At 32.9% G+C, this 144179-nt stretch overlaps 3 protein-coding genes and 2 long non-coding RNA genes across 10 annotated transcripts; 3 read left to right on the top strand and 2 right to left on the bottom strand.

Annotated features, from left to right (window-relative positions):
* The first annotated feature begins 17178 nt into the window (after nt 1–17178).
* LOC126882546 (uncharacterized) lies at nt 17179–25987 on the top strand. The gene is made up of 2 exons (XM_050647514.1): nt 17179–19118; nt 25750–25987. The coding sequence occupies exons 1-2, from the start codon at nt 17179–17181 to the stop codon at nt 25985–25987; spliced, it is 2178 nt and encodes a 725-aa protein (XP_050503471.1).
* Nucleotides 25988–56585: 30598 nt separating this feature from the next.
* On the top strand, nt 56586–62223 carry LOC126881244 (uncharacterized). The gene is made up of 2 exons (XR_007696766.1): nt 56586–56695; nt 62105–62223. It is a non-coding gene; the product is annotated as an uncharacterized LOC126881244 (long non-coding RNA).
* Nucleotides 62224–62313: 90 nt separating this feature from the next.
* Nucleotides 62314–127964, top strand: LOC126881236 (zinc finger protein 239-like). Of its 6 annotated transcripts, none has more exons than XM_050645382.1 (4): nt 62314–62426; nt 62498–62753; nt 65031–65183; nt 123212–127964. In XM_050645382.1, the coding sequence occupies exons 2-4, from the start codon at nt 62546–62548 to the stop codon at nt 124477–124479; spliced, it is 1629 nt and encodes a 542-aa protein (XP_050501339.1). In that variant the 5' UTR covers nt 62314–62426; nt 62498–62545; the 3' UTR covers nt 124480–127964. The 6 variants fall into 6 exon arrangements, with proteins under 6 accessions (XP_050501339.1, XP_050501340.1, XP_050501341.1 ...); XM_050645383.1 differs by lacking the exon at nt 123212–127964 and adding an exon at nt 115340–117257; XM_050645384.1 differs by lacking the exon at nt 123212–127964 and adding an exon at nt 94236–98391.
* LOC126881241 (uncharacterized) lies at nt 84109–85421 on the bottom strand. Its single transcript, XM_050645393.1, has 2 exons — nt 84897–85421; nt 84109–84798 (listed from the first exon to the last, which is right to left on the bottom strand). The coding sequence occupies exons 1-2, from the start codon at nt 85050–85052 to the stop codon at nt 84406–84408; spliced, it is 549 nt and encodes a 182-aa protein (XP_050501350.1). The 5' UTR covers nt 85053–85421; the 3' UTR covers nt 84109–84405.
* Nucleotides 127965–129340: 1376 nt separating the features above from the next.
* LOC126881245 (uncharacterized) lies at nt 129341–131484 on the bottom strand. Its single transcript, XR_007696767.1, has 3 exons — nt 130829–131484; nt 130572–130768; nt 129341–130509 (listed from the first exon to the last, which is right to left on the bottom strand). It is a non-coding gene; the product is annotated as an uncharacterized LOC126881245 (long non-coding RNA).
* Between the last annotated feature and the right edge of the window lie 12695 nt (nt 131485–144179).

Raw genomic sequence — 144179 nt, 5'->3', positions numbered from 1 at the left:
AAAATACCTATTAGTTTTCTCAGGAATGGAAAAAATGAATGCATTTAATTAGCTTTGCACCTATCCCTATAAGTCATTGACATAGAAGCTAGAGTAACATCCTACAAGCAAAATGACCATTTTGAGACAAATGGATACAAACTGTTTACTTTAGTAGGTACCTACTTACCAGAAATAAGTTGTTTAAGCAAATGAAGCTTAATAATATGTAGGTAAGCCTATTTCATCATTAGTTTTGGCTAAAAATGCTTTTTAGTAATAATTAAATTATTTTTTTAAAATTACGTAGGTATATTTATTATTTCATAGGATCTTATTTTAAAAAAATCATTTTAAAAGCTAAATAAACACAGCAGTAAAATACATAAAAGTTTTATTTGTTGACTTACTGATAAATACATTAATGTACAGCCTATAATAGTTACAATTTATTTAAATCTGGTTAATCATGTCATCTTCAACTTGCTGAATTCTTCAAAAAAACTTTTATTTTCTTCAGGTATGTAATTAAAGGAATCCTTATGAGACATTATATTATATCTATGCTTGTTTTCAGAGAATTCTGGGCATTGGCCTTATTAAATAAGTCCATAAATAATCAGCACAGCCATAGAAAAAGCACATAAAATGGCACATGCACATAAACTATAAAATAAACATTAAAAATGATTAAGATTAAAGTTAAAGTATTTAAAGATTTTATGTACATAAAAGATGAAGGTTATGGTTATATTAGAATCCTTTAGACAACCAACAACACACAACTGTCATTACCGACCTTGATATGGATCCAAATGCAAAATTTTTTTCCTACGATGATCCTCTCGTAAAATAACAGGAAAGACATCAGCTAACTTCGTACTTCTCCTAACTTAAAAATGACGTTTATCATACTGTCGCAGCTTTACTATGTGTAAGAGTGAAGTAGCACTAATCCAAAGAAAAAAGATGGTGTCGTCACTTCGCTCCGAATGACACTCTCTCTATGTCAATATATACCTCTATGTTTTCGATACAATGTGAAAAAGTCCACTTTACATCAACAATAAATTGGACAAGAAATTGACCAAGTTATTCAAGGCCAAATTTGACGTGTAAAAGCACACTTTGACATCTAAGTTTGTTCGTTATAAACTTCACGTGAAGAAATTGACGAAAAAGAAAATTGTTCTATTTTTTCATTTATTTGGCGTGAATTCATTAGGGAGTTTTTGTTGCTACGTAACGTACGCATCTCCGTATACGTAAAGCAACTAACGTGTCGTAGAGGATGAATGTTAAAATAGGTAGTTTTTGTAACTGCCTTAACGTAACGTAAAGCAAATCGTAAAGTCATTTTTAAATTCCGTTGACATTAAAAAAAATAAAACAATGTTCACACAATATACAATTAATATACAAATGTAAAAAAAGATAAATGAATGATGAAATTGTATGGTTTTAATTGCTTCTATTTAAATATAAAAATATTATTTTTCCTTAGGTTAAATTTTTTTTATTTTTGTTTATACCTACTTTTTAGTTGTAAATTATTGTATACCTACATCAGAATTCCATTAGGTATAATGTAAATAGTGTGGTAATATTTATTTGAAAATTTTACTGAAACTAGGTCATTTGTTTATCTAGTTATTAATTGTGGTGATCACTGTATTTCTTAAATTAATACAAGATTTGTTTGTTTGGCTTTATTAATAGACAACTTAAAAACAATAAAATTTTAAATCTATTATGAAGTTCCAATTTCCAATTACAGACACAGAATAATTTTACTCAAATAGACTAAACCAATAACCAATATAACCTTAAAATGTTTAGAAACGAGTAGTACGCTGATGAAATGTTCATTTGGTAGGTAATCGGGCAAGATCCTCGTGTGCATTCGGTGACTTTCGGCTCGATAGGGATGCGTATGAACCTAACGTACCAGCCCGTAACCTTAGGTAATACGTATCGCGATACGGGAGTTCAACCATTAATGCGCAAGCGTATATGTCAAAAAGATGCGTTACGTTTACGTATTTGTGTGCACAAAAACTCCCTAGTGTCACCAACCTGTGTCCATTTGGCGGGAAGTGGAAGTAGAGCTGTAGAGCTTTTTGTTTATTATTATTTGTTGAGGTTGAGTCTTTCATGTTCATGACAACCTAAAAATTTTGATTGGAAAATGCATATAAGATAAGGGGGTGGGAAAATGGAAATTAGTGGCTTTTTTGCAGTTCTGTCTGTTAGTTTTGCTCTGGCTGGGTCTCTTTTGTTTAAACAATTATGTAAGTATTATAAAAACGTTTTCAATTTTCTGTATTCTTTAGGAAACGAATTATATATGCATATTATTACCTGTAAATAGTAGTACCTATTTCCTATTTCTTTTGATTTTTAATTGTAAAGAATAGAAAAATTACCATTCATTTTAATTTTTTAGAATCAGCTGAAAGTGGTCTACAAAAAAACCAGGAAGGAAACGTATTATAGCCTTGTTGTGGCTATGAAAGGCAAAAGAAAGATACCTATAAAAAGTGTATTGACTAGTTGGAAGAAACTCCACATTGTCGATGCATAATAAGATATTACTTTATAAACAAATATCAAGACCTAGGAATGGAACCTGGATAATATAGTCATCAAGAAGATAGCAGGAGGTCATGAGCAACAACAACTTCATAAGTATGAGAATATTGAGGAAATCCAGCTCCTCGATATCTACTACTGGACAAACTAGAAGATTGAAGAGGACAAAGCCTTTTGAACTAGTTTGAGTGATAGGTGATAGTGAAAAGCAGAGCGTAGTGCTTGTGTGCCTGTGTATGTTAGAATAGTGCACGATCTTGTTAGATTAGATAAGAGACGCTATAGGGTAAGCTCTTCATTTTAAGGAACAGTAGTAATTTAGGTTAAATTAAAATTGCTCATTGGTCAGTTATGACCAGATTGTAATTCTCTGATGTTTGGCAAAAAGGGCTGAAGTCAGAATTGCACATCAATAATGTTTTGATGATTTCTGGACCATAAAAAAAGTGTTGCAGACTTAAACTGTATGTACCAATAAAAAGAGCCGATTTTTCTGGTCCAGAAATCATCAAAACATTATCGATGTGCAATTCTGACTTAAGCCCTTTTTCCCAAACATCAGAGAATTGCAATGTACAATTCAATACAAATGAATCATCATCGTAGTGATGATTATGGAAAAAAATATATATATATATATATAGAAATATATATATTTTGTGCAATAAAAATGTTTATATTTATCAAGGATGTATTATTTGGTATGGCCACATATCGCTCATTTACCAGAACAACGTGATATTTCAAAATATCTGATTTTTGTATTATTCGTTAAATAAATCCGCCGTATTTCATTCTATATACTGCAAAAACGTGGTATCTTTAACATAAAAGCAAAGTATGCTTTGGAGGGACAGAGAGAGAAATGATGTGACAACTCATCTTGTAGCGTTGTTTCTTTTGGACACCTCGTTATTTTCAATAATGTGACATATTAGTTGTGATCTGTTTGGCGTAGGGTAAAGTGCTCTCTGTTTTCACAAACAACGTGACATCACGACTATACCACCCTGTTATTACAAAGGTAAGATACAATCTAATGTTTAATTTTATTTCTAAAATGTAACAAAGGTATTTGACCCGTTAATGCAGAAAAAATTCAGTAACATGTGAAGTAGTCTTATCATTGATATCACGTTCTTGTTGTAAAAATATTATTTTTCATAGGTAATATCACAAGAAGAACCACTGTTGATGATAAACTGGATATTTTTGTTTTGATTATTTGTTGTTGTGCACTTTTTCCAGAAAAATTATATTATCTTACAGTCTACTATGTCATTATATCACGTTATACATACTAATAAATATTCACAATGAGAGTTATTTTTGCAGATGAGATCGCGGACTAAGAAAATGTTCAAGTTAGCATTAGAAAATACATAATTGTACTGTTGCAGGATCGTCAGGTAATGAGGTTGTTAATACTAAACAATAATTCTGATTTTGATAATGTTTTTGGTAAATGAGAATTTTATAAATTTTATTATTTGCTATTGATATAAATGTAATATTTTGTAAATAATTAATCTCGTTAATCCCAGAAAACATTATCGCTGCGAATCGGCAAGTAGCAACAATTCATTAAGTAGATCATTAAGTAGTTCTACAAAAAATATCTCGTTATTCCACGAAGGTAAGTACTTTATTAGCAAAGTTATACAACAATCGCAATCAAGAGTACTACCAAGACACGTTAACTGTTAAAAAGGGCACTCCCGAAGTCCCGAATCATGATTTACAATGTATAAACTTTGTAAATCATCATTTGGGATTTACAATGTATATAAATTGTAAATCATGATTCAGGAGTGCTTCTTGTAACAGTTAACGTGACTTGGTGTGTTTCTTTCTGGTGCAACTTGATTGTGAATATAGTATAGTTTTTTATATATTGCAGAACAATATGAATTAGGTATATTTTTGTTATTTTCACTGGTCTATATATTTTTTTATTTTGTAGATAGTGATGATTCTGTCAATGATCCCAATTCTGAACTAGAAGAGCCAGAACGTAAGACTGAAAGTAAGATGATATTGAAAACTGCTGTGACAACATTCTATATTCGACAAAGTACACAGAAATTTCTCCTTCTACATCGGTTACTATTGAAACTTCATACAAAGATACTTACCAAGATAAAACGTTACAGGACAACTTAAAAAATGTACATTCAACTAATGTAGAGAAAAGTGTAACTACTACGCAGCATGAGTCGAGAGTAATCGATGGAACGAAAAAGGAAAAGAAAATAATAAAACAGAAAAGTGAATGGAAGAAAAATGTTGTGAAAATATTAAGAAACAGTGGAAAAGCATACCAATTCTCAAAATCCAGTAAAATTTTTCTGGAACACTCTTTAAAGTCACCATGCAAATATACCTGCACATTAAAATGTCAAGTAAATCACAGTGAGTCAGCTGCAACAAATTTTAACACAATACTGGGCTCTGGGGGACATTGAAAAACAATAATTATTGTCCATTCTTAGCGTCGAAACAACGTCGTAACAAAGTCGTAACAACGTCGAAACCGTTGTCCCAAAATATCGTTATGTCAAAGTTGACTCTCATGAATGTATTGTTCCAAAGCGTAAAATTAATCATGCCTATTTTTAACTGTGTCTGGTGTGAAAACCAGAGTATGCAAAACCTTTTTTAAAAGCACATTCAGTATTAACAACCGTCCAATCAAAACAGCTTTAGAAAAAGGATAAAAATACTAATATTTCTTCCATGAAAGTTTGTGCCATGGAAATCATAGAAGTTAGATGAAAACATAAAGAATGGATTCCATTCTCGTTGGAACTTTACTGCTCTGAGCAGATGGGACGTGAACTATAAATTGTAAAATTCCCCCATCTTCCTTAGACTCAGCATCCGTTATGGCTTGCAAATTGTAGTAGCCTCGGAGGTGTTACCAGAGAAGGTTCCCATTGTTTTCAGTCTGGTGGGATATAGAGTAGCATTATGCTGTTTTATATGCCATTAGATTGAAAACTTAGTCTTTTTATAAAGAATGGAGTTAGAGAGTTCTAAAAGCAATACCGAAAGTTGATTTAATTACTTAAAACTCATAATACTATTATCTACTTAATTGCTCATTTACAGCAATTTTTTACTTCTGGTGTTCAAAGAATATTCATGAATGATCATTATCACAATTTATTTTAAAATATTTTATAACTTTCAATAAACATATGAATAATAACCATGTGTTTTATTTATTTAAGTTACCTAAAACCAGAAAATTTTATCATCTACAATGTTACAAGATAATTTATTGCATTACTTTCTTTCTATATTTTCAGAAAGAATGTGATATATATGTTAATTTTTTTTGCATGTCTTAATTCTATAAGTATATTGATAAAATCTAGGTAAAATCATTAATTTTATTCAAAGCTAATAGTTAATCTATACTCCAATTACAATTTCAAGCAAATTAATTTAGTCATTACCAGCTTATGATTTTTTTAAACATAAAAAGTGCTCTCCTGTAAAATTGTACTTTTTGTGATATCACGTTGTTCTGGTAAATGAGCGATATACTTCTGGTATATCGTCGGTGATGTGACAATACCTCCTATCTGCTTTTTCATGAATTTTGTAGGAGACGAAAAACCATTTTTAGGGTCATCTGTTTTCACATGTTTTGTAGTAAATAGATAATTGAATTTACTACAAAACATGTCAAAAAATATCATATGAAAACAGGAGGTGACTGTAAAAAAAGTTTTTAGTCTCTCTTACAAAATGGTTAACAGTTAATAGAGAGACAGATAATCGAGGTTCCACTGTATAGTGAAATTTGGACACCCGACACCCCATACAAATTTTATGGGGGTTTTGTTCGTTTAAACCCCCCCCCCCCAAACTTTTGTGTAAGTTACAATTGAATTATTATTGTGGTACTATTAAACACAATGTTTTTAAAACTTTTTTGCCTCTTAGTACTTTTTTGAAGTCAGTTTTTATCGTGATATTTTGAATATTTGTCAAATCCACCACATATTTGTATATGGTTAAGTACGATTGTAGAGACTAATAATATGAAAATTTATTTATGATTTACATTTTTAGGTATATTTTGAACCATTTTAAAAAGAAGCCATATCTTGATAAAAAGAGCTTTATCGAAAAAATAGAAAGAGGTAAAAAAGTTTTAAAAACACAGTGTTTAACTAATGGTACCGCAGAAATAATTTAATTGGAACGTACCCAAAAGTTTGGGGGGGTTAAAGGGAACAAAACCCCCATAAAATTTTTATGGGGTGCACAAATTTCACTATAATTTTTCTTTAAGATGTTACTGCAATAATATTGCTTCATGTCCATTTTCAATAAAAAATCTTTAATAGTTTTCGATATATTCGAAAAAATCGAATTTTCATTTTGTATCTTCAAAGGGCTGTAACTTTTTTTGTGTGCATATTTGTACTAAGGTAAGTTAGGTTCATTCAAATTATTTTTGGTCCCAGAATATGTGATTTAATTTACGACCAATCTTTTCGGGACACCCTGTATAATAAATGGGATTAGCTGGCTTAAAAATTCATAATCTACATTCTGTAGAAAATATACAGTTTTTGGTTTCTTTTTAACTAGATCTTAATATCTAACCAAGCATTTTAAGACCTTTTTATTATTTTTTCGATGATATATTCATGTTTTTAGTTTGTTCAAAATATTCTAGATGATTGTACACTATAATAGATAGCCAACTAAATAAACACAAAAATTTTATTTTTGTTACAGCCTGTATATAAGTTTACCTATATATACAGTGCATTACGCACCACCTTAAAAATTGGGCATTTTTGATGTCTCGAATTTCCTAAACCTGTTGTCCCATCTAAGTGATTTTTTTATAATAATATAGCCTGAGGCTATAGGTTACTGCCTTATGCTTGTCATGCACGGGGAGCTATACTGTAATATATATTATATCACGTCGCTCTCTATAGTAATGAGTGAGCCTGCACATACGGAACCATTAGTTCCCTGTCTGCAGGCTCACTCATTACTATAGAGAGCGATATGATATAATATACATATATTACAGTATAGCTACCAGTGCATGACAAGCTTAAGGATGTAACCTATAGCCTAGGCTATATTATAAAAAAATCACTCAGATGAGACAACAGGTTTAGAAAATTCGAGACATCAAAAATGCCCTATTTTTAAGGTGGTGCGTTAATTTCTTGGAGAAGTGTATTGTAATTTAATGTAAATAATGTAATATCCAATAATTGTAATTTAATATAAGATGTAATATAAGTTCCTTAAAAATATATTTTTTATTTCCCACCATACATTCTCCACAGGTCTAAATATCGATGCTAGACGTCCACCGGAGGTCCTCTCAGGACGTTAGATGGACGTTCGGCAGCAAGACATTGGACCAAACTGGGACATCCTATGAAGGTCCAATTGACATTCACTGAACGTCCCCTCGGACGTTAGGTGGACGTCCATTGGACGTTTGGCAACGTGGCATTTGGACCAAAATAGGACGTCCTGTTAAGGTCCAATTTACGTCCCCTAGGACGTCCGATTAAGGTCCAATGTACGTCCCTTCGGACCTTAAGTGGACGTCCAACAGACATTCGGTAGCGCGACATTTGGACCAAAATAGGACGTTCCTTGGACGAAAACGGACCTCCCTAAAGTCTGTGAAGGACATCCTTGAGCTATTAGGGATGTAGGTATATAGTATCTTTATTCTATTATATTCTACTCTATTTCAAACCTATTCTATATAAGTATCTACACATTACACCTATTATCATCATCATCATTCTCTTTGCCTTATCCCTATGCAGTGTCGGCTTCCCTAATTGCATTTCTCCACACAATTCTATCTTGAGTCATATCAATGTTAATCCCCTTTACCAACATGTCCTGCCTTATCGTCTTCTTTGGTCTTCCTCTCCTACTCCTTCCAGGAATCTGCACTTCAGCTATTCTTCGTATTGGGTGATTAACGTCTCGATGTTGAACATGACCAAACCATCTTAACCTATGCTCTCTCATTTTGGCATCAATTGGTGCCACACCTAGACTTCCCCTAATATACTCATATCTAATTTTATCCTTCTTTGTCACTCCACTCATCCATCTAAGCATTCTCATTTCCACCACATGCATTCGTTGTTCCGCTTTCTTTTTCACTGCCCAACATTCAGTTCCGCGCATCATAGCCGGTCTTGTGGCTGTTTTATAGAATTTTCCCTTCAGCTTCATTGGAATTTTTCTGTCACAACACACCACTCGCTTCTTTCCACTTCATCCATCCAGCCCTAATTCTACTGCATGCATCTCCATCTATTTCTCCATTACTCTGTAATACCGATCCTAGGTACTTAAAACTATTGTTTTTCACAATCATTTCACATATTATATTATATTTTACTTTATTCTATACTATATATCTATTCTAATCTATCTATATATTTCATTTAATCTGTTACATTCTACTCTATTCTGTTTTAAATCAAATACTTTATTAGTAAGTATCTACATATATATTACATCTATTCTATTATATTCTACTCTATTCTATTTCAGTTTATTTTATACTATATATCTATTCTAATCTATCTCTCTATTTTATTTATTTTATTAATCTGTTCTATTCTATTCTGTTTCAAATCAAACACTTTACTCAAACAAAGAAACAAACGACATTCAAAAGCTTCTAATAAAAAAATCATTGCATTGGTACTACTGAAAATATTGACATTTTTACAACATTTATTCCAAGTTCCTTCAATTTTTTTGAGGACAAGAAAATTTTGCTTTCAAGAAATTCACGAATTTATTGGCGTCAAGTTAATAACGAACAAACTTGGATGTCAAATTGTGCTTTGAGAACATGTCAAATTTGGCCTTGAATAACTTGGTCAATTTATTGTTCAATTTATTGTTGATGTAAAGTGCACTACAATGTGTTAAAAAGAGATGCAGCAAACCAGTCCATGAGATCTTGTCGTCAGGAAGCGCGGAAGGTAGGCTCCCTCTATGTTAATATATACCTCTATGCTCAAATCATGCAATCCGGGCCCTGGGGCCTGATTCTAATTCATTTCGACAGTCGCAATTTCATTTCGACACCGCGCGATTCTTGGGGATATTAACCTTATTATGTTGAGACTGCTCAGAATTTGGGTTGGCGCTTCGGTTTCTTGGATTTTGTTGATAGTCTGGGAAAATTATCGAAAAAATACCATTTTTGGGAAAAATTATTTACCAGCTATTTTATTGCTAAAATCGAATCTTAAGATTGCATATATTAGTAATATGGGGTATGACAAGTCCGCAGAAAGTGTGTTATTTTATTTATAAACAAATTAGCACTCCTAAATCTTCTTTTTTTTTTTCAATTAGTGGTCTGTAACTCCTATATTTTTTCCTTTGAGCCAAAAACACTCAAATAAAAATTCACCGTAATTTAGTTCTGCACAAAGTTATTTTTTTTCCGATTTCCTTCAACAAAAATTTTACTCAGAAAATCCGAGTTTTCCCAAAAAATCTGCCATTTTCAATTAAAATTTTAGGGAAGTACCTAATTATTTATCAATAATTAAATAATTGAAGACATGAAAGATTTATTATAGTAGATTATACAGAGGGGCTAAATTATGGAATAAATTCATTTCTTTAAAACGGACGATTTTGGAGCAAAATCCCGAAAGAGGTCGATTTTTATTTTTAAATTACAATTTTTTGGCATATATTTCATACTAGTGACGTCATCCATCTGAGCGTGATGACGTAATCGATAATTTTGTTAATGGGAATAGGGGTCGTGTGGTAGGTCATTTGAAAGGGCGTTTAATTCTCTATTCAGTAATATAAACATTAATATCATTAGGTATTTATACATGGTTGCCAAAAAAAAATTTTGAATTAAATTAATTGGCGCAAAAAGAAGAATGTATGTAATTTATTTAACTCAAAATACATTGTACTGCTGTCAGAAAATAGAAAAAAAGGTTTATTTCACAAATAAACATTTCTTTTCGCTTAAATTAAATCACAAACAGACTCCCTCCTACCTATTGGCAGTTTGAACTTTTAATTTAAGCTAAAAGCAATGTTTATTTGCAAAATAAACATTTTTTTCTATTTTCTGACAGCAATACAATGTATTTTGAGTTAAATAAATTACATGCATTCTTCTTCTTGCGTCAATTAATTTAATTCAAAATTTTTCTTGGCCTCCCTGTATAAATAATGAAACTAATGTTTATAATACTGAATAGAGAATTGAACGCCTTTGTAAATGAGCTACAACACGAACCCATATTCCTATTTAAAAAAATAATTACGTCATCACGCTCGGATGGATGACGTCACTAGTTTGAAATATATGCCAAGAAATTTAATTTAAAAATAAAAATCGACCTGTTTCGGGATTTTTCTCTAAAATCGTCCATTTTAGAGAAAATGAATTTATTCCATAATTTAGCCCCTCTCTGTATATCAGGAGACCGGCGACAATCTAACCAATAGTTTAGCAATAATTAAAATGTTAATTAAAAAATTTCGGTCGAAATAATAACCAGAAAGATTATGATACACCAGAATAACTATGATTTTCATATAAAAAAGCACTATACCTATTCAACGTACCTTACAGGATTGAAATTGGACCATTTGAGCGGTCTCGGGAATGTTATAAAGAAACAATTTTTTGGCTTATAAACAAATAGAACCCCTCAGAAAATATTAGATTAAATTAAATTAAGTTAACGCTGTTGAAAAGAGCACGGCTTCTGTGTCCTTTTCGAAGAAAAACAAATTGAATTGCGAGGAGTGATTCCAGGTATAACCGGTCAAATTTGACCGGCATTTGCGACAGAGTTATAAACAACAGGATTTTAATCTTTGAACCATTAGATACCTTTTAATTCCGGTCTTCTTTGTACATACAAATTTTCATATCTTCAAGACACTCATAACAAAAAAGATTTATGTCACTGTCACCAAATTATTTAATTATTGATAAATAATTACTTCCCTCAAATTTTAGTTGAAAATTAAAGATTTTGTTTGGAAAACCCGAATTTTCCGAAGAAAATTTCCGTCGAAGGAAATTGGAATAAATTATTAATGTGCAGAATTAAATTACTGTCAATTTTTATGTGAGTGTTTTGGTTTAAAGTTAAAATTTTCGGAGTTTTAGAGCAATAATAAAAAAAAAAGATTTCGGAGCGCTAATTTGTTTATAAACAAAATAGCACACTTTCTGTGGACTTTGCACAGCTATATTACTAATATAGGAAATCTTGAAGATTTTATTTCAGCATGTCCAGCAATAAAATAGCTGGTAATTAATTTTCCTTGTTTTTTACTAATTTTCCCAGATTATTACCTCACATCTTTCATTGAGTTGATGATTCATGTTGTGGACATTCTCAATTATTATATTTCTAATTTAATACTATTCTATCTAATTCCTCAAAACAAGCAAATTTCAATTAAACCCAGCTATATTATAATACCTTTTGATTTAGTTTTCCTTGCAAGAAATAAACAAAACACATCTAAACTAAACCTAACCTCGCTTTTGGCCATTCATTCATCTCCGTGTCAAATAATTTCGACAGTCGCCATCGCCATATTGAAAGCGACTTGTTTAGTGTCGAAATTTGATTTAGAATCAGGGCCCTGATTCTAAATCAAATTTCGACCAAAAACAAGTCGCTTTCAATATGGCGACTGTCGAAATTATTTGACACGGAGATGAATGAATGGCCAAAAGCGAGGTTAGGTTTAGTTTAGATGTGTTTTGTTTATTTCTTGCAAGGAAAACTAAATCAAAAGGTATTATAATATAGCTGGGTTTAATTGAAATTTGCTTGTTTTGAGGAATTAGATAGAATAGTATTAAATTAGAAATATAATAATTGAGAATGTCCACAACATGAATCATCAACTCAATGAAAGATGTGAGGTAATAATCTGGGAAAATTAGTAAAAAAACAAGGAAAATTAATTACCAGCTATTTTATTGCTGGACATGCTGAAATCAAATCTTAAGATTTCCTATATTAGTAATATAGCTGTGCAAAGTCCACAGAAAGTGTGCTATTTTGTTTATAAACAAATTAGCGCTCCGAAATCTTTTTTTTTTATTATTGCTCTATAACTCCGAAAATTTTAACTTTAAACCAAAACACTCACATAAAAATTGACAGTAATTTAATTCTGCACATTGATAATTTATTCCAATTTCCTTCGACGGAAATTTTCTTCGGAAAATTCGGGTTTTCCAAACAAAATCTTTAATTTTCAACTAAAATTTGAGGGAAGTAATTATTTATCAATAATTAAATAATTTGGTGACAGTGACATAAATCTTTTTTGTTATGAGTGTCTTGAAGATATGAAAATTTGTATGTACAAAGAGGACCGGAATTAAAAGGTATCTAATGGTTCAAAGATTAAAATCCTGTTGTTTATAACTCTGTCGCAAATGCCGGTCAAATTTGACCGGTTATACCTGGAATCACTCCTCGCAATTCAATTTGTTTTTCTTCGAAAAGGACACAGAAGCCGTGCTCTTTTCAACAGCGTTAACTTAATTTAATTTAATCTAATATTTTCTGAGGGGTTCTATTTGTTTATAAGCCAAAAAATTGTTTCTTTATAACATTCCTGAGACCGCTCAAATGGTCCAATTTCAATCCTGTAAGGTACGTTGAATAGGTATAGTGCTTTTTTATATGAAAATCATAGTTATTCTGGTGTATCATAATCTTTCTGGTTATTATTTCGACCGAAATTTTTTAATTAACATTTTAATTATTGCTAAACTATTGGTTAGATTGTCGCCGGTCTCCTGATATACAGAGAGGGGCTAAATTATGGAATAAATTCATTTTCTCTAAAATGGACGATTTTAGAGAAAAATCCCGAAACAGGTCGATTTTTATTTTTAAATTAAATTTCTTAGCATATATTTCAAACTAGTGACGTCATCCATCCGAGCGTGATGAAGTAATTATTTTTTTAAATAGGAATATGGGTTCGTGTTGTAGCTCATTTACAAAGGCGTTCAATTCTCTATTCAGTATTATAAACATTAATATCAATATTTATACAGGGAGGCCAAAAAAAATTTTGAATTAAATTAATTGACGCAAGAAGAAGAATGCATGTAATTTATTTAACTCAAAATAGCTCAGCACTATTGCTGTCAGAAAATAGAAAAAAATGTTTATTTTGCAAATAAACATTGCTTTTAGCTTAAATTAAAAGTTCAAACTGCCAATAGGTAGGAGGGAGGCTGTTTATGATTTAATTTAAGCGAAAAGAAATGTTTATTGGTGAAATAAACCTTTTTTTCTATTTTCTGACAGCAGTACAATGTATTTTGAGTTAAATAAATTACATACATTCTTCTTTTTGCGCCAATTAATTTAATTCAAAATTTTTTTTGGCAACCCTGTATAAATACCTAATGATATTAATGTTTATATTACTGAATAGAGAATTAAACGCCCTTTCAAATGACCTACCACACGACCCCTATTCCCATTAACAAAATTATCGATTACGTCATCACGCTCAGATGGATGACGTCACTAGTATGAAATATATGCCAAAAATTGTAATTGAAAAATAAAAATCGACCTCTTTCGGGATTTTGCTCCAAAATCGTCCGTTTTAAAGAAATGAATTTATTCCATAATTTAGCCCCTCTGTATAATCTACTATAATAAATCTTTCATGTCTTCAATTATTTAATTATTGATAAATAATTATTTACTTCCCTAAAATTTTAATTGAAAATTGCAGATTTTTTGGAAAAACTCGGATTTTCTGAGTAAAATTTTTGTTGAAGGAAATCGGAAAAAAAATAACTTTGTGCAGAACTAAATTACGGTGAATTTTTATTTGAGTGTTTTTGGCTCAAAGGAAAAATTATAGGAGTTACAGACCACTAATTGAAAAAAAAAAGAAGATTTAGGAGTGCTAATTTGTTTATAAATAAAATAACACACTTTCTGCGGACTTGTCATACCCCTTATTACTAATATATGCAATCTTAAGATTCGATTTTAGCAATAAAATAGCTGGTCAATAATTTTTCCCAAAAATGGTATTTTTTCGATAATTTTCCCAGACTATCAACAAAATCCAAGAAACCGAAGCGCCAACCCAAATTCTGAGCAGTCTCAACATGATAAGGTTAATATCCCCAGTTGCTGTCATGGCGGTGTCGAAATGAAATTGCGACTGTCGAAATGAATTAGAATCAGGGCCCCGATGACGATGACTGCCCAAGGTTCATAAATAGACAGGTTGCATGGTAACTTTCCACCAATCAGCGTCGAGAATCTAATGGCGGGAGTGACGTCACCCAGAATGCTGCATTCAAATTCATTCACTTCACTCATTGAAATGAACTCGGAAAGTAGGAATGTTTTTAATGATTGAAAATATATATGTATATTTAAAAAAAATACTTTGGATTTTTAATGACTATTTATTTAATATATTCTTTAAAAAATGTGGTAGATACCTGTAGAGTTACAAAAATCATAGAATATAATTGCAATTAAATATATGAAGTAGAATAGCATTACTACTTAAGAGGAAAGGAACATTTTGACGCCTGTCAAAATTTTAAATGTATTCATTTTTTTCGAATCCTGACAAAACTAATAAATATTTTTGAAAAATTTAAACGCAGAATGAAAGACTACTTTATTGCCGAGGGCCGAAAGTCCCTTAGAATGAACAAAAGGTTTCTTTTGAATGATATATTTGAAATTAAAAATCACACTACATTTTCTCTTAGTTTTTCACCCCTGTAACTTATTTAAATAAACATTATAGAAGCTTTCAGGGACTTTCGGCCCTCGGTAAGAACGTATTCTTTCATTCAGCTTTAAATTTTATCAAAAATATTTATTAGTTTTCTCAGGATTCGAAAAAAATGAATCCCCCATTTAAATACCATTGCAGCCGAAAATACGTACCCACCCCCTTAATTAAAGCAGAAGTAGATTCTTTCTTCTGTTTATATATGGGACTAAATCATTCAAATATCCTAGGTATATTAATAATGGGTTGAATACAATTTACTTTTTTAAATGATTTTGAGTAGGTATATAATCATTTTGAATTGGGCATGTAGTACATTATTATAAATTCCTTCTAACATGTAAACCATGGTGAAAAAGAGATTCAACTAAAGATTTATGTACCTATCAAAATTAGTAGCTTTTCCCTTAAGTTTAACATAAGAGTATCTGATTACTTTAGGTACTGGATTATAGTACAGTCGAACCCGCTTATTGGAATAGCCTTCGTGCCAAGCAAAAGTATTCCTATAACCAGGATATTCTAATAGCCGATCATTAGTGGCTAGCAAAACTGTTTCGGGACCTCAAATTTATATTCTTTAAACCGGCATATTCCTATAACCGGTATTCCAATAAGCGGGTTTGCCTGTATCTAAAACTATTAAAACATTATGATTCCATTCAATAGGTACCTGTGAAGTTTTACATTAACAGTAAATTATAAAAAAAGTACAATTTCAGTGCAATAAAGGGAATTTTCCCCATTTTATATATTCATTTACTTTATAATTGTTTATTCAAACGATCTTCAGATGGCTGCAATATTAGTTATAATTTTATATGAAACAATTATAGGTACAAAGATCTATTATCTATAGACTTAATTAGATATATTGTTCAATAAGTCTAAGCAGATTGTAACGTACACAAATGATGTAAACTTAATGTGAAGAACCGCAAGAGATATTACAGAACTCTATGTGGAGCTTAAAGAAAATGCGAAAGAAATAGGACTATGCGTCAACGTATATAACACTTCTTGTAAAAGAGTTTTGGGTTTAAGTTATTATACTAAAAACACTTAATGATATCTATAGATACATTATATCTCAAGATATAAACACAAATTAAAACACTAACGATATTTAGTAACAAAATATAGCCTCCAAACTACGTATCCTATTATGTTTACAAACAATTCGTAAAATTGATCGTCTGGGTGACGTCACGATGACAATATTTCATTTGTCAATGTCAAAGTTACCATACAACCTATGGTATAGGGACCTTGATGACTGCCAATCACAGCAAACGTCCATAGAGGTAAATTGACATAGAGAGAATGTCATTCAAAGCGAAGTGACGACGCCATCTTTTTTCTTTGGATTAGTGCTGTTTCACTCTTACGCATATTAAGCTACGACAGTTGTCCTCCTCTTCCGTGCCTATATTCACACCTTAATGTCATCTTAGTTTCTCGGTACAATGTGCTAGAAAGAGATAGCGCAAACCAGTCGAAGAGATATTGTCGTCAGGACGCGCGGAGTGAAGGCTCACTCTATGTTAATATATACCTATGCAAACGTCCGTGTTGAGTTTAGTCACGTTTAGTGTGGTCTCTTCTAGAACCGTCTATATTCCTTAGAATACGATCGACTCAGGCGTTCGACTCAGGCGATAATGCACGTAGTCCCAATGCTGGCAACAAATTAGTGTACAGTGGGAACTGTTACAAGTTAAGTACAATGAGCTTTGCGTCGTGGAAAGTGCGGTGTTTGAAGCTATGATCGAAAAGGCTTCCGAGGCAGAATTAATCAGTGAGATGGAGGCAAAGGATAGATACAGCACACGCTACTATGAACTGAAGTACAAATGCGAAGACAGACCCAGTTTAGTAAGTTCAGAGTCATCAATAAAAGGTAAGCGCAGTTTTAAATTACCTCCAATCGAATTCAAGAAATATTCTGGGGACTTGATAGATTGGCTTCCATTTTGGTCGCAGTTCAAAGTAGTGCATGATGATCCATCGATTGATTTAAACGACAAAATAGCTTATTTGAGACAAGCCACTGTAGACGGTAGTAAGGCCAGACGTTTAGTGGAGAGTTTTCCTGCAGTAGCCGATAATTACTCAAAAATTATAAAGAGTTTGAAGTCTAGGTTTGGCAGAGAGGATCTCCAGATTGAAGTATATATTAGGGAGCTCTTAAAGTTAATTTTGAGTCGAGTTTCTAGTAGTTCTTGTAATGTTTCTGCACTATATGATATGATAGAGAGTCAACTTCGTTCACTTGAGACCTTAGGCATAACTGCTGACAAATATGCGGCAATATTGTATCCCCTTATTGAGTCATGTTTACCGGAGGATATGATCAGACTATGGCATAGATCTTCACAGTTTTTAAGGCCTTCTGGTTCCGTATCCATGCACAATGTCGAAAAATTTGCAGAAGTTTCAACTTTGGAGACAAGATTAAGTGGGCTAATGAGTTTTCTACAAAATGAAGTTCAAAATGAACAAAAAATTAATTTAGCAACGGAAGGTTTTGGTTTATCAACTGAAAATAAATGTAAATCCAATAACCTGGTTGAAAAGAAGAATATAAAATTACCAAAGCAAGGAACTGATCAGCCATCAGCGACCGCTGCTGGGTTGGTAAATTATGAGGTTGACAGGTGTATTTTTTGCGAAGGACAGCATGACAGTATCAATTGTTTTAAAGCACAAAAATTGTCTATGGAACAGAAACGACGAACATTGTCAGAGAAGAAAGCCTGTTTTCGATGTTTGAAGGTTCGACATTCTTCGAAGAAGTGTAGAGCACGTTTGAATTGTATTTTGTGTTGTAAATCCCATGTTGTTTTGATGTGTCCTGATTTACCTGTTAACAAAATTGATACATCGACCTCAAGTATCAGCCGCTCGGAAGAAAATATTACTGAGGATCAGACGCTTGCGAATTTGAATAATACACAGGTTTTTTTACAAACTCTGCGAGTAAACATAAGAAGTGCACATGGTACTAAACAAGTAAGGGCACTTATTGACACTGGATCGCAGAGAACATATATTTTACAGCGTACCGCACAAGAAATGGGTTTTTCTGCTAAAGGAACGGAAAATATCGTACATACGTTATTTGGCGGTAAAAGTACTTCTGAACAACGACATAAATTATACAAGGTAACTGCGAGTGAAGGAGCTTACTCTTGTTCATTTGATGCCTTAGATCAACCAAAAATTTGTGCAGATGTCTCTCCTGTTTATCACGGCCCTTGGGTTGAGGAACTTAGTGACATGAATATTTCGCTCAGCGATGTCGGACATATAGCACCAATTGAGATTTTGTTAGGAGCTGATGTTGTAGGCAAATTGTATACAGGGAGGAAATATCAGTTACAGTGTGGTCTTGTAGCAGTTGAAACTTTGTTAGGTTGGACTCTTATGGGCAAGGTGCCGGCGGTTGCTTCTAATTTCAGCACATCTATGATGTCGATTGCGTTGTTTGTTGATAGTTCTTCTGTGGCGAAACTCTGGGAGCTTGATATTATTGGGATAACCGATCCTGTAGAAAAATTGACACGAGAGGTGGCGGCCAAGGAGGCTAAGAATTTTTTCTATGAGACTATCCGATGTGACAACGAAGGTAGGTATGAGGTTATGTTACCTTGGTTGAACAAGCATCCTTTAATTTCAGATAATTTAGTTGTCGCTAGAAGAAGGTTAGATACTACTTTAAATAAGTTGAAAAAGTCCAATTTGTTTGAATCGTATAATTTAATATTCAATGAGTGGTTGAACGAGGGTGTGATCGAAATAGTAAATAATCCGGAAGAGAATAATTGTGTGCACTATTTGCCTCACAGGCCCGTTATTAAAAATACTAGCGAAACCACGAAAATTAGGCCAGTCTTTGATGCATCATCTCATGAACAGGGTCAAAGAATACATATCTCCCAAGAACCGACACAAACGGATTATCTATGAACTAAATTTTTATGCGCATGTGCCAGATCGGCCATTTCTCAATTTGTATGAATAGCAAATAATTTTGGTGACATTTGTCTTGTACAGGATCGGCGTTTGTTGTCACAGTTGTTTGTTTGGCTTGGCTTGGCGTTAGTATTTTGTTTTTGTATCAGTTTGTAGCTCATAATATTTTGTATAGACTTATTTTCTATATATATTTTCTTATATAGCCTACAACTATTAATTGTTATTTTCCAACATTTATACAATTTAATTCTTTTTGAGATATCTTGATTATGTGAATTAATTATTTTAAGCTTTTTCATGAACTATAAACTATCGTATAAAAAATTAATTTTGTATTTATTGGGATTTCACAAAGAATTTGAATCTAAAATATCCTACAAATTCTCTAACCTTTCTTTGACCTCTACTGTACCAAATGCATCTGCAGGAAGAGCACAAAGTCATATTTTATATGTGTTCATTCCACAAGCCACGTGCTGTGTTTAAAAAGTTGAGAATCCAATACTCACAAAAACTTCCATAAAGTACTTTTATCAGCAAACCTAAATTAAATTTAATAAACTATGTTTCATTAAATTGTTTCTGTAGTTTGTATAAAACAATAACTTAGGTCAAATATATAAAACAATTTATGACTGACTACTTGAAATTCAGGATTTTCAGGAGTAACATTATATAATTTAGCTAATTCAAAAAGTTTGATCCAATATCACTTGAAATTGTTTCAACATTCAAGTTAATGCTTGATAATTGACAATACACTCTTCATAATAGGTTTACATTCTCTTGATTATACTTGCGTTCCAACAAAAAAAAGCTAAAGGCTGCTTTCATATGGAATATAAGATTCTGACCATAATGATCAAAACGTTTCCATATATATATTAATTAAAAAAATTACTTTTTCTCTTTTCTCGATTGCTTATTAGTTTTTATTGTATACTATATATATTTTTTCAGTTATTACATCTTTATATTTATAGAAATAAAATAGTACAATACTTATTGGTTTTTTATTTATTTACCCCGATATTCGACTTTAAAGAATGTACTGGCTGGTTTTGGCTGGAATGTACGGAATGTTTTGGCTGGTTTCCAAGACAATAAAAATTGAAAATATTGACATTCGATTTTAACATACAGTTTCTTGTTGTTGATCACGAACATTTGTCATCCAAAAAGAATTGGATTCCGTGACGGTTACAACGGCTGTTATTTTTCAATTATTTTACGAAATAACGAATATAATGAATTAGGAAATACCTCGACAAACAAGTAATTGGTCCTAGGTTTTCACCCAAAGTAATCGAAAGTAGAACTGGAAGTCGATATTGGAACTCTTCGTGTAACTTTGCGTCGATTGATCTACGATTTTACTAATTTTGTCATCTAGTTTTACATTCATATCATATTTTGAGTGACTTTAAAGCAGTATCTACGGTTGTAACTCTAAAACCGAAGTCCGATGTCAAATTTCTCATCTTTAATACCATCCATGGGTTATAAGCTTTCATTCGACACCTCATTTGTCATTCTATCTGTATTAGTAACTGAGGAGTTGTATTCGCGGTCGGACGGACAGACAGTCATGAAACCAGAAGTATATATTTGTTCTCGTCTTGCGAATGCGTGTCGAATAATATATCACTTGTGCTATTGCGGTGACTTTAAAAGAGTACTTCCGGTCGCATTTCTAAAACCGGAAGTCCTAGGTCAAATTTCCCACCTTTAGTACCATCCATGTATTATGAGCTTTCATTCGACACCTCATTTGTGATTCTACCTGGTATAGTGACGGAGGAGTTACATTTCCGGTCGGACGGACAGACAGTCTAGGTCAAATGTCTCACCTTGAGTACCATTCATGTATTATAAGCTTTAATTTGACACCTCATTTGTCATTCTACCTGGTATAGTGACTGAAGGAGTTATATTCGGGGTCGGACGGACAGACAGCCTATTAGGTCACACCAAATCGTTCAAATTCTCACCAACTTGTTCACACTTTTTCAAAATTGGTGAAAACAACAAATTTTATTTTGTATCGTTGTATCAATATAAGCCAAAAAGAATAATTAGTGAATGTCACGCCACTATAATATATTTTATTATTGGTCTTTCAATGCTAAAATCAGGATAAAAAAGGTATTTTATCCATGGTTTTAATCAATATAATTCTCACCATTACTTTGTGTTGTATTTGCAACCTTTTGTAAATCAAAAATAATTCCGCCATTAAGAATGTCAACAAAAGCCGGCCCTGCATGCAACCTTTCTCTCAGTGCAACTAAAATTTTATTGATACACGCCAGAAATATGAGAGACTTTTCTCAGTGTACTCGCGTGTACACTTGCCAACTCGGTACTAAAATTAAGTACATGCTAACAACAAAAGAATCGCCGTCCGTGTCGGTTCTTGTGAGAGATATGTATTCTTTGACAGGGTCGTCCTTCTTTGAACCAGTGTTTAGAGGTAGGGCCTAATCTTATTGAACTTATTCCTTCTGTATTATTACGGTTCAGACAACAAAAAATAGGTGTTGTGTCGGATATTCGAAAGGCTTTTCTTCAAATTTCTGTACATTCGAAGGACAGGGATTTTTTGAGGTTCCTATGGGTAAACAATGAAGGAAAGGAATTTGTATTTCGACATAGGAGAGTTGTTTTTGGAGTCAACTGTAGTCCATTTCTTCTGGGTGCTACTATAGAATTTCATTTGATAAAGACGCTGGAGAAGTGTTGTAATGATATGCCGTACTCTAAAAATACAATTGAAAGGCTTATGATTGGGTTCTATGTAGATAATTGTGTGACTAGTGTTACTGATGAGAATGAGTTGAGAAAGTTCGTATCAGAAGCAACTGCCATCATGGAGGAAGCTAAGATGGATTTGAGAGGGTGGGAGTCTTCTGGTAGTACAAAAACAGTTGTCCCTGTTCTTGGTCTTCTCTGGGACTCCTCAAGAGACACACTAAAAATCAATGGTGAAATTTTTCAGGGAGTGGTCGGAAAAGAACCCATAACTAAGAGACTGATGCTTTCTGTAGCTCAGAGTATATTTGACCCTATTGGTTTTACCTGTCCAGTATCTCTGTTCCCTAAACTGTTGCTGCAGAAACTTTGGGAAAAGCGCCTGGGATGGGATGCACCAGTCGAGAATGACATGGCTGAGGAATTTTGTCAATGGGTTACTCATCTTCCTGAACTGTCGAGTATTGAGATTCCACGTTGGATCCAGGCTGGGCCCATTGAAGCTGACCATTGGAGTTTGCACACCTTTTCAGATGCAAGTAAGAAAGCTTATGCAGCCGTAGTGTTTTTGAGAGTTCTTCGGAATGATGGTGTTTCGATTTTTCTTATAGCAGCTAAGAGTCGTGTGGCTCCTTTGAAGAAGATTTCTATACCTAGATTGGAACTGTTGGCAGCCACTATTGGTGCTAGACTTTATCAGTCAGTCAAAAGACAATTTTCTCAGCATGTTGAGTCTTATTTTTGGAGTGATTCCACTACGGTTCTTTCTTGGATTCAACGTAAGGATGACTGGTCTGTTTTTGTTTTTAATAGAGTTCAGGAGATTAGAAATTTAGCCAATGCTGAGTGTTGGAAATATGTGCCTGGTTCTCTCAACCCTGCCGATCTTCCATCAAGAGGCTGTGGTGTTCGGCAATTGTTCGAATCTCGATGGTGGGAGGGCCCGGAATGGTTGTACAGAAACGAAAATTATTGGTCCCAACAAAAAGTAGAGGTTGATGAAGAAGAAGTCGGCACTGAGAAAAAGAAAAAAGCCATTTCGTCACTATTGAATATGACGTCCGACGATTGGCACCTGCGTTACTTTTCTCAGTTCACAAAACTGTTAAGAATGATGGCTTGGACGCTACGATCTTGTTACAATACGAGAAATTCAAATGGAAAACTTACAGGCGAATTGGTCGCGGAGTAAATCGACAAAGCCGAAATGTTTGTGTTGAAGTTAGTGCAGAAAGAAGCGTTCGGTTCAGATACGAAACGAATTTCCTCGCTAAACACGTTTGTCGATGAATTTGGACTTATACGTTTAAAAACTCGCGTTACCGAGAGAATTGACACGGAAGATTTTCGTCTGCCTATCTTACTTCCGGGTGAACATTTTATAGTGCGCAAGTTGATTTTGAGCTTACACAAAAACTCTTGTCACATTGGTACACAGGGACTGCTTAGTTTGCTCCGCGAAAAATATTGGACTTTAGGGGGTAGACGGATTGTGCGGTCCATTTTAAAAGAATTTGGTGTGTGCAAGAGACAAGATGGGAAATCGTTCGAAGTACAAACGCCTTCATTGCCGGCCGATAGAGTTCGAGATGCTGCAGTGTTTGAGATTTCCGGGGTGGACTTAGCTGGGCCTCTTTACTTGAAATCGGGCGAGAAGGCATGGATTTGTTTGTTCACTTGTGCCGTTTATCGCGCAGTTTATCTGGAACTCGTTACCTCCTTGTCAACAAATGCATTTATTCAAGCTTTCCGTCGCTTTGTTGCCAGGCGTAGACGCCCGAGAACGGTTTATAGTGACAATGGAACGAATTTTACGGGACTTGAGAAGGCGCTTAAGCAATTGGACTGGAACATGATCGCGGAATATAGTTCTACACAACGTATTAAGTGGCGTTTCAACCCCCCTACAGCTGCATGGTGGGGTGGATTTTGGGAGCGATTAATAGGTATTGTGAAAGGACTTTTGCGAAAAGTTTTGGGTCGAGCGTCTCTCAATTATGAAGACTTATTGACATTGTTGTGTGATTGTGAGAGTATAGTCAACTCGCGGCCATTGACGTATATTTCGGATGATCCTACTGAGTTAGCCGCGTTGACGCCAGGTATGTTTTTACGTGAGCAAGTCAGTTACGAGTTGCCGGATTGTGATTTGCTAGAGCAGAATTCTCTCACACGCAAAATACGCCGTTTGCAAGAGTTGAGAAGTCATTTGCGAAAAAGATTTCGTGCTGAATATCTGGCTCAACTCAAAGCGGGAACGAAGAAGACGAAAGTTTCTAAAGTGTCTATCGGGATGTCGTTTTAGTAGGCAACGAAAACATCAAGCGTCTTCAGTGGCCTTTAGGAAAAGTTATTGAACTTTTACCCGGTAGAGATAATCAGGTGCGACTAGTTCGTCTTGCGACGGCACAAGGCCAACTTCTGAGACCGTTGCAAAGGCTTTACCCAGTGGAAGTCGTGGAGGCAGTTACTGCTGGCGAGAATATCCAGGGTATTACCCTACGGGATGCGGCTCCGGAGACAGTGCCTCACGAGAACGGTTGTCAGCTCCAGGCTGAGGAAGAATCAAGTGAAATAAGTGCGGGAGTGACAAAAAGCAGAGCACCCGATTTAAATTAAAGATGTACGCGAATTGGCCGGGTAGTTAAAACTCCTGTAAGATTCAAGTGACATTTTCTTGACTTGATTTTTTCATGACTCTGTTTGTTTTTGATATATTTTACTTTTCACTTTATTTGATATTTTATTGTAATTTTTCGTGACTCTCTGTATTTTTTGAGAAATTTTGTCAAATTCCCCAAGGTGGGAGAATGTCGAGTCATTATAAAATATGGCAGTGTCCGTGTTTAAAAGATATTTCTGCTTTATACATACGGCGAGCCATATGGTTTGTTTTTCGTTGTTTTAAGGTGAAGGGATGATGGGCGTACTAGCCAGCCCACTTGAGATTGAAATCTATGATAAGAATGTATTGCAGTTTTAAGGAATGTGTAGATATTGGATATTATGTTTTTAAGTCAGTCGAGTTTGTAACATTCTTCGGATAACATCCAAATAAAAACTTTATTTTAAGCTACACTTGCGTATTTTTAATAGGGGTAATTTTCTGTAAACGAAAGTTATTTTCTATAATTTAATTTCGAACCAGGGATCTTTGCGTGAAGTAACTCGTGGACATCCCTACGTAACAAATAGTGCACTTTTTAAGAAATGATTTAAAAAACTAGTTAAACCATCCGTTTCGAAATTCAATAAGGAAGTGGGGCTTCCCAAAAGAGCTTTATTTTTCTTAGATAATACTACTTTACACCCTGAAGTAATGGAGCTTATATTTGATGAAATTAAAGCTGTTCTCCTACCACTAAATGTGACCCCGTTAGTGCAACCCATGGATCGGGGTAATCTGCAGTTTATAAAACTCTACTATACAAAAATTTTTATACGGACTGTATTAGAAGGCGAGGACAGATTCATTACTGACAACCTGAAAAAAAAATCACCCTAAAAGATGTCATTTATTGGGTGGCTGAGGCCTGGGACAACTGCCTTAATAATTTAATTAGAAAATCGTGCATAGGTTGTGACTAGATTTACAATTTAAACAAGTCCATTCGTCCAAGTTCCATTACAAGAAGACCTCCTAGAAGTCGTACAACAACTTCCAGGGTGTGAAAACGAAAAATGCATTGCAATTACAAAATGGATTGAAGCTGGCGACAATGGACACCAAGAATTTGCGGATGAAGACATTGTAGAGTTAATTCAACCTCGAGGCAACCCTAATGAAGATGAAAAAAGCGAGGAAGATACTGTCAGGTCAAGTGATACACGTAGATGCCACTAAAGCTCTGGATGTGGCTCTACGTTATGTAGAGCAAAACTCTGCTGCGTTACCAGTCGATTTAATGTTTACGCTAGTGGCGGCTCGTCAGAGGAGGCAAGGGAGGCTTAGCCTCCCCATAAATTTTTTACACACTCTACACTGTTTTGTTTATCATGAATCGCGAAAACAACAAGCACTCTCACTATTATACAACGTGTAAATTCCATATTATCACTAAATATCAATACACACGGAGCATTAGCATTAGAACGCATGATCGCGTCTCAGTTTTATTATTATTGTAGGCAGGACCCTGGCCCACATAACAATTTCATGTTCTTAGTAGATTCATAGAACATACTTTTCAGAAAAAGTATATACTTAGAATATGCGTAATTACCATTGCGAATGTGCAGAGCATATACTGAGTATATACTACATTACAGTACTTAAACGTTCTATGTATATACTTAGAATGTACTACCGCACTTCTTTTCAGTATATACCAAGAACATACTTTTTAGAAGATTCTAAGGAGGTGCTATAAACCTTCTATTTATATACTTAGAATGTACTATCGCACATATTTTAGTATATGGGAAGAATATTCCAAGGAAGTGCTATATACCTTCTAGTTATATACTTAGAATGTACTATCGCACATATTTTTAGTATATGGGAAGAATATTCCAAGGATGTGCTGTATTTCTCAGAAGTATGTTTTCAACATCACCCAATCTCATCCTATAGGTTCTACCAAAGAATACTAACACACCCACAGGGTGTGTTAGTATTCTTTGGTTCTACTAATATATTATATTTACATATTCTAATTGCATATGAAAATGTAGTTATTACATTCTACAATATTACGTAAAAAGTAAGTATAAAATATATAAACTTTAGTTAGTTATATAGGTACCTATGTATAATAAATATTATATGGGTAAGTAGCCTATATATAAAATATAAGTAATATATTTAGTTATTATGTGCACATCAAAATAAAAATGCTGCTTATATAATTATATAATAGCCAAATATATTATAATATGTATGTAAATTACTAAAATTTATAGGTATCTATATACATTATACATACTTTTACTTACTAGGTATTTAGGAAATATTGAAGTACCAATATGAATTTATTAATTTTCAAACTGCTTTTTATGTTCTTAAAAATGTTTTAGTCTTGTAGCTAGACATACTTGGTCCTACCTAACAGCGTAGACATAAATGCATAACTGTACTGGAAACTATTTTCATATTTTGCTCTTTTGTTACCTACCCCCTTCCCTTGTGCAGGTATAAAATGCAATGCAAGGGTCAGAATGACAATGAATGGCCGTTTCCGGATTCCCGAAAATTATTTTACTTAAGGGTCGTTTAAACACAGCGATAAATCAAACAACTTATCAAGGTCAATCGAGTTGTTGCAACTTATCATTGTGTGTAAACGGTGCATCGCACAACTTATCAAAGTTGGAGTTGGGTTGAAGGTGGTATCGCATTGAATCGCAGCGTCTAAACAGCGTTTCAACTTGTCATCACAACTAGTTGCTGTGACTTGTCGTTGTGTTTAAACGACGCTTTATGGTATAAACTCAAATCAAAATGGTATATTCATTTCAACTGAAAACGAAACGAGAATTTCTCATTTTTCTTCACAATAGAATTATTAATTTTTAAACTTTTTACCATACAATTAAAACGGTTTAAAAAAATGAATTAGATAGTTCAGTAGTACCTACTAAAATACATAAATTTTATTAATTCTTCTTAACGCGAAGTTGATAATCTATAGGCTCACATTATTCTTCTTCCTATAGGTACGTACATACAGTATATTATTTTTTAGATATTTTAAAAGTATATACAAGTAGGTATGTGTTAAGTATATACTTTTGCATATACTTACGCATATACTAAAAATATTCGATTAAGGTATATTCTAAGAATAAAGTTTTACGAACATTCCGAGATACTACGTACCCGAATGTGCTCAGTATATTCGGGGCAAGAATATTCTTTGAGGCACATGCAAAGAACATGAAATTTAGAATGTTTTTTTATGGTACATGCTATGCTTGTACTACGCATATACTAAAAAGGATATACTTCGACGAATGTTGGTAGGATATGCTTAGAACATAATGCGAACATCATTGTTATGTGGGGGGTTATCCCGAGATGCATGAACGGAGCCGAGAAGCCCAGCAGTCTCAGTTGCTAATGCTCCGTACAGCGCAGCAGGCGTTTAAGTCTCCTGACAGTCTCATCTACGGTGCCATCACACGCTGCCCGGAGATATACCAAGGGAGGCTCCGTTGCGTGGTTGCGTGCGTCTCGGGACAACGAATTTTAGGGTCCTGACTAAAAATAATGAAAAATCTAAAAGTGCTAATTTTGTTATGAAATTTGGTATGTGGGGTTAGAATAATATTTGGAACAACTTGTCCAAATAACTTTTTCCGATATCTCTAACTCAAAGCAAAATATCGGTAATTTATCGTGTTTTTGAATTCGCAGTAGGCTGCGTTTAGAATTAAAAAAATTCAGTTGAGTATCTGAAAAAATGTGAAGCTTCATTATGTATGGACTGCAAAACTTCATATCTGTATTTATTTTGATATGCATATCTATTTACAAAGATGCAATTGTTAACAAATAAACGACACAATCTTTGCTATTAAACTTTTACAATTAGACTAACTATTTTTAAAATGATATGATATCATGAAATTATGAATTATGATGATATGAAATGTAAATAAAAAATGGTCAAAAAATGGGACCTTAAATTACATTTTTGGCGCATTTTTTTGCTAGTGCAAATTTGTCTAGATATTTTACAGTTAGGTATAGCCTCCCCTATTGTAAAAATCCCGAGGCACCACTGGTTTATGCGTAAATAGTTCAACATTGCTGCGTCAAGTCACTACACCCCCATGCATCAGAAGAAAGTGACCGACTTCTTTAAGAATGGCTGCAAACGTTCTCGTAAAAGGATCGTTTAAACACAGCGATAAATCAAACAACTTATCAAGGTCAATCGAGTTGTTGCAACTTATCATTGTGTATAAACGGTGCATCGCACAACTTATCAAAGTTGGAGTTGGGTTGAAGGTGGTATCGCATTGAATCGCAGCGTCTAAACAGCGTTTTAACTTGTCATCACAACCAGTTGCTGTGACTTGTCGTTGTGTTTAAACGACGCTTAAGATTCTGGGCAATATTTTTGGACATAGTTGACTACAAGAGAACCGACGAAAGTTTATGTTTAACCTTTATAAGCACTACGTATAAAGTAAGTACGCATTTATTTTTAAGATATTTTAAAAGTCAGTCCTATTAAACCTCACATTGTTCAATTATCTATAATAAACATGTTTTTAAGTTTTTGCTTTGATTTAAAAAAAATCACTTTCCGTTGGTACGTATTTGCCGAACGTTCTGATTTGCGGAGTTCTATCTACTGTATTTCAAATGCGATTTCCTACAATTTATGTTTTATAATTTTTTTTGTGAGGTCGACATTTTCTGAGTTAAGAGGTAAAATAGCGGAAAGAGGAGGGAGCATAATTATTGAATTGAATCTCGTTTATCGGTTTATCATTAACTTTTATCTTCGACAAAATTGTACATAAACAAAACTGGAGAAAATTATATTTAATACAATTTTAGTCTCTTTTATTTTTTGCTAAAATCATTATTTGAGATCGTACATATGCGGGAACATGCGAGCGTAGGACCTCGCGGGGACTGGTTTTATAGTAAATGTTATAGAAAATAGTAAAGATAGTTATGAAATGACGATGTTTGGTCAATTATAATACCTAATTATGGAAAACTGTTAATATTTGGGTGGTTTGGTACTTGCACGTAATCAGGACCGATTGTTCACGTTTATCCAACGGTTAATGCAAGATTTATGGAACTTCAATATCCAATCTACACTGAAATTTTGTCGCTTATAGTGAATTTCCATTAACACTCGATTAAACATTGAATATATATCGTCCTTAGAGGTCAGCTAGGATTATGTGAATTAGAATTACTTGTAGGTATAATTTATTGTAAGAAATTAAATAATAGATCATAAATTTCACCACTTTACAACTAGTACCTGGCATTTTAAAATTTCATCAACAATATTATACGTTAATACACGGTCGGTACATAGTGTAGGTTGGCTACAGTGTACCTACTTATGACTTATGTCAATTTCAAGATTTTTTAAGCAAGGCAAAATGGTTGTATTATGTTGATTTAAATAATAAAGAAGTAATCCATTAATAATAAACTTATTTTGTCAGTTCTAAACTAAATATTGAAAAAATACATAATAAAATGTTAAAACGTAGTTTTAACCTACCTTATAAACATATATTCTTATTTAAGCTCCTACAATAGGTACGATCTTACCAGACGTAACTGCTGTTAAAGTAAAATGCCCATGGGGAAAAGGCAAAAACAGAGAGTTGATACTAGCATCGGTCTACCTACCCTCAGATGCAGCCACCCTACCACCAACAAAGGAGATGGAAGATCTGGTAGACCATTGTCTCAGCCATAAGGTAGAACTTATTATCGGCTGCGATTCGAATTCTCACCATCTAGGCTGGGGCAGCAAAGATAACAACTCTCGAGGTAAGTCTCTTTATGACTATATATTATTAGTAAAGATTTGTATATCTTAAATAGAGGCACGGAACCTACATTTATTAATGTTCGTAGCCAAACATTTATAGATATCACGCTTGCAACAGCAGAAATATCTAATAAAATTCAGAACTGGCAGGTCTCAGAGGACATCTCTATGTCTGATCACCGCTGGTTGACCTATATTATTAGTCTGGAAAAAAGCCTTATCAAATCTCGCGACCCTAGGAGGACGGATGTAGAACTCTACAACGGCCTCTTAAAAGATGCTCTGCGGAATGAAAAGGCTTTAACTCCAGGAACTAATACATAATTGGAAAGGTACACGGTATCTATCCAAAATAAAATGCTACGCTTATAAAAAATCCTGTCCGATAAAAATGGTCCAGGAAATTCGCAAAACCAACTCTTGGTGGTACACCGAACTGGAACACCTTAGAAAGACAGCAATAACTTCTTTTAATAAAGCAAAACGCACCAAACTCAAAGAGGATTAGGATATTTATCAATCACAGAGAATAAATAGCTTCAGAACAACATTAAAATCACAGAGAATAAATAGCTTCAGAACAACATTAAAATCACAGAGAGTTTAAGAAAATCTGCAGACAAAAACACAAAGAGCTGCTTGGGGAGCTTACTGTGGAAATCGAAGATTTTCCGCATCGGCATATCAGGATACTAACAAAGGAAGATGGAAGCAAAACTTCCAACATTTGCGAAATTGCCTGAGGTCCTGATGAAAACACACTTCACCGGTTCAAGCGTTTCAAAAGCACCGAACTGGACGGAAGAAATAATCATACCCACACCAAATGACTGGCATCTTGCCAGAATATTAATTAGTGAGAAAAAGATAAGATGGGCCATATCGTGCTTCGCCCCTTTCAAGTCACCAGGGCCTGACGGCATATATCCAGCCCTACTACGGTGGGGACTGGATATCCTTTTGCCGCACCTTGTGGGAATGTTCTGAGCCTCCTTGGCTCTGAGATATATTTCTAGAGAGTGGAGAGAGGTACGTGTGGTCTTCATACCAAAACCAGGTATGATGGATTACATCCTACTGACCCTACCGAAGGCTTTCCGACCAATTAGCCTAACATCTTTTCTCTTGAAAACGATGGAAACGCTAGGCGAGAGGTATATAAGAGATGAAGCTCTGGTTCATAATCCACTTTATCCAAATCAACATGAATATACTTCGGGAAGATCTACCGATTCTGCACTTCATCAAGTAGGGGGAAGAATTGAAAGATCGCTGGATAATAAAGAATCCACCCTAGATATATTCATAGACATTTAGGGAACGTTTGATAAAACAACTTTCCCAACCATCACCCAACAGCTCAATGTCAGGAATGTCCCCCTGGCCGTGAGCGAATGGATATTCAGTATACTGTCAAATAGAGTAATAAGCATAAACGTAGAAGACGTTTTGATTAGAGGGATGGTTACGAGGGGATGTCCACGGGGGGATGCTATCATCACTCCTCTGGAACATAGTGTTGAATACCCTGGTTAACCAACTCAGCAAGAACGGTTTCTACACAATAGCCTATGCAGAAGATATAACCGTCTTGCAAAACGGTAAGTTTGAGAACACACTATTCGAGAGATTACAAGTTACTCTCAGACTAATAGAAACATCTTGTAAGGAACACTCACTGTCTATAAATCCAAAAAAGGCAGAGATGATCCTCTTCACCAGAAAAAGAAAGATCGCGGGCTTAATACCCCCTAGGATTCTAAACTGCAGTCTGAACTTCTCTGACGAGGTGGAATACCTTGGTATTACCCTTGAGAGGAAGTTAACATGGAACTCTCACTTAGATAGTAGAGCTAAAAGAGCATATATTGTCTAAGAACAGTGTCGGCGAACGGACGGACGCACTTGGGGCCTTTCGCCCAGAGTGGTCGCTTGGATCTACACTACAGTCATTAGGCCAATGCTAACTTACGGAGCCATTGCTAGGGTACCAAAAGTGCTACAGGCAACAGCGATCAACAAACTAATCCATATTCAACGGATGGCTTGCCTAAATATAACAGGTGCCATGAAAACAACACCAACTGCTGCAATGGAGTTGCTCATTGGCATTGCCCGTTTAGACATATATGTCAGGGAGGTGGCGGTTATGACGATGATGAGATTACGCTCAGCGGGTGCAAACCTTGATGTAGGAATGGGACAATTGAGATGTCGTTTCTGGCGGGGTAAGCTGGAGGCACTGCCTCAGCTATGTGCGGGCCATGGATGCGACTCAATTAAACCTACGTTTGTCTTCGACAAACCCTACAAAATCGAAACAAGACAACATAGGGAGTCAAACGTGGCAAATACATATTGCATCTACACCGATGGCTCCAAAACGGAAGAAGGCTCAGGATGCGGAATATACTCCAGATCACTGAACCTTAGTATAAAATGGGGTATGGGCAAAAATGCCAGCGTAGTTCAGACTTAACTGGCTGGTATCTCTATAGCCGCAAAAGAGATAATCAGGAAAGGTATAACCGGCAAAACTATAATAATATGCACAGACAGCAGACAAGCGCTACTAACCCTGAACAGACCACGTGTCATATCAGGGCTAGTAATGGAGTGTCATGAATAAGGAGCGGATTTATATGCGATCAATTTTGATGAAATATGCGCATATATATGCAGTAAAAAATTACGAAATATGCGCAAGATATGCACAAAAATTCAAAAAATGCGCATTTCGAGAAACCACAAATTTTCTGTTCTATTCTATTCTAGGGGGTTCTTTTATAGGGGGGGCGGCAATCTTATTTATTATCTTTCAAATAAAATCAATATTTTTATATATGCAATTTATTCATAATTTTTACAAAAACTGATACCGGTAGTTACCTATTTAAAATAAAACAAAAATATCACTATATAATAATATAACCTTTTTTATAATTATACAGTACAACCTGTCAATAACGGTCACTAAAAATGACAGAAATATTGGCCGATATAAAAAGGTGGCCGCTAATACCAGGTTATGTAGTCCACAAATTTTGGTTTGGGGAACTTTGAAACTGGCCGGCTAGTTCCGGTGGCCGGTTTTGACAGGTGGCCGTTAACACAGGTTTTACTGTAATTCCCGACAATGTGTTTTTCCAATTTTTTGGGGAAAAAGAGATACCGGAGAAAGTAAAAACGGTAGTCCTTAGATCAGTAGTTAGACCAACATTCAAGTAAAAGCGGTAGTCCTTAGATCAGTAGTTAGACCAACAATCATGTATAGCAGCGAGACATGGACATTGACGGGGAGACAAAATCCAGAGTCAATGATATGGAAATGAGATTCCTGAGAAAAATAGCAAACAGAAAGAGGACACACAAAGTACAAAACGAAACAATCAGACAGAAACCTAAAACTAGAACCAATCAATGAAAAAATAGTAGATGGACAACTTAGATGGTTCGGGCACGTGTGTAGAATGTCGAACGTGAGACTAACAAAACGAATGTTCGAAACGAGAGTGCAGGGGAAAAACAAAAGATAGGTTAACATGGAGACTACAATGCCAAATTCAACTCCCCCAGCCTTAAAGGTAGAAAGGCTTAGGACTAAGTAAGTAAGTAAACTTTAATGAGGAAGCAGCCAAATATTAGGCATTTATTAAAGAAAAAAGAGGAAGAAAGCAATCTTAAAACTCACAATTGTACTACATGCTTTGCAGAATAAGTTTCCATTGCTGTAATGAAGCTCGGGATAGGTTTTGATCCAGGAATAAACCAGGCTAGATTCTTTCGGCATATTGCACTATTCACAAACAGAAGTATTAAACAAAAATTAAACATTCGCTTTGACCGACTAAAGGTAAATAATTTTACTGATTAACGGGATCTGATCTAAAGCATGAATATTCAATTTTCGTTAGAAAATTGTAAAACTATGGTTAAAGGTGTAAATTCTCTTAACAATAGGGGATTAAAAAGAATCACCAGAATTAGGTACCTGCTAAATATAATAAAAGTAAATAAAATTCGGATTTCCCGGGAAACCATCCTTCATCATTTTAACACCCTCAATCATTTTATAACGGCGTACTATAAGCAGTATAAGTAATTTGTGAAAAGATCGGTTATTTTCTAAGAAAAACTTAAAAGGCAGTGAATGAGCCGTCTCTCTTCAGGTAGTTCTCGAAATAATAGATACGACAGCCTGTACGGGGAAATATTTTGTGTCGAATTAAAAAATTTAAAATTTTGTTTTGTACTTGAATGTTTTTAAATAGGCACAAAATATGCATGTTTCTTTAAAAATATGCAAAATTTAGTAAAGTCCTCAAATATGCGAAATATGCATGCAATATGCATTTAGCATAAAATCCGCTCCCTAGTCATGAATCACTAACCCAAGATTCGGATGGTAACAACATCATCCTGAGGTGGGTTAAAGGACACAACGGAAATAAAGGCAACCGCATTTCTGACCAGCTAGCTAGGAAGTCAGCAGGGCTACGACTCTTAGGACATGGTGATATTTTTGGCTGGTCGACTGCAACAATCGCGGATATTGTCAAATGTCACTCCCACACGCAAACCGTGAAAAATAGGAAGAAGGGCCAGGATGTAGACTTGCCAAGGTAACACGAAAGGCCCCGTCTCACCATCAAATAATTGACAGTTATTTGATCAAACTTGACAGTCAAACTTGACTAGTGACACAAACTATACATACTAACTGTCACTTTGTGTCACTAACTGTCAAGTTTGATCAAATAACTGTCAATTATTTGATGGTGAGACGGGGCCTTAAGGAACCTTGGGAAGTCAGCATCAGAAAAGTACTTGAGAATGACCAGGAAAAACCTACGCTTGACAGTTGGTTTTTTAACTGGCCATTGTCAACTAAGAAAACACCTCCACATACTGTGGCTAGTAGACACATCTCTATGCAGGACGTGTGAACGAGATGACGAAACTGTCGAGCATGTCCTATGTGAATGTCCAGAGTTATCGTCAATACGAGACGAGAGTATGCGTTCGGCGAGCCTTGGCCTACACCTGCCGATATAGGGGAGATGTCACCAGGTGATTTGTCCACCTTCCTGAAAATGGCAGGATGGATAAATGAACTAAGGACGCCACCCCCTGGGGGATGTACAATGGGTCAATTGTGGCCTAAGTGCTGTGGGACTTGACTCTTACTCCCTACTCTACAGATACAGATAGGTACGATCTACAACTATAATAAATAACTTTCCATGGATAATTCAAAATAAGTTTTTTACGGGAAACAACACCAAAATTTGAAAAAAAAAATATACTTAAAGTAAACTAGGATATATACAATAAATAATAACACAAATAATACACAATAATACACATTCAACGATCGAAGGATCATTACCCCAACAAATTTAAAAATTGACTTGTGTACCTACTCTTGTGACGAAACTCAAACATTTAAAGGCCCCGTCTCACCATCAAATAATTGACAGTTATTTGATCAAACTTGACAGTTAGTGACACAAACTATACATACTAACTGTCACTTTGTGTCACTAACTGTCAAGTTTGATCAAATAACTGTCAATTATTTGATGGTGAGACGGGGCCTTAAGTCTCCCCACCACAGTCGGAGTAGGCAACCGTTGTAAATGTCTAAGAACCGTGGATTTCACCAACGATAAATAGTAGTTTATTCAAGTCAAATAAGCCTTATTTTATTTTTATCAAGTCTTTACTCTTCAAATAAATTGACAAGTTAATCTCGCTTTAAACTCGACGAATAACTATTCATAGATTTATTTGGTGTCGGTTAAACCGGCCTAAGTGAGTTGATCCGGCTTCCGGTGAATTCGTAACTATTTTAATCCCCCATCCTAATTACAGGCCTCTCAGGTAGTTTTTCGGTAACCGATCAACTACCGGTGAATTCGTAACTAAATAAAGGTATAATCTTTTAGATTTGAAATAAACATATGGAAAATCTCTTTGCTTTTAAATTATCAGATGGATTTAAATAATTTATCATTGCTAAACATCTAAAAAATATTAAATTTTAAAAAATATTTACAATTACTTGATAAAAACCAAGCTCGTGTAGAGCTATACTTGATAGAAATAATATTTACCTATAACCGTGTTAATGAAACACTATAATATTGTTTCAACTATTTTATTAAGATATTTCAGTTTTTGCTATTTTGTGTAGGTACAGCTGGTTCCAAAAAAAACTGATACGACTCTTAAAGCGTATTTTGTAGAAAATTGAGCAGTGTACTTTCTTCTTCCTCTTCTTTTTGTTTTTGGTCTCGCTGCAAGGCAATTACCAGCACGGTTTATAGGCGATCTTGATGTAGTCTGGCTCTAAGCCATATCAAAATCGCTTACTATGTTCTTGTAAAAAGCTTTTGATGAGGTGTGATATAATGAATATGAGTTTAATTATATTTAATTTATTATATTTTGAAGGATAAATACTTATTATTTACATACTGTCACTGTTACTGCCAAATCTTAAAATTAGTCAGATAACTTCAACCTCAAAAAACGGCTGTTTGTTTCATAGAGGTATATACATATTAACATAGAGGGAGCCTACCTTCCGCGCTTCATGACGACAAGATCTCATGGACTGGTTTGCTGCATCTCTTTCTAACACATTGTATCGAAAATCTATGATGACATTCAGTGTGAACATAGGCACGGAAGAGGAGGACAACTATAGCAGCTTTACTATGAGTAAGAGTGAAACAGCACTAATCCAAATAAAAAGATGGTGTCGTCACTTCGCTCTGAATGACACTCTCTCTATGCTAATATATAACTCTATGGTTTGTTTGTTTATTTTATTATGTGTCTGTCATAATAAATATAATATAATGTCAGATCAATCATACACTGCTCAAAATGATCAAATCTTACTAAGAGCCGTATCAGTTTTTTTAGGAACCAGCTGTACGTATAGTACAAATATAACGTTTTTAAGCAAACCAAGAAACATTCGGTTTAGATTTAAGGTATTAGATTTAATCAATGGTTTCGAATTCACTTGAAGAAAGTTTCGGGTTGGCAGGTCAGGTAAAAAAAAAGTTACGAATTGGCCGGTGTACATTTTGATTTGAAAATTGTTGTCATTAAAAGTTACGAGTTGGCGCGTGTCCGTTGATCCATTTTATCTTTGCCCAAACGTTATGATTCATTTTCAAACAAGTTAAATAAATAAATAAGTATATATTTTATAAAGTTATATTGTACATTTATATTTAACTAGGTTATAATATTATATTAAAAATACAGTATAACTTCTTTTTGTTTGTTTTATGGTCTTGGTGTGAAACTTTTAACCACGTAATTACATATACTTATAACTAGCTCAGGGGAGTAATGTGTAGTGTGTGTTGAGTAAATGTCTTGTTGTTTTGTTACTTTGAAAATTCGACTTCATTATCTTTCCAAAGAGATGTTAGGCCGATGCCACATTATGCGTTTTGACCGGATGCGGTGAAAACGCATCCGTTTCCAACGCAACCGGACCGACCTGTCACACTATGCGTTTAGTCTGGTGCAGTTTGTAAGCGTGTACCGATTACTCAAAACGCATCCGTTTCCAACGCAACCGGACCGATCTGTCACACTATGCGTTTTCACCGGATGCGGCGGAAACGCATCCGGTCAAAACGCATAATCTGACATCGGCCTTAATTGTATCCAAACGCCTGCGGTTTCTCCGGAGAGTACCTATCCCACAATGATAGAAAAACTTTTACCTTTTACTTTTACAATTTTTAATAAATGAAAAATTTCCTACCCCTGATGAGATTTGAACTTACGACCCCTTAATCTAAAGGTGGGCTCTCTTACTAGGATTATTGTGGTTTCTATGAACAAGCGGTTTAATTTTGCGATACCATCTAGTTTCTGTGAGTCAAAGAAAGACTAAGGCCAGGTACTTTATATCTCGATTAAACGTCGGTTAGCTAACCGGGGTTTAATCGGGACCTCTTAAGGGTCTCTTGCGTTGTAATAAATGCAATTACAAGTAGTATTATAATTATAAATAAGTATAATAATAATTGTAATTGCATTTATTACAACGCAAAAGATCCTAAAGAGGTCCCGATTAAACGGTTAGTTAACCGGGGTTTAATCGAGACATAAAGTACCGGGCCCTAGTATAAAAAGTAATTCGTGAATAATTATTGAAATTAAAAGATAGAGTGAAATAACTATATACAGTGCTAGTCAAAAGTCTGTACCCCCCTCGTATCTTTTGAACGGTTATACCCATGATACTATAAATAACATGATACTATAAATAACATGATACTATAAATAACTTTATTTATAGTATCATGGTTATACCTATAATAGTGAAATTTGGAGGGAGGAAACAAACGAACGTAAGCTTCTTAACTAGTCATGACAGGTGACGTAATAATGGCAAATTACTTTACAGCGCCACTGGGACAGATAATTTTAAATGGGACCTTATGACAAGTGATACCCAGAGACATGTAAAGAAAATAGACTTGGCTAGTGATATGCCACTCAATGCATCGGGGTGTAACGTCGATATCAAGTACGGTGGTTTAGCTATCTTTGTCTGTCGTGCGAGTGAGCGTATCTACCAAGAGGTGAGAGTAACGGAACGACAGTAGGGAGTTTTTGTGCACACAAATACGTAAACGTAACGCATCTTTTGACATATACGCTTGCGCATTAATGGTTGAACTCCCGTATCGCGATACGTATTACCTAAGGTTACGGGCTGGTACGTTAGGTTCATACGCATCCCTATCGAGCCGAAAGTCACCGAATGCACACGAGGATCTTGCCCGATTACCTACCAAATGAACATTTCATCAGTCAGCGTACTAACCGTTTATAAACATTTTAAGGTTATATTGGTTATTGGTTTAGTCTATTTGAGTAAAATTATTCTGTTTGTAATTGGAAATTGGAACTTCATAATAGATTTAAAATTTTATTGTTTTTAAGTCGTCTATTAATAAAGCAAAACAAACAAATCTTGTATTAATTTAAGAAATACAGTGATCACCACAATTAATAACTAGATAAACAAATGACCTAGTTTCAGTAAAATTTTCAAATAAAGATTACCACACTATTTACATTATACCTACTGGAATTCTGATGTAGGATAATAATTTACAACTAAAAAGTAGGTATAAACAAAAATAAAAAAATTTTAACCTAAGGAAAAATAATATTTTTATATTTAAATAGAAGCAATTAAAACCATACAATTTCATCATTCATTTATCTTTTTTTACATTAGTATATTAATTGTATATTGTGTGAACATTGTTTTATTTTTTTGAATGTCAACGGAATTTAAAAGTGACTTTACGATTTGCTTTACGTTGCGTTAAGGCAGTTACAAAAACTACCTATTTTAACATTCATCCTCTACGACACGTTAGTTGCTTTACGTATACGGAGATGCGTACGTTACGTAGCAACAAAAACTCCCTAGTGACACACAGGCGGCGGCCATCATATGCTAGAGAGAGAAAGCTAAGCGCCGGTAGAGGGAGATAGATAGACCACCGACCCAAACTGCTCCGCGTTACGCTATTTTTCCGAGTTGGCCAAATCTATGTATATAAGATCTTTGGTGATACCTCGTTTGAAAGGTATTGAAAATACCTATTCAGTCATACCAATTTTGGTTAAGTTTAAGCCAATTTTGATGAATAAATGAAATAAATATAAAATTGTAGTTTCGCATTTAATTAATAAAAATTCAAAGTTCCGCCTATGATTACTTGTCAAAAAGTTTGACGTTGACGCAAAAACTACTCGAGAATTGAAAAACGTCAACTTTTTTGACAAAAAAACCATAAGCGGACATTTGAATTTTTATTAATTAAATGCGAAACTACAATATTATATTTATTTAATTTATTCACCAAAATCAAAATCAACTTAAACCCAAAAAATTAGTATGATTGAATAGGTATTTTGAAAACCTTTCAAACGAGGTATCACTTGCCATAAGGTCCCATTTAAAATTATCGGTTACAGTGGCTCTGTAACGTCATCTGTCATGACTATTTTAGAAGCTTACGTCCGTTTATTTCCTCCCTCCAAATTTCACCGTTCAAAAGGTATAACCGTTCAAAAGATAAGAGGGGGGTACGGACTTTTGACTAGCACTGTATAATATCATTGATAAGTATTGTCATAATGACAATTTGTAGGTTTTTTTTTGTGTGAGAGTGGGATCTTCTAAAGACCGTACCAGGTGAATCGTACCTGGCGTGTGTTGCATTCACAGTAAACAGAGTACATCTGAATGCAGTTCCCCCTCTGGAGGCCTTGCCTCCGGATGCATCCATGTTACAATGCTTACCAATTAAACCAGTGATACTCAACCTGCGGCCCGCGGGCCGCATGCGGCCCTCTAGCGTTTTTTATGCGGCCCGAAGGCTAACTAAAGGGCCCTGTGATCAAATTATTTGTCAAATTTCACGTGTTTTTTAAATTATTTGATAGTGTGCCGATGTGTTTGAGGCGTATTTGGACGTGAGGCAGACAATTTAATGACTTTAATTTTAAATTATATTGAAATTTTTAAGAACTCTGATTAAAAAGCAGGGTATTTTTAACTTTTAAAAATAAATTATTAAAGTTAATGAACAGATACTCATTTTAAAAATAATCAATACTAATTTACTACACTGCAACAACCCATTAAGTAATCACAAGAAAAATTCAGGTCCGGATTAACAAAAAAAAATTAATATAATTGTGACCTTGAAACAACACCCTGTATATTAAAATTTTCAAAATTCGTCTGCACAGACTTTTCGTTGAAAAGAGCACAGAAACTAAGTTTAATTTCTCGCTTCAATTTTTTGCGCAAATAATTTATTGATATTAATTTTGAAATTATATCGAACTTTTGTTTCGAGTTCTTAAAAATTTCGACATAATTTCCATTAAAGCTCCTGTCAAATGTGCAAACGGGTTTTGAAAATTTCAATATACAGGATATTGTTTCAAGGTCAGAATGGATTTATAAATCTATTTAATCCGGACCTGGATTTTTCTTGTGATTAGTAGTTGAGTGGTTTGGGTTCTAAATGTGAAATATACCAAATATAAAAAAAAATATACAAGGTGGTTCTAAAGTTATGGGTCCAGAAATAAATGGGCAAAATCGATAAAACACCCTGTAACTCGGTTATAAAGTCGGTGTAGCAATAGATTTAGTATGACTAGAACCTCCTCATTTACCTCTATTTACCATTCAAGTATTTCCGTTTCCCAATGAAGCACCCTGTATACTATTTCACCTTGATTGCGGCCCGCAAGCTGTGGCAATTGCTACTATGTGGCCCAGAAAAAAAAAAGGTTGAGTATCGCTGAACTAAACCCACCCTCGGCTTACGCGCGTGGCACGTTTTTCCAGACCTCGCGCGCGGGCTGCCTCCCTTTTTCTACTCTTTTCTCTGTTGCTTATATTGCTTATGTTTACCCTTGTTGTCTCTCTCTTTCTATAATCTCTTTTCTTTTAATGATTTTTGTCACCGCCTCTATCACTTCTTTAAACTCCCTTTCACCCCTTGTCACTATGGCTATAAAATTGTTTGATCCTAAGATGCCTACTTTTGCATATATAGCTCCGCTCTTTCGTCATTAAACTTTCTGCATTCAAACACACATTACTCCACAATCCAAGCAACTATCATATATCTATCTATATAACTATCAATATATATTGCCTTGTCTATCCTCCCAAGGTATGCTCTCTAAACTCTAAACGATCCGTGTCCTGTAAACATCATGGTTCGTACTTTTATATTTGCACTTCACCCACTCCTTCACGTAAGGGATCAGAGTCCTTGTCCATGTCCATGCAGCCCTCCGCTCGCTTTCCCACTCTTCCTGTCACTTTGTAATGGTTTCTCTCCAGTGGCGGCTCGTGATTTTTACAATAGGGAGGCTATACCTAACTGTAAAATACCTAGACAAATTTGCACTAGCAAAAAAATGCGCCAAAAAATGTAATTTAAGGCCCCATTTTTTGACCATTTTTTATTTACATTTCATAATATCATCCTAATTCATAATTTCATGATATCATATCATTTTAAAAATAGTTAGTCTAATTGTAAAAGTTTAATACCAAAGTTTGTGTCGTTTATTTGTTAACAATTCCATCTATTTGTAAATACATAAGATACCTCGCATATCAAAATAAATACAGATTTGAAGTTTTGCAGTCCATACATAATGAAGCTTCAAATTTTTTAAGATACCTACTCAACTGAATTTTTTAATTCTAAACGCGGCCTACTGCGAATTCAAAAACACCATAAATTACCGATATTTTGCTTTGAGTTAGAGATATATCGGAAAAAGTTATTTGAGCCAGTTGTTCCAAATATTATTATAACCCCACATACCAAATTTCATAACAAAATTCGCACTTTTAGATTTTTCATTATTTTTAGTCAGGACCCTAAAATTCGTTGTCCTGAGACGCACGCAACCACGCAACGGAGCCGAGAAGCTATTCTGCCTCCCTTGGTATATCTCCGGGCAGCGTGTGATGGCACCGTAGATGCCACTGTTAGGAGACCGGGTCTCCTTAAAGGCCTGCTGCGCTGCACGGAGCATTAGCAACGGAGACTGCTGGGCTTCTCGGCTCCGTGCTCCGTTCATGCATCTCGAGATAACCCAGGGTCCTGCCTACAATAATATTTAATAAAACTGAGACGCGATCATGCATTCTAATGCTAACCCAGCTAGCAAGATAACGTTACATTAACGTTAAAATTAGGTTTTTTTTGTATTGTTACGTAACATCTATCAAAAACTGACGTTACTGATACGAAATTTTAATACGTATATTATACGTATGAATTTATTCGTTTCTGAAACGTGGCTCTTTGGTAGGTTTTAATACGTATGAATTTATTCGTCTCTAACACGTGGATTTTTGGTAGGTATAGACACGTATAGTATTTTTACTACAAAAGCGATATTACGTAGGTCAAAATTTTTGACGTAAGAGAACTGTCAAAACATTAGAATGTGACTTTTCATTATTGCCATGTTTATTTTAAATATGACAATAATGAAAAGTCAAATTCTAATGTTTTGACAGTTCTCTTACGTCAAAAATTTTGACCTACGTAATATCGCTTTTGTAGTAAAAATACTATATAAGATCTCCTTTGAGATTGCAGCGCCATCGCGTATTTATTTTGAACCTTTCATTAATACCTAACCTTACATTTCCGTGATTAAAATCGTGTTTGTTTTTATGGAGTATGGAGTTATGTAAAAAAAATTGAATTAATATTGTTGTGTGCCTCAATGTGATTCTTGGATAAAGCTTACCTAATAGTAATTTATCGTTTCATTCTTTCCCTAAATAGGGTAAACAAAATAGAATTCTATTTAATGACAGTTTAGTTGAAAAACGAAATGTATGTAAATATCTTCTAAAAATGGGCAAGCATCCTAGTCCTTATATGAAAGTGTGCAGTTTACGAATGAAGATTACTTCAAGGGTATGTTTATGTATTGTAATATAAAGTAGCTATTAATAATTTTGTCTCTTTCTCTCACATAAAAGTCAAATATATAATAAATGTTTATTTCAAATATTTAATAAATGTGTCATCATCATCTATGTGGTTTTATTTACACAATAATTTTAAGTCCTATTTATAAATATCATTTATACCGAAAATTCTCCTAAAAAGTGACGTTTTTGTGACGTTAAAAAGGTTACGTAGAAATAACGTAAAATTGTTACGTAACATCGCTGTGACTTTTTTACGTATATTTTAGGTAAAATTTGATGTAACTTTTGTCGTAACTTCTCCCAAAATGTTGACGTTTGTTTGACGTTATATATACGAACACTGTTAGCTGGGAATGCTCCGTACGTATGGATAATTAGTGACATAGCCACCTTTACTTAAAGGTGGCTATGTTAGTGATAATATGGAATTTACACGTTGTATAATAGTGAGAGTGCTTGTTATTTTCGCGATTCATGATAAACAAAACAGTGTAGAGTGTGTAAAAAATTTATGGGGAGGCTAAGCCTCCCTTGCCTCCTCTGAAGAGCCGCCACTGTTTCTCTCCTTTCTCTGTCTTCTCCTCGTTAGTCTTGCCGTATTTTGGTTCTTTCTTTTACCTGCAGGTGTATTGGTGGTACCCCAGCTATAACTTGTAGGGCTACGCGTCGAGGTCGTTCTTTAGGTTAGAAAATACAATTGCGCTACTGTCACTGTCACTAAAAATGATAAACGTAAAAATTTATAGTAAACAAGGCATCAAAGACTGTATTGTTTGTTCTTGTTTCACATATTGTGATTTCTATGGACAAGCGGCTAATTTTGTGATACTAGCTTCTGTGCGTAAAAAAAAGAGATCTAGTAGATATGAAAAGTAGTTCGTGAATAATTTCATGCATGTGCAAAGATACGATAGAAGAACTATATAGTTGTCGCACTGTACAACAAAACCTATCAGTTTAAAAATTCAAAATTAAAATCGATTATTTTTTTTTATTGACTAGGATAAGACCATGCGGCCAGAAACAAAGTAAGTAGTCCATACATAAGCATAATATCTTACCTAAATTAGGTCTAGTTAGTAATAGTTAAAGCGTTAAAGTTATTTTTTTTAAGTGAATTTTTGTTAAATTAATCTTAATAAACATTTTGGGATAAGGACAAGGGTCACACTTTTCTCATCCAAGGGTTTTTCTTATTAGCATTTTTTATTAATATTTATTGATTACCTACATACCCACCCCACACGGTAAGGCAGGCATGTAGGCAATCAAAAGGAAAGACATTTAAGGTTACAAGCCTAATCTAGTCATTCTATAACTTAATTTTACAGTCATATAGGAAAAACAAAATAAAATCAAAAATACGTTTATCACTCAGTGCCAAAAGATACATAACATTATGGACCGTAAACGTTTAAACTTCTTAAATTGTTTGTAAGAATCTCCGACTGATGTGTGTACTTCTTACAATTAAAAGATATAAATGATCTAAGTCTGCCGTTTCATTGCAAATATCACAAAGATTGTTATTATTTTGTATAAACGTGTCGGATAGCAAGCATGTCCAAACTTCATCCGAGATATGGTTGTTATGGAACTTCTCGGATAGTCGTAATTTTTAAACCAGTAATTTTTTCGAATATCGGGTTCTATAGCAATGTATAACTTGTGCCTTTATAATTATTATAATCAATGTAATCGATTATTTAATTCATAGGGGATTCTGACCAATAGAAAGCTACAGAAATAAAAATTAAACTGATAATTTTAGATAATTTCCCGTCGTCAAGTATATTACGTCAGATGCCCTTCGTTGCTATGAAAAAAATACATTCAGTGACATTAATGACAATTAGGCCCGGTCTTTTCACCTCCGAATAAAAGTTATTCGGAGGTTTATTTGACAGATTTACATGTAATCTGCCCTGCCGGATAAACTTCCCAATAAATAGTTATTCGGAGGTGAAAATACCGGGCCTTAATGTTTTAAAAATTATAAAAGTGATGACTTTCAACCGTCAAATATTTATCCGCTGTGAGCTCGTACGTAGAGGGGATATTTATAAATTCGTGAGCGCCAGTAGTGACAAGTCTGTAAACGTTTACCGGAAATTTGACATAAATGTCAAAGTGATTAATTTAAAATTAAAATTAAAAACATTAATTATAAAAAATATTAGTTGATCAAAGCGGTGGTATATATTTTTACCTTAAATATACTTACGTTTTAAATACTGAATTTGCGTTTTTTAATGTTCTGTAATATGTAATTATAAATTAATCTTGGCGCCATCTACATGATAATTGTGAAAGTATCCGAAGTAAGAAATTAATATTTCATCAATAGAACGTCAAAATGATTAGCAAAATCTTAAAAAAATCTATTACAATTTAATTACTTTTTAGCGTTGTAAATATTAAACGATAACAATTAACTAATAAATTTAAAAATTACCGGTGAAAGTTAAATTAGTAACCGCTAGGAGCGACACCAGCGAAGCTCAGAGCGTATTGGCCATGAGCCGATGGGTAGAGGGGATTTGACAGCTTTCGCCAGCGCTGTTAGTGGCAGTTTTGTGCATTTATCTGATAAATTTAAATGGCGCGCCGTGGGTAGAGGAGAGGGGATTTGACGGTTTTCTCCAGCGCTGTTAGTGCAGCGTTGCCACATTTAGTAGATTTCTACTTTTTTGGTAGATTTTTGATATTTTTTAAAAAATTCTAGTAGGCAATATTTTTTAGTAGATTTTTGGTATGTTTCAACATTTCCTTATGACAAAAATAAAATTTGCTTTTTAATAGTATTTACCCCATTTCTAAATTAATTTTTAGACATTTTGTTACAATTTCCCAATGTCATTACCGAAAATAAGATTCAGGGGTGGGATTATGTGTACAATCGCTAACACCGCCGACCGCTTTCTATCAATGTCAATATATTTGAATTTTTAGTTTTAATTCAAATATTTTCTGGTTTTACTAAGTGTCACTTCAGCATCAACTAGCAAAACTAGAAAATAATTCAATTAAAGCTAAAAATTCAAATATTTTCACGACAATTGACATCGATAGAAAGCGAAGTGTAGATATCTACAGTGCACGGAATCTAGCTCCAGGACGTAGATGATGAATATTAAACAGAAATGAAACTGGATTCTGGTGTAACAAACTTGTAGATTTCAAGTAGCAGTGCAATCAGTACCTATTTCAGGTGTTATTGAAGAGTTCTGGCATTCGGTGAGCCTGTTAGAAGCTAACGATGGAAAACTAAAATATCTAAATATTAAAATTATAATATATGTAACTTTGCAAAACAACAAATGTTGTGTTTGCGTGTTTCTAATGTAACATGCGAAATAATTGTTTGAAGAATATGATCCAGACATGCAGATGTTAAAATCAGTGGATGACAAAATATTATATACAAATATTAAATATAAAACTGATAAAAATTAATAATAGTTGGTCATTTTTTCCCCAGTTAAAATATAAAAAAGTTTGGTTTTTGTTTACAAACAGTCATATTAATTTCTAGTTAAACTCCCTCTGTGGCTCAGTGGTAAGAGCGCCTACCTTTGGATCGAAAGGACCGAATGGTCGTGAGTTCGAATCTCACCAGGGTAGAGAATTTTTCTTTTATTATAAATTAATAAATGAAAATAGTTTCTATCCTTGTGGGATCGGTACCCACCGGAGGGACCGCAGACGTTCGGATACAATTAGCGTCTCTGCAAAGACAATGACATCGACTTTGCAAAGTAACAAGACACTTACTAAACACACACACTACACATAACACTAGCTACCTAACTGGTAAAATCCACTGTACCATCACCATGCTAATGCCCATTAGTTGTCGAGGCATTAGCTAAATAAAAAAATTTCTAGTTAGTCAGCTGTTATTTTTATTATAGAAAGTTCTAAATTATATACAAATATATTAATAAAGTTTTATAGTATATTGTATTTTAGTTTTTGATAAGTAGATTTTAGTAAGCTAAACTTACAGTAGATTTTCTAAATAAAATGTGGCAACGCTGTGTTAGTGGCAGTTGGCAGTTTTGTTTTGTGCATTTGATAAACTTTATAAACTGAAATGGCGGATAATACGGATTTTTCAAAAAAGAAAACAGGATATTGCAGCTGTTGTATTGATTCATGTAAAAATACTGAATATAACAGTACTGGATGCATTTATTATATTCGGAAACATTGCGTACATGTCCTGCATCAACTAAATCCTTTCATTTTTTGGTGTTGCTGATTGAAATTGGATATCATGGGAAATAAGACTTGAATCCAATATGTTTAATATCCATTTTGATAGAATTCAAACAAATTACAATTCATACAAATTACAAATTTTAATAAGCAAATCAGTAAGCACACAAAAATAAACAGAGGTAACATTTAAAATGTTAAATAATTAATTTAAACTTATTCTTTTTCTCAATGGTCTCTTGCGTAATCAGTCATCCAGTCGCACGAACTTATATATTAAATATTAAAATTATAATGAATAAAATAAAAAAACATAATTAATTTTACTATTAATTCTGTGTATTCATTTAGTAATCAGGTTACAATAATATTTCAGTTCATAATTTGTGTCTTTCTAGATAAGTATCTATTTTTCTCGTTTTGTATATTTCACATACATAAATTTTATCAGAAAAGTATAAGTTTCAAACCGCGAGATTGCGCTACCGTCGAAACTCACAGCCAATAACAAATGTGTGTTTAATTGTACTAATTTGTACTTACATAAATAAATTACAATAAAATTTTGGTTTTGAACAGTTTTATTCATGAAATAATCGCAACAAATTGCACTCTAAAATTAATATAGAATTTTAGAGCTCTTGTGCAATTACTACTGATAATTTTCTGAGTATTATATCGTAATAATATATTTTAATATTAAATCGTCATTTTTTTGTCATGGAGAACATAAATTTAGCAACACAATATCGAACAATTTTTCGGGAAACAACACAATATCGAACTAAAATATATTTTTCCTTTTGCTGTGGCTACACTAAGCAACTCTCCATAGCTTTAACGCAAAAAAGAAGATGATAAAGAAGAAGAACGGTCATGTCATTAGTCATGTCATCAGTCATCAAAATAAAACCATAACATCAAAACTATGGAGTTCTAAATCAAATTTCGACACTAAACAAGTCGCTTTCAATATGGCGATGGCGACTGTCGAAATTATTTGACACGGAGATGAATGAATGGCCAAAAGCGAGGTTAGGTTTAGTTTAGATGTGTTTTGTTTATTTCTTGCAAGGAAAACTAAATCAAAAGGTATTATAATATAGCTGGGTTTAATTGAAATTTGCTTGTTTTGAGGAATTAGATAGAATAGTATTAAATTAGAAATATAATAATTGAGAATGTCCACAACATGAATCATCAACTCAATGAAAGATGTGAGGTAATAATCTGGGAAAATTAGTAAAAAACAAGGAAAATTAATTACCAGCTATTTTATTGCTGGACATGCTGAAATAAAATCTTCAAGATTTCCTATATTAGTAATATAGCTGTGCAAAGTCCACAGAAAGTGTGCTATTTTGTTTATAAACAAATTAGCGCTCCGAAATCTTTTTTTTTATTATTGCTCTAAAACTCCGAAAATTTTAACTTTAAACCAAAACACTCACATAAAAATTGACAGTAATTTAATTCTGCACATTAATAATTTATTCCAATTTCCTTCGACGGAAATTTTCTTCGGAAAATTCGGGTTTTCCAAACAAAATCTTTAATTTTCAACTAAAATTTGAGGGAAGTAATTATTTATCAATAATTAAATAATTTGGTGACAGTGACATAAATCTTTTTTGTTATGAGTGTCTTGAAGATATGAAAATTTGTATGTACAAAGAAGACCGGAATTAAAAGGTATCTAATGGTTCAAAGATTAAAATCCTGTTGTTTATAACTCTGTCGCAAATGCCGGTCAAATTTGACCGGTTATACCTGGAATCACTCCTCGCAATTCAATTTGTTTTTCTTCGAAAAGGACACAGAAGCCGTGCTCTTTTCAACAGCGTTAACTTAATTTAATTTAATCTAATATTTTCTGAGGGGTTCTATTTGTTTATAAGCCAAAAAATTGTTTCTTTATAACATTCCCGAGACCGCTCAAATGGTCCAATTTCAATCCTGTAAGGTACGTTGAATAGGTATAGTGCTTTTTTATATGAAAATCATAGTTATTCTGGTGTATCATAATCTTTCTGGTTATTATTTCGACCGAAATTTTTTAATTAACATTTTAATTATTGCTAAACTATTGGTTAGATTGTCGCCGGTCTCCTGATATACAGAGAGGGGCTAAATTATGGAATAAATTCATTTTCTCTAAAATGGACGATTTTAGAGAAAAATCCCGAAACAGGTCGATTTTTATTTTTAAATTAAATTTCTTGGCATATATTTCAAACTAGTGACGTCATCCATCCGAGCGTGATGACGTAATTATTTTTTTAAATAGGAATATGGGTTCGTGTTGTAGCTCATTTACAAAGGCGTTAAATTCTCTATTCAGTATTATAAACATAAGTTTCATTATTTATACAGGGAGGCCAAGAAAAATTTTGAATTAAATTAATTGACGCAAGAAGAAGAATGCATGTAATTTATTTAACTCAAAATACATTGTATTGCTGTCAGAAAATAGAAAAAAATGTTTATTTTGCAAATAAACATTGCTTTTAGCTTAAATTAAAAGTTCAAACTGCCAATAGGTAGGAGGGAGTCTGTTTGTGATTTAATTTAAGCGAAAAGAAATGTTTATTTGTGAAATAAACCTTTTTTTCTATTTTCTGACAGCAGTACAATGTATTTTGAGTTAAATAAATTACATACATTCTTCTTTTTGCGCCAATTAATTTAATTCAAAATTTTTTTTTGGCAACCATGTATAAATACCTAATGATATTAATGTTTATATTACTGAATAGAGAATTAAACGCCCTTTCAAATGACCTACCACACGACCCCTATTCCCATTAACAAAATTATCGATTACGTCATCACGCTCAGATGGATGACGTCACTAGTATGAAATATATGCCAAAAAATTGTAATTTAAAAATAAAAATCGACCTCTTTCGGGATTTTGCTCCAAAATCGTCCGTTTTAAAGAAATGAATTTATTCCATAATTTAGCCCCTCTGTATAATCTACTATAATAAATCTTTCATGTCTTCAATTATTTAATTATTGATAAATAATTAGGTACTTCCCTAAAATTTTAATTGAAAATGGCAGATTTTTTGGGAAAACTCGGATTTTCTGAGTAAAATTTTTGTTGAAGGAAATCGGAAAAAAAATAACTTTGTGCAGAACTAAATTAGGTGAATTTTTATTTGAGTGTTTTTGGCTCAAAGGAAAAAATATAGGAGTTACAGACCACTAATTGAAAAAAAAAAAGAAGATTTAGGAGTGCTAATTTGTTTATAAATAAAATAACACACTTTCTGCGGACTTGTCATACCCCATATTACTAATATATGCAATCTTAAGATTCGATTTTAGCAATAAAATAGCTGGTAAATAATTTTTCCCAAAAATGGTATTTTTTCGATAATTTTCCCAGACTATCAACAAAATCCAAGAAACCGAAGCGCCAACCCAAATTCTGAGCAGTCTCAACATAATAAGGTTAATATCCCCAAGAATCGCGCGGTGTCGAAATGAAATTGCGACTGTCGAAATGAATTAGAATCAGGCCCCAGGGCCCAGGGCCCTGATTCTAATTCATTTCGACAGTCGCAATTTCATTTCGACACCGCCATGACAGCAACTGGGGATATTAACCTTATCATGTTGAGACTGCTCAGAATTTGGGTTGGCGCTTCGGTTTCTTGGATTTTGTTGATAGTCTGGGAAAATTATCGAAAAAATACCATTTTTGGGAAAAATTATTTACCAGCTATTTTATTGCTAAAATCGAATCTTAAGATTGCATATATTAGTAATAAGGGGTATGACAAGTCCGCAGAAAGTGTGTTATTTTATTTATAAACAAATTAGCACTCCTAAATCTTCTTTTTTTTTTCAATTAGTGGTCTGTAAAGGCCCCGTCTCACCATCAAATAATTGACAGTTAATTTGATCAAACTTGACAGTTAGTGACACAAAGTGACAGTTAGTATGTATAGTTTGTGTCACTAGTCAAGTTTGACTGTCAAGTTTGATCAAATAACTGTCAATTATTTGATGGTGAGACGGGGCCTTAACTCTAGAGACCGACCGAATGTGATTTTTTTGGCCGAAGCCGAAGCCGATGCCGAAGTTCGGCCTGAAGGATACCTTCGGCCGAAGCCGAAGCCTAAGCCGAAGGTGACTAAATATTTGCATTTATAGTAGGGATAGTCGATGGTCGATGTTTTGCCATTAATATTTAGGTAGTCAAAATACCAGTAATCTTGAGTTTTAACAAATACAATCAAATTATTATAGTTCCTCAGAATTTTACTGCGTGAGAAATATTCAAATGAAGATCTTTGAGACATCTTGGCCTATTGTTAAAATTGATATCCTACCTACTACCTGAAAGTTTGTAAAACGTTTTAGTTTATTAGGGTGTAAACACTATTCAAAGTATCAAAGGCTCGCCGAAGCATATTGTTTAGAGATTATTTATATAGTATAGTTAGTGTATACTCAGAGCACTTTATTATTCCACCTTCGGCGAAACCTTCGGCTTCGTTTTGGCCGAAGCCGAATTTTGGCCGAAGGTTTAAATATTGGCCGAAGGTGGCCGAAGCCGATGCCGATTAATCGGTCGGTCTCTACTTAACTCCTATAATTTTTCCTTTGAGCCAAAAACACTCAAATAAAAATTCACCGTAATTTAGTTCTGCACAAAGTTATTTTTTTTCCGATTTCCTTCAACAAATATTTTACTCAGAAAATCCGAGTTTTTCCAAAAAATCTGCCATTTTCAATTAAAATTTTAGGGAAGTAAATAATTATTTATCAATAATTAAATAATTGAAGACATGAAAGATTTATTATAGTAGATTATACAGAGGGGCTAAATTATGGAATAAATTCATTTCTTTAAAACGGACGATTTTGGAGCAAAATCCCGAAAGAGGTCGATTTTTATTTTTCAATTACAATTTTTGGCATATATTTCATACTAGTGACGTCATCCATCTGAGCGTGATGACGTAATCGATAATTTTGTTAATGGGAATAGGGGTCGTGTGGTAGGTCATTTGAAAGGGCGTTTAATTCTCTATTCAGTAATATAAACATTAATATCATTAGGTATTTATACAGGGTTGCCAAAAAAAATTTTGAATTAAATTAATTGGCGCAAAAAGAAGAATGTATGTAATTTATTTAACTCAAAATACATTGTACTGCTGTCAGAAAATAGAAAAAAAGGTTTATTTCACCAATAAACATTTCTTTTCGCTTAAATTAAATCATAAACAGCCTCCCTCCTACCTATTGGCAGTTTGAACTTTTAATTTAAGCTAAAAGCAATGTTTATTTGCAAAATAAACATTTTTTTCTATTTTCTGACAGCAATAGAATGTATTTTGAGTTAAATAAATTACATGCATTCTTCTTCTTGCGTCAATTAATTTAATTCAAAATTTTTTTTGGCCTCCCTGTATAAATATTGATATTAATGTTTATAATACTGAATAGAGAATTGAACGCCTTTGTAAATGAGCTACAACACGAACCCATATTCCTATTTAAAAAAATAATTACGTCATCACGTTCGGATGGATGACGTCACTAGTTTGAAATATATGCCAAGAAATTTAATTTAAAAATAAAAATCGACCTGTTTCGGGATTTTTCTCTAAAATCGTCCATTTTAGAGAAAATGAATTTATTCCATAATTTAGCCCCTCTCTGTATATCAGGAGACCGGCGACAATCTAACCAATAGTTTAGCAATAATTAAAATGTTAATTAAAAAATTTCGGTCGAAATAATAACCAGAAAGATTATGATACACCAGAATAACTATGATTTTCATATAAAAAAGCACTATACCTATTCAACGTACCTTACAGGATTGAAATTGGACCATTTGAGCGGTCTCAGGAATGTTATAAAGAAACAATTTTTTGGCTTATAAACAAATAGAACCCCTCAGAAAATATGAGATTAAATTAAATTAAGTTAACGCTGTTGAAAAGAGCACGGCTTCTGTGTCCTTTTCGAAGAAAAACAAATTGAATTGCGAGGAGTGATTCCAGGTATAACCGGTCAAATTTGACCGGCATTTGCGACAGAGTTATAAACAACAGGATTTTAATCTTTGAACCATTAGATACCTTTTAATTCCGGTCCTCTTTGTACATACAAATTTTCATATCTTCAAGACACTCATAACAAAAAAGATTTATGTCACTGTCACCAAATTATTTAATTATTGATAAATAATTACTTCCCTCAAATTTTAGTTGAAAATTAAAGATTTTGTTTGGAAAACCCGAATTTTCCGAAGAAAATTTCCGTCGAAGGAAATTGGAATAAATTATCAATGTGCAGAATTAAATTACTGTCAATTTTTATGTGAGTGTTTTGGTTTAAAGTTAAAATTTTCGGAGTTATAGAGCAATAATAAAAAAAAAGATTTCGGAGCGCTAATTTGTTTATAAACAAAATAGCACACTTTCTGTGGACTTTGCACAGCTATATTACTAATATAGGAAATCTTAAGATTTGATTTCAGCATGTCCAGCAATAAAATAGCTGGTAATTAATTTTCCTTGTTTTTTACTAATTTTCCCAGATTATTACCTCACATCTTTCATTGAGTTGATGATTCATGTTGTGGACATTCTCAATTATTATATTTCTAATTTAATACTATTCTATCTAATTCCTCAAAACAAGCAAATTTCAATTAAACCCAGCTATATTATAATACCTTTTGATTTAGTTTTCCTTGCAAGAAATAAACAAAACACATCTAAACTAAACCTAACCTCGCTTTTGGCCATTCATTCATCTCCGTGTCAAATAATTTCGACAGTCGCCATATTGAAAGCGACTTGTTTTTGGTCGAAATTTGATTTAGAATCAGGGCCCTGGGCCCGGATTACGTACACTCGATACGCATCGTATCCGCCATGTTTTACTGTAGCGCATTATGGGAAAACATGGCGGATACGATGCGTATCGAGTGTACGTAATCCGGGCCCTGTAAGAAGGAGTGGAAACGCAATGCATCGTTTGTGGGCTAACTTTTCAACCTCTAATTCAACTTTCAGCAATCGCCGCTAGAGGCGCAAGTGTTCGAATAGGTGCTACAAATACATTAGCTCTTATGGACTTATTTAATATTTAACTCATTTTATTTTTGTTTTTAGCGTAATTAGACATTAATTTATTGGTGGATTGTAGCTGAATATGTTTTATGCCAAAAATAAATTATTTTAACCTTATAACATATCGACGTGTGGTAAAAAGTGTATTCTTTATATGCCATTGTAGATGGAGATGTGACATCAAATTTAAATTTGTCATTACTTTAATATGTAGGACAGCTTATTTTGAAGCGGAAATATTTTGTCACATTATCTAATTGCCACATTTATATACCAATGGTATTTCAACTGCAAATTAATTTTTTAATATCTTTGTAACTGATATCAAAAAGTTTGTTAGTTGAAAAAATTGACTTAACTGTACGTAATTGTTTTTAAAAAGTTTAAAAAGTTATTTAAATAATTTGAAGTTTATTGATCAATTTTTTTTAATTATTCTTTTTATCAAAATTTAAACTGCTTTTTTTTTGAATACTTCATTTATCTATATTCTGAAAGCTTACCTATCAGATGTTTAAATTTAGTTAATAAAAATATATGTCTATAAACTACGCAGACGATAGTCTGACTTTTATAAAATTAATGTTAATTTTTGTGAAATATTTTGTCTCAAAAAATGCATTGTTTCGACAGAAAAACTTTCAAGATCGTCCTACTATTATCACTATAATTTTCAGGTTAAAATAAAAACCAATAATAGGCACAAATTTTATTTACACCGAAGGAAATAACATACAAACGAATAGGTTTAATCCACGAACGTTATAAATAACATAAAGACAAATCTTTATAAAAAGTCTTTATTAACTTCGTTAAGTTCCCTTTTGAATTTTTTATCGGAACGATAACTCGATACAAATCCCGGTACGAAGCAAGTTCTTTTAGTGTAAGCTTTCTTGGCACTCATATTTAAATAATATTAACCACCAAAACCAATAATCTTATATTAACTACGAATAATTAATTATTTTCGAAATTTTCACATTCACTCCAATGCAAAAGTAGCATCTATTTCTACGCCACCGCCGCCCTAGCGAGAAACCAAGCAAACAGGCAAAATTGTGTACAAAAATTTCAAGGTCGGGGACTTCTGTATGAGCTTTCGTAACGTTCGGTTGTGTGACAGTTCAGTGTGGAAGTGATAATTCAAAAAAAAACGCAGGCGACAAAAACAAAATAGGAACTACATAATAGAGGTAACTAACAAATTTCCTATCTGTTGAATTCCTAAATTTCCTGTACTTTCTTTGAATAAAATAAATTATACATTATCTAGTTAGGTAAAAAAGAGACAGCTTTGCATTACACGGTTAATTATGGGGGATACTACCGGGGGGGCTAACCCCCCCGGTGATGAGGAGATGTTAGATAATATAGAAAACACTGAAAATAATAGTAGTTTAAAGAATACACCATTACTTGATAGCAATGCTAATTCAATCACTAATAATAACAATGAAATAAAAAAAGGAAAAAAACATTTCTATTATCAGTACACTGATACCGGTCCCTTTGAGGTATTTATGGAGTCAAAAGGCGATAACGTCGGTAATTATAGTTTTTTGAAATTAGCAAAATACATAAATGACAAAAAAATCGAGAATGTACTTAAACTTAGCAAAAAAGGAAAAAACCGAATTAGCGTTGCTTTCAAGAAATGGGAGGATGCTAATAAATTTGTTTTAAATGACGTGGTCAGAAATGATGGATATGAATTGTTTATTCCGGCAAATAACGTAACATGTAGGGGAGTCGTTAATAATGTAGATACTAGTATATCGGATGCAGATCTAATCAAATTTTCGGGATTGGCTTCGGCCAACATTAAAGTACTAGAAATAAGACGATTTAAACGGAAGTCTAAATATGACACGGAGAAATATATTGATACAGAAACGGTCGCATTTACCTTTTCGGGAAAAGTAATCCCGAAGGAAGTGAATATATATGGGATCCCTTTTAGGGTAAAACCATACATGATACCAGTGGTTCAATGTTATCGGTGTTTTCTTTTTGGACACACAAAAAATCTTTGTAGAGGGGGAGAAAAATGCAAAAACTGCGCGGAAAAAATACATGAAGGGGATTGTTCGATGAAATGTTTACATTGTAATAGCAGCTTTCATATAAGTACCTATGAGGAGTGTCCAGAGTATGTGAGACAGCGGAATATTAAGGCTGTCATGTCTCTGGACAATCTTTCATACTACGAGGCATGCGAGAGATTTCCTTATGTTTCTACTAGAAAATCGCAAGAGAATAATATATTCAGAATGAGCCAGGAGGAATTCCCAACATTACATAAAACTCAAATAAATAATTTAGAGACAATTCCCATCAATATGCGATGGATAGAAAATGTAAAGAGTAACCCTGAACACCTGTTTAGTAGAAAAATGGAGAATAACTCAAACAAAAATAAAAGAAAGGCTAATGAAACAAATAAGACATACAATAAAGAAGTACACAATCAATATTTATTATCTCCAAATGGGAGAAGCGAAGAGAGAGCTCGTGCAGTAAACAATGAGACTCCTGGATGTTCCCGTACAGAGCAACTAGAGAGGGACACAGAAAAAACACTGAATGCGATATTAAAAAAACTAGATTGGAAACATAAGGAACATATAATCAATTACTTGAACCAGCTATTTATACATGAAAGCTCATCGAACCAAAAGTTGCTAGATTTAGATGGATATCAAGAATCCACTTATTATCCAATGGAACATAAAAAGTTTAAGCAGTAACTATAACAGTCTGAAATATTTCATAAGCGAACATAGACCCAAATTAATTCTATTAAATGAAACTTGGCTAAAAAATAATCATCACTTCTATCTAAGAGGATATGAAATACATAGGTTGGATCGAGGGGATGGTTATGGTGGCCTAGCTACTGTGGTTCATAATAGTCTGGATCACAAAATAGTATATAGGTATAATAATAATGTTAGTAAAATTCAAATTTTAGCAATAAAAATAATAGATTGGGACATTACAGTTATTAACATTTATATCCATCCTAGGGCAAAAATAAATTTAAATAGTTGGGTTGGACGCATAAATAAAATCAGGGGAAATAAAATTTTAATGGGGGATATGAATGCACATAATGCACTTTGGGGAAGTCAAGTGTCTGTTAATGTTAATGGAAGAATAATTGCTGAATCCTTAGAGGATTTGGATCTAGTTTGCTGCAATGATGGGAGACCCACGCGGATTACCCTACCTGGACAGAATGCCTCAGCGGTAGACCTAACACTAATTTCCTCGGAAATTGCAAATATATGCCAATGGGATGTGTTAGAGGATTCTGGAGGCAGTGATCATTTTCCAACTTCTTGCAAAATCGCAATTGTAAATGAAAATATAGTAACACAAAAAAGTCATAAAAGAAATACAAAGAATGTCAATTGGGAGAATTATGCTTCAAAAATGGAAGACTTGATGAAGAATGGGTGTGAAGACTATAATTCATTTACACAAATTATGGAAATGGTGAGTGATGAGGAAATACCTCTCTTGAAAACAGAAAAATCTATAAGAAAAAAGAAAAGCCCTCCCTGGTGGGATAAGGAATGCTCTAATTTAATAAAAACAAGAAAAGAAAAAATTAAAAAATATAAGGAAGAAGCAAGCAATGAAAATTATATTGAAATCAAAAAAATATTTGCATACAGTAAAAAAATATTTAAAACAAAAAAAAGAAATAGCTTCAAAAGCTTTTGCAATGGATTGACAAGGGACACTCCTCTATCTGAAATATGGCGAACAGTTAAGCTATTCTCCACATATCAAAATGCTGTAATCCCTGCTAAACTTCCCAACAAAAACATAGCTCAGAACATATTAAATAATTTGGCAATTGACATAACAGATCCTGAGTTCATGGTTACCCTAACTAACGAGGATGTGGAGGACATTTCAAGGCAAGAAATAATAAGTGTCATAAATAAAAAGGATAAGGCTACTGGCTTAGATCTTGTAACATATAGCATGATAAACAGACTTCCCCTGGTGGCGCTAGATACATTGTCAAAAATATTTAATCAAATAGTTAAAAGAAACACAGGTTTTCCACAAGAATGGAAAAACACCCTTGTCATTCCCTTTTTAAAACCCAATAGAGACCCTTTATGTGAGGATAATTATAGAAACATAGCTCTAGAGTCATGTGTAGGCAAAATTTTGCAAAATATAATTAAATTAAGAATAGAACAAATAACGGAAAAAAAATCGATACTAAGCCCTAAGCAGTTAGGTTTCAGAAGAAACAAAGGGTGCAACGATAACTTAGCTTTAACAATTAATTATATTAGAACTGGATTTAGTAAAAATTTAAATACAATTGGAATTTTTTTGGATATCAGTAGGGCATATGATACAGTCAATATATATTTGCTATATAAATACTTATTAAAGTATGACATCCCAATAACTTATGCAAACTTGATCTTGCAATTTTTGCTCAACAGAAATATCTACGTTAAAGACAAATCAAATAATATATTAGGCCCAATGCAAGCATCCACTGGATTGCCTCAAGGGTCTCCACTCAGTCCAATATTATTTAATCTCTATACTAGATCCCTACATGATTTAATAAACCATGAGATGGAGTGTTTTCAATATGCAGATGATTTTGTAATTCTGGTGCAAGGATCTGATATATACAAGCTAATTAATTCCTTAAATACCCATATAATAAATTTACAGGAGTGGTTTGAGAAACACAACTTTAAAATTTCAGCACACAAATCAAAAGCAATAATATTTAGAAAAAGAAGTCAGGCTTATAACTTCCCACATTTGATATATCAAAATATGGAAATTCCATGGAAAAATGAAATAAAGTATCTGGGATTTCATTTACAGTGCAATTTGAATATGACAATTCAAATTAACGACATGATAACTAAAGCAAACAAAGGAATAAATGTCATGAGAGCAATTTGTGGTACAAAATGGGGAGCTGACCCGAACATTCTTTTGAGTTTATACAAAGGAATAGTTAGATCTCATTTAGATTACGCAGCCAATCTTTTAAACCCCTGCAGTAAAAGTTTGATGATGAGGTTGGAACAAGTACAGAATGTTGCCTTGAGAATCGTAACGGGTTGTCTACGTTCTACACCCATCTTAATATTGCAAGCAGAATGTTCAGTAACAACGTTACAAGTTAGAAGGGAGATACTAGCACATAAATATATACTCAAACAAATGCCGGAAAAAAACAATATCATAGTAAAGAGTCTAAATAAGCTAAACGAAGCAATAAATGCAAACAATAGATTCTGGAGGAACAAGGTCATACCTGATTACTCACTAGCATATACAAATATACTCAAAAAAACAAAAAACATAATTAGATATAAAATCAATCCTATATATGAGGTAGAAAGAAAAACTCTTCTATACCCCATTACAATTAAAAGTCTAGAATTTGAAAAATATGAAATTGAATCGAACGAAAGGTTCATAGCTAAATATGGTGGAATATATAATAATCATACCCACGTATATACAGATGGATCAATAGACCCACAAACAAATCAATCGGGATTTGGAATTTACATCCCAAGCATCAATTATAAATATTCGTCACGACTCCATAACTACACACAAATCTGCACAACTGAAATAATAGCGGTATACAAAGCCATGTCGGTATGTATTGAAAAGGAAATCATGAAAGCAGTGATCTTTGTAGATTCAAAAAGTGCCTTATCCAAAATATCTAGTCACAAATGGGACCAAATGGATTATGTAACTATAATGACCAAAAAACTACTGGTAGATGCAAATAATATGGGATTTTCAATAGGATTAGAATGGGTACCGGGACATCAGGGGATTAAAGGCAACGAGGTGGCAGATAGCTTGGCCAATATTGGGAGAGAATTAAGAGTACCATATGATGTAAAAAACATCAGCACAGATATCTTTTGTGTTACAAAAAAGAACATCTTGACTCAATTTTACAATAACTGGTATTCCCAAATTAAAGGTAAATATCCGGACTATTATGGACTGCAGGATAGTTTCCCTATAAAACCTTGGTATAACAAATGTGGATATTTGGGTAGGAACAATATTACTAACCTTAATCGTTTACGAAGTGGACATTGCAAAACTCCTTGTTATCTCCACAAAATAGGCAAAACGGAAACACCGATATGCGAATGCGGTACTATGGGAACATTGGTACACATCATCTTTGAGTGCCCCATAAATAAACATAAAGATATGGATTTGTATCTAGAACTAATAAAAGCTGGAACAGACAGTCCAATATCTTTACAGAGCATTTTATATAAACCCTCGAATAAAGTTATTAAGATAATCAATAAATTTATCAAATTTTTTCAAGTAGATCTATAGAATTTTGAAAAAATAATAATAATAACAATAACAATAAATAAATACTTCAGAAAATACAGGGAATCTCCTAAAATGTCAAAAATTATATTTGTATCCTTAAAATCCTTAATCCTAACCGAAGGTAGCCAGCCCTAAACCTATGTGAAAATGTTTGGAAGCTACCCCCAAACGAGAAAAGTCTTAAGTTAACCTTAAATGTTGTAACACTTTTCCCCCTCTAGCTACAGAAAAACAAGAAGAAGGACAAGGACCACATAGGACCAAAAAAAAAAAAATAGATCTGAAGTTGACAGGACACCTGGTTGTGCATTGCCTTGAGCAAGACGCGCATAACCAATAACATGTACTGGGTAAATGATTAAAAAAAAATCGAAACCCAAAAAAAAGGAAGAAGAAGAAGAAGAAAATTTCAAGGTCGTCCTATCTCGATTCCTCTCCTCTGTGTAGGAGTGTAGGTCTCCATAATCAAAACAAAACGAAGATTAAATCATAGATTAGGGGGATTAAATTACGTGCTTTAAAAATATACCAAACCAAGCTAAGGTAAACTCAAGCTGTTGGCGTCAGGCATCTTTGTCTTTAGTATTGAGTAATTTATAATCATTTTCTTTTAGTGTTTAATGTAAAATTAGCATTAAAATTGCAAAGCCGCGCTTAAAGAAATGGAAGTAAAACAAGAAGTTGTTGAGGAGACATGTAAAATAGAAATAGTTGATATTGAGCTGGATGATTCTTTCATAGATATCTGTAAAAATGAAATTAAAGCAGAACCCAAGACAAATAGTACTCCTGAGACAGTTGATGATTTAGTCTTAAACGAATTCCCAGTAAAGTCTGAAATAGAAGATGAAAATCAGAAAGATGGAAGAGGTAAGTAAATATGAATTCCTGAATAGTGGGTAATGCACTAACCAAAAATGTATGCGTCTATATACTTGGTAAGAAAGAATTATGGTAATTACTTACATTAGTAAAGGCTACATTGATCTAACATATTACCTACTACTACATGTTAGTTTATAATGCTCTCCACCATTTTGATTTTAGTTGATTTACTACTTCTATAAATTCTTGGTAGGTAGGTGCATCTTCTTCTTCATCTCGGTTATCTGTTATATCTTCTTCTTCTGTGTCGATTGCTTGGTTGCTTGTATATATATCTTTAAAGTGATTTTCCCAATCTTTTTTGTTTATTTTGCTGGTCACTTTGTTACCATTATATTGTTGTTTTATATATTCAAACAATTTTTTGTTGTCTCTATTATTTGTTCCGATCTCTTGCATCTGATCTGAGCTCCATGTCTCTTTCTTCCTTTTATAAAGTTTTGCCGCTTCTCTCTTTTCTTTCTGGTATTGTTCTCTTTCCTCTTGTCCGCTATTTTCAAGCCATTTGTTTCGTGCCAGCGTTTTCAGTTGACTTTGGTATCGACATTCTTCGTCAAACCATTCTTTAGTTTTTTTATTTTCTTGAGGTCTTATGGTTTGCTCCGCAGCCTCTATGATGCTCATTTTTATATTTGTCCATTCCTCTTCTACGTTCGTGCCATCGTACCTCTTTAGTTTTTGTACTAATTCCTCTGAATACTCTTGTTTTGTTTGTTGCATTTTTAATTTGGTTAAGTTCCACTTCCTTCTTTTTCCTACTTTGTTATTAGCTTTGATGATTTTCATCTTCATTTTGGCTATTAAGAATATGTGGTCAGTGTCAGCGTTTGCTCCTCTAAAGGATCTCACATCTTGTATTATCTTTGTCCATTTTTTCGAAATCAAAACATGATCTATTTGGTTGCCATCTGATCTCCCTGGTAACATCCAGGTTATCTTATGTTCCCTTTTATGAATAAATTTCGTACTGACGATGTAGGTATTTGTTGCTGCTGCCAGATTGCAAACTTTTGCCCCGTTATCGTTTGTGACATTGTGGATCGTTTCTTTACCTGCTACATTTTGGTTGTAGCTCTCTTTTCCCACTTGCGCGTTAAAATCTCCCAGTATTATTAAGATATCGTTCCTAGGAATATTTTCGCAGGTTTCTTCTAAAAGTTCATAGAATTCCATTTTATCTTGTTGGTCTGCTTCCTCGGTAGGTACATAGCAGTTAACTAAAGATATATTGGCTTGTTTATTTTCGATTCTGATGTAGGAGATTCTTCCATTAATAGCTTTGAAATGTATAACTTTTTCTCTCATTCTTTTGCTCACCATAAAAGCTGTTCCATTTTTCCCCTGTTTGTCTTCTCCTGAGTAATACATAGTAAAGTTTTTCTTCTTAACTGTTCCTTCATTTTTCCATCGTATCTCCTGTAGTCCTAGTATTTCTAGTTCGTATTTTTCCATTTCTAAAGCAATTTCCTGCATTTTCCCTACTTTTAGCATTTTCTGGATATTCCATGATCCAATTTTAATGGGTTTAGCTCTTTTATTCATGTTAATTCTATTCCTCTTTTTCTTGTACATTGTTTTATTATTATCATTATCCATTTCCTTAGCCGGGTCTGTTTCCACTATCCTTCGGTTTGATTCTTTCAGTTTTTTGGATTTTCTCTGTTGTTTCCAGTACACTTCAGCTTTAAGTCTTTTATTATGTTATTCCATTCCCAAAGTTGATCGTCTATCCATAATTTTTTGAAGCACATCTTCACTTTCTTCCCTGCTTCCTTTTCCACCTCTGCTCTTTTCTTTACTTGCCTGTGTATTCTTCGTTCTTCATAGGTTCTTTGTTCGTCGATAAATATTTTTGTACCTTTGAGGATTTTCTTTTGTTCCATTATTTTCTTTCTATCTTGTATATTTTCCAATTTTGCTATTATGAACGGCTGTGAATTTCTTGGTCTTATTATCTATGTTTGTTCTATTTTAGCTTCAACGTTGAGTTTTATTTTTAGTAAATTTTCTAGATGTTCTTTTACATTCTCTTCTCCTATTTTAATTCCCCTGACTATTACGTTTTTCTCAATTTTCTTTTTCTCCTCTCGTTCCGTTCTCTCCTCTAGGTCGCTTAGTCTTTTTGGCACTGCCTCCTTAAATTTTAGTTTGCTTAGTGTTTCCATTTCTTCTCGCACTTCTTTAATTTCAGCTTTCATTTGTTTATTTTCTGCTCTTATTTCACTCATTTCTTGCTTTAGTAGCATATTTTCTCTTTCATAGATATCTGTAAAAATGAAATTAAAGCAGAACCCAAGACAAATAGTACTCCTGAGACAGTTGATGATTTAGTCTTAAACGAATTCCTAGTAAAGTCTGAAATAGAAGATGAAAATAAACTTAAACCATTTGAAGAAAATCAGAAAGATGGAAGAGGTAAGTAAATATGAATTCCTGAATAGTGGGTAATGAACTAACCAAAAACAATGAATGTATGCGTCTATATACTTGGTAAGAAAGAATGGTAATTACTTACATTAGTAAAGGCTACATTGATCTTAACATATTACCTACTACTACATGTTAGTTTATAACGCTCTCCACCATTTTGCGACTTCCAATCACCACTTCGTATGGTTGTTCCACAGGTCCTCTTCTATGTCTCTTTCTCTCAGCTCTTTGTTTATTTCTTCGCTCATTTTTTTCTCGGTCTACCTCGCTTTCTCTTTCCTTCTAGTTGCAATTTTAGTATATCCTTTGGTATTCTTTGTTCATCCATTCTTTGTATATGTCCCAACCAGATAAGTTGTTTTGTTGATACATAGTTGTTCGTTTGATTCCCATTATTTCTCTAATGCATTCGTTGGTAATATTTTCTCTTCTAGATCTTCTTGCTACTCTTCTCCAAAGATCAATTTCTGTTGGTCTCAGTGTTGCCAGTGTTCTTTCTTTCAGCGACCATACCTCACAGCTGTATAGAGTGATACTTTTCACTATAGTCTCATATCCTCTTGTGATGATGGATTGGTCCCATAAAATGCTGTTTAACATTGTGATGGCTTTTATATCTGACATATTTCTCCCTCGTATGGCTTTGTCTAATGTTCTGTAGTGCAAAATACTGATACCTATGGTTTGTTTCTAAACCAGGAGGAGTAAACTAAAAAGACAGATTCACACCCAAAAAAGTCACTAGAAAAATCACCAAATACATCTTGTTTTTTGGTTGATCATATTGGCCTTCAACTGTAATTAGTGTTGCCAGGTCCGATTTGTTTTTAATCGGTACATAAGCAAAAACAAATCGGTATTAATTTAGGGTTGTAGATCGGGACAAATAAACAACAACAGCCCAGTAGTAAATAAGTCTCTAGCATTAAAACTAAGTGAGTTACGCTCAAAATACAGTTGGATCCTTTTTTTGGGAATAAAAAAAAATCGTGAAAATCTCCCCCTATTTGGCACCGTAAATAAAATTAATCGTTACCGCTTTACCATTTACTTTTTGATTTTGAGCATAACTCGCTTAGTTTTGATGATAGAAACTTTTTTAAAACATAAAAATAAAGCTTTATTAAAAAAGTTTTAATTGGACTTTTCCGAAAGTGCTTCATTTCTTGGTTATTTCGCATTGAAATATTTGATTCGGAATTTGACTAATAAAAACGTATTTTTCATGAGCTTGAACTTTGCTTTTGCTGGGTCTATAAACTTGACGAGTTCACAATTTTTTTCATTTTTGAAGTTATACTTCTTTAGGCGCGATTGAGATTGAGGGTGAATTTATATTGATCTGCGCGCATGCGCTCACCGACAGTTTGGTATTAGTCTTTATACGGGCTCTGATTGGGTGTTGAAATGATCTGTCAATAATTGTTCAATGTGGAGGTTATCGGTAAACAAAAATGTTGTATAATATATTAGTTTTTATTGTTGTGAGGATAGAAATAAAATCAAAATTTATAATTATAGTGACTTTTTAAATAGTTTTGAAAAGCCACAGGTACGTAATTCTAAATGTTTCAGTTGTATTCCAATAAAAAATTATCTTCAAACCTATTCGGAAAATGTAAAAAAAAATAATGTACTTACCTAGTACTTGCTAAGCTATACCCCTAGTAGGCAATGCTTTAATTTACATAATCTGATTACGAACAAACTTTCTACAAATTTTCATCTAATGTATCGTTTTCTTACTCTATATATTGTTGTATTTTAATTCGACAAAAATCAAACTAATAAAAATTCATATAAACAAAATGTCAAAAAGTTGTTCAGTTTGTGTATATTCCCACATGATGTATACGCGAAGATGGTGCAGTTTGAAATTTTTTCGACTCTCGTACGGTGGGATATACGGGAAGTAGGTTCAAGCCCAATGCAAGTTATATCATTTTTTTATTTTTTTTATAGATTTTATGATTGTAAGTATATTATTATATAATTTTTTTCAGAAAATACGTATTTAATTAAAATTTTTGGCAACAATTATTGTTCAGAAATCATTTGTGGCATTTTTCAATGTGTTTGTGTGTGTTTTGTTCTTTTATTTTTTTAATTTTTGGTATTATTTTAATAAAAATTTTTGGAAAGTAGTAGAGAAACTGTTTAAAGTATATTGATTTCGTTGAAATCATATAATAGAAGTATAACTTCTTACGTGCGTACAAAGTCCACACATTCTTTTTTTTTATATTATGCTACATTTTTGCTAAGAATATTTTTTTTGATCACATACAGTAAAACCTCGATATAACGGACCTCTATTTAACGGACTTCGGATATAACGGACAAAAAATCCGGATGAATGTAAAAAAATTAAAAACATCCTGTTAATATTATACATACTTAACTCTGCCCATACCAAGATACATTGCATAACAACGGGGTGCCCGTGGATCCCAAACGCTATATTTTACAAAGAAATTCAATAAACTTTTTATTATTGAATAATGAGGACACATTTCTAAATAGTCATGATTTATTTTAAAACTAATTTTTTATAACGGACTTTCGGCTTTAACGGACAATTAACGGTCCCCCCAATTAGTCCGTTATATCGAGGTTTTACTGTACTTACTTTTTGAATTAATTGTGAAAATTGCCTAAAAACGTGATTTTTTTGTCGAAAAATAATCATTTTCATTCTTAAATAACTCAAAAGTATTAAGCAAGTTAAAATTCTATAGAACTCAGATTGCTTAGAATTAGTCAATTTATCCATCTCCGGACTTATTTTAAACTCGCGGTTTTTCACCCCCTACTAGGGGTGACTGTCACCCCCCAAGTAAAAGCAACCAACGGCACAAGCCGTCCAAATTTTCATGCAATTCGGAGTTGATCCTGAAAATTACACGGTATCGCCGTATTTCCCGTTCATTTACTGGACTACAAGGTGTTTCTATAATCTGTATTTAATTCTACATAATAATAATAATCAGACGAAATTACAAAAAAAATCGTAGATTAAGTAAATTATTTATTTTTTATTAAAATTATATTTTTCATTCGATTTTGCCGCTTTTAGGAGTGCCTTGTTTTTATAACATAGTTATAAAATTTACTGCAAGTCCTCCTTGAAATTGGTTTTCGTGGGTGAAAATCGGGACATTTAGTGTCCCGATCAGGTACAAATCGGTACGCGTCCCCAGGCCCCTGAAAATCGGGACGTCCCGCGCAAATCGGGACACCTGGTAACGCTAACTGTAATCCATATAGGTATATTATATTATACTAATATATCGCAAAACAGTTCTAAAAACAACTGTTTCTTATATAAAAGTAGACTAAAAATCTAACAACTAATGGAATAATGCAGAAAACACAAAAAAAAAGCTGATATAACTTTAATGTTATTAGTGTCAAAATTTCAAAACAGTGGAGTAAACTTGCCTAAGGTTTGACCAAATACAAAGAAGCATTACAGCGTGGTAAATTTGAATTACTCCTCTTGGTTTAAAAACATGGTGTTGTTGTCTAATACATGATATTTCTGTTCTCCTCTAACGCACAAGTATTCAGTTTTATTTTTATTTACTTCTAGACCGATAATATATCATACTCTTCAATTAATTTTCGTGCCATATAGTTTAAATCGTCATCTTGAATCAATATTACTTGACCATCTGCAAAGTTGAGCATATATCCATGACCAGACTTCTCCTAACACAATAATTTGTAACTGGATAACTGGTAACAGACAATTCATATCAGCGACAGTTCGTAACGATGACACTTCATAACTATACAAATTCATAACAGACAATTCGTAATGTCCAAATTGAATTATTCTCTTTATTTTTGTTAACCTGGAAACTAACTGTTATTACAGTTATAATTAAAATTATGTTTATTAATTTAACGAGTCAGTACCGGGATAAACATATTTAACACATTTTATGTTTCGTGTTTCAGAATATATTAAAAGCCTTTAAACACAAACCAATATTTAAAAACATACAAATTTTTAACAATATTTTTAAAAGTTTTTCCCTCTTATCGTTCCTTAAATTTGCATATACATACACAAAGGAATAATGAAGTAATTCGTGAAATATTTAAGCCAACAAAAGTCTTTAGACATTCCCAATTTTCTAGTAAACATTTTGTAAAGGAAATTTTATAATTATTACCTGTTATTATAATAAACCTTGTGATTGGTTATAGCGTTGGGGTATTCAATCAACGGTTATAGTTGATGCGAGGGATGGCTTTTAATACTTTAATACTTGGTTTAAATACTTTTATTATATTCTGAAACACTAAATATAAAATGCGTTAAAATGTTTATCCTGATACTGATTCGTTAAATTGATAAACATAATTTCATTTATAATTGTAATAACATTTAGTTTCCACGTTAACAAAAATAAACAGAATCATTCAATTTGGACATTAGGAATTGCCTGTTACGAATTTGTATAGTTACGAACTGTCACTGTTATGAATTGTCCATTACCAGTTGTCCGGTTATGAACTGTAGCATTACGAGATGTCATGGAACCGCATATATCATAGTGTTAGTGAGTAGTGAGTGGTATTCCCATTGGTCTAGATTTTTGTTTCCATCTTTTTATAGCACTTTCGAGGTATATTTTAAATAGTGGAGGACAGGCAACATCCTTGCTTTAATCCTTTTGATGTTATAGATCCTGTTGTTATTTGTGTCCCAGTTTTTATTTTTGTTGTTGGTTGATGGTATAGCACTTTGACGGCTTTTATTAATTCTTTATTTAATATTTGTGCTTGCCATTTTGTTGCCACAGCTCCTTCAGTGTAACGCTGTTGTAGCCTTTTCGTAGGTCGACAAACAACATACAGTAGACTCGCGATTATCCGAGTCTAGATTATCCAAGGCCCTCGGTTAACCGAGGAAAAAATCATAACTGGTGAGTTACTTTCAACCTTAGCGCAACATCGCCGCCTCAAAAAGAGGAATGAAGCTTATGTAAAAATCAATCAAAGACTTTTTAAAACAGTAATATTTATTTATTTATTTATATACGGGATTACCCCCATTACAAAACATACAGTATAAAATCAATCTCTGTAATATCTACTAAACTAGAGTAAAATAAATCTTAATTACACATTAAGAGGATCAGTACGTTTTTTCGGCTGCAATGCTATTCATATGGGGATTCATTTTTTTCGAATCCTGAGAAAACTAATAAGTATTTTTAAAAAATTTAAACGCAGAATGAAAGATTACGTTATTAGCGAGGGCCAAAAGTCCCTGAGAACTTCTATAATGTTTATTTTAATAAGTTACAGGGGTGAAAAACTAAGAGAAAATTTAGTGTTATTTTTAATTTCAAATATCTCATTCAAAATAAACTTTTTATTTATTCTAAGGGACTTTCGGCCTTCGGTAATAATTTAGTCTTTCATTCTGCATTTAGATTTTTCAAAAATAATTATTGGTTTTTTCAGGATTAAAAAAAATGAACACAATGTCCGTGATAATATTTTCCAAATCTATCTTTGTCATACAACGCACTTAGTCGAATAGAATATTGTCAGTCAGACACTGACAATCAGTGACAATTTTAAATAATTATTTGACATGAATAGTGTATTTGATAAATAATTAATTTAAGAGGTGAACTTTATAAAAAGTTATTTATTGTGTATTATTTATGGAAGATAGAAGCAGAGAATACATCAAGATATATTCTGTGATCCAAGTATTTTGTTGTTAAAGATGTTCAAAATTGTAAGCGTTCCATAGTAACAATATATTATTAAAAAATCACTTTAACACTTTTCCTCTTTTCTCGATTGAGTATTAGTTTTTGTTGTAGGTACATATAAATTATTACAATCATTGAATACATAGCTAGTGAAAAAATGATCACATTTATTAACTGAATTAATAATTTGCAATTATACAAAAAATAACAGTTATCCAAGAACATTCAAAAGCCATCTCTTTAAGCTAGTTATGACATTGTCGAGTAGAATGACATTCTAGTAATATGTACATATCCATACCAGTCTGAATTTTACTACACGTAATTTGCCATGTAAAGACAGAAAAGATAGGGATAGCCGTAAAATATTTGCGAATTATGTACCCATAGCCTTAAACAAAAACGAAATATTAATAGTTATCCATTACACATATTACATCTATTACACAAATCAGTTAAAGTAAACAAAAAAGTACCTATCAAGCTCTTTTAATCCGATTCTTAAAAGCAGCCAAGGAGACACCAAAGATTTCCAAGTTATTCTCGTTTATAATTTTTAGTGTTCGCTCAATGGGCTAATATTGATAAGGTAAATGTTTTTATCTTTTATAGACAGTACTGTATTAGTTTTGTCATTAAAATATCCACAGTTATGGTTGTTTACGTGTTTTTCTGTCAGTATAACCAATCTCAGTGTTAACCGAGTTTTTCCGTATCCGAGGTAGTTATGGTCCCAATTACCTCGGATAATCACGTGTCTACTGTAATATAAATTTATTGATTCAGCACCATCTTTTTTCTATTATCTGGGTTAAGGACAAATTGTAGTCAATAGTGGATTGACCCATACGAAATCCTTCTTGTTCTTCTGCTTTAGAATCTAAGTATTCTCTTTCAATTCGATTCCTTAAAACCTTTCCATATATTTGACTCAGATCCGGTTACAGCTATTTCTCGGTAATTTTCACAATTATTTTTATCACCCTTTTTATGTATAGTACTGATTTATGATATTTTTAATTCCATAGATATTTCGCTTGTGTTTATGCATTCTAGAAATAGTTGTCAAAGATATTCATGCAACTTGTTCATTCCGTACTTAAACAATTCTCCGGGTATATCCCTGGTTCAGGTGCTTCGTTCCTCTTCAGCTGTTTACATACATTTTTGATTTCTTCTGTTGTTAATCTTATTGGCTATTGAAATTCTATCTTGGTTTTGGTGTCCACATTCTTGAAATTCGACTATTCTCAACCAAAAGTTCTTTGAAATACTCTTCCCATTCTTCAGGTTTTATGCTCTGTATATATGTCTTTATTCTTTTCTTTTCCCAAATTTTTTATCAATTTCCAACTTTCGGTGCTTCTGGTTCCTCCTAAATAAGTATTTACTTGTTAAAGTTTTTTTCCCAAAACTTCTTCTTTTTCTTCGTACTTGTGTTTCTTTATATTTTATTTGGTCTTGTAATGATTTGGAGCATAAATCTGTGGTGCTAAGGCAAAACCGATATGTCAAAAAACGTGATTTTGCAGCAGATGAGTTTAAAAGTTCGTGGTGTTGTAATAATGGATATATCGGAAACTAATTTTATTATCTACTGGTTACATGGATGCGTTTAGCCGTGTAGGGTTTTGTCATCATATTCTTCATCGCTCAATGTACATAGTGGCATTAAAAACGAAAAATCGATCATTTTTGACATATCGGGTTTTGCCTTAGTACCACAGAAATACTGTTGCTATACCTAGTTGTCTTGTACATCTTATTTCTTCCCCTACTTCGTTATCCTACTAGTATGTTTTATTTAGCTTGATTTTTATGTGGTATCTCATTGCTTCCAATGCTGCTTCATGTAAACAGTTTTTTATAATATGTTCGTATAACTGATCGATATTTTTAGGAGAGGGAATTTGTAGCTTGTCATCTAATCTATTTTTAAATAAGTCTTGTGTACTTCTTCATCTAGACTTCTGATATTGTCATAACATGGGTTATGTATGGATCCCAGGCAACCAAACGACGTTTTTATAACGTAGATAACACGTCATAAAAATGACCAATTGACGTGTTTCTATAACATAGTACCGACGTTGAAAATCACATGTATTTGTCTCATCGATTTGACGTCATAATTGTGACGATTTTAAAACGTCTAAAAGGTGACGACTTTTATACGTCGGTAAAATCACGTCTTTAATACTTTCAAAAAGTGACCTCTTTCAGATGTTTTAAAATAGGTAGCATAAAAAATAGGTAATATGAAACCTATAGGTCTACGTCCCATGTGTCGATGAAGATATACTACCATTAGTTTAAGATCGCTTGTGCATTAGAAACAATCTAACATTGATTCTGCATGATTGTACCAGCCCTCGCATTATAGAATTTTCACTATTTATATAAGTATACCTACTTACTGTATCAAAACTGAAAAAACATACAAACTGATAAATAATTTATTAACAAATTACTCGATAACACATAATTAGTTCATTAACAGAAAATAAACATAACCTCAAACAGTTCTCAAGAAGAATACTGCATTAAACTAACTCACTGAGCAAAAACGAATACAAATCTCTTAATTAACACGTTTCTTCAACTAAATATCTAAATGAAAAGTCTTATTTTATCACACAAGACACAAACCACGTAAACAATAAATGAGAAATTTCTTATGAAAATTATTTAACTAAATTGTTTGGAGTAATACAAACAAGCTCCACCCAATTTTGTGACGTCAGACTTAAACTGTCTGAAATGAAAACGTTTTTTAAACGTTATTTTAACGTCATTAATCTTACGTATTTAAAATCACCTACAATACACACGTCTATATGACGTAATTTTCAAATACGTGTATATATTCAACCAAAACTGACGTTTCCTCGACGTTATATGACGTCAGTTGGTTACCTGGGTTGTCTTAACATACCTACATACTTTTTAAAATAGGTAATCAATTTAACAATGCATATAACTGCTTTATATTTCTTGTTAGTGCAAATACGATAATGCTTAACGGTCTCTAATTGCGGTTTTTAACTACTGTTGAAGGTAATAGCAGTTTTAAGATGGTGCCTAGATTCTTATGTAAACATTGGTGTGGGTGCATTTGCACCCCATCTGTGTATCCATTTTTTTATATGCAAAAGTTGGGGAACTTTATTTAAAATATAATTAGAACTTGTTTAATATATAGTGGAACCTGATTAATTCGAAATCTTTTTTGATTCAAATTTTTCTTCAGGTCCCTAGCATTTCCTATACAGGGTGTTCAGAAACTGTAGCAACAAACGAAGACGGGAGATTTCTCAGACTATTTCACTAGACTGTTTTTAACTGATGAAACGTCATAGCAACGCCACGTTTCCTACTGACAAAACTCCTTCCTGCCCGTGATTTCTCAGCGACAAAATTATGACAGATCCGTCACGAAGGTGTCTGGTAATTCTATTGTTGTCATTTTGACAAACGTCATTGAGGCGTAATCCGTTTTGGGCAGATATAATCAATCCAGACCAAAAATCAAGATTTGGATGCCAGTCAGGTGAAGAAACCAAAAAATTGGTTTTTGTCGAAATATCATTCGAATAGAAGAAATAGTCTTGTCGAATATCATTCGAGAGAAAATTATTTACCAGCAAAATTTTCTTCTGGTTTTATTCAAGTTAGTTGCCTTATAGCAATTTTCGCTTATGAAATTTTGATAAAATCACTCGACTGACGTCTCGTGATTTAACTGTCAAAATTTAATTCGTGAAAATTGCTAGGCAACAAACTTTCATACCAGTCGAAAATATTGCCGGCAAAATTTTCTCTCTTGTGATATTATATACGATTATTTTTTAATGATTTTAACTTCCAATCGTATAGTAAGATATTTGATCACGTGTTTAATTCTGTCCAATCAGATTAAAATTATACTGAGAATTATCTACTGTAGAAAATTCCCGATAGAATTTTTTTGTTTACCAATTTCCTAGTTTTGACAACTGTCACATTTAAGAAAATATCCATAATATACGTATTAAAAAATAATCTTACGAATATCACACGACAGTAAGAATAAATAAGAAAATAATGCTTCAATTTCTACTCTTTGTTGTCATTGGGCAATAGCCACTCGAGCCTTGCGGGCTCTCGTGTCTATTGCACAGACAACAAATCGAAAAACTGTCGCATTATTTTCAATTTATTCTCACTCTCTTGTGATATTATACCCGATAATTTTAGTCTAGTCCGAAAATGCTTCCTAAGGAGCTAGAGCTCTTTTAAGATGTTGTTTTGTAATTAGTTTTTCTTAAATACCTCCAGAACGCTTTTATTTAGAAAAACGAAAATTGGTACGCATATTTATCTTGTGATAATCGATTACATCCATTGTGAATTTCTTTGGGTAGGGCAATAGTTATTTTATCTCGTAACTTTTATTTATTTAACTTTTAAGCATTTTTGACACTGGATTATTAATTTGTGAGGTATTCTAGCACTAAGAGGTACTCTTGCTTTAAGTGGGTAGGACTAAAATTGATTTGAAAATTTTTCGTTTTTTAAATTTCCAAAAAAAAATCAAAAAGAAATCTGTTCAGAAAAACGAAAACTGGTACGTTTATTTATATTCCAGAGATGAATCGATTTCATTAATTGCCAGTTTCTATTACTGGTCATATGCATCCTTTTTGGGTAAGTCAACGGTTATTTTATCACTTAACTTTTTTGGCTTTAATTTTGAAGCATTTTTGTCTCTAGATTATTAAGGTACTAGTACACTTTAGAAGACCAAAAATAAGCATTTTTTCAAGATTTTTTTCTCAGAACCTTTATTAAAAATGAACATAAAATTTTACGGTAAAGATTTTACGGAAATTGAAAAAATTTTGTGAAAAAATCGCCCGTTTTTCATGGTTAAAAAATATTTATCTTTTATTTTTTGGTTAAATTGTGGTAAATTGTCACGTAAGAAACCTTCCTTTTTCAAATGCTGTACGATTTTTTGTTTCAGATATCCCAATCCTGAGATTAACTGTCCGCCATCATTTTTCGAGGCCTCGACTTTTGCGCCCTCTACAATATTAGTGTACGTGCATAAATAAAAAAGATATGTTTTTTGTACTCTCTAAGAGTTAGAGATTCATATGTAAAAAGTTTTATGTTCATTTGTAATAAAGCTTCTGAGAAAAAAATGATTATTTTTGGTTCTGTAAAGTGTACTAGTACCTTAAATTATGAGTTATTCTAGTACTAAAAATTACTCTCGCTTTAAGTTGGTAAAATACACTGTTTTTTTTTCAAATTCAAATAACAAAAAATTTTCAAATCAGCTTTTCTGGAAAACTACTTAACCCATTAACGCCCAAGTTATTTATTTTCAGAATTTTGGTTTTGCATAATTATCACTAATCTTGTTCTTAATCAGGTAATATTCATGAAATTAATTTACACTTTTGACCCATCCTATAAGTAGGACGCTGGGCGTTAGGGTTATCATAATTGAAGGTATGTATGAATAAGTTTAAAACAATAAAATATTTTTAAATATAATAAAAACACATTTATTTTTTATAATACTGTATAAAACAATTTTAACATAGTGTTACAGTACATTTTCCACAGTATGTTAGTGGTTTGGCTTTACAATTATTTTCTCCTTGACATCGCCTCTGCATTTTATGTTTTTCCATGAAGTGTCCTTTCCCATCTAATCTTACGCCCATAAAAACTTTTGCTAATGATTTACTCGGTCTTGCTATAATACTCCTTCAACTATGATCGACGAAAATCTAATAAAGTAATATTTGACTTAATGAATGAACAAATCTCTGCTGGTACATAAATTATCAAAAAACACCCAGTGACTTGCAGGTTTAGCAATGCAATCTTAGGCGGCACACATAGTGGAAGCTGTTTCCGCTTACGTTCAAACCGCGCGAATCTGAGCGGTTGTCGCTCGCGGGAATGGCAACACAGTGAAGACGGGTAAGCGAACGGCTCCACGAGCGACAAGTTTACGCCAGCAGTAGCCGTAAAACGAACTTAAGGTTCTGCGGAACAGAATAGGAATAGCCGAACAGAACCGACTACAGGACTTGTGCGTAGTCGGTTCAGTTCGGCTATCCCTATTCCGTTCCGCGGAAACTTAAGTTCGTTTTACGGCTACTGCTGGCGTAAACTTATCGCTCGTAGAGCCGTTCGCTAAAAGCGAGAGAAATCGTTCAAATTTGTCAGTTGCGTCTATAACTTATAGCAAAATTTCGTCTTCTGATGATGATATGATTGCTTTTGATTCTGTTTTGACTAAACTGAAAAGAAAAAAAGTTGGTATACATTTTCTAAATCGCGAAAAAATAATTTATGGAGAATATCATCATCTATTTCAAAACTTAAAATAAGATAATGAAAGAAAGTGAAATATCGTTCTTCCTCGTGTCCCAAATAGGGGATCTTTCAAAAACGGCAGCAATTAATGCCTCCTTATTCATTGTACAAACATTAAAACCGCGCGGAAAAAACTAAATTCTCATTCGAGTAAAAGCGGTCAGGCGGGTTAAAGCGGTTGGCCCGCGCGAACCTGCTTTGACTATGTTCGTTTACATTTAAAGACGTGCATTCATTTTTAAAACGTTCAAAAGCGGGTCCGCGCGGTTTGACCGTAAGCGGAAACCGCTTCCATTATGTTCGCCGACTAACATATCAGGTACCTACTACTCTTAATCGTAAGGTTAAATCTTCAAGATCATTTTTAGCAATTGTTTCGCCAGTATAAAAGTCAAAATTATAACAATATACCCAACCTCGATAGAGTTCAAAATTTATGTTTCCCCCAAATATTAAATACAAAACTTTTTATGCAAATCGCAATAAGCAAATGTAAAATTTAAAAAACCCCAACGATTGCGGCGCAGATTCAGATAAATTCAATACTAAAATTGTTACATATTGTGATATCGCTAAGTACCAGCGTCCTACTTCTAGGACGGTAAAACAAACTTTATAGTTAACATTTAGCAGTGTATTTTTACGAGATTTATTTATGACTATCGGATTTTTTTTTTTGAAAAATGGCTTTGGCAGAGCCAATTAGCTAGACTTGTTTGTGATTGATTGCAGATTCATAGTCATAAATTTCTTATAAACATAAGTACATTCTACAATATTATTTTTATAGATAATAATAATAATAATAATAATGTTTATTTACTTCTCATTATGCTCTCATATATAACAATATTATAATAGAATAATTCAATACTAACATAATTACAAATTAATTTTAAGTTAAATATTTTCACATATAAATAAATAGTAAATAAACCAAAAGAAGAAATTCCCTGAAGAACCAGAGGTTGTGCTCAGGGATTACATTATTCAAATATTAAACATTAACAATACAAAAACGCATAACAATTATTAAAAATTAACAATACATAACTCATAACAACTCATAATGCATAACAAATATATTATATATTAGTAGTTATATTATAAATTTAATTAAAGATCGCATTCAAAAATTCAGTTCCAGTGTTCTTAATAAATTTTTTAAAAATGGATTTAATCATGTTGAATGAGTTTATTTTTCTCAAATATATTTTATAAGTTTCGGGTAAATAATTAAATATTTTAGGAATATAGTATGTGAAATTATGTTTACCAATTGATTTAAAATTACTAATAATTTTTACATAGTCATGAAGTTTTCTTCTAGTGTCGTAATTATGATCTATTGATTTCAATATTTGTTTATTTTTGTATGTATGCAAAATTATGTTTAATAAATATAATTGTCTAATTTTAAAAACACCAGCTTGCTGATAAAGAAGTTCTGATGAATATAAGCGAGTTTTTTTTAACATTATTTTTAAAAATCTCCTTTGAAGTATTTCGAGTTTAATCAAATGTGAGGAATATGTTCCACCCCATGCTATAATGGCATATCTAAGACGTGATTCTATTAAGGAATAGTATACCATCTTTAAGAAAGATAAATCAAGAATGTTGCTGAGATATCTAAATCTGTATAGTATCATTCTTAGAGTTTTACATACCATATCAATATGTATATCCCATTTCAAGTGACAATCTATATAAACACCTAAATATTTTATGTATTCTTTCCTATTTATTTTAATGTACGCCTTATTATAGTTTAGATTTAATTCCATGAATTCGGGTAAATTATTTTTATATATTGAAAATGGTATAAAGTAAGTTTTATCTGTATTAACTGTCAGTAGTTTCCTACTTAGCCAATCTAGAACCTTTACAGTTTCTGTTTCTGCCAAAGTTTTAAGTTCATTCCAAGAATTACTAGTGTAAAGTATAACTGTGTCGTCAGCAAAACAAATAATCTTTCCATTTATTTTCATTGCCGCTAGATCATTTATATATATTGAAAACAATAAAGGGCCTAAAACAGTACCTTGAGGCACACCATACTCAATGGTTCTTTCAGTACTAAGTTTGTTATTAATTTTGACAATTTGTAATCTATTTTTTAAATAACTTTGAAATAGTAAATATGGTATTCCTCTTATTCCAAGATCGCTCAAAGCACTTAATAACTGTTGATGACTAACAGTATCAAATGCTTTCGCTAAATCTAAAAATATTGCTAAAGTAGGAGAACCACTGTCCAGCATCTTATATAAATAATCAGTAGCAGATGTTATAGCATCTGAAGTGGAATATCCTTTTTTAAAACCAAATTGGTTTGTAGAAAGCAGGTTAAACTTTTTAAGATATTGATTAACTCGTTCGGCTAATGCCTTTTCAAAGATTTTTGCAAGGCTGGTAATAAGTGATATTGGACGATAATTTTGCACTAATTTTTTATCACCCTTTTTAAATATAGGTATAATTACAGCTTTTTTAAAATTGTCAGGACATGTACCTTGTTCAAATATTATATTTATTAAATTAGTTATTGGATCAACAACATAATGGGAAATTATCTTTAACAGATCAGCAGAAATGTTATCTATGCCAGGAGATTTTTTTGGTTTTAAAGAATGAATAATACACTGAACTTCTGATTTTGTTACGGGTTTTAGAAAAAACGTACTATTACATGTAGTTTTTGGAGGATTAGGTGAAGATGGTATTTTAATATTTTTAGCAAGCTCAGACCCTATATTAGAAAAATAATCATTAAAAATATTGCAAATATTCTGACTATCAGTGATTACCTCATTATTTTGATTTAAAATGGAATTAATTTCATTTTTTGTTTGATTATTATCTAATTTTTTAATAGTGTTCCACAGACCTTTAGAACTGTTTTTATATTTTGTGATTTCTGAATGAAAGTAATTCTTTTTTGCCTCAATAATCAGTTTATTTAATTTATTTTTGTAAATTGTATATTCTTTTTTTAATCTTAGGTCATCTGGCTTGTTCATAAATTTTCTGTATAGTTCATTTTTTTTATTAACTGATTTTATTAAACCATCAGTCATCCAGATATTCCTCTTAATCTCACATCTTTTTTTCTTTATTTCTTTTGTATTTTTATTGATTAAAGAAATGAGTGTATCTGTAAAATTATTTAAGAAATCATTAGGATTATTAGTATTAGAAAAGTAATCCCAATTTTGAAAACTAAGATCTTTTTTTAAATCATCATAATTAATTATTTTCCTAAATTTAGTTTTGTATTCAATTTTATTTTTTTCAAAAGAAAAACTTACAAATGTTGCTTTATGATCAGTCACAGAGAGATCCAGAACAGCTGATAAAGCATTATGGTTGATACAAAACTTACTTTTTATAAAAATGTGGTCTATACAACTACGATAATTCCCTTGTACTCTAGTATTTTTATTTATTATAGATAGAAAATTATGTTCACTCAATATGCTTAAATACTCAGAAGATTCTGGTGTCATGTTTTTGATATTAATATTAATATCGCCCAATAAAATATGATAATTACAAACTGATTTTTTAGTAATCTCTAAATATTTATCTAAATCACTACAAAAATGCTCTTCATCTGTTGATGGTGGTCTGTAAATCACTGTTATTATTGTATTTTTATTATTTTTACCTAATATAGATACATTGGTACATTGTGTAGCTTTTTTTATTTTGTTTTTTTTTTTAATTATTTTACTGTTTTTTTAATATATATTTTAATTTGTGCGAAACACTTCCTTTTTTTTTCTTTTTTATTTTTGTTTCTATTTTTTTTCTTTTTTTTTTTATTTATTATTTTTTTGTTATTATTTTATTATGTGTTTTTTTATATATTATTTTTTTTTTTAATTTTTTCAAACCACATTAACAAATTATGCCTATTATATTACGTTTACAACTTGTATTTACATAATTTAACATGTTTATAAATGAGATGAAGAATTTCCATATCATTTGTAAATATTAAAGTATTAAGGTTTATTGGGAAAAAACATTTTAAATCTTTTAATTCCTTATAAAGGTCGTTTATGTTATTTATGTTTAAATGACATTCTAATATGACATGTGTTAGATCTCCGATTTTGCCACAAGTACAATTGGGAGTATCTGACAAGCCGATTCTATGCATGTAATATGGCGTAAGAGCATGATTATGACTATCGGATATGACTATATCATGATATGACTATCGGATGTAATAAACCTTACTCAACAGTAATAACCCATTGAGAGACAAAAAAAGTGCCGAAATGAAATTTTTATTATTAAATGTGTAAATCTAGAGGAGGTCAAGAAATTTTTCCAACGTTTATATTTTTTTACTGACTGTGTGTTTGTAATATAATCAAACGAATGTATTAATCAGTTTACTACATCATAAAATATACAGGGTTATTTTTTTACAATTTAAACAAATTTTAATGGTAGAAAAAAATTAAATTTTTAGTATCCTATAAATAGGACGCTGGCCTATAATGGGTTAAATCAAGAGTACCTTTTACTACTAAAATACCTCACAATTTAAGAATCCAGTATCAAGAATGCTTAAAAGTTAAAGACAAAAATGTTATGCGATAAAATAGCCGCTGCCCTACCCAAAATGGACGCCTATGACCGGTACTAGAAATTCAAAATGGATGAGGTCGATTTATCGCTGGAAGATAAATATGTGTACCAATTTTTGTTTTTCTAAATAGAAGCATTCTGGAGATATTTAAGAGAAACTAAAAACAAGACGCCATTTTCAAAGAGCTCTAGTTCCCTTAGGAAGCATTTTCGGACTAGATGAATTGGGTTAAAATGTCTTAAAATTATCTGTGGAATCTCCTGTCTTGGTTTGTCGGTAGAGTTTCTGGACACCCTGTATAAGTAATGGTAAAAAGTTGTGAATAATTCGAGTTATATTTTGGATAATTCGAACTTTTCTACTATCTTTTCTGGATATCTTAGAATCTCTTGTCATTAATGAGAAACTGGATTCTAAAAAGCAGCTAAAAATTTCGGATTTCTTTGGAAAAAATTAAAGTCTGTCTTTTTTATAGCTTGCAAATGTTTTAATTGGAATTCTTGGCCGAATTTTGTTGGCCCATCTTTTTCGGTCGGCAAAATTCGGGCAAGAATATGAACGAAAACATCTGCAATTGGTAAAAATGGTCAACTATTATTGATTTTTATCGTTTGTAGATGTTTTTGTAGGTATCATTGTTCTTTGTAGATATTTTTAATTCGAATTTTTGGATAATTTATTTAACAGTCCGCTAAGATTCAAATTATCCAAGTTTAAATCACTGTACTATGAAACATAATTTTACAAACAAATAAGGTTTTTAAATGAACTGAAAGTCTCAGATACAGAATCCATCATTTTAATAAAAATTAAAGCGGTAAATAATAATTTAAATCTGAAAATTTTCTTGTTAGAAATTCTTTCTGGTACATCCTTAATCTGCGACTTTTACAATAGGGAACTTGCATAAATTTTTAAATATTAAAATAATATTAAAAAACATAAGGTAACATGATCTTAAAACGCTTGCATGCGAAAAAAACAAATATTTTTAACCCGTACGCTAATTACGACGTTTTGAAAATGCTATAAAATTCAAATATCTTAGGAGGCTCTTGAACGTCCTTCTATTCGTCTGACGTCAGAGGCCACGGTCAACCGGGCTAGCTAGCAGTCGGAAACAACGCGATTAGGTATTACGGGTATATTACATTTTAATCGTATTTAAATGGAAATTACCAGCTATTATTTGTATTCTTGCATAGTTCTACAATCAGTTTATTTACTTTAAAGTGATATTTATAAATCTTTAGAAATTACTAATGTGTTTATAACGTATAAGTACTATTACTCACGAGGGGTTTTCAAAAGAAAGCGATTAAGTACAATAGTACATTTTAATCGTCTTTAATTGAAAATTCCTAGTATTTCGATCGTATTTTCCTTGTATTTCGATCACAAAATCATTGAGTAGATATACAAAAAAATCAATTTAAAATTACTTTCCCGATATTACTCCTGACTGTAAATTTATGAGTGCACAAACAATTTTTGTTATATTATCTGTATGTGATATCAATTTGCTATCAATACAGGCATGGGGGGGGCTAAGCAAGCAAATTCTCTTAATCTACGTATAACTCGTTCAATGTGAATTCTTAAACTAGCTACTCTTTTTGTTTCAAATACTTCACTTTTTGTAAGTTTTGTACTTGAAGATACACTTGCTGGTCTAATTAATTGGCAATCTCTGCTAACTAACAAATGCTCTATGTGTTTAAAACCCCTGTCAGCCATTACCGCCACTTTCGGTGGAAGAACATTTAAAAAACCACTCTGTTCAAGAATAACTGCATCCGACGTTCTTCCACCGAAAGCAGTAGAAATAAAATTAATAATCCCATCAGGAGTGCAAGCAATTAAATATTTTAGAGTATTGCACTTTTTGTATTCAGACCATGTTAAGGACTGTTTAACAGAATCTGATGGCTTTTCAATTTCTAAGCAATCGATAATACAAAATACTTTACTATAACGAGCTCAAAATGCTAAGGGTAAGTTTAATTTAACTGAACTCACTTGGGGATTAAAAATACAAGATCTTAAATATTTACTAAGTAATGGAACAGATTTTGCAAATATTCTCGATGCATTGCTTTCGCTTATGCCGAAATCATCTCCAAGAGACATAAATGTTTGTCCTGTTCTTATCTTTTTAAGAGTTAAAAATGGATGCATTGTTTGAGTCTTACAATATTTTTCCATTAATTGAAACGTGTAAAATGCATATTCTGGTAGCCCCATATACAGTCTAGGTCTGTATTGTAACTTCATCACTGTACACTTCAAAGACAAACTTTTAAATTGTTTTGCTTCCTCTTCTTTCGTATCTTCATCACAAGATAAAGAATCGCTTTCATTGTACCAACAGTCGTCACTACCACTATATTCACTATACTCTTCAAATACAGAACTTCCTGATTCACTTTTTGTATCTTCAAATATTTGCAAGTCTTTTATAGGTGAAGTTCCTGCATCCTTATTATGTATTTTCAATGGCGACAACCCGACTCCTTTGAAATTTGCACTGAATACCTTTACTTCTTATTTTGATGTGAGTCTGTGTTGATACATGATTCAGTTTTTGAGGTAAAGCTGATTGGTTTAATTCAGGTCCTGATTGTACTAAGTTTGTGAAACTAGGATCACATTGTCTCTTATCATCATTGTCCTCTAAAACAGACTTAGATGTAGAAGCGGCATCTTCAAGAAGCTGTCGTTTAACCCTTTTAAGGGCTGCTTCCCTCACAGGCTGAGAAAAAGCTCGTTTTCTGTCTGGTTGACAATCAAATATGTGCGGGACAACACCTGACTTAATAATTTTGGGACCACCCATAATCTTGAATTTTATATAGTTATCCATATCTTGTTCCAACTGCAACAAATAAACAAGTATAAGTAGGCACTTTTCATGAAACGATAACTAATATTTTTTTAAGTAGAAAATAGGTACCTAATTAGATAAATACTTACATCAAAATGATCCTCACAGACATAAAGACCTATGCTTTTTTGTGAAATATCCTTTTTATCTCGCCTGCATGCCTTTAGCCATTTTAATCGACGTTTTGGTTCTTTTGGTAGAGTAAAAAATGTTTGTTGGATGTTCTGACAGTTGTGCTTTTGCATCCCGGCACTATACAGTACTTATATTGCGCAGATTTGTTTTCCATTTTGATAAAGTATATTACACAATAAATACACTAAACTACACTAAATACAATAACATAAATACCGAGCAAACGTCACAGTTATTCGACACGCACAACTGGCAATGGCAAACTGCATTCAAATCAATAGCCCACCGAACGGGCAAAAACGATAAGAGTGGCCTGTGACGTCAGACCCAAGCTCGCGCTTTTGAAGTTGTTTGAAACGGAAATGTTAGGCGCAGAACTTTGATCAGATGTTGTACGTACACTATTCATTGTTAAGACGTAATATTTTGAATATAACATTTTTAAACATAAATTAACAACTTTATGCAAAAAAATTTTTTAGTGCAAGTTTCCTATTTATAAGACCGCAGACGACGAATATAGAAAACAAAAAGGACTCCACTATATGCAGTCACATTCCGTTTTCATTCGTCTAGAAAAAGGACAGAAAGAAACTTCCTAGTACTCAAATCTGAGTAAAGATAGAAAATCTTTTACTAGGAAGTTTCTTTCTGTCCTTTTCCTAGACGAATGAAAACGGAATGTGACTGCATATAGTAGAGTCCTTTTTATTTTCTATATTCGTTGTCTGCGGTCTTATAAATTGTAAAAGTCGCAGATTAAAAATGTACCAGAAAGAATTTCAAACAAGAAAAGTTTCAGATTTAAAGTAAAATTTAATAAAAAATTTTTGTCTTGGTAAAAGGTATATTAGCTTCAAAAGCCCCTATAGGGCTACAAACATGGAAACGAAACGTTTTCGCTCTGTTAGAAGAGCATCATCAATGTTACAAGAACATGGTGAGCCAACCAAAAAATACAAAGGTCAAAGCCTTTCAAAAACAGACTAAAAGTGTTATATAGATGCAAAAATTGCAAAATCCAACGGATGGTTAAAATTCCTATGGCTACGGCCCTAGGGCAACATATGACTCCCACACGTAGTGGGTCAATAGGTAACAATTAGGTCATTATGTTACAAGAGGTGACAGGCAACTGGTGAATTATGTTACAAGAGGCTTTTTAAACTAATATACCTTTTACCAAGACAAACATTTTTTATTGAATTTTACTTGTAATTAATGGTATACAGCCAGGTACAGGAAATTCTTCCCTGTGGATTTTGTATCTGAGACTTTTCAGTTCATTTAAGAGATGTGAATTTCCCAATGTGAATTTCAATGATCTCCGAAATTCACCTTAAATAGATGGGCTGGTTGATTTTCGCTTCAGAGATGTGCACGCTAGCTCTGCTGAGGAAGCCTGTAAGGCAGAAACAGCTCTGAATCGAAAGCAAGCAAAAACCATCTTTAACTTTAAAGTAGGTACTTATTTCATCATAAGAAAAATAATTATCATTGCAAGACAAACACATGAAATTTTTCACAAATAGGGCAACAAAAACAAAGTTTTGAAGTTATACTTCTTTAGGTGCGATTGGGAAAAATGTAGAGAGCGATTTTTTATAAAAACGGCAGTATGAAGTGCACGCACACCGACAGTATGAAGTTAGTTGCTAACGCCCGGTTTCATAATCAACTTAAAGTGAACATTAACTAAAGTTCACTTTAACTTTGACATTTACCCATATGAATTGCATTGATAAAGGTAACAACTTAAAATTTAAAGTCCACATTAACTGATTATGAAACCGAGCGTTAATCTGTCAAGTTACCTATGTACCGGTGCAAACGAAGTGTGAAAAAATATATTGGTGTTTGTAGTAAATGTATTTATTATAATTTTTGTGTCTTTGGATTTGTCTTTCTAGGAAATGGGATAATATAAGTATTAAAATATGATGAATAGAAGATTAAAAACCAAAATCCACAAGGAAAAGAAAAAAATTTTCCTGTAGTTGGCTCTATACCATCAATCACAAAAATTGGAAAAAAAACCCTTTGTAAAAGGTATACAATTTTATTAAAAATCATCATCAGTGTTAAAACAGGTTGGATGCCAGCTGAGCCACCAAAGTAATACTAGGGTTATTTATTATACCCTTTAAATGTTACATAGTTGCATTAAAGGTGCATACTTGATTGTAGTAAAAGTAACCAAAAGCTGTTTTATAAGACCATGAAAACGTTAAGAAGGGGAAAAATACAGTTCAATTGACAATTAGAGACGAAACAGGAAACATTTTGACACAGGAAGAAGAAATAATGGAAAGATGGAAAAGGTATTTTTAAGAACTATTATCAACTGAAAACGAAACACCACATTGACATTATACCATTAACGTGACAAACACCGGAGAAACCATAGAAGAAACGCAAGCCACTGCAATAACATGGGAAGAATTTACACAAGGACTGGCAAAAATGAAAAATGGAAAGTCACCAGGGCATGATAAAATAACAACTGAGATGCTCAAATATATGGGAGTACAAGGACAACACATATTATTACAATTAATAAAAAAGATATGGAAAGCTAGAAGAATACCAGAAGAATGGAAGATCTCGTTGATACTACCCATATTTAAATCTGGAGATAAAAAAGAATGCAAAAATTATAGAGGCATAATGCTCTTATGCTCGGCGATGAAACTGTACGAACAAATACTACAAGAAAAGCTGACAAAGACAATCGATATAACATTAGCAGAAACTCAAAGTGGCTTTAGAAAAGGAAGAAGTGTGCAAGATCACATCTTCACTATTAAACAGATCATTGAGAAAACGAAACTCAGAAGAGGAAAAGAATATTTTGCGTTTATCGACTTACAAAAAGCGTTTGATCTTGTTCCTCGGCAAAAAGTGTGGTCGCTTCTGGAACAAAGAAGAATAGCAACCAAACTAAGGAAAAATATTGAATGTCTATATAAAAATACGATGAAGTGTGTTATAACTAGAAACCTCAAGTCAGAAAATTTTAATTTTTATAGTTTCACCGTGTATAATTCTGAATCATATTGATTAATAGCTTAATTATTAGAGCCCATGCAACTTCTTGTAAACTAAAGAAATTGCCAAATAGTTGTTATTCTGATTGTACTTCCAAGTCTTGCAATTGCGTCCTTGATTAAATTTTAGTTCTAAGCTTTCAAAGTTCAAACTTCTGTTACTCTGTAAAAAGGCAATAAACTTATTGATGAATCGTAGCATTTTCGTAAGATTATAAATTAGCTTTTGGGACTATTTTGTTGAGTCGCAGTCTATTATAAAATTTTACCTAACCAACACCTGTAGTGTAATAATTCAGTAGATGTCAATAAAACCATATTTTTTTACTCCACGACTTCAAGCATTTATTTATCGTCGTCGATCTAGAAGAAACGCACACAGGTCATTCGAAAACAATTCAAACCTTATGTTACATCGAATTGTCCATTGCACCATTGCATCATGTGCACCATACTGTATATCCTGGTATATCCTTGATATTGCTATTGATACAATTTTGCTTTTCTTTATGTGTATCATCTCCATTATACATCTTTTGTGATAGTTATGTCAACATTAGTTTTTATTTTAGAATTTATTGAAGAGGAGAACTCACTGAAAGTTATGGAAACAATATCTGTACATACAAGTAATAAGGAGAAGCCCGAGAGTCAACCTGATGTGGAAAAGCAATTAAAGTGTGAAATTTGTTTTAAGCAGTTTAGTACAGCAAATAATTTGGAAAGACATTTGAGAGTGCACACTGGAGAGAAACCTTACAAGTGTGAAATTTGTTTGAAGCAGGTGACTACAGCAAATAATTTGAAAAGACATTTGAGAGTGCACTCTGGAGACAAATCTTACAAGTGTGAAATTTGTTTTAAGCCGTTTACTACAGCAAATAATTTGAAAACACATTTGAGAGTGCACACTGGAGAAACACCGTACAAGTGTGAAATTTGTTTTAAACCGTTTAATAGAGCAGATACGTTGAAAACACATTTGAGAGTACACACTGGAGAGAAACCTTACAAGTGTGAAATTTGTTTGAAACAATTTTCGACGGCAAGTGATTTGAAAATACATTTGAGAGTGCACACAGGAGAGAAACCGTACAAGTGTAAAATTTGTTTAAAACGGTTTACAAGAATAAGTTCTTTAAACACACATTCGAGAAGGCACACGTGAGAGAAATCTTACAAGTGTGAAATTTGTTTTTGGGCAATTTACTCAGGCAAATAATTTGAAAACACATTTGAGAGTGCACACTGGAGAAACACAGTACAAGCAGAGAACAACGAACACAGAGAAGCGACACTCCTTTGAATGTTCGTGACCAAGCCGCCAATGACACTAAACCAACCAGCAGCAACCAGGGAACCAATAGTCAGTGGGCATATCATATAATATAAATTCGTAAATAAAATTAAGCATTTATCTTGACTTTCAATAGACTTTCAATTTAGAACATGATTTAAATGAAGATTTCCAGTTTAATAAGTCTGAAGTAGAGAAATTTTGGCAGATAATACTCAATTCCACGCAATAGAAAATTGGTCGGACGTAGAGAATAATGGCATTATAACTCATTATTCTGCTGCACGACCAATACAAAATAATGATATTTCGTGCCAATCACTGAGCGTGCTGGAAGATTATTTTTTTAGAAAATACAAAAGAGTTGACAAACCCTGTAACAGATACGGGCGAAAAATCACAAACGACAGTTAATAACAATTTTGAAAATAGAGTCGAAAATGAAACCCAATTAAATCTTAGTGATAAGCATTAGCATAGATGAGAAGAAGAAAACTACGATGAAAATTAACCATCCGTATGATTGGGTACTGCTTATAAGAAGCTGTAAACAAAAGAATTCTTTTATAGATAAAGGCAGGTTTTGTTTATATTCGATTCAGAGTTGGACCACCACCTCCATATAGCTATTTCAGCATCCTCATTTCTCCTCAGTGAAGCTATGCAGTCACAACTCTAATGACTCTAATTACTCTTTTATAATAAAAGTAATGGAATCCAACGATTTTCATAATTTTGCAGAATTATTGAAAACTGATTTGATACAAAAAAAGTTACTGAGAGTGTCGATAAGTTTCTTTGGAAAGATCTGCAATGGGCACGTTATTCTGCACATAATTTTACAACTCTGTATTTCAAGTCGTCACTTAATAATGAAGAAGAATTTAAGTCTGTCAACTACAGAAGAAGGGGAAAACAATCAGCCCAGCTTCAACTACTAAATCAGAAAAACCTTATGGAGCTTTTGCCTTTCATAGATAAACAATTTTGGCCATGCCATTTTATCAAGAGTTGTTGGTAGCTGATGTTACTGACCTCGATCCCAATTTAGTGGAGGTCGATTCTGATGATATTTAGATATTTTTTGTGCTACTTTGGTTTATAATAAAATATTTTGAATAAAATTTTGTGGAATTATTTTAGATGTAAGCAAATAAATCATCGCTAAATGTGCGTAATACATATCACTATTTAAGGTATCTTGCATTATGTCAAATTCGCACCTAAAGTACAACCGTGAATATCCGGATAAGTCATTCAATATCTTCTAAAATTTAATTTAATGTAACTAATTATATTTCTATCCAATAGTCCCTTGTTATCGTCAAAAAAGTGCTTTTAAATGTTTCAACGTTATTCTGCGATTTTGCACGATCCCGTAAACATTGTTTCGGCTCTCCTGAAAAATTTACTAAAGTTGACTTATGTGCTTATTCACAGAAGCCAGAGATATATCAAGTCTTGAGACCCAGAAGAAGCTGAGTTGTAGAAAATGAAAAGTAGGTTCTTATTCGTCAAATTCCAGATCGAATATTTCAACGTAAAATCACCAAAAAATGAAACACTTTTCGGGAAAAACTCATCACAATATTATTTAAGTGTTTAAATTTTTGGAGAATTTAATTAAGATGTTTCTGTAGTAATTTGCCCATACTTGCATACATGTATTCATTATGGTAGGGGAGCCCAAGCCAGGATTTTTCCAGTTACTCGAGCGCGTCAGATTATTACATGGGGAGAAACCTTATACCCTGTAAATGTACCTCTACCATATTCGCGGTGTGCAAGTACTTGGAAGGGATACGCGAAACGATCGTATCTTGTAAAATATTGCAACTTTCTTAAATAATTCATATTGTCAATTGAAATTGTCAAATTGACGTACATTTCATACCTATTGTCATTTAAGAAGAAAAATTATCTATTGCTCCACAATATTGATATGATATGCAATTATTATATAAAGGTAAATTTAATTAATTGTATTTTTCTTGCAGTACTGCATTTTAATAACTAATTTTATTTATACCCTATTCCACGAACATATGCCTGTTTTGGATTACTTCGACAACGAATATTTTACTGTGCAAAATAAGAAGAACGAAAGTAAATTGCAAATTACATTGTTGTTTATTGGAATAATTATTAGCGCCATTTACTTTCGTACTTCTTATGTTGTACAGTAAAATATTCGTTGTCGAAGTAATCCAAAACAGGCGTATGTTCGTAGAATGGCCCATACTACATACAATTGTTTACGTTTTGATAACATAACCTAAATATTATTTTTTCTTATTATTTTTTTTGACTATGGCCTTGACAATTATCCAGTAAGTGGGACCGTATGATTGGCCAATTTAATTAAAAGTGCAGAGTGTAGAAACCAGGTGTCGCTTTTCCGAACTTGCACGGTCCCAATATTGGCTCTTTATACAGGGGTGTTCGTTAAGGGGGCCAAAACAAAAAACCTATCGTTAGAAAAACTAGAAATCGTCAGATTAAGATAAGGTAAGTTAAGTACATACAAAACAGTGTATACAGGGTGATTCATTAAGAATGTCCAATCTCTTAGTTGTATATTTTAGACCTCAAAATAATACAATTTAATCCAAATCACTTAAATAAAATGTGCCTCGTAACTGAGTTTTTAAAAATTTAATAGCTATTTTTACCCAGTACTTTAAAACTATTTCACATATCCTTGTCATACTTAGCAGAAAGTGGAGGTGCCGTACACCCTATAAATATTATGATAAACAACTGTTTCTGGCTACTACCAGAGGCGTACGACAGGGGACAGTGAATGGTTTACCCTTCCCAAATTCTACGCCACTGACGGAATTGCTATTTTAGCACAATATTTCGATTCTCCAATACTTTCTATGTAAATAATATAGTCTTTATTCGTACAGATAAAGTTATTAGTTTTCGAGATATTTGAAGTTGAAAATGAAACGACACAGCTATTTTGATTAATGTATTGTGCTCTTTTTGATTTTTAACTTCAATTATCTTGAAAACTAATGATTTTATCATGATGAACGAACAGTATATTATTTACGTAGAAAGTACTGGAGAATCTAAATATTGCGCTAAAATAGCAATTCCGCCAGTGACGTAGAATTTGGGAAGGATAAACCATTCCCTGTTCCCTGTCGTACGCCTCTGGTAGTATCCAGAAACGAGTATTTAACATAATTTAGTAGGGTATACAGTATCTACACTTTTTGGCAAGCATGATAAGGATATTTGAAATGCTTTTAAATTACTATGGGTACAAATAATTTTTAAATTATGCTGTAACTCAGTAAGGAGCCACATTTTATATAAATGATCTGGGTTAAATATAAAATATTTATTATAATACTTATTATACTTGGCAAAAAGTGTAGTTAGTGTACACCCTACTAAATTATGTTAAATAAATATTTCTGGTTACTACCAGAGACGTACTATAGGGGACAGCGAATGGTTTACCCTTCCAAAATTCTACGCCACTGGCCGAATTGCTGTTTTAGCATAATATTTAGATTCTCCAGTACTTTCTATGTAAATAATATACTCTTCATTCATAATGATAAAATCATTAGTTTTCGAGATATTTGAAGTTAAAAATCAAAAAGAGCACAATACATTAATCAAAATCGCTATGTCGTTTCATTTTCAACTTCAAATATCTCGAAAACTAATGACTTTATCGTTACGAATAAAGACTATATTATTTAGATAGAAAGTATTGGAGAATCGAAGTATTGTGTCAAAATAGCAATTTCGCCAGTGGCGTAGAATTTGGGAAGGGTAAACCATTCACTGTCCCCTGCCGTACGCCTCTGGTACACAATTTAGTAGGGTGTATGGTACCTACACTTTCTGCCAAGTATAACAAGGATATGTCAAGTAGTTTTAAAGTACTGGGTAAAAATGGTTGTTAAATTTTTTATTAAAACACCCTGTAACTCAGTAACGAGCCACATTTTATTTAAGTGATTTGGGTCAAATCTTAATATTTTGAGGTCTAGAATCTACAACCCAGAGAATGGACATTCTTAATGAATCACCCTGTATTTAAAAAATCTGACGATTAGAGCGGGGCGTAAGGAAGTGGGTGTCACAAAGTTTCACAAGAGAAAAGCGAAATGAACGACAGATCGAAAAACTAAACAATACGTATTCAGTATTGGAGTACGTATTTGAATACGATCGAGGGGTGGGGGTAAATTTAAACTTTTAAAAGCGAATCCCGCGAAATTAACATCAGATCAAAAAAGTGAAAAATACACTTATTTAATATTTTTGAAAATTCTATCGAATGACACCAAACACGACCCCCCACGGAGGAGAGGTGGGGGTTACTTTAAAATCTTAAATAGGAGCGCTCATTTTTTATTGCAGATTTGGATTCCTTACGTAAAAATAAGTAACTTTTATTCGAGACATTTTTTCGAAATGTGGATAGATGGCACTATAATCGAAAAAAACGATTGTTGGAAATGGAAAATTAAATTAAAAAATTTAAAGCCCCCAATAAAATGAAAAACTTTACTTTTTAGGACCTGCTCTTCGTAACCCAATAGGTCGCCATAACTCTCCAGTGACTGAACATTTAGCATACTTTCCTCCCCTACTATTATTACTCTGGTGTTGGGGCTCCTACTAAATAAAGCTCGCAAGCTTACCTAACTGAAATTTTATTTTGGCTTTTCACTAAAAAGACATATTGTACTTTTTTACTTTATTATAAGACACACGTACAATTGGCCCAAGTCTCGAACTACATTACGAACAGCGTCAGCAGTTAAAAAATAAACTGTATATTTACTTTCTTCGCTTTTATGAGACTTACATTATTTATACAAGGTCAGAAACTGTAAATATCTATTGGATTGCGATAACATTTACATTCTCTTGTTTACCAATTGCATTTCTAAATTCTCTTGTTTCTATTTTAGAATTTATTGAAGAGGAGAACTCATTGCAAGTTATGGAAACAATACCTGTACATACAAGTAATAAAGAGCGACGTGCAAGTCAACCTGATATAGAAAAGAAATTAAAGTGTGAAATTTGTTTTAAGCAGTTTACTGCAGCAAGTAGTTTAAAAATACATTTGAGAGTGCACACTGGCGAAACACCGTACAAGTGTGAAATTTGTTCTAAACAGTTTAATAGAGCAGATACTTTGAAAACACATTTGAGAGTGCACACTGGAGAGAAACCCTACAAGTGTAAAATTTGTTTTCAGCAGTTTACTACAGGAAGTAATTTAAAAGTACATTTGAGACTTCACAATGAAGAGAAACCTTACAAGTGTGAAATTTGTTATAAGCAGTTTAGCCAAGGAAGTTATTTGAAAATACATTTGAGAATGCACACTGGAGAGAAACCTTACAAGTGTGAAATTTGTTTTAAACAATTTTCGATTGCAAATACTTTGAAAATACATTTGAGAGTGCACACTGGAGAGAAACCTTACAAGTGTGAAATTTGTTTTAAACAATTTTCGATGGCAAGTGATTTGAAAATACATTTGAGAGTGCACACAGGAGAGAAACCTTACAAGTGTGAAATTTGTTTTAAGCAGTTTTCTCGAACAGACTATTTGAAAAAGCATTTGAGAGTGCACAGTGGAGAAAAAGCTCAGAAGTGTGAAATCTGTTTTAAGCAGTTTTCTCGAACAGACTATTTGAAAAAGCATTTGAGAGTGCACGTTGGATGAAAACCATACAAGTGTGAAATTTAGAAAACCATGCAAGAGTGAAGGCACAAATATTTTACGGCTATCCATACTTTTTCTTTATACGGCAAATTACATGTAAGCAGAACTTAATAAAACAATTAGAAAAGAACTAAAACGCGACATACAAAGATGGAATGAGAACTTAATACAGCGAGTCATTGAAAACAACAGAGGCTTAAAATGTCTAAGACCCGCACTGGGTGTACAAAAAATCATTAAAATTAAAGACGCCAATGAGGAAGAAAAGCACAAATAAACAAAAATAGTCGAAGATTTCTACAAAACCTTGTACAGCTCGCAAAGCCAGCCTAATGAATCAACAAAGGAGAACGTCAAAAGAAAAATAAAAGACGTGGCATCAGAAGTACTACCAAATATAAAGGGATTCAAAATAGAAAGAGCTTTAAAAGAACTAAAAAATAATAAAGCTCCAGGACACGACGGTATAATTGCAGAGCTCTTGAAAGCAAGCAAAACAGTAACAACCTCTATACTAACAGCTATTTAATAAATGTCTTCAAAATAGCAAGATCCCTAAAGACTTGAACGAAGCTCTATTAACATTTTTGCTGCTGACTTTTTTCGAGAGGTGTTACCCAGGAGCGGCAATAACTTTTTTCTAAAATATCATTATAATTGATATTAGAATACATAATACTATTAAATTAATTAAATAAAGTGTATATTTATCTATAAAATATTATTTGAATTTTTGACTCCGATGAGAGTCATTTTTGGCTCCGATCGGCACAAGGCAAATTAGAACGTTTTTCTAGAGAAATAATTATATAACGGGTTTTTAGAAAAAATAAGTTATTGATTCCATAAAATACAGAAATTTGGTTCCCATATCAACAATTTCAAAGCATTCTTCAATACAAAATCCGGGTTGATCAGGACATTTTTCACAGTGATATGTTGTCTTCTTTCCAATTTTGTTTTCGGAGCATATTTTGCAACGCTTTCTCTTTGTTCGTCCCTTATTGACCATAGGAATTTTTGAAATACTATGTCTGTAGGAAAGTTTTTGTGGATTTTTAAACACAAGTTTCTGTTTTTTTTTACTTTGAAGGGCCCGGCATACTTTCCGCCATTTTGAATCACGAAATAACCACAGCAAAGATCAGATAAAAATTTTTGACACTTTACTTAAGTCCTAAATCACACCTTGACAAACATTAACTAACGTCGGCGTCGTACTAAGTAAAATATACCGTCTTGAAAATCAACGGGTTACTGTCCCCGATCAGAGTTATGCGCACCTAGCAAAGGACCACTTTGACGCCGATCGGAGTCATGCGCAGCAAAAGTGTTAATACACTTACACAAAAAAGTGGACAAATGTGACCTACAGAATTATAAACCTATATCGTTGCTCAGTCAAGTATACAAACTATTTATGAGAATTATTAACAACCGGTTGACCTACAAAATGGACAATTACCAACCGGTGGAACAGGCTGGCTTCCGCAAAGGATATACATAGTACATCAGACCATCTGCTGACAATGAGAACATTGATAGAGAAGGTAAATGAATACCAACTACATACCCGTATTTCTTGCCTTCGTAGACTATGAAAGGGCGTTTGATAGTATCGAGATGTGGGCCATAAGTCAAGCTATTAATAATTGTAGAATAGATTCGAGATATAGGCAACGAATACATAATAAAAACCATTCCTGGTCAAAAAAATCCGGATCCCTTAAAAATGGGTCATTTTGCTGTCTCGAATTTCCTAAACCTGTTGTCCGATTTAAGTGATTTGTTTAATATGGTACAGTCTTAATCTTTAATATTATCGCTGTAGTAAAATTGTTGCTAGACAGGTAAATTTTCACTGTATACCGGGTGTACCAATCAAACTGTTTTTTTTTTCTCAAAGTTTGCATCACCCTGTGGAATATTCTAGCATTTATAAAATACTGAAATTAAAACCCAACTATAATAGCCTCAGATTTTCTTAACATTCTGTTTTTTTATTCATTCGTTTATGTTGGATGATAAAAAAGTTAGGTACTTTAACCACTAGCCATGTTTTTCATCAATACATGGTGTTTTTTAAATAAGTATGACAAACTTTAAGGGGTAATTCTGCATGGAAAAATAGTGACAGTTTTCTTTCCAAATGTATGTTCACGAATGCTTCGTTTCCGAGATACGGGGTGTTGAAATTTTTCTGCCAAACTGACGATTTATTTGTTGCTCTAAGACCGGTTGAGATATGCAAATGCAATTGGTGGTTTTTAAGAGATAGCTGTTGCAAATTTTTTGACATACAATTAAGAATTTTATATTCGCCATTGGCGCGCATACGGATTATACGACCCGTAGGTACGCGTAATGGTCTGAATTTTAAAGAAATATTTAGTACGCCACTGAGATATTTCAAATTAAAATCATTTTTGAATTCCTCGTTCAATTTACAAAAAAAATCTTTCTTCCTTTTCTTCATATGAGGCTTCGTTTTTATGCAAAGAAATAAAACATCTTAACGTTTACAAAGTACAGTGGAACCCCAATAAGTCGGCCTCTGATAACCCGAAAGTCCGGTTAACCCGGACCGATTTTCATCAGACAAAACAAACATTTTTTCACTTTGACTGAGTTTTTTTACCAAGAAATAAAGAATACTGGATACAGCTGTACGTAATATAGATGTTCTGTGCATATGTATTTCATGTTTTTGCAATTATAATGGAGTTTATCTGTAAATATACCGTATTTTATTAATTTTTACCATATTCTCCGGCTAACCCGGATTTTCGATAACCCGAATCGGACGCGGTCCCAATTAATCCGACTTATCGAGGTTCCACTGTATTTGAAATAAGCTTCTATGCATACGGAAACTACCTCGAATACTTTGTAAGCGTTAAGATGTTTTATTTTTTTGCATAAAAATAGAGCCTCACATGAAAAAAGACAAGAAAGATTTTTTGTTGTAAATTGAACGAGGAATTTAAAAATGATTTTTAATTTGAAATACCTCATCAGTGGCGTTCTAATTTTTTCTTTAAAAAATTCAGACCATTACCCGTACTGTTCATATTACCCGTATGCGAGCCAATGGCGAATATAAAATTCTTAATTGTTTGTATGTTAAAAAATTTGCAATAACTACCTCTTAAAACTCACCAAATTTAATTTGCATATCTCAACCGGTTTTAGAGCCATACATAAGTCGTCAGTTTGTAAGAATAATTTCAACTCCCCATATCTCGGAAACAAAGCATTTGCGAACATACCTTTATAAAGCAAACAGTCATTATTTTTCATGCAGAATTACCCCTTAAATTTTGTCATACTTACTTTAAAACACCCTGTATTGATGAAAAACATGGCTAGTTGTTAAGTACCTAACTTTTTTATTATCCAACATAAACGGATGAATAAAAAAACAGAATGTTAAGAAAACGTGAGGCTATAGTTGGGTTTTAATTTCAGTATTTTATAAATGCTAGAATATTCCACAGGATGTGGCAAACTTTGACAAAAAAAACGCAGTTTGATTGGTACACCCGGTATACAATGACCATTTACCTGTCTAGCAACAATATTATTACAGCGATATTAAAGAATAACGCTATAATATATTAAAAACATCACTTAAATCGGTTTAGGAAATTCGAGACATCAAAAATTGCCCATTTTTAAGGTGTCCGGATTTTTTTGACCAGGAGTGTATATACAGTTCGCTGGAATTAGTGTTACCCTCCCTTATTAACTTATTTCTTTTTAGCACATAAGCAAAACGCTCGGACAGGTCGATTTTTAAAATAATCATAATATATTATAGCATCAATGTTTCGAACTTTACGCGATCCCTCTTCAGGTGACAGGCGTAACTTTGATTTTTTTAAATGGGAAAGTACATCTTGTAACACCTCATTTAAAAGCTTTTAAAATACTGATTACAAAAATGTATAATACTTTAATCCTGTTTGAGAGCGTAGGCGCAAAATTTCAGTCGAATTCTTTCTAAATGCAATCATTTTTTTCGAATCCTGAAAAAACTAAAATATTTTTGAAAAATTTAAACACAGAATGAAATATTATAGTATTCTCCATTGGTCGAAAGTCCCTGAGAACTCCTATAATGTTAGTGTCTTCCTAAGAGAAAATTTAGTCTGATTTTTAATTTCAAATGTATCATTCAAAAGAAACTTTTTGTTTATTCTAAGGGACTGTCAGCCCTCGGTAATAATGTAATCTTTCATTATGCGTTTAAATTTTTAAAAAATACTTATTTGTTTTCTCGGCATTCGAAAAAAAATGAATGCGTTTGAAAAGAGTTCGACCGAAATTCTGCACTTACGCTCTCAAAATGGATTAAAGTGTTATACATTTTTGTAATCAGTATTTCAAAAGCTTTTAAATGAGGTGTCACATAATGTACTTTCTCATTTAAAAAAATCAAAGTTATGCCTGTCACCTGAGAGATCGCGTAAAATTCGAAACATTGATGCTATAATTTACTATGATTATTTTAAAAATCGACTTGTCCGAGCGTTTTGCTTATGTGCTAAAAATAAATTTGTTAATAAGAGGGGGGGGGGGGTAACACTTATTCCAGCGCACTGTATGAAAATGCAACTATGATAGTACAACTACACGAAAATACAAAACCCACCCCGTTAAGAGAGGCGTGAGACAAGGAGACTGATCGCCAAAGCCTTTCAACCTAGCCCTTGAAGACGTCTTCAAAACGACAAATTGGTCAGCCTATGGCAGTAATGTTAATGGCAACAAGCTAAACCACCTCAGATTCGCTGACGACATTGTGATTATAGCGAGCTCATTCGAGGCACTGCAAATTATGATGGAGGAACTCGCAGGCAGCTCCCGCTCCCAATACGTCGGCCTAAAGATGAACATGAGAAAAACAAAAATAATGTCAAGCACAGATGACCCCAGACGTATAACTATAAATGGCAGTGAGATAGAAAAATTCCAGGAATATATCTACCTAGGCCAAATCCTGAAACTTGACAAAGAGAACCAAAGTGAGGAAATTACTAGGAGAGCAAGTATGTATAATCCTGCATGGGCAGGATTTTGAATATTAAGAACTGCAAAATACCCCAATACTTGAGGAGCTAATTGTTCAACCAGTGCATCCTTCCTATCATGACATATGGATGTCAAACCTGGATCCTAACCAAGGTAAATATGAATAAACTAACCACAACAGAAAGAGCAATGAAAAGAGTAATGTTAGGTATACGACTGTCAGATAAAAAGAGGAACGACTGGTAAGATCAAAAACAAAAGTCGAGGACATAACAAAAGTTGCCAAACTTAAATGGAGCTTCGCATGCCGCACTGCTAGACAAAAAGACCAACGTTGGAATGCAACAATACAACACTGGAGACCTTACGAAAGTAAACGACCGAGAGGAAGACCACAGATGAGGTGGGTTGATGATATTAAAAAAATTGCCGGAACAAATTGGAAATATGTTGCTCAAGATAGAGACCGATGGAAGGAGTTGGGAGAGGCATATATCCAAACGTGGACGATAGAAGGCTCATAAGAAGAAGAAAATTCTCACTGGTATGGAGATTAGTTGACAATGACATTGTCACAATTAACTTAGAGATGACTTTTGAATGTTCTTGGATAACCGTTATTTGTTTAATGGCTTAAATTATTAGTTCAGTTAATTAATACAGAAAAATCTCGATATAACGGACCTCTACTTAACGGACTTTTGGATATAATCGACAAAAAATCTGTTCAAATATAAAAAAATTAAAAACGTCCTGATAACATTATTCATGCTTAATCCTTCCCATACCAAGATGCATTGCATACCGACGGGGTCTCTGTGGATCCCAAATGCTGTATTTTATAAATAATTTATCTGTCCGTTTCATTTCATAACTAATAAAGCATGGTTCACCTCAAATATTTTCAAAAATTGATTTTTTTAAGAATTTGTACAAGCAGTGAGAAAATTTCAAGAGAAGAAACTTAGAATAGATAGCTCCGGAAGAGGTGAAATGGTTATTGATTTTAGACAACGCTCCTACTCATCCCTCTGAAAAGTTTTTAGTTCAGAAGAAAACAACTCTAATTGTATTCTTTTTGCCAAAAAATATAACATCGCTTATTGAACTCTTGGAACAGGGAATAATGTTGGCAACCAAACGAATATATCATAGAAAGTTTTTGATGAAGTCGGTAATGGTTTTATTGCATGATGAAGATAATGCAGAAGATACAAGAGGGCGGCGTACCTTGCAAAACTTTAGTTTTACAATTTAAAATCAACAATTTTAAATTTTGCTTTAGTATGGAAGATCAAACATTAAGAAATGGTTGGAAGAATTTGATTGTTGGACAAGATGCAGTCATAGATTTAGACGGGTTGGAAGTTCCTGATTTCTGTAGGACAATACGTAATAATGCCACAGAAAAAGTAGTTTAATAAGATGTTTTAAAATGTCTAGAAGTAGATGAAGGTGACCCTGGGTATAACATCATGACTGAAAGTGAAATATCAGATAAAGTTATGAACCTCCGAAGGGTTCCAATGATTGGAGTTGCTCGTAGTTGCCAACTGACATTCTTTGGCTGGTTCCATCTTGGTTTGGGTGGCGCCCCGGTTGCCCTACCCGCGCACGGGTTGCACTGGGCGGTCGCTTCGGCGACCAGTCGATACAGATAGCACGGACTGAATCCGACACACCTGGGACACCTTTCCCGACGGTCTTAAGAAGATTACCACATAAAACAAGTTATGAACCTAAAAAATAAGGATGGAAGTGAAGATAGCCAAGAAGGCAAAACAACACTGCCAAAACTGACGTTATCAGATGTATTATACGTATTTTCGTAATTTTAGAGAGTTGATTATAAAAAACAACAAACTACAAACAAACCTTGATTCCTCTTTCAATGCAGGATTACCGAAAACAAGCGCGTCGATATCAAAGAGCAACGTCACTTCACTATGAATGTCAGATATCAATTTAATAGAAATATTTGTTTGTTTTGTATTTTTTATATCAAAATACAGTGTACATATACCCAGAGTTTTTTTATTTATTTTAAACCTATTTTTGTACAACGGACTTTCGGTTTTAACGGACACCCTGTCCCCCAATTAATTCGTTATATCGAGGTTTTACTATATGATTATTTTCTCACTAACCATGTATTCAGCGGTTACAATAATTTATATACATACTTTACAATAAAAACTAATACTCGTGAAAAGAAAAATTTTTTTAATATATTGTTACTATGGAACGCTTAGATAAATTTTGAGAATTAACAACAAAATACTTGGATCACAGAATATATATATTCTCTGCTTGGATCTTCCATAAATAATAGACAACAATAAATAACTTTTTATTAATTTCATGTCTTAAATCAATGGTTCCCAACCTTTTATGTGTGACAACCCACCTTCGGATGTTTTTTCATATTCGCGACCCATCCCTCACCTATGATATTATATATTTACGGTATTCAGCTACTGTAAGAGCCATGCCGAGACCCACCTGGGCCCGGATTACGAACACTCGATACGAACCGTATCCGCCATGTTTTCCCATAAGGCGCTACGGTAAAACATGGCGGATACGATGCGTATCGAGTGTACGTAATCCGGGCCCCTGAAGTCCGCTCGCGACCCACCGGTTGGGAAACGCTGTCTTAAATCAATTAGTTATCAAATACGCTATCAATATTATGTAATAAACAACTCAAAATATTCCTGAAGCCGCAGTCGTGTCAAATATTTAGTAGCCTTATTTGTCACTGTCTTGTCAAGGTTCATAAATAGACAGGTTGCATGGTAACTTCTCACCAATCAACGTCGAGAATCTAATGGCGGGAGTGACGTCACCCAGAATGCTGCATTCAAATTCATTCACTTCACTCATTGAAATCAACTCGGAAAGTAGGAATGTATTGAAAATGTGTATATTTAAAAAAAAATACGTTTGGATTTTTAATGACTATTTATTTCATATATTCTTTAAAAAATGTGGTAGATACCTGTAGAGTTACAAAAATCATAGAATATAATTGTAATTAAATATATGCAGTAGAATAGCATTACTACTTAATTAAAGCAGAAGGAGATTCTTTCTTGTGTATATATGGGACTAAATCATTCAAATATCCTAGGTATATTAATAATGGGTTGAATACAATTTACTTTTTTAAATGATTTTGAGTAGGTATATAATAATTTTGAATTGGGGATAATGCATGTAGTACATTATTATAAATTACTCCTAACATGTAAACCATGGTGAAAAAGAGATTCAACTAAAGATTTATGTATCAAAATTAGTAGTTTTTCCCTTAAGTTTAACATAAGAGCATCTGATTACGTTAGGTACTGGATTATAATATCTAAAACTATTAAAACATTATGATTCCATTCAATAGGTACCTGTGAAGTTTTACATTAACAGTAAATTATAAAAAAATACAATTTCAGTGCAATAAAGGGAATTTTCCCCATTTTATATATTCATTTAGTTTATAATTGCTTATTCAAACGATCTTCAGATGGCTGCAATATTGTTTATAATTTTATATGAAACAATTACATATAATAAATCTATTATCTATAGACTCAAGGCCCCGTCTCACCATCAAATAATTGACAGTTATTTGATCAAACTTGACAGTTAGTGACACAAAGTGACAGTTAGTATGTATAGTTTGTGTCACTAGTCAAGTTTGACTGTCAAGTTTGATCAAATAACTGTCAATTATTTGATGGTGAGACGGGGCCTTTAATTAGATATATTGTTCAATAAGTCTAAGCAGATTGTAACCTACATAGATGATGTAAACTTGATGTGAAGAACTGCAAGAGACATTACAGAACTGTAATGTCTATACAAGAATGTCCTTTACTATACAATATAGCAGAAAGAAAATCCAGTAAGTAAGTAGGTACTTAATACAACCACATTAAAATGTATCTTAACACTTGTAAAAGAGTTTTGGGTTTAAGTTATTATACTAAAAACACTTAATGATATCTATAGATACATTATATCTCAAGATATAAACACAAATTAAAACACTAACGATATTTAATAACAAAATATAGCCTCCAAACCACGTATCCTATTATGTTTACAAACAATTCGTAAAATTGATCGTCTGGGTGACGTCACGATGACAATATTTCATTTGTCAATGTCAAAGTTACCATACAACCTATGGTATAGGGACCTTGCTGTCTTGTCACCTTTATGCTCGACTGAGTGCATTGTATGAGAAAGATAGCGAATGTTCGATTTGGAAAATATCACCACGAACATGGTGTTCATTTTTTTCGAATCCTGAAAAATCTAATAAATATTTTTGAAAAATTTAATCGCTGTATGAAGGACTATATTATTACCGAGGGTAGAAAGTTCCTTAGAATAAACAAAAAGTTTCTTTTGAATGAGATATTTAAAATTAAAAATCACACTAAATTTTCTCTTTTTCTTCACCCCTGTCACTTATGAAAATAAATATTATGGAAGTTTTGAGGGACTTTCTATCCTGGGTAATAACGTAATCTTTCATTCTGCGTTTATATTTTTCAAAAATACTTATTAGGATTCTCAGGCATGGGAGCTGAAATTTTGCGCCTATTCCCTTAAGCAATTTACTCAGGCAAATAATTTGAAAACATTTAGTCCACTCACGGTTTTTGCTCCAAATTTTAAAGAACCGCTTGGATTGACATGAAATTTGGCATACACGTAGCTAACATGTCAAAGAAAAAAGTGATTTGTGCCGATATGTGCAGCGCCGGATAAAGGGGCGGGCGACCGCCCGGGGCGCCAAATTTTGAAGGACGCCGATATAAAATATATTTTTTTTTTCATTTCATATTTTTTTTTTGATTTTACATATTAACTTTGAAAATTTTTCCTATGACATTGTTTGAATATTTCTAATATTATTTATAAGAAAAATATTTTTATGTGTAGTCAGAATTCATAACTCAAAAAAAGATTAATAAACTAAAACCAAACCTCACTAATAACCATAATGCAACCTAAGAAATGTTGTGGTTTTTATCACTCATACAAAATTAATGCAGACAAATTCTTTTTACGATCTAAAAAGGTTGTTCATTTTTTTGGGTCATTTGTCACGCAGGTATCACGTATGTCAGCAATCTACTTTAAAAATGGAGGAAGATCAAATTTTAAATTATCAGTAGTAATTGCACAAGAGCTCTAAAATTATTGAATTTTTCCCGAGTGTCACTTTGGCAGTTTTAATTTCACGAGCCGAAGGCGAGTGAATTTATGTCAAAGTGTCACGAGGGCAAAAATTCTATATTAATTTTAGAGTTCGAGTGCAATTTGTTGCGATTATTTCATGAATAAAACTGTTCAAAACCAAAATTCTATTGTAATTTATATATGTAAGTACCAATTAGTGAAATTAAACACACAGTTGTTATCAATATGTATTTGACGGTTGAAAGTCATCACTTTTATAATTTTTAAAACATTTGTCATTAATGTCACTGAATGTATTTTTTCGTAGCAACGAAGGGCATCTGACGTAATATGCTTAACGACGGGAGATTATCAAAAATTATCACCTTAATTTGCATGTCTCTAGCTTTCTATTGGTCAGAATCTCCTATGAATGAAATAATCAGTAGTAATTGCACAAGAGCTCTGAAATTATTGAATTTTTCCCGAGTGACACTTTGACAGTTTTAATTTCACGAGCCGAAGGCGAGTGAAATTATGTCAAAGTGTCACGAGAGCAAAAATTCTATATTAATTTCAGAGGTCGAGTGCAATTTGTTGCGATTATTTCATGAATAAAACTGTTCAAAACCAAAATTTTATTGTAATTTATTTATGTAAGTACCATTAAACACACAGTTTTTATAAATATTTGACGATTGAAAGTCATCACTTTTATAATTTTTAAAACATTAATTATCATTAATGTCACTGAATGTATTTTTTCGTAGCAACGAAGGGCATCTGTCGTAATATACTTAACGACGGGAGATTATCAAAAATTATAAATTTAATTCAGATTTCCGTAGCTTTCTATTGGTCAGAATCTCCTATGAATGAAATATTCAACAAAATTATGAATAGTCAGTGCAGTGATACTATATACCTACTGGTGCTTATGTCATAAAACTCTTTGGTTAAATAATTTTGTCTACCTGTAAATTTGCATTAACACTGGCGCGTGTGCTTTAAAGTGGAATAAAAAATGTTTTGTAAAATATTGGTTGTGGAATTAATAAATTTTTATTATTGTTCCGTTACATAAATTTCGGTAAGTAGCTATCCACGTAATAAAAAAAATAAATACATAATTAAATTTATGGTAGGAAATCATAATATTAAATTATTGCACATGAGGTCATGAGGTAAACGAAGAGAATTTTGAACATTTGAAGGGATTTTTTAAAATTATTATTCTCATCGGTCTTAGTACCCATTCTTTCATTGTAAAGTGATTAATATCTTCATTTAAAAAAAAATTCATTCTGGATATGTGTGAATTAGGAATGTATATGCATGTATAGAAACCTATTTCAAATACTTTGTAAGCGTTAAGATGTTTTATTTTTTGCATAAAAAACGGCGCGTCGTATGAAAAAAAGGTAAATTTTTTGTCAAAAATTGAACGAGGAATTCCAAAATGATTTTTTATTTGAAACAACATTAAATCGTCAGTTTGTTAGAAAAAATACAACACCTCGTTTCTCGGAAACAAAACATTTGCGGACATACGTTTATAGAACAAACTGTCACTATTTTTTCACGTAGTATCCCTCAAAGTTCGTCGCAATTATTTAGAAACACCCTGTATCCTTTCTAATTTCCACAGTTTTCAGTGTATTCCTTCACTCAACCGTTCTCTTCAGTTCTTTCTGTTTTTCCAGGCTCCTTCCTGCAGATTTCTTCTTTCCATTGCTTCGTCCACTTCAGCTCTGAAAGATCTTCGGATCTGCCTTTCTTTCTTCTTCCTATCGGGCTCCACTCTGTTATTCTGTTGATCCAACGTTTTTTGTCTGCTTTTCTTCCTGTCCGTACCAGGTTAATTCCTTCTGTTCTATGTAGTCTATTATATCTGAGTTCATTTCCATTCTTTTCTTAATCTCTTTGTTATTTTTATTCTCTCTTTTTGTTGCTCTTAGCTTTAGCTGTTACTCGCAGCTTTTCCTTAGGAATTCCATCTCTGTTGCTCTTATTTTGTTTTTGGTTTTCTTATTTGTTATACAATTTTCACACCCATAAGTCAGGATACTTCTTGTCATGGTGTGATAAATTCTACTTTTTATTTTTATACTGATGTTCTTGTCCAACAATACTGGATTAATTTTCAAAATTTTCATATGCAGTGTCTTATTTGTCCTAGTCTGTTTTATATTATCTTCTTCAGTTGTTCCTTTGTTTGATATTATGAAACCTAAATACTTGTTCTTGTCTGTTCCTTTGATTTGTTTACCTTCGTCTATTTCCAGCCTATTCTTTTGTTACTGGTATACCCCTTCCTTCGCACTTTCTTCTCCATGGTTTCAGGTTTTTTTCCAGAAATATTTAAAATAGGATAGGGGATATGGAATAGCCCTGTAGCAGTCCATTTTTTGTCTTAAATGGACTTCATATTCTATTGCCCGTTTTGATAGCTACTTTGTTCTTCGTGTACTTCTTCTTTTAAGTTCGAGATCTTTCATTGTTTCCCATAACCTTAGTTCTACTAGGTATCAAGGCATAGGCCTACCCATTATATAATAAAACAATGAATGATTTTCAGTTGAATTTAGATGCTTGTAGAGGCCAAGGATATGGCAACGGCTCTAACATGAAGTGAAGAAATAAAGGTGTACAAGTTCGTGTTTGCAAAGAATATCCTCCTTATTTTTTATGCTATATGGATCCCACTCCCTCAATTTAGTCATTGGGAATGTAAATTGTGCGCTTGCAGTCACAATCAACATCTTTTTTTGGTATTGTAAAAGTACAACGTTATACATTTTTTCTGCTTATTGGCAATGCGCATCTTTTATCTCGCTCCTTCGCTGCTTGAATTTCAAATGCGCTCGTTATGCTACGCCATATGTTGCATCAGCTATAAATAATCTGACTATTTGTACTATTTTTTGATTATACAGTGCTAGTCAAAAGTCCGTACCCCCCTCGTATCTTTTGAACGGTTATACTTATAATAGTGAAATTTGGAGGGAGGAAATAAACGGACGTACGCTTCTTAACTAGTCATGACAGGTGACGTAATAGTGACAGATGACTTTACAGCGCCACTGTGACAGACCATTTTAAATAGGACCTTATGGCAAGTGACACCTCATTTGAAAGGTATTGATAATACCTATTCAGTCATACTAATTTTTTTGGGTTTAATTTGATTTTGATTTTGGTGAATAAATGAAATAAATATAACTTTGTAGTTTCGCATTTAATTATTAAAAATTCAAATGTCCGCCCATGGTTATTTTGTCAAAAAAGTTGACATTTTTCAGCTCTCTAGTAGTTTTTACGTCAACGTCAACCTTTTTGACAAGTAACCATAGGCGGAGGTTTGAATTTTTATTAATTAAATGCGAAACTACAATTTTATATTATTTCATTTATTCATACAAATGAGTTTAAACTCAAACAAAATTAGTATAGCTGAATGGGTATTTTCAATACCTATCAAACGAGGTATCGCTTACCATAGGGTACCATTTAAAATTATCTGTCACAGTGGCGCTGTAAAGTCATCTGTCACTTTTACGTCACCTGTCATGACTAGTTAAGAAGCATACGTCAGTTCATTTCCTTCCTCCAAATTTCACTATTATAAGTATAACCGTTCAAAAGTTACGAGGGGGGGTACGGACTTTTGACTAGCACTGTATATTGTTACATAGTTCTTTATAATGAAATTTTGATTTTTTGCCTTTTTTTACTTTTTTTATATTTGCAGTATGAAATTTGCAGTATAATATTTCGTATGAAAGGGCGCCAAATTATGTTTTGCCCGGGGCGCTCAAAACCCTAGAACCGGCCCTGGATGTGTGCTTTTACCCTGGGAGTGAGTTTCATCCCTTCTCGGGGGTGAAAAATATATGTTCAAAAAATTTCGGATGTGGACAAACTGACTAATTCTAAGTAATTTTTATTCTATAGCGTTTTTTCACTAAGTTAATACCTTTCGAGTTATGTGCAAGTGAATATTATTCATTTTTTAGTAAAAAACCACGTTTTTAGACAGTTTCTCGCAAATAACTCAAAAAGGAAGTATTTTATCAAAAAAAACATTTCTTAGTAAAAATATAGCTTATAAAAAAGTGACAAAAATAGTGTGTATGTATATCAAGTCTGTAGACAAAGAAGAAGCTGAGTTGTAGAAAATGAAAAATAGGCTCTTATTCGTCAAATTCCAAATCCAATATTTCAACGTAAAATCTCCAAAAAATGAAACACTTTTCGGGAAAAACTCCTCATATTATTAAAGTGTTTAATTTTTGGAAAATTTAATTAAGATGTTTCTAGTAATCTGCCCATACTTGAATACATGTATTCATTATCCTCTATTATTACCTACTCTGGTGTTGGGGCTCCTGCTACATTAGCTTACCTAACTGAAATTTTATTTTGGCTTTTCACTAAAAAGGCATATTGTACTTTTTTACTTTTATTATAAGACACACGTACAATTTAGTCCATGTGGTGAGACCACTCCCGTCTGAAAAAATTTCTGATTCGGTTTCTTTGTGGATTCCTATTTAAAAATGTCCCCTTTAAACAAATCTGAAGGGTGCCGGCGGAATTTTTGGGCAGTAATTGTTTAAACAAATACAAAAGATCACGTTTTTTGCTCTGAAATATATATTTTTAGGTTTTTTGGGTCATTCTAAACAAGATAGGTATCTTGTAATTTTTCTCAAAAATTGATAGTTTTCGAGTTATAAGCAATTTAAAATCTGAAAAATGCGAAAATTCGCATTTTTGAGGCTTAAAAACTCATATTTAAATTAGTATTTTTGAGGTTGCCAGGTACTTAATTTGAACGTTAAACATTCAGCTTTAAGATTCTGAAGAGTGATCGCGTCTAACTTTAATTTATACCGTTGTTTTTTAATTGTTAAATATGCATATTTATCCGATTTTCTTGACGGTGCGGCGAGCTCTATTTCAAAAATCTCCTATTTTCCTCCGAAAAATATGTTTTCTAGATTCTTTGGGATATTCTAAATAAAATTTCGAAAATACGTTTCGAAAGTACAGTTTCGAAAATACGTATAGCCCTGATGATCGCCAACCTTCGGAACGAAGATGGCACTTGAAGAAGAAGAAGAAATAAAATAAGTTTCTTGACATTTTTCTCAAAAGTTAATTGTTTTAAAGTTATAAGCGATTTAAAATCCGAAAAATGACAAAAAAACGTATTTTCGGTTTTTAAATCGCTTATAACTTTTAAACTATTAACTTTTGAGAAAAATGTCAAGAAACTTTTTTTATTTAGAATGTCCCAAAAAATCTTTAAAAAATATTTTTCGGAAGAATATAGGAGATTTTTGGAATAGTGCGCGCCGCACCGGCAAAAAATCGGATAGACATCATAATTTAACAACTAAAAAACAACGATTTAAATTAAGGTTAGACGCGATCACTCTTCAGAATCTTGAAGCTGAATGTTTAAACTTCAATTTAAGTATATGGCAATTTCAAAAATACTAATTTAAATATGAGTTTTTAAGCCTCGAAAATGCGCATTTTCGCATTTTTCAGATTTTAAATCGCTTATACCTCGAAAACTCAATTTTTGAGAAAATTTACAAGATACCTTTCTTGTTAAAAATGACCCACGAAACTTAAAAATATATGTTATGGAGGAAAGGAACGTGATCTTTTGTATTTGTTTAAAAAAATTGTTTAAACAATTTCTGCCCAAAAATTCCGCCCGGCACCCGTCATATTTGTTTAAAGGGGACATTTTTGAATCTTCTTCTTAGGGTGCCTGTCCGCTCCGAACGTTGGCGATAATTCTGGCTATGATGACTCTGTTAGTTGCTATACGGAATAGTTGTGTTGAGGTCTTTCTATACCATGCTCTCAGGTTAGCAAGCCAGGATATTCTTCTTCGTCCTGGAGCCCTTTTTCCTTCAATTTTACCTTGTAAAATGCACTGAAGCCCTTGATTTCTCATTGATCTGCCTTGATCTGTATCTGCCTTGATTTCTCATTATATGCCCCAAGTACTGCAGCTTACGGCCCTTCACGATGTTGACTAAATCTGCGGTTGTGTTCATCCTCCGTAGTACTTCTTCATTGGTGACTTTGTCTGTCCATGGTATCTTCAGGATCCTTCTGTACAACCATAGCTCAAAAGCCTGAAGTTTCGATAGAGTTTCCGCCTTCAATGTCCACGTTTGTACTCCGTATAGAAGCACTGAGTACACGTAACATTTAAGGAGCCTTATTTTTGTTTTTAAAGTGATGTCATGGCTCTTGAACACAGAGCTCATAGTCAACTCATAGTCAAGAATGCACTCTTTGCCGTTCCGATGCGACATTTAATCTCTTGAGTATTGTCCCACGACTCATTGATTATAGTTCCCAAATAGTTGTATGGTGAGACACGTTCAATTCTCATTTGGTTCACATACAGATTTACTCCAGTTATGTTTTGATTGCTGATGATCATTAGCTTGGTTTTGCTGGTGTTTATGTCTAGTCCAGATGTTCTATTGGTTTCAGTTATTTTATCCATTAAGTTTTGCAGCCCTTCTATGGTATTGGAAAACACTATTGTATCATCTGCATATCGCAGGTTACTGAGCTTGACTCCATTTATTGAGATGCCTTCATCAATATCTTTTAGAGCCTCTTCAAAAATGTGCTCTGAGTACAGATTGAATATCAGCGGTGAAATTATGCATCCCTGTCTCACTCCCCTTAAGATTTTGACCTGATCTGTATATTCTCCATCTATTCGGAGCACTGCTGATTGATTCCAATACAGGTTAGCTATTATTTTTAGGTCTCTTCCGTCAATCCCTGTCCTCTTCAGCACTTCCATCATTTGTTCATGTCGGACTCTATCGAAAGCCTTTTTGTAGTCAATCAGGCATGCAAAAACATCACAGCTGACATCTCTACATTTCTGAAACAACACCTGCACGCTAAATAAAGCCTCCCTCGTACCAACGGCGTTCACAAATCCAAACTGATTGGGCGCAATTTGTTCTTCGCATTTTCGGTAAATTCTATTATGGATGACTTTTAAAAACAGCTTGAGAAGATGGCTCATTAGGCTTATGGTCCTATAGTATTCACAAACTTTTGCTCCTGGTTTTTTGGGCAACGGTACAAACTCAGATTTGAGCCACTCTGCTGGTATTTTTCCTGCCTTGTATGTCACTAAATATTTCAGCTATTATTTTTATTTGTGCTCCATCTAATAACTTTAGCAGTTCTGCAGGTATTTCATCAAGTCCCGGTGCCTTTCCATCCTTCATTTGTCTGATGGCTGTGGTTACTTCTTCTGGTAGAATTTCGGGACCTGAATTATCTTCAATGGTGGGTTCTTTTCCTGTTCTAAGGTCGTGGAAAAGTTTCCCCAAGTATTCTTCCCATACTTTTTTTTATCTTCTTTGGTTATGGCAAGATTGCCTTCATCATCTGTTATTTTTCCGCTGCTGCGCTTTCGGAACTTTCCAGCTATTTCCTTCACCTTTAAATGGACATTGAAATTGTCATATCGACTTTGATACATTGACATTGTTCTGTTTTTTGTTTTTTTTTTGCTTCTCTTATCTTCTGACGATGGTATGTATTCTTTTATATTCCTTGAGATTTTCTTTGTTCTTTTTTCTCTGATCCATAAGCTCGAGTATTTCATCGGTCATCCATGATTTCCGTTTCTCTCTATCTTTCTTCAGGTGTTGTTCTTTTATTTCTCTCACTGTTTCTTGTATGATTGTTAGACTTTCATCTATAGTTCCTTCATTTTTGCATTTTAGCATCTTTGTATTGAGGTTTTCACTCACCCTCAGTGGAACATTGGGATCTTTCAGTTTTCTAATATCATACCTCTTCATCGACTTACTTGTAACCCTCTTCATTCTAACTTTGAAATTACCTACAACTGGTACATGATCAGAATTTATGTCTGCCCCCGGATATGTTTTGACATATGTACAGCTGTTCCTATACCTCTTATTTAGTAGTATGTAATCAATCTGATTTCTCACAATCCTTCCCACAGAATCCTGTGGAGATTTCCAGGTGTACAGTTTCCTTGGGTGTAACTTAAACCAGGTGTTCGTTATTACTAATTGATTTGCTTCCGCAAAAATTTCCAATGTATCTCCCCGATCGTTCCGGTTTCCTAGTCCAAATGGTCCAACTGCAGATGATGTTTTGCTAGCCCCAACTTTGGCATTGAAGTCACCCATGACAATTGTTAGGTCTTGCTTTTTCAACCTTTTCACGACTTCATCAATGCTACGGTATAGTTCTTCTACCTCTTCTTCTGTTCCTTCTATTGTAGGTGCATACACTTGAATTATATTGATGTCGATTGGTCTTGCTTTCAGTTGTATGAGCATAACTCTTGCTGGGACTGGGATGAAGTTGTCAACAGATTTTGCAACTTCTTTTGTCAATATAATACCGACACCTAATTCATGTTTGCCGTTATCTGTTCCAGAGTAGTACACGCGGTGTTCTCCGATATTTGCGGTTCCTGAGCCTGGCCAACGCATCTCGCTTATTCCTAGAATATTTAATTTAATGTGTCGCATTTCTTGGATTGCATTCTGGATTTTACCTTCCTGTGCCATGGTTTTCACGTTCCATGTGCCTATTCTCATGTTTTCTTTGCATTTTAATCTATTTGTTATACTTGTAACTGCTCCTCCCGGAGATCCGATTGAGGAGCTTACTCCGGAATTGAATTTCGCTGCAAGCATAGCCATTTGATTCTACTAGGACTTATCCAATCCGGATCTTTAATGAGGTGTCTTGTCCCAATCTTTCTTCCTCATCTCTATGCCGTTGACCGCTTCCGCGGTTCTTCCGCCTTTGAAGCTAGTTTCCCAGCTCCAGGACAAAGGGGTGCCCTACCGTTTACTCGCTCCTCCACCCGAAGCTGTTGGCCAGTAAACGGGGATTGCTTATTCCGGCAATCACTCGGTCCCTAACTGCGTCAGCCATCAAAAGTTAATGTTGCCCACCTTCTACCACGTGGAGGTGCAGATTTGGATTTTTGAGTAGGAATCCACAAAGAAACCGAATCAGAAATTTTTCCAGACGGGAGCGGTCTCACCACATGGACTAATTAGCCCAAGTCAAATTTCGAACTACATTACGAACAGCGTAAGCAATACTACTAATTCAATTGAAAAATGAACTGTATATTCACTTTTTTCGCTTTTATGAGACTTGCATTATTTATACAAGGTCAGAAACTGTAAATACGTTGAGTCCGCGAGTCTTTACCCGTGCGTCATTAATACCTGGAGAAATAAAACACATACTTTTTATCTAGCATCATTCTCTTCCACGCATGAAACTCATGACAAACCAGCTGCCGTTTGTTATTAATTAAAAACCCATGTTATTTTTATGACCCATCTAGACTAAGTGCATTGAAAAGAGATAGGTACAAAAAAAGACGATTCGGTATGTTTTCATATTTTAAGCACAATTTGTTTGACGTTTCTGCTTTGTTTACATTTGTGGCTGTCAGTCAGTTGAATTTTTTGCGGTTTTTGTCGAATTTTTGCGTTTTGAAGTTTCTTTATATTACACCAACAGTTGTTTTCACAACTAATTTTATATTGGGCTCTGAAATTTTAAGGTAAATAATTATATTTTGGCAATTAATATTTAAAAGATACAAAGCTAACGTCATTCACACAGTAAAGAAATGATTGTGTTTAGATTTCCGTCAAAGTGAATAAAATAACAAAAATATAATATGGTATTGAATTATTTTATAAATTGTTTATTTATTTATTAATCAATAATAATAAAAGAATTTATTAAGCTACTTCAAATGTAGCTGTAATTCTGCACAAAAATTTTGAAGCAAAACTTACATTTGACATTCTATATATTTGATAACGTCAAATTTTATAATAAAACCCCTAATCGGAACAGTAGCCACTTTCTGTCAGTTGTTGCGTGAAATAGATTTCCGACTTATTTCGTATGCTTTAAATGATGACGCACGGGTAAAGACTCGCGGTTTCAACTGTATCTATTGTATTGCGATAACATTTACATTCTCTTGTTTACCAATTGCATTTCTAAATTCTCTTGTTTTTATTTTAGAATGTATTCAAGAGGAGAACTCATTGCAATTTATGGAAACAATATCTGTACATACAAGTAATAAAGAGCGACGTGCAAGTCAACTTGACGTGGAAAAGGAAATAAAGTGTGAAATTTGTTTTAAACAGTTTATTGCAGAAAGTAGTTTAAAAAAACATTCGAGAGTGCACACTGGAGAAACACCGTACAAGTGTGAAATGTGTTGTAAACAGTTTAATAGAGAAGATAATTTGAAAACACATTTGAGAGTGCACACTGGAGAGAAACCCTACAAGTGTAAAATTTGTTTTAAGCAGTATACTCAGGCAACTAATTTGACAAAACATTTGAGAGTGCACACAGGAGAAAAACCTTATAAGTGCGAAATTTGTTCTAAACGGTTTGCACGAAAAGATCATTTAACTGAACACAGACATGTTCACACTGGAAAAAAACCATACAAGTGTGAAATTTGTTTTAAGCAATTTGCTCAGGCAAATCATTTGAAAACACATTTGAGAGTGCACACTGGAGAGAAACCCTACAAATGTAAAATTTGTTTTCAGCAGTTTACTAAAGCAAGTAGTTTAAAGGTACATTTGAGACTTCACACTGAAGAGAAACCTTACAAGTGTGAAATTTGTTTTCAGCAATTTACTCAGGCAAATCCTTTGAAAACACATTTGAGAGTGCACACTGGAGAGAAACCCTACAAGTGTAAAATTTGTTTTAAGCAGTATACTCAGGCAACTAATTTGAAAAAAAATTTGAGAGTGCACACAGGAGAAAAACCTTATAAGTGCTAAATTTGTTCTAAACGGTTTGCACGAAAAGATCATTTAACTGAACACAGGCATGTACACACTGGAAAAAACCATACAAGTGTGAAATTTGTTTTAAGCAATTTGCTCAGGCAAATCATTTGAAAGCACATTTGAGAGTGCACACTGGAGAGAAACCCTACAAATGTAAAATTTGTTTTCAGCAGTTTACTATAGCAAGTAGTTTTCCCCACAAGTGTAAAATTTGTTTTAAGCAGTATACTCAGGCAACTAATTTGAAAAACATTTGAGAGTGCACACAGGAGAAAAACCTTATAAGTGCTAAATTTGTTCTAAACGGTTTGCACGAAAAGATCATTTAACTGAACACATACATGTTCACACTGGAAAAAACCATACAAGTGTGAAATTTGTTTTAAGCAATTTGCTCAGGCAAATCATTTGAAAGCACATTTGAGAGTGCACACTGGAGAGAAACCCTACAAGTGTAAAATTTGTTTTAAGCAGTTTACTCAGGCAAATCATTTGAAAACGCATTTGAGAGTTCACACTGGAGAAACATCTTACAAGTGCGAAATTTGTTCTAAACAGTTTGCACGAAAAGATCATTTAACTGAACACATACATGTTCACACTGGAGAAAAACTACAAGTTTGACAAGAAAAACTATACAACTATGAAATTTGTTTTAAGCAATTTGCTCACCCAGTTAATAAATGCCATAAGCGATTTCACACTGGAGAGAAACCATATAGGTGTAAAATTTGTTTTCAGCAATTTACTCACCCAGTTAATAAACAGCATAAGCGATTGCACACTGGAGAGAAACCTTACAAGTATGAAATTTGTTGTAAACAGTTTAATAGAGCAGATACTTTGAAAGCACATTTGACATTGACTGGAGAGAAACCTTACAAGTGTGAAATTTGTTTTAAGCAGTTTTCTCGAACAGGCTATTTGAAAAAGCATTTAAGAGTGCACGCTGGATGAAAAACGTACAAGTGTGAAATTAGTTTTTGTTAGAATATACAATATTAAAAGTAGATATTATTCTATAGTTGTACATACTCTATGTATTGACAGTATCGACAGTCTAGAAGTTGTAATGTAATGTCAAAAAAATAAGAAAATATAATGTCAGTTATGTTCAAGTAAAATGTTTTCCTATTGTCCTGTAATTGAGTGAATTATAATCGTTGTTGGTCATTTAGTCAGCTCACCTAACTCAATTTATAACAGGTTATGGGCCCAGCACGCTTCCACTGCGTTTGTACCTATTGTACCATTGTAGAGTGTGCTCGTTCCATGTTAAACCCATGCAAGTTGTATCCTTAGGCTTTTTAAACATCTTATTTATTTTATATAATAATTAAATTCAATATCAAATGTCATTTATATTTTATTAATACACAATTTAAAATTTAGTTTGACATTTACGAAGTGTCAAACTCAAATGTAAATAACCTATGTTTTGCTTAACAAATTCAAATTAAAACTAGCCTACTATTGTCTTATTTTAAACCAAGAGGAGTAATTCAAATTTCATGCGATGTAAAGCTTGTTTGTAATTAGTCCAACCTCAGGCAAGTTTACTCCACTGATATCAAATTTTGACACTAATAACATTTATAAAATTTTGGCATTTTAAAGGTTAATTAAGTTATATCAGCGATTTTTTGTATTTTCCGCGTTATTCCTTTAATTTGTAGATTATTAGTATGTTTTATATAAAAAACAGTTGTTTTTAGAACTTTTTAGCGACGTATTAGTACCTATAATATAATATTTATGGATTACCGTCAAAGGCCGATATGTACAACAAAAAAAGAAGATGTAATTGGTGATATTGATAGTGACTTTCTTGGGTGTGAATCTATCTTTTGAGTTTACTCCTCTTGGTTTAAAAACAAAGTATAGCGACGATTTCAGTTGACGTTTAGGCCCGGTACTTTATGTCTCGATTAACAGCCGGTTAGTTAACCGGGGTTTAATCGGGACCTCTTTAGGGTCTCTTGCGTTGTAATAAATGCAATTATAGTTATTATTATACTTATTTATAATTATAATATTACTTGTAATTGCGTTTATTACAACGCAAGAGACCCTAAAGAGGTTCCGATTAAACCCCGGTTAAGTAACCGGCTGTTAATCGAGACAAAGTAGCGGGCCTTAGTGTGTCGGCAGAAAATAAATATTTGAAGAAGGATTGTGACGTCACATTTTAGACTTTGAGGTCGGTTATCTCGAAGATGGTTAGAGATTCGAAATACCGTTTTCAGATTTGTATTCAGAAGACAAAACTACATGAGAATCCATCGGTAAATCGGCTCTAAGTATTGCAGGAGCGGCGACGCACGAAGGAATGAATTGTAGACACTTTTAAACATTTATTTAAGAGCGTAGGCGCAAAATTTCGGGCCAATAGCTTTCATTTTTTTCGAATCCTCAGAAAATTAATAAGCATTTTTGAAAAATTTAAACGCAGCATGAAAGACTACATTATTGCCGAGGGCCGAAAGTCCCTGAAAACTTCTATAATATTTATTTTAATAAGTATTACACGGGTGAAAAAAAAAAGAATGTGTGTAGGTACTTTGTACACACGTAAGAAGTTATACTTCTATTATGATTTCAACGAAATAAATATACTTTGAACAGTTTATTAATATTTTATTTAACTATTAAACTAATTTTAATACTACTTCATAAAAAAATTTATTAAAACAATACCAAAAATAAAAAACACAAACACATTGAAAAATGCCACAAAGAAATGATTTCGGAACAATTGTTGGCAAACATTTTAACTAAATACACTAAGCATCAAAATTAACGCACCACCTTAAAAATGGTACATTTTTTATGTCTCGTATTTCCTAAATCTGTTGTCCGATTTTAGTGATTTTTTTAGCATATTATAGCTTTATTCTTCAAGAATATCGATGTAATAATATTATTGCTAAACAGGTACTTAAGTGTCATTGTATACCAGGTGTAACAATGATAGTGTGTTTTTTCCTCAAAGTTTGGAACACCCTGTGGAATATTCTAGCGTATCTAAAATATTGAAATTAAAACTAAACTGTAGCTTTAGGCTTTCTTAACATTTTGCTTTTTGATTCATTCGCTTATGTGGGATAATAAAAAAGTTAGGTACTTCAACAACTGGCCATATTATTCATCAATGCAGGGTTTTTCTAAATAAGTGCGACAAACTTTAAGAAGTAGCTAATTCTTCATGAAAAAATGATGACTGTTTGCTTTATAAACATATGTCCACAAATGCTTCATTTCCAAGATACGGGATGTTGAATTTTTTCTTACAAACTGAAGATTTATTTATTGCTCTAAAACCGGTTGAGATATGCAAATGAAATTTGGTAAGTTTTAAGAGGTAATTATTGCGCATTTTTTGACATTCAATTAAGAATTTTATATTAACCATTGGCGTGCATGCGGGATGTATCTTAAATGTTTATACCTTAGACGTATTTTTTATTCCATAACACGAAGTTAGCATGTATACGATAAATTGAAAATAGTTAAAAAGCAAAAAACTAATTGCAAGATTATTCTTGTTATTTGTTAGGTTGAATAGGATTAATCAAACAAATCGCACATACAAAATTTGCGTGTTGCAGACAAAGTGATGTTTGACATTTTTTACACTCATGTCTAGATAATCGTCTGATACCAGTTTCTGTGGTGGTTCATCAACTTCTGGTTGAGTTTTCGCCGGCACATGTAGGTCTGAATTTCTTTAGCCTTTCCTGTAAATCAAATTGATCTCAACTACTAATTTGACCTCTTCTAGGCAAATGTTCTAATACAAATATGTACAAATACTAATTTGACCTCTTCTAGGCAAATGTTCTAATACAATGAAAAATGAAAAATTACCTATGAACGATCATATCAATCACTTATTTTGTATTTGCTGTATTTTTCTATAAATAACAAACAACAAACGTTTGTTATCGAAAAAAACAGCAAATACAAAATAAGTGATTGATGTGATCGTTTATGGGTAATATTTCATTTTTCCCACTGTATGTAAACACGCATAATAATAACGATATTACTATAGGTACTCACAATTTACACAAAACACAATATTTGCAATTGCTAGAATATTAAGTAATCGGGCGTGGTGTATCTAAGAGATCAAAATGTCTGCCACCTGCTTATCTGACCATTTTACACAAACTGTCTCGGACGTATCGTTCGTGCGTGGTGGTGTGAACAGAGCTTAGCTTCGAATACTACGATTACGAGGTCTTTTCTAAGTATACTAACGTACCTACCCCATATTGTTTTGTCTGGGTAAGTTGAGCATCCGACTGTATGTAAACACGCATAATAATAACGATATTACTATACTCACAATTTACACAAAACACAATATTTGCAATTGCTAGAATATTAAGTAATCGGGCGTGGTGTATCTAACAGATCAAAATGTCTGCCACCTGTTATCTGACCATTTTACACAAACTGTCTCGGACGTATCGTTTGTGCGTGGTGGTGTGAACAGCGCTTAGCTTCGAATACTACGATTACGAGGTCTTTTCTAAGTATACTAACGTACCTACCCCATATTGTTTTGTCTGGGTAAGTTGAGCATTCGTTTAATCTATTGAATATTTTTCTTCCTCTTTTATAGACGTAATTTGATAATTTTTTTATTTTTCTTTTTTATATATTGTTTATTTATAAAACTTGCACTGACTGGCTTTTCGAATTATGAGTAACGAACAGGGGGGTACGTCCCCCCGAGAACGTAGTTTTAGATTCCGCGTTAAATATAAATAACTAGAAAATCTGGTAGAAGGCGGAATTGTATCTTCGCATTTACCCTGTGTAAGCTAGCATCAGGTGATGAAAAACTTAACACTTGTTAGAATGATTTATTGAAATAAAAAAGAACAACTTCAAAAATGAACTGATTATTTTAAGTGCAGTCCGGTTATACAAACAAAATATAATTACAATTAAATAAACGGATACAACGACGATATAAAAAAAATTCCGGTAGTTTCGAGTAGTTTTAGTTCTTATGTGTATTGTGTGAATATTACGAATGTCTAATAGTCTAGTCTAATATGATCTCGTTTAATATGGTTCGACTTTTTGACCATGAATTCCCAGCAAACAGACCGACGTGTTAAAGACGTGAATTTTGGGTACATTTGTCACCAATATACGTAAATTGCTTACGTGAATTTCACGTGAAAATTTCGTTGGAATGTCACATTGGAAATTCGTCTTTAAATTACGTGAATAACTCGTCTTCAATAGACGTGCTATTTACCTTAAATAGCAATAAAATGTTTCGGGAAATTCACGTTGCAAACACGTGTTGATTAACATATTTTTAGGGAACGTATATATTAGTTTTCACGTGAAAGATACGTCCTCGGTTCACGTAAATAATTCGACCTTAATTATGATTCACGTAATTATTATCCTCATATAATATGATATAAATAAAACAAGCATAATATAAAGTATTAGCAATGTATTTATTTAGTAGAATTTAGAGACTTTAAAAACATTTATCTTGTAAAATTATTATACAAGATAATGCACCAAAAATGGTACCGACCTAAAGACACATTATAAAATATGCAAACACAACACAGGTCAATTTTTATTTCGAGGACACTTCTTGTTTTTTCTAATTGCACCATCGGCACTTCAACCCTCGAGCAGTGATGTAAACATTAATACGAAAGACATTATTATAAATAAACCCGCCTAAAATAAAACGAGGGAAAGAAAGCACTTCACGTTTCACTTTTTGTTGTGAGAATTGTGAGAAGCTGATAGCTGATTTTAGAGGTTATGATCATCGATTATAAAAATCGATTATTTTTAAATTAAAGTTAAACTGTTCTACTTACTTTAAATTAGTATTACATATTTTCTTTTTGTTTTAAAATTTCTTCTACTATTAACTAATTGGTCTTACTAAAAATCTATTTCAATACCAGAATAATATAAGAAAAATAATCCTATCGAAACGTGTTATTCGATAAATCGATTAATTTAGTTTTCAAACCGACTATGTTAGTCACGTGATGGTATTTAAAGGTGGAGAAAGGCTTGGTAGTACGTCATCACCGCGCGCGATTTGAAAATTAGACTCAACATCATTTTAGCTCCTGTGATATTTTTAAAGAAAAAAATAGTAAAAATAGCTTCAAATCAAGGTTGGATTGAAATAGTTATGCCAAATGATCTTAAAAGCGAAATCATAAAGTTTTGTTTAAATATTGGTATTATTTTCATTACTTTTACGTGAAATACATCTAATTTTTAGGCGTCCATAAAATACAGTGAGTAAAATTCAAGCGATACGTATTTAACCAACACCGTTGTAAAATTTTGTTTTCCAAAATATTTCTCAAAATTTAACCAAAGGAAGTTATTTCTGTTTCGTGATTATTACGTGAAATAAACGTACATTTGCGATTTAGCCGACATTCACAACTATTATAAAAAACATGTACTATATTCATCATTATGATTTTATATTATTCTAATGACAAACATGTATAAAGGAAGCATTAATATATAGGTGAATGATTTGGCACTGAAATACGTTTTTTTCCCGTCATAAATCACCGAGTTACGTATTCGTTGAAATTTGTCGTAAATTTAACGTAATCATCACGTAACTGACAATGGACGTAACCATAAGATGAACGTAAACCGTTATAATTTCGTAAACCGTAATTTGTACATAATTTTATGCAGCGTTCACAATAGACTTAAATTTTACGTAAAGACAGCCGAGTGAGATCAGCTGAGATCATTCAAAGATTTGATAATATATTTTACCTATTTAATTCCTCTAATATTTCTAACCGTAAGCCCTACAATGGGCCTTTTAGTAATTCTGATTACCAGAAAGATTTTTCATTGAGAGTCCGGTCGTAACTTTTCATTTCAGATGACTGCCTCCACAAAACGAGGCTTCAAAAACTTCAAAGGCGCCGACGAGAGTGTAACTAGTGTTTGTTTTTAATACTGTGCTATTGCATTGCGATAGCATTTCCATTCTCTTGTTTACCAATTGTATGTTTAAAGTCTCTTGTTTTTGTTTTAGATTTTATTGAAGAGGAGATTTCTTTGAAAGTTATGGAAACAATATCGGTACGTAAAAGTAATAAAGAGCAACGTGCGAGTCAACCTGATGGGGAAAAGAAATTAAAGTGTAAAATTTGTTTTAAGCAGTTTACTATTGCAAGTAGTTTAAAAAGACATTTGAGGCTTCACACTAAAGAGAAACCTTACAAGTGTGAAATTTGTTTTAAATATTTTTCTCAGGCAAGCACTTTCAAACATCATATGAGAGTGCACACTGGAGAAACACCTTACAGGTGCGAAATTTGTTCTAAACAGTTTGCACGAAAAGATTATTTAACTGAACATTTACATGTTCATACTGGAAAAAAACCATACAAGTGCGAAATTTGTTTTAAGCAATTTGCTCGCCCAGTTAATATACTGCATAAGCGATTACACAGTGGAGAGAAACCGCACGAGTGTGAAATTTGTTTTAAGCTGTTTTCCCATGTAGGCCATTTGAAACAACATATGAGAGTGCACACTGGAGAGAAACCTTACAAGTGTGAAATTTGTTTTAAACAATTTTCGATGGCAAGTAATTTGAAAAAACATATTAATATGAGGTCACACATTGGAGAAATTCAGTGTAAAATTTGTTTTAAGCAGTGTATTACTGCTAGTGCTTTGAAAAAACATGTGAGATCACATTCTGGAGAAAAACCTTATAAGTGTGAAATTTGTTCTAAGCAATTTGCTCAGGCAATTAATTTAAAATCACATTTGAGAATGCACACTGGAGAGAAACCTTACAAGTGTGAAATTTGTTTAAAACCATTTTCAATGGCAAGTACTTTCAAAAAACATATTATTATGAGATCACACATTGGAGAAAATCAGTGTAAAATTTGTTTTAAACATTTTACTCAGGTAAATGATTTGAGAACACATTTGAGAGTGCACACTGGAGAGAAACCGTATAAGTGTGAAATTTGTTTAAAACAGTTTACAGCGATAGGTTCTTTAAAACCGCATCTGAGAATGCACACTGGAGAAAATCTTTACAAGTGTGAAATTTGTTTAAAGCAGTGTATTACTGTAAGAGCTTTGAAAGAACATGTGAGATCACATTCTGGAGAAAAACCTTATAAGTGTGAAATTTGTTCTAAGCAATTTGCTCAGGCAATTAATTTAAAATCACATTTGAGAGTGCACACTGGAGAGAAACCTTACAAGTGTGAAATTTGTTTAAAACAGTTTTCTCGATCAAATTATTTTAAAAAGCATTTGAGGATGCACACTGTATGAAAACCTTATGACATTTTCAAATTCAGAAATGCTTCTCCTCCACATGTGGAGGAACACATCCTGCAAATTATAAAGGTTGCCAGGTATGGTACATTCCAGGGGTGGGCAAAGTGCGGGCCGCATTCGGCCCATTGGACATTTTTTTGTGGCCCTCGGAAAAAAGTGAAATATTTTTATTTAAAGAATGATTGTTCCACAAATTTTCAACCTAACGCGGTCAATTATTTGGGTTTCCGATGTGGTATTATAATATCCTATATATAAGTAAGTGAACGCCCGATGATATGGATATTATTATTTGTAGTAGTCATTATTTAAGTAGGTAATGTGAAGGCAGGTCGTTACTGTTATATGTAAACACATTGTTATGGTTAATCGTTGATGGAGGTGATTGTAAATATAATGTATTTGAACCAAGATAGAGAGAAAAGGCAAAGGCCTTTGCTGAACACCTAAGCAACGTCATTAAACCTTACAACATGGACCAAAACGACGAAGATAATAATGAAATCTTAAATTTTCTTGATATACCTTTTCAAATGGATCTTTCAATCAAAAAATTTAAACCTAAAGAAATCCGAATGGTAATCATGAATGAAATGAAGCCAAAAAAGGGCTCCTGGTTATGACCTCGTCACTGGAAAAATCCTGCAAAACGTAACTAAGAAAACAATCATATCAATAACATATATTTAATGCAATACTTACGTATGTACATTTTCCCAATCAGTGGAAAGTAGCAGAGATCATAATGTTACAAAAACCAGGAAAAGACCCCAAAGAACTGAACTCATATAGACCCATTAGTCTCTTACCTATAATATCTAAGCTATTTGAAAAAATGTTTCTACGTCGATTAGAACCAATAATAGAAGAAACAAGACTAATTCCAAAACACCAATTTGGTTTTCGTAGCAAACATGGAACAATAGAACAAACATCGTATAGTCAAACAAATCAGCAATGATTTAGAAAACAAGAGGTACTGCAGTGCAGCTTTTCTAGATATCAGCTAAGCATTCGACAAAGTGTGGCATACAGGACTCCTCCATAAGCTGAAAAAAAATCTTCCGTATCAATATTATTTAATTATTAAATCGTATCTGACAGATCGCTTTTCATTAGTAAAACAACAAGATGCTCCCTCGGAACTATTTAAAATAAAATCCGGTGTCCCACAAGGTAGTGTACTCGATACCTGTTATTTACTGCTGACTTACCTACAACTACATTGACAACAGTCGCAACATTCGCGGATGACACAAGTATTATCGCATCTCACACAGACCCCCAAAGAGCTTCGCATAACTTACAAGCACACTTAAATAAAATAGAAAAATGGTTAAAAAAATGGAAACTTAAAGCTAATGAAACAAAATCGACCCACATGACATTTACCATGCGAAGAGAGAGCTGTCCACCGGTATACATAAACAATTAGTACAAGTAGATACAACCAAATACCTGGGCATACATCTAGATAAAAGACTAACATGGAGAAAGCACATCTTCACCAAAAGAAAGCAACTTGGACTCAAACTTCAACAAATGTACTGGATTCTGGGCAGACATTCAAGAATGTCAATCGAAAATAAATTAGTAGTATACAAAAACTCATATGGACCTATGGCATACAGCTATGGGGCTCAGCCAGCAACTCTACTTGGAAATTATACAACGTTTTCAAAATAAGGCATTAAGAACCATAGTAAACGCTCCATGGTACGTCCCCAACGCAATAATAGAGAGAGACCTGAAAGTTCCCAGCAACAAAGAAGAAATCAGAAAATACAGTGAAAAGTATGAAGAAAGACTTAGTGCGCATCCAAATGATTTCGCGAGTGAATTACTAAACACGGAGGGTGAAGTTCGCAGACTAAAGCGTTATAAACCAACTGGCTTACCAAATAGATTTTAGATAAATTAGAACTATGTATTTTAAGTGTTACTTTATTTTACTAGTAGTACTATCTATACATTTGTTGATAATTTAGAAAGAAAAGTTTTCATTGGAATTCTTACCTACATGTCATAGCCTAAGAAAGTCATAACTTTAACTGATTGTTCCTAACGGAACAGATTGTTAAATAAATTGGAGTAATAAAAAAAAGTAAAGCATATCATTAATCGTCCGCCCTTGACCAAGGCCGGCGCGTGAGGTTGCAATAGTTCATCCTATATATAAGTAAGTGAACGCCCGATGATATGGATATTATTATTTGTAGTAGTCATTATTTAAGTAGGTAATGTGAAGGCAGGTCGTTACTGTTATATGTAAACACATTGTTATGGTTAATCGTTGATGAAGGTGATTGTAAATATAATGTATTTGAACCAAGATAGAGAGTCTTAGCTCCGTATTTATAGTCAGTACTCAAGACTGATCTCGAGATCGGTCTCAGCCAAGACGATCTTACGGCAACGTCGAGCTCAAGACCACGTTCTGTTTTATAAACGAGTCTTCGGCTAATCTCGGCCAAGATTGATCTCGAGGCTGGAAAATTATGGATTTTAAGCAACTTTGACATAGAACACCAACTAAAAACTGTCAATCGTCAAGTTAAATATCTTTGCAATGTTTTTATATTTAATTTGTTTTTTGAAAATACATACATAGATTATTAAAATGTTTTCAGTTAAATAAAGTTTATTTTATTGATTGAAAGTTTACATTTTTATTTTTTCTAAATCTTACATGCTATTTTTTCAAAGGTTAATGACCTCTCATAATTTGTTTCCATTATGAGAAAGGATTTCTTTTCTTTGTGGTAAAGGATTGCATATTAAAGGAAAGTATAAATATATTCTTTGATATTACCCCAGTATAACAGAATACTGTGATATTACTTTATTCTTGGTTGGGAGTAATGGTTTATTTCTTATGAGAGAAAGCAAAGCAAATAAAACTCTGGTACTTCCTAGTATTACCTGCCTTTTTATTAATGGTGTAAGCTTTCTTCTATGTTTATATTCTTCATCTGACTAACAACAAAGAAGAAACCATGAGAGGTGGAACTTGTATAAAATGCAATTACTGTTTTCATGGGAATAAGCCTCAATTTAAGTTTGAAATTAAATTTATTTAATGTTTAAATTCTTAAAGACAGATCACATGCTATAAATTTTTTGTGATGGATATTATTGAGTTAAAGTTGATTTTATGTAATTGAATTAACTATATTTTAATAAAATCGTCCCAGGAATGCAACTCATTGGCGATATTGTTTTAAAGTCATCTACTCTAAAATGTATAAATATATGTCTGAATGAGTCAGATAAAATTAAATTATTAGAAGAATTTTTATCAAGCAACAACAATATTGATATAAAATATTAATCTTACCCAAATAACAGCACAAAAGTAAATATAGCCTATCCATTTCTACTGGACATTAACGCTCCTCCTCCAATTCTACACTTCTATATCATCCAAATCTCCTTACTGCTTCGAACAACTCTTTTCATGGTCTTTCTCTTTTTTTCTCTCCAAAAATAATCTCTTACATGTCGCTCTTACATTCAAGTAATGTTGACCTAGCCACCTGACTTTCCATATCTATTATTTTTTGCCAGTCCTAACTCAGAACTGCCAGCCCCTACCAGTACTATGTCTATTTTCATTTCATCTTTCTTATTCATTGTTTCAAGTGCCACAAGCATACAATGCCACTTAAAATAACTGCTTCATAATACATTTTTGCATTATAGTTGTCCTACATACATTTTTGACTTCAATCATATACCATCGATCTGCTTACTATAGTATTTTTACTACAAAAACGTTATTACGTAGGTCAACATTTTTGACGTAAGAGAACTGTCAAAACATTAGAATGTGACTTTTCATTATTGTGTGTTTATTATAAACATGGCAATAATGAAAAGTCACATTCTAATGTTTTGACAGTTCTCTTACGTCAAAAATTTTGACCTACGTAATAACGTTTTTGTAGTAAAAATACTATAGCTTACTCTTAGTAGTATCTTTTCTATTTCTTTTTCTTCTTCCCATTTATCAATTATTGCCACTCCTAAATACTTGAATTTGTTGATATTTTCAATTTTGTATGCCTTTGTTCCTGTTTTTAGTGTGAAAAATTTATTCTATTTCATCTCTCCACACATTTCAATACACTTAATATTTTATTTTTGTTTCATTTATAGACATGCAATTTTCTTGCTTCACCTCTCAAGTTTCTAAACAACTTCAGCTTTTTTTCTTGTTAAGAGGACTATGTCATCTGCATAAATAATGGTATACAGTGATGAGCGTGCTATTAACTGGAAAAATGACACAAAAGATGGAAACATATAGTACGTTGTGAAATAAAAGGAGATGAAACTATTAGAGGTGTACAATTATCAATAGGAACCTATAAATTTACATTACATTACATAATTTCCCACCTTTAGACCTCTGTGACAGTTGTCATACTCCTCCCACACATCTAAAGGTGACAAACTATGTAATGTAAATTTATAGGTTCCTATAGATAATTTTACATCTCTTTATTTCACAACATATGTTTTCCATTTTTTGCGCTATTTTGCTGATTATTAGAGTGCTCATCAAAGTATTGCTGTTTACACGCCTGGACCTCGGAGGTAATCTACACTATGTCGACATGGTGTTTTTTTATTAGTTGGATTATACACATTGGTTATATATTATCATTAAAATATAGTCATATTGTCTTTCAACTAATTATGGGATATATCAGATTTTTATTAACATCCTAAGTGCTCTAAACTTTGTTGCAAACACATGCTAAATACAGTTGCTCGAAATGACATAGTGTAGTTTACCTCCGAGGTCCAGATGTGTAATTAATTTTATATTTGGTAAGGAAAGGTTTGTCAAATAAATACTTATTTAAGAAGAGGGAAACTCATACTCATTTATTTTAAAATAAAATATAAAAAATACATATTAAGAAATAAAATAAAAAATAATATATCTAACATAATACAGATTCAATAATATTCATAAATTCAATAATCTCAGAATAAATAAACAAATTCCAGTTGAACAAGAGAAAGACAGAAGGTTACTATATATTTATATTCCAAAAATATATGGTGAAAGTAGAGTAGCAGTAGACAGGTAGGTAAAATAAATGATGATAAATTGATAAAGCACTGGAAATAACGATAAAGCACTAGAATCAGGCTAAATAGCATCTAAAATATGAAGACCAGAGAAGATATAATTTTGAACTATACAGGGCATAGGGCATACCACGATCCATATACATTCATCAAAATAGGACCACGTTCTAAGAGGAAGGATGGAAGCATATGAAATATAATTTTGAACTATACAGGGCATACCACGATCCATATACATTCATCAAAATAGGACCACGTTCTAAGAGGAAGGATGGAAGCATATGAAATATAATTTTGAACAATACAGGGCATACCACGATCCATATACATTCATCAAAATAGGACCACGTTCTAAGAGGAAGGATGGAAGCATATGAAATACTTTCCAAAATAAACACACAAATGTCAGCTGGACATATAACGAGAGAAAGACTATAGATTAGATATAAGGAACAAATAGAATAAGACATTGATATTTTAAAAATAAAAAATTGTAAGAACAAATCCTGAAATAGACTGGAATGGAGCTGTATTCCTCAAGAGACCAAAACTCAAACAAAAAGGGTTGTCGAACAATGATCATGATGACATTTTGAGAAATAATACGACAAAAAAATCAAACACAATAAGAGTAGGTATTCAATAATATATTCTCATGCAAAACATTGTTGAAAAAAATGTCACCAAAAATTTAGAGATTGTTCCACATCATTAACATGTCTATTTACCACCAGATCATTATTTACCTAGATTATAAGGTACTGCTGTAGCACATATTATTGCAAGACATGTATATAATTTGGTTTGTAGACCTTGTTGAAGACAAGGAAACTCTCTTTTCCAGGTTCCAAATAGCTTTTCTACATTTCTTGTTCTCACATGAGTACTATGGTAAAAATATCTTATTTTCTTGATCATTACCTAAAAAGATATTTATGTCTATTAAATAATCTACTATTTATTTAGCAATTATCAATAAATACCTGGCTGTAATACTGGGGTAAGTAGATAGTGTCTGCATGCATACCCACTACTGTCATCTATTCCTATTAATAATCCTGGAATTTCACTTCTTTCCATTTCACAATTTCACTCTTAATGCTCTTAGATCAAATATTGAATAACTTGATGACCTTCTTGTTGAACAATACAATAATATACATAATTTCTCTTCTAGTACCTACAAATTCATTTACATCATAAGAGCCTGAATAACATATATTGTATGTCTTTACAGTACCTGTACATTTTTGGAAAGTGGGCTTCCTTATAAAAACTGGTTATATTCCTATAAGTAGCATAAAACCTTTGTTGTTTAAGTTAATGCGCTGATTCGCTGATGAATTTCAATATTGTAATACTCCATTGTATTTTAGATTATATTTTTATCTTGAATATATCGCTTTTGTATACTTCCTGGGCGATTTTCTTCTCCAATATTATCAATAAACTCTAAAAATGCTTTTACTTCTTCATACATTTTTATTGTAATTAGAAAAACAAAAAATATATGTTGGAACTGAATTAAAAATATTCAAAATTCAAACAATAACAAACAAAGTTAGGTTAGAATCGCGGTCTTGAGGAAGGTCGATCGATGACTTGAGATTCGCCTGTCATTTTACACTTCCCAAGACTGCGTCGGGTCTCGAGATCGGTTTATAAAACACAAAGTTGGTTCAAGGTCGGTCTTGAGCATCGACGCTGTCTTGAGACTCGACTATAAATACGGGCCTTAATTAGTTTGGACCTAGAAGACAGTAACATCACACTATTTGCGACATGGCGTTCCTGTAAACTAATTGGAGAATCTTCTGTAAGGAACAAAGATGGCGGCACCAGCTTGGAAGTATAGATGGCAAAAATGGACTAGGACCCAGGAACCGAACCCAGTGAAAAAAAGACACAAGTGTTAAAATGTAAGTAAGAAATTTAGTCTATCTTTATTTAAAATGCTTCCCTCGTTTTTTACATATTATTATTGAACATTGAATATTTATCTTTGCTAATTTTTGAATAATTTATGAAGTATCGATGTTTTTTTTAAGAATATCTATGAATTTTGAAACATAAAGTGATTTTTGGATTGAATATTTTTATCGAAGTTTATTATATATGTTATTATTGAATTTTTATTGAATTTATTTGAAAAATCTCTATCCGATTTCGATTTTTAGTACGGTTATTTTTGAATATTTTATGGAATATCGAATTTTTTCCAAAAATTTCTATCGAATTTTGAGATATGAACTGATTTTGAATATTTTTATCTAACTTTTGCATATGCTATTTTTGAATTTTGAAGTGAATTTGTGTCGAATATGTATACTTTGAATTTTTATTAGCCAGTTGTTTTATTATTGATATTTATTGAGTATATTTAGTACATTTTCATCGATTTTGTGTTAAATTTTGTATGATATGAACCTGAATTAATAATTTTGTGCGATAAATGATATTTTTTGAATAATGATTAGTGATGGCATACGTTGATATAAGAGCTTTAAGACAAACATTGCTATAAGCAAGAGATATATGTTTAACGAACCGACCTGATGAGTCGAGATAAGGAATTTGAAGAAGAATGAAATATTATGAGGCAACTAGAGACAATAAGAAACCCACTGCTCTTGTCAAATTAGGAAGGTACTAAGTGATTTATAGAAGCTTGAAAGCTTATTAGAAACCCACTCTGTGTTTTGAAGGGTACCTATTTTATTCATGATTATTCGTGAATAAACAATGGCCTCAAAGCAAGAGATTGAGGTTATGAAATATGTAGAAAAATTTGAACCGCATAAAATACCTATTTCGTGTTTTGAGTTAACTATACCACCTCAATGGTGCGTACAGATCAGGGCGAAAATTCGGGTTAATATTGGCGGAGAACTAAGACATCCGAGTGAAACCTCTTTCATTAAGGTAAAACGAAGGTATCGGAGCTAGTATATAAAGTGATGATTATGATGTTATATGAAATGATATATGAGATAAATGATATATGATTGTTATATGAAATATGTATATGAAGATGAATTATGTACACTGTAGAAGTGCTATTATATGAAGAAAAATGAATTATTTGAGTTGTAGTACCAGACAAGAAGAAGAAGAGGAAAATATGTAGGAAAATGAAAGAAGAGACATAAAATTTGTCAGAAATCAAATAAGCAGCTAATCATTGAATTATGTCTAAGAATTAAAGTTGTAAATTTTTTTTCTCTAGTAACGTAAATTATAAATAACTTATTTTTAAATGTATATAATGAATTCAGGTTAAATTTTCGCGGAAAATGGAAGTATTTGAATTAAGGATAGACGATGGGTGGAATGCATAAAACGTAGTACCTGCTAATGCTTCAAGTACGTACTACATTTTTGAAGAATTTGCTACACTTACAAAGCATTTGCTTTCCTCCGTAGCATCTGCTACTATTTACCAGATACATAGAAGGATGTACTACGCTTTTGAAGTATTTGCTAGTTTAGTAGAATTTGCTTCAGTTTAGGTGAAGTTGGTGGATGAACGACTTCGGCGTAGGTGTTTTTTGTTAAAAAATGTTTATGAATGTTCGTCGTAGAGAAATCTACAAACCAGGAAGAAGATACAATGACGACATTTATCGTAAAATATTTAGGTAATTATCATGAATCGTGTAGTAATATTCATACAGTGCGCTGGAATAAGTGTTACCCCCCATATTAACTCATTTATTTTTAGTATATAAGCAAAACGCTCAGAGAGGTCAATTTTTAAAATAATTATAATATATTATAGCATCAATGTTTCGAACTTTACGCAATTCCTCTTCAGGTGACAGTCATAACTTTGATTTTTTAAATGGGAAAGTACATCATGTGCCACCCCATTTAAAAGCTTCTGAAATACTGATTACAAAAATGTATAATACTTGGGCAAAATTTCGGTCAAATGCTTTTTAAATGTTTTCATTTTTTTCGAATCCTGAGAACACTAATGAGTATTTTTGAAAAATTTAAACGCAGAATGAAATATTACATTATTACCGAGGGCCAAAAGTCCCTTAGAATAAACAAAAAGTTTCTTTTGAATGATATATTTGAAATTAAAAATCATACTAAATTTTCTCTTCGTTTTCACACCTATAGCTTATTTAAATAAACAATATAGAAGTTTTTAGGGACTTTCGGCCCTCGGTAATGTAATCTTTCATTCTGCCTTTAAAATTTTCAAAAATTCTTATTACATAGTTTTCTCAGGATTAAAAAAAAATGAATACATTTAAAAATTTTAAATGAGGTGTCACATGATGTACCTACTTTCCCATTTAAAAAAAATCAAAGTTATGACTAGCATCTGAAGAGGGATCGCGTAAAGTTCGAAACATTGATGCTATAATATACTATGATTATTTTAAAAATCGACATGTCCGAGCGTTTAGCACAAAATACGAAGATTTAACCTAAAACATTTAAATAAAATTAGGTTCCTTACTGAGTTACAGGGTGTTTTATCTAGAAATTTAAAAACTATTTTTGCTCAGCATTTTAAAACTATTCGACGTATCCTTTTCATACTTGGCAGGAAGTATAAGTACTGTACAAACTACTAAATTATGTTAAACAAACGTTTCTGGCTGTTACCAGAGGCGTACGACGGGGGAAAGTGAATGGTTGACCCTTCATTTTGAGCTTCGGCTGCTTCAATTTGTTTTCGCAAGCAGGTCTTCTGTAGTTCAATCAGCGACTCCTCCTTCGCACTAGGATATTTGGGAGCTCTGCCTGTTAGCTTTTGGCAACCAGAATTGGAGCTAAAAAAAAACGTTTTAATCATTATCTTTTTGTAATGAAACCCCAATCTCCTCCGTTACACCGGTGTGACAAGCACCTTGTACTGGTACCCTGTGCAAGACTGGATTTTCTCCAATGTTCCATAACTCATAGAATTTTCTTTGCCAGTCAGTACGATTTTTTGTTACCAGTTTTTTTTTTACGTCAACATTTTTTTAACCTTTGTTTTCATGTTGTTGAATTTCTTAAATCTGTTTTAAATTTAGGTTTTTTCGATTATTTCATTAAAGGCAGCAGTTAATTTATTCAATGCAGCTTCCTTTTCATTTTTAATTTTTGGGATCATTCTTTTATCAAATAAAATTTGAAAGTTTTCAAGAAGATTAACAAACAATACTTGTTCATTTTTATCCTCGCCTAACTCTTTTGTTGCTTCGGAATCTGAACCACTCATTTTTACTCACTACTCACTTATTCTAATAATAATTAGGTATCTAAAAATGTGAATTCACAAAACACAAAAGCACATGAAAAACTATATAGTTCTAATACGATTGGTGTGATGCGCACAAGGGCACTACGGCTGGCGCTACGTTTAGTAGTAGATCCTTCAGGTCAGTAGCAGGTACTTCGGTTGTGTAGTACGGTCTTCTCAACATAGCACCTACTTTTATGTAAAAGAAAATGCTACAAATTAGATACTATTTGCTGAAGCATTAGCATCTACTACGTTTTATGCATTCCACCCCTTATCTTACAATAGTGTTAGTAGATAGTAAGCAACCCAGATAGCATGTAAACTTATGGCAAGTTTGATTCTTCTTTGATTTTAAATTGCTGCGTCAAATATGACGAGGCAAGTTTGTGTCAAGTTTGCTGCAATATTGTTATGACAAAGATGATGATTTAAGTTTGTAGCGACTTTGCTGCAAGCGTACAGTTGCAAAGCCATGTCACGCGTGCCATATATTATGGGGCTAGTACACGTTGGGCCAATCAGTTGGGCCAAGGAGTTGGGCCAACGTGTACAGGACCACTTGGCATGAGTTTGCGATTGGCGGTCAGCGTTGGTCTACAAACCGAATCTTGTCGGTATTTGGTGCACAAATCAAAGGATTTTTGGGACTTGCGCGATCTGTCAAACAGCTGTTTGGTTATGAACACTGAACACGTTGTTGTCGTTGAGTTTAAAATATTTGTTTTCTCTTCTCACAATACTGATACTGTTTATAAGTATTAATTTTAAGGTTGTGTTTTAATATGAATACTTTTTTCGGTGTAAAAGCACCGTCGTTTGCGCCATTGTTTTTTAATCACTCTTGTTTGGTACACTTTTCTATAAGCATTGAACGCATTGTACAAATTAATTGCGACAGCTGCTACAGTCTCCACATCCATATCCATAATCAGAGTTTGTTTTTTGTTTACCCACTAAGAAAGGTTAATGCAGACTGATAACTCCACCAACGTGTAATCACCATGTATTCACTGTTCTTACTTGGCCCAACTTATTGGCCCAACTCATTGGCCAACTAGTTGGCCCAACGTGTACTGGAGCCATTACACGTTACACGTTACGGTCGGTTCGGTTCGGTATTTCGTTCCTTACCCTGACTGATGTCACACCCACGAAAACGAGAGTGTTGCCACCTGTGGTGGTAAATTTCCCTTTCTGCGAGAATTTTCAGCATAGAAGAGAAAAAGTTAACTTATAAGGGAATCTTTGCTCCAGTCCAAATTGTAAAATATTTATAAAAATCAAAAAAATTTAAAAATAATTCAACATATTTTCACAGATTTTTTAAGTAGGAGCATAGGAGGGAATTTTTAAGGTACGTTGAGGGAAAAAGCTTACTCGACAGCTGGCAACACGGGAAAAGTAACCTGCCATGCCATCGCCATCCTGCCAAGCGGTGATAATTTGTGGTTAGGTATATCCTATCCTATGTTGATATTTTTCTTTGATTTTTTTACATTTACCGTACAATTCTCCGAGACTATTACTTTAACCAAAGAATACTCCATCCAACAAGAAGCGAAAGCACCTGTCGGCTCCTTTGATATTCAGGGGACAGAAATATCGGTCGGAGAATGGTAGGGGTAATACTTCACACTACACTAAGAAAAGTAATGAGGAATTCGATCAAAACAGTAGGAAATTTGAGTTACACTAAGAAACAAAGTAATAATTAAAACTATAGTGTTTTTAAGTTGATCTATTTAATATGAATTGTATTTTTTTCTTTAAAATTTAATATAACCCATATATCAATTTTGTACTGATAAGTAAAAAGGTTTTAAGTTAAAAATATCGATTTTGACTAAGTTTTGTAAACTTATGTAAACATGATGGATTTTTAATACTTAGTTAAATTTAATAGTTAATTTCAAAATAGACATTAAAATTTCTATCGATTTCTATTACTTTTTTTCATACTAAAACTTAGATAGATATTTTTGACCCAAGACCTTTTTACTTAGTACAGAATTATACTTTCAAATTTTCTATTAACTTTGTCTTAGGTTGATAACTTTTTTTGTTTCCTTGTGAGAAATTTCTTTAAATGTCTATTGACCTCCAATGCCACTATATTCTCGCTGCACGAGGAAACTCTGCGGCTGAGGCTAGAATGACTTTATTCACCTTCGATTTCTTTCTGTGCATCTGAGGTTTCTGGAAACTCTGGTTGTACTGTACCAAATTAAACTCGCCTGGATATATAACAATTATCCAATCACATCTAGCATCTAATACCTGGGAATTAATCTATCAGCTGACAACAATATCGAAGAAGAGGTTAAAGAACAAATAATTAAAGCCAGTAGAACGGCCCGATGCCTAAACGACACAATTTGGAAAAACAAACACGTAAGAGTGCAAACAGAGGCCCGAATATATAAGTCAGTTATTAGGCCAGTTATGACTTATACGGCCGAAACAAGACCAGATACAAGCAAAACACAAAAACCAACGAAAAAGGCCAACGAAATGAAGATCTTAAGAAGGATTGCTGGAAAAGGACTACAGGATAGGGTAAGAAGTGAGGAAATCAGACGCATATGTGGGGTGGACAATATAAATACCTGTGTAAAGAACAGAAAAGAAGAGTGGACTCAACACATAAGCAGGATGTTTGTGAATCAAGGATAGTAAGAATAGCCAGGGACAAGTCACCGTTAGGCAGAAGAAGTATAGGACGCCCAAGGAAAAGCTGTAATGACAATTTAGGGACAGAATGAAATGCACTGTTAACCCTTAACTACAGAGATCCGGTATTTTTTACCGGCGGGCATACCCAAAATGTGGATTTCATGGTAACCTCACGACTTACAAGTTCATGTGTCTCTGTACCTCTCGAGTAGTTTGTATAACAATGCTAGTCAAAGCGTGTAGTGTGTATTGTCAATATTTTCTTTTCTAGCACACATCAAAAATCTTAACCGGTAAAAATTACAGGATGTCTGTTTTAAGTAAGTATTTTTATATGAGTACTATATTTGTAAATCTGAAATGTTTATATTATTTTTTTGTGTTTTTAGGAAAAAAGTAAAGAAATGGACTGTGGAAGTCCTCCTGGACCTTCAATGAAGGTTAAATTTGACGATAAAAATTTTGAGGCCATTTTGCAAAAATGGAATTGCCATTTAATTCTGTGATAATTTTACACCTTGCAGATTTTTTCTCATGTATGTAAAAAATTTTGTAAATGCTATTTTATGTTTCCTTTGTGATCCTATGTTACGTTTATTTGTTAAAAAAAAAGACTAAATTTTTGTTCATAGCATTTATGGCCGTTTGTTTCAATAGAGCAAAAATGTTACCAAAATTCTGGTTTAATAGATTATTCTTCAAAAATCTTGTATTATATTATTAAAATCACTCATTTTATCATTTTTCCCATATCTAGAGACTCCATAAAAACTCATAATGCAAAATTTTTTTGTTTTTATTATTAACTTTACATTTTGACTCCATTTTATAATGACCGGTAAAAAATACCGGGGATCTGTATTTACTTGCTAATATTGGGATGTCTGTAGTTAAGGGTTAAAGAAAAACAGGCAGTGCTGCCTATATAAAAGAAAGAAGATATCAGATCTAGCATCCAGCCACCTTAACCTGTTTCTTATTTTGTTTCCAATAGGATCCACACTCAATTTTTTCGTATATACTGATTCCTAACATTATCTTTTCTAGTTATTCGCTAGTTCTAGATATTAATAAATATGGGTTTAATACGGAACTCCCTAATGAAGCTCTGCTTTCACACAAAAGTTTCCAGTTTCAGCTGCATTCGCTATTTAATTGTTACCGTCTGATACCTCTCCTATACCACTCTCAAATATTCAGCCGGCACTCCTTTACTACTTAGTACCAATAGGTTTCTGGTAACTTTGCTATATGCCTTCTTAAGATTAATAAACACTATGTGCAAGTCTTTCTCTTCCACTCGTAAGTTTTTCCCTCAGCTGTCATAAAATAAAAATTGATGTTGTGGATCTGCCTTGCATAAATTCAAAATGACTTTTATTTCTAGAACCGTACACTAAATTTTGTAGATTTCAAATGTATTATGATAACGAAAACTTATTTTGAATAGTTTGAAATGTTTGAAAATGAATCACATAAATTTTTAAAAGGAACTTCTCTCATTGCCCTACGATCGTTTACCTGCTACGATTTCTCGGCATTGAAAAGAGAATTATTTGTTCACGATCTAGTGGGGCATCCCAGTCCCAGTGCCCAGTACGAACCACACAAGAAAATCCAACTTTGCGTGGAGCCATCACAATGAGAGTTTATATTAACAATATATATATATATATATATTGTTGTGATCTTGATTATTGATATGAGATAATAATTTTATATGTCATTTAATTTAATCAATGCTTTAATAATAATCTAATTAATTTACCAGATCACATATCAATATGTTTTCAATCTCAGGGCTTTTTTATAAAATTAATTACTTACATACGTGGCTTCTAAGTATTTCTTAATGGTTCCTAATCGGGATAGGAAAGAAAAGAGTAGAATAATAACACATATGGGTTACAATTGTAATCAAAATATTGTTTATTTTATTTAAATGGCAATCACTGCTTAATATTTGCTATATCTTATTATTCTTAAACATAACATTTATACATGGGAATCTTATTTCCTTTTGATTTCCAATTGAAAGTTTTTATTAACATTTAACTATTATGATTTATCAGCAACAATTCTATTTAAGTTTGATGAAGCTTTTCTGATATTATTGATTATGTTTCCTCAATTTTAAATGTGGTATTTACTACGAAAAAACCCATACATTCATGTCCAAACAAATGAGACTGACCTTTTTTTTTGGTGCACTGAGAATGTCTTCACATAAGACCCGTTTCCTGCTGTCCTTGGCTGCAATCAAACCTCGTCCTGGCTTCCAGTAATGTTCTCCTCTGAAACTAACTCGTATAGCTCTCGTTTCCTGCTTCTGTTGTGATGCTGTCTTCTACCTTTTTCGAAACTGCAATCAGCTACCGGGAACTCTTGGCTCAAGGAGGTTCTTTTACTCTCAACTTGGCCTACCTCTCGTTCTACGATCTATACTCCACACTCACGGAACTACACCGACTTTCTCACTCCTCGAACACTACCGTCTACTACTCGACTTCACTTCTCGACAGCTCAAAACATTCTGATCTCTATTTGTCATTCATTCCCCTCCTTTCTAAATATCCCTTCCAGATTCACAAATCAAAATTCCACCACCAACTCTCATTCGCAGTATTCCTCAAAACCAATTTTTAAACTTTCTAAATATGCTTAATGGATTTCAAAGAAAATAGTTAATTCCCATTCTAAAAATTACTTTCTACTAATTACAAAATTTAATGATCTATTATCTACTTTCACTAAGTCTTCTTTAGCATCGGCTAATGATTGAACCTTCCGAGAACAACGATAATGACCTATTTTCGATTTCACTTTAGTTTTATTTTAAGCGCATTGTTCCGAGTATCGTTTTAATCACTTCTTAAAATTAAATATAACAATTTGTTGTATACAGGTTGTTCTAAATTTATATGCCCGTGGTTGAGAAAATTAAAAATATTTTATATTAAAGTGACTTTTGTTTATAATTATCAAATTTTAATTTTTATATCAAATAGAAATATAACAAATCCCCGCCTTGTATTCGATAAAATTTATCTGCATTTTTAAATAAATTTTCTCGAGGCAAAACCAACTCCCTGTATATTTCCTTACTTTAATCTACGTCTTATATCCTAACTTACTATCTACTTCATGTAATTCTGTCTTTTTTCTCAGATTCTTCACACATGTTTACCGTGCATTCTGCATCCTCGTTTGCATATACCTCCTCTTCAAATACCACTGTTTCAATCATATTCTTTTCACTTTCATTTTTTAGCTTTATTTCTTCTTCTCCTGAGCCCGTCTCTTCTTTTGAGGAATCCCAGGTTTCCTTTGTTTCTGATACTCTCAAATTTTCTTCTTCTGGGCTCAACTCTTCTTTTGAGGAGCCACAGGTTTCATTTTCTTTTATCTTTTTCTGACCTTTTCTCCTTTTTCTTCTTTGTCCTTGCTTCGCTGCCAAATTCATTTCCACTGTTTGTTCTTTACCTGATTCGTCCGTATTTTGTTTCTCATGTTCCTTGTCCTGTTCTTTTTCTTTTTCTTCTGTTAGTTTCATCGTATTATTTTTAAAATCTATCACTACATGTTTTTCTGCCAATTCGTCCACTCCTACTATCATGTCATGTGACATGTTTGGCATTATTACACATTGTAGTGCATACATTTTCTTGCCCAGTCGTACCATTACTCGTATGCCTTCATTTATAGTTGCCAATGTCCGTTTGTTTGCGCCCACTAAATTTACCCTAGGTATTTTATAAATTAAATTCGTTAAGTTAACTTCTTCTATTAGTTTTCTGTTGACCAATGTTATTTCAGATCCAGTGTCTATCATAATTTTAATTGGTTTCTCGTTGATAAATCCATCCACAAATTTTAAATTAACTCCATTTTTCTTTTCGTTGTTTCCTGCCAATTTAATAAACTCCTTGGGGTGACAAAAGATTCCTGTTTGATTTTTGGTTTTTAGTGAGCGCCGTCGTGAAAAGACGCCGGTTGCTCATCGTTGTTTATATTTTCGTCATAATGTCTCTCTCCGTCATATTCATCTGTCTGGGTATTATTTACTTCTCTTCTATTTTCTCTTGGTCTGTCGGATCTGTTTCGGTTTTCTCGATATCCCTGTTCATTTTGTCTACCATTATTTCTGTTTTCTTGATTTGAGCGTGTGGTGTTTCTATTCTGGTATTCTCGATTTCTGTCCTCATTCCATTGCCTATTTCTTTGTTCATAATTTCCTCTTCCGTTGTCTCTATTTTCGTTTTCCCTTCTGGGATTAAAATCTCGTCTTGTATAGTCCCTCCTATTTTGATTTCTATCTCTGTAATCTTGTGTTTCTCGGGGCCTGTAATCTTCTCGCGACCTTCTTGATTTTCTTTCTCTTAGACGTGATTCTCTTATTTGTAGGAATTGGCATAAACTATCTATGTCTTTGTAATTTTGCAATGTGATATGGTCTTCCAGCGTTTCCTCGAAATGTCTTGCAATCAGTTCGACTAATTGTTCCGATGAGTAATTATATTGTAAATGTTTTGCATTATTGTAAATTTGCAAAGCATATGTCCTTTCTGATACACCCATCCTATCATTGTATCTCCCATTTTGCAATTCCTTGTTAATTTCCAATTGTTGGACTTTTCCCCAGAAATAATTCAAAAATTTTTGTTCAAATTGTTGCCAATTGCCGAATTCTTCTTCTTTACTATCGAACCATAGGCTTGCTTCATATTTGAGATGGTTTCTGATAGTTTCTTTTGCTGTTTCGAAATTTCCGATGTGCTGTATTTTCTTTTTCAGGCTATTTATGAACGGCACTGGGTGTAATCTTCTTACGTCCCCGCCAAACCTTATCTTCACGTCATCTGTGCTATGTATAACCATTTCTCTTCTTTCTCCGACATTTTGTTGAGTATTGATTTCCGCAATCTTTCTTTCCACTTCTTCTATGTCTGCTTGAATAGCGTTTTGCAACTTGTTTTCCAAACTTTCCATTTCTTGCTCCACTTTATCCATTTTCTTTGATGTTTCTTCCTGATTTTTATCCATTTTCTTTGATGTTTCTTCCATGGCTTGTTTCGTTTCACGTTGATTTTCATCCAGTTTTTGTTCCATTCTTTGTGACTGGAGTTGCATCATTCGTAATATTTTATCTATTCCTGATAATTCTTGCTGTTCTGATGCCATGATTGTCGTGTCTAAAATGTCTTCTTGGTCTGAATTATTCTCTTGATTTGAATGTTCTTTTTGTTTTTTGTTGTCTTTGCTTTGGCTTCTTGTCACAGACATTTGTTTTCAAGAAGTACTGTCCCCGCCAAATATGAAATTTTACTAGTATGTTACCAAGACGACTTTTTCTCACCCAAATATTATAAATTGTCAATAAATATATCAAATGTAATATCGTAAAAATAAAATATTAAATCAGTTATGTAAAATTTGTACCTAAAGAGATCTAAAATTTTATGTTATCAAATGTAAGTATCTCACTTTTTACCACAGGCATATAAATTTTCAAATACCGGCTTTACTCTTTCTATCCTTCAAATTTGCCACTAGAAATACTTTATAATGCCCTCCACGTTGGACGACAGTTGTTGTGATCTTGATTATTGATATGAGATAATAATTTTATATGTCATTTAATTTAATCAATGCTTTAATAATAATCTAATTAATTTACCAGATCACATATCAATATGTTTTCAATCTCAGGGCTTTTTTATAAAATTAATTACTTACATACGTGGCTTCTAAGTATTTCTTAATGGTTCCTAATCGGGATAGGAAAGAAAAGAGTAGAATAATAACACATATGGGTTACAATTGTAATCAAAATATTGTTTATTTTATTTAAATGGCAATCACTGCTTAATATTTGCTATATCTTATTATTCTTAAACATAACATTTATACATGGGAATCTTATTTCCTTTTGATTTCCAATTGAAAGTTTTTATTAACATTTAACTATTATGATTTATCAGCAACAATTCTATTTAAGTTTGATGAAGCTTTTCTGATATTATTGATTATGTTTCCTCAATTTTAAATGTGGTATTTACTACGAAAAAACCCATACATTCATGTCCAAACAAATGAGACTGACCTTTTTTTTTGGTGCACTGAGAATGTCTTCACATAAGACCCGTTTCCTGCTGTCCTTGGCTGCAATCAAACCTCGTCCTGGCTTCCAGTAATGTTCTCCTCTGAAACTAACTCGTATAGCTCTCGTTTCCTGCTTCTGTTGTGATGCTGTCTTCTACCTTTTTCGAAACTGCAATCAGCTACCGGGAACTCTTGGCTCAAGGAGGTTCTTTTACTCTCAACTTGGCCTACCTCTCGTTCTACGATCTATACTCCACACTCACGGAACTACACCGACTTTCTCACTCCTCGAACACTACCGTCTACTACTCGACTTCACTTCTCGACAGCTCAAAACATTCTGATCTCTATTTGTCATTCATTCCCCTCCTTTCTAAATATCCCTTCCAGATTCACAAATCAAAATTCCACCACCAACTCTCATTCGCAGTATTCCTCAAAACCAATTTTTAAACTTTCTAAATATGCTTAATGGATTTCAAAGAAAATAGTTAATTCCCATTCTAAAAATTACTTTCTACTAATTACAAAATTTAATGATCTATTATCTACTTTCACTAAGTCTTCT

Source organism: Diabrotica virgifera, chromosome 3 (genome assembly GCF_917563875.1).
Source record: "Diabrotica virgifera virgifera chromosome 3, PGI_DIABVI_V3a".
In the NCBI taxonomy this organism is placed as follows: Eukaryota; Metazoa; Arthropoda; class Insecta; order Coleoptera; family Chrysomelidae; genus Diabrotica; species Diabrotica virgifera.
The sequence above is the reverse complement of the archived record's forward strand: the minus strand, read 5'-3'. Positions and strand labels throughout refer to the sequence as shown.

What these genes read in the sequence shown, in the direction of transcription:
- LOC126881236 (XM_050645382.1), top strand. Translation starts at nt 62,546, where the DNA reads ATGGAAGTAAAACAAGAAGTTGTTGAGGAGACATGTAAAATAGAAATA. An exon ending in AAATCAGAAAGATGGAAGAG is followed by an intron (nt 62,754 to 65,030) that starts GTAAGTAAATAT and finishes TCTCTTTCATAG; the next exon opens with ATATCTGTAAAAATGAAATT. An exon ending in AAATCAGAAAGATGGAAGAG is followed by an intron (nt 65,184 to 123,211) that starts GTAAGTAAATAT and finishes TTTTTGTTTTAG; the next exon opens with ATTTTATTGAAGAGGAGATT.
- LOC126882546 (XM_050647514.1), top strand. Translation starts at nt 17,179, where the DNA reads ATGATCGAAAAGGCTTCCGAGGCAGAATTAATCAGTGAGATGGAGGCA. An exon ending in TTAGTTGTCGCTAGAAGAAG is followed by an intron (nt 19,119 to 25,749) that starts GTTAGATACTAC and finishes AATTTAAACAAG; the next exon opens with TCCATTCGTCCAAGTTCCAT.
- LOC126881241 (XM_050645393.1), bottom strand. Translation starts at nt 85,052, where the DNA reads ATGCAAAAGCACAACTGTCAGAACATCCAACAAACATTTTTTACTCTA. An exon ending in TCTGTGAGGATCATTTTGAT is followed by an intron (nt 84,799 to 84,896) that starts GTAAGTATTTAT and finishes TATTTGTTGCAG; the next exon opens with TTGGAACAAGATATGGATAA.